Here is a 121896-nt window from a genome sequence, read left to right as displayed (position 1 = left end):
AGAACCATATATTCAAAATCGTAATTTTATCTTTTTTCAACATCTATATCTTTGGTGTCTACTTAGGAGAATTGATTGAAAGTAAAATGACTTATTTTCCGCATAATTTATTCAACATAACATTGCTTCATCAACTACATGTTGACTTCTTCAGGTGAATATGGTTACTTACTGTAATTCTGAATAACATCACATTCTCTAAATGAAGAAAAAATAACAACTATGGGATTTGAAAAATTCCAGGGTTTCATGAAAAATTTGGAGTAACGGTGATATGTTCAGGGCGTTGTAGCAATGTGATTTTTAGTTGTAGGGAGAACGGGAAAATTCCGCTCGCCTAAGGGATAATGCTTAAAAAACTTTCTAATAATGCATCTATTAGTTATCTTATCATTCACAAAAAAGTTCTTTGACGAATAGATTCGAAAAATACAATAAGAATTCAAAATAATGTCATTGCGCGGAATTTCCTCATGCCGGGGTAATATCGCGTATGGAATGGGGTAATTCTGCGCAAGTTTCAAATAAAGCTGAAAAGCTCAAAATTATAGTTGAAGAATTCATTTTTGCCTTAAATGAACACATAAATTCTAAACAACACAAATGAAATATAAACAAAACAAATAAATTGTGAAAAATACAAACTTTCGTGAGCACTTTATAAAAACTCATTATGAAAAGGATTCTATTTTCCGTCTACTCTTGTTTTTTAACGTTCAATTAACTGCTGAATCCAAACCACTATATTCAACATGTGCCCAGTTCGAACACATTACACAACGCTACAAAATTTCCTTGTTTCGCCCGAATTCTCTGCAGACCAATATATTACTTTCAACGGGATCTACATCAACTAATTCATCATCGTCGCATAATTGACTTTCATCATCATTTTCAGAGTCAGAATCATCAAAATGTGAATTTCTTAAGAGGGGTTTATACCACGGGACTTTCGCGCGATTTTTAATATAATTGTGAATTCTTCTGTGTATCCGTCGGTCTGGAAGTTGGCAAAGATAATACCTATTTTGAAGACTGGAGATAAAGCCATGATCAAAAATTATCGGCCAATAGTCTTGTTCTCAAATTTCTCCAAGATCCTAGAAGTAATGATGTACAGGATGGGCAAATAAGCGAGGTAAGCGGCTATATCTCAGGATCCACTCATCGTAGAGACTTGCGTTAAAAAATTTTACCACTAATGTGTACGGGAGAACACACTGAAAATTGTTTTGAACTTCATACCTCTACCGCTAGGAAGCGTAATAGCTACCGTCGAGTATAAAAATGAATTTTACTGGAAAATGTTTCATATGAAGTTGAAGAAAAAATATAATTTCTGTAATCCTTGGAAAATTCTCTATCTTTTTGAATTATCACTTTCGATTTTACGACATCAAATCCAGACTCCAGAAAGCCTGAAGCTATCGCTTTGCGACCTTTTGGTTTTTTCATACAAATTTGATGAGATTTCTGTTTCTGTCTGAACTCAAAGACACTTTTTGGTTTTTCGCAGTGCATCAGTTGAAGAATATCTTCTTTTGGTCATAACTTCAGAACGCCTGGAATTATCGCTTTGCGACCTTCAGGTTTTTTCATGCAAATTTGATGGAATTTCTGTTTCTAGAAAATCTCATCATTACATTTGAAATTTCGGAGTAAAATGAACAAAACAATGAACTTCTGACTTAGCGCCCCCTATCGAAAGCAGCAAAAACAAATTTATCATGACTTTATTTTGTCATCAATCAACAAGATATTATCTTTCAGACGAGATCTAATTTACTCAAAAATGTTGAGCTAAACTGAAGTTACAGGCATTTCAATCAGTCAGATTTCTCCCTTTCATCTACCCTTATTTGATGTCGTAAAATCGAAAGTGACAATTCAAAAAGATAGAGAATTGTTCAAGGATAACAGTGATGATATTTTTCTTCAACTTCATATGAATTATTTTCGAGTAAAATTCATTTTTCTATTCGACGGTAGCTATTAAGCCCCCTAGCGGTAGAGGTATGAACTTCACAACAATTTTTAGTGTGTTCTCTTGTACACATTAGTGGTAAAATATTTTACCTCAAGTCTCTACGATGAGTGGATCCTGAGATATAGCCGCATACCTAGCTTATTTGCCCACCCTGTACAACAAAATTTTTTCATTTGTCAAAAACCAGATAAGTCAGGAGCAGCATGGTTTTATGCCTGGGAGATCATGTGTTACAAATTTGGCTACGTTTTCCCAATTTCTATTTGAAAGTTTGGATGATTCCGGTCAAGTTGATGTCATCCACACGGATTTTCAGAAGGCCTTCCATAGAGTAGATCACCAGATTTTGCTGAGGAAGTTGGAGAATAGGTATGGGTTCAGTACGCGGTTAATATGTCTCCTTAGGTCCTATCTGTCGCGTCGCAGGCAGTTTGTTTCTGTTGAGGGTTCTCGTTCTTTCGAGTATTTGTTTGAGTCTGGTGTGCCTCAGGGCTTTAATCTTGGCCCACTTCTATTTTTGCTGTTTGTCGATGATTTGATTTATGTCGTTGATGTGATGAGGCTGCTGTTTGCGGATGATTTCAAGCTTTTTCTGAGGGTGACTTGTGTGCACAACTGCTTTAGATTACAAAGGGCGTTAATAGAATTATTACAATGGTCTGAGGATATTCGTCTGAGGTTAAATTTTTCTAAGTGCAATATCATTTCCTTTACAAGAAAGAAGGACCCCATTATGTTTGATTATTCTGTGGGAAATGTACAGTTGTTGAGAGTAAGTAGTGTTAAGCACCTGGGAGTTCTGTTTGATGGTCAGATGTCATTTGTTCCTCACATAAATGACCTACTGAGTGCTGCCTCTAAATTGTATGGCTTTATAATTCGTAATGCAAGACATTTCCAGAATTCTGGAACACTTGTTCTCCTATTTAAACGCTGGTGAGAACTAAGTTTGAGTATGCCTCTATTATATGGCAGCCTATAACACAGTCAGCGTTTGGAGTTGGTTCAGCGTAGGTTTTAGAAATTTTTCTCATACAGGGTGTGGCGTAATTAATGGATAATCCTGTACTGGCGAATAGGGGAGGTCATGGCCGACCAGAAAATGTAAAGTTATGTTCAGTAAAAATATCATAGTTTTCGAGATATCGGACAATTTCATTTTTTTCTAAAAAGTGCACCTTTACTCACTAATTTCAATGCTGTGATCACAAATCTTGTTATTTCTTTTGGCATTGTTTTTTATTTTACTCTCAAATAGCTATGAGATAAACTACCAAATTCCTACTATCTTGCTTAATTAAGAGAAAAAAAGTATGATAATCCTTATGTTTGCACTTTTTAGAAAAAATGAAATTGTACGATATCTCGAAAACTATGATATTTTTACTGAACATAACTTTACATTTTCTGGTCGGCCATGACCTCCCCTATTCGCCAGTGCAGGATTATCCATTAATTACGTCACACCCTGTATACAGAAGAAGGTGTCTATCCCCCGAGAGTTACTGATCATGCTGTGCTCTTGAGTAGGTTCAATGCTATCTCTCTGGCTGATCGGCGGGATTTGCAGGCTGTCATCTTTTTGTACAAGTTTGTTCACGGTAGTGTTGATAGTCCATACCTACTGGAGAGGCTCAACTTTCATGTTCCAAAATCCAACATGAGATATAGGCCTTTATTTTATTTGGTTCCTCGTAGGAATAATTGTATGATTCGAACTCCAATTTAGCATATATGTAGTCTTTTATGTGAGACCTGTGATATTTTCTTCGACAATTTTAACATTGTTAAACAGAGATTTCTCAGCTGTAGAAGATAATGATTTTATTTTTCAATTGTTAATCAAAACTTTAATTTGTAAATTTTTCTGTAATTGGGTTTTCACCTGTAGAAAAATAAAGCTGTTTATTTATCATTTATCTATTTATCATATCTGCTAAAGTTCAACTACTTCTGTCTCCTCAGCGTTTTTGAGATCCCACCACTTTTTAGGTTGAGTGAAGCAATTCCAAACGTTCCTCTAATTTACCGTCTTTTCTACCCCATGCAAGAATTCATAATACGTTTGTACGTATCTACTTTCAATTTTAGAAAGAACGGATTTTAGCCTTCGACAAGACTTTCTGTGTAATATTGTTAGATATGTGATAATTCATTAAGAAATAAATACTTCTTGGGAAAGATATATATCATGCATATACATATCTATTTTTCAAAAAAAAATTACACAATTCTTTTTCTCTCCATTCCAAAAAATAATTGCAAAAAAAGAATGACGTAATGACGTAATGATGAATTTTTTAAAATGAATAATAGTGAAAACCCCATATAAATCGATAGACTTTAGCATGAAATAAAGCTTGCTAAGTTTTGAACTGATTGCTGAAAGATGCACGACAAACTGGTGACTATTATCGGCTAGCCTTGTTCGTCTATCAAATTGAGCCCCTGGAGGAATCATGGAGGCAATGGCAGCAGAACACCTTCCGTGGTAGTATCTGTAAAAAAGGCATAAGTCTCCAACCTTCCTACGGTGATCGAGACTATGAAGGTTGGCAGTTAACGTTGGATCGTCTATAAGGCGCACTGCTCTTTTTTGAATGGAATCACGTAGGAGTAACGAGTGCTTAGGAGCTGAACCCCAAGCATGAGAGCAATATTCCATAGCTGGACGCACTTGAGCCTTATAAAGTAATAAAAGCTGCTTTGGAGTGAACAATTTCCTCGCACGAAATAGATAGCTAAGCTTCTGTGCAGCTGACTTGGCAACTGAGCAGACGTGCTCATGCCAGGTTGCATTTGGACTGATATTGACCCCTAGAAGCTTAAGTCCATTGGTTGGTTTTATTGTTTTATTGTCCATTATTAGTTGGGGTGCAACTGTCGATGTTTTTCTTGTGAGCAGAGTTCCCTAGATCTTTGTTGATTGTCACAGCTTGAGCTATTCTTTGGGAACTGGATGTTGACGCTGATACAGGCTTCTTGTTTGTCGTGGACGCTATAAGAGTGCTGTCATCTGCAAAGCTTAAAATCTGATTCTTGGTTGAATTTAAAAGGTCATTAATATGCATTTAATATTTCTCCTTTCTTGTATTATTCCTAATCGAAAGAAAGTATTCGCCAATTTTATCATATGATTGGCCATATCGGCTTCTTGTTGATTGTCGGTTTTCTTCCTAGTTTCCTTTTTGTATTGATGTTGATCTTCAATTCATCACGTAGAGTCGATTCTGGAATATTGAAAGATCGACCGACTTTCTTCACCGAGATTGTATGGCAGTGATAGCAGTTTTGAGCTCATTATCCGTCTATTTTGACTTTTCCGTTTTCCGAACATAAGAACGTAACATTTTGAATTCACATTAGGAAATTACGTTGAAATATTGAATTTCCATATTTTTGCACTTGATTCGGTAGACAAATAATGCATATGTCGTTAAGTTGTTCTTGATCGATGCACACGGTTTCGATTTTTCACATTACTAACTAGTCCCAACAGCTCAAATTTTTCAACCAGTTTTACTATTGCCGACCGAGAAAGTGCCGAGACGACCCAGAAGTAAACATCAGATTTGATGCAAAATTTTCACCATGTTTGTAGTAAATTTTGACAATTTCAGTGTATCGTTGAAGCGTATATTGTTCCATATTTATTATTGGCGTAGTTTTCACTAGTCAAATGTATTAAAACGATAGCTTCATAAGTGACAGCTGCCCAAACAGCGAGCTATTCAATATGAAACCTCTTATTGGAAAACTCTTCATATATAAAATTCTTGAACATTATTAGTTTGACATCAATGAAAATTTTCACTATTAATATCACTAGAGGTCACATTATTTCCGGAAATTAATTTGACCTCGTATGGTATTCGGTAAGAAAATTCCACAGCAAATGTGTTTATTTCCAAGAACATCAATTTTCGTCTTTATTAAGTACTCATCAAGAACAAGCAACTTCCAATCAACCTGCCATAGTATATAATAATTGCGTTTTCAATATAAACATTAATCATAATGGTCCGAAAAATTTAGAAAACATCTAAGCTTTTAGTTGTCATGAATCAAAATTATCACGTAAACAAATAAAATTCAGATTGTCAAAAAAAATATTCTGTCATTATAAACGTCAAAAATATTTCCACTAAAATTTATCCGTTGCGATGGTGATCTGTCAGAAATACAAGCTCTGATTGGTTAAAAATCACATGAGTGCAGGGCCATTGCAAGGGGGTAGGCAGGGTAGGCGGTCGCTTAGGGCGGCAAAATTCAAGGCCGGCATTTAAAGCTTGATCAACAAAAATCACATGTGTAGAATCCAAAGTATCAAATCAGATTTAATTCAGTCCGAAAAAATCATCAGGCTTGTCGGTGTTCGCTTTACGTTGCTGAATTTTATTGCCACTTGGGGTTCTAGATTATTTTCCTTTCAATTCCCTAATCAAAATGTTGATTCCTCAGAATGGAATGCAAAATATAAGAAGACGATTCCATTTCATCACTTCCAACTAACCCTTCTTAAGAAATATAAGAAGATTTATCATTGTATAGCACATTCCATTTTTTCATAATATTCTTCATTCATCGAATTAACTAGTGTTGGGCGTGGGCGCATTCGAATTAAATTAAATTAAATGGCTCATCCGCATCATCCGATTGTTTTACTCGAAAAAAATAAATTTTCAAGCTTTTTCTAAAATCGAAACTGAGCTAGGAACCTGAAACTGCAGGGTCCACTCTAGAGGGGCGGCAAATAATGGAGGGAGGTGTAATCTACTTTTTCTGGGAAATCTAGATTACTGGAAGAATGAAATAATTTTTTTTTGATTTAAACGAATTTCACTAACGATCGAATTCACTAATTTAAAACATATTTGCATCGTGAATATCTTTAACATTAATTCGAATTTCAAATAATTGTTCATTCGCATCATCCGGTTGTTTAATTTAAACATATCAAAGAAAAAACCAAAAAGTTCGAGCATTATATTTAGTCAAAACTCAGCAGAAGGATCTGAAACCCTAATTCAATTCATATATTTTATCATTTATTCATTAGAATTCAGTTGAGCATGTTTATTGTTTATTGCATTGCATCCCATTTATCCTAAAAATAATCTATTGGATTAAAATTTGAATCCATAAAAAATAATTACACTTAATATACATTTTTTCTTTCCTAAAAAATTTTTTATAGAAGTGTGGAATTTTTCACAGTTCCACACTCAAGTGTGGATTCAAACATTTTTTCTTGAAAATAAATTCACCAAACCATTATACACCCCATTCGCACCCCCCTCGACGGCCCTGCATGTGTGGAATTCTCAATGAAACTTCATAGGAATCATAAAATTTTTCTCTATAAAAATCTATTCTCTTGAATTTTCAGGTTGAAACTAGGTCATCTTTTATGAAATAAACATGAAAGGTCAATAAATATCATCTGAGTATAATCCGAAACCTATAATAGGCTCTTCTTATCAAAAGAGAAATAAAAATAATTTTCACTAATAATACGCTACTTCGCTGGAAATATTTGGCAGTAATTAAATAATACAATAAAAGAGTGCAAATCACATCTTAAGACTGTCTGAAATCTGCGATAGTCTTCTCATTTTAACGCGAAGCTTCCACTTTGTCAACACTCTCTAAGCTACTATACAATCTGACAACGCTGCAAGGAAAGCCCCAGGGGAAAACTGCGAGTGTTTCTCATTCCTGCTCCGGTTATTTTCAGTCGGCCCGCGTGCAGTCATGTGATAACAACTGTTCTATAACCCATTTCGCACCATGGGAAATGGCATGAATAAGGCAAGTGCCGTGTTCTTGCATGTCTTTCATGCTTCTTAGAGGAAATACCACGAAAAGAAACCCCAAGCACAAGTTTGAGCACCTGCTTACCTTAGAAAATCATGCTATCTAGATAATCATTCGAACAAACACATACCATGAAAAAAGTTTTCAAAACTTTCAAGGATATTGGTTGAATCATTTTTTTTCTTTAAAACCTTCGATAATAATATATCTTTCATTGATGCCCTCATCCTCCGGAAAAAGTAAGTCAGGGAAAACATCAAAACATTTGAAACGGTTGAGTTTTGTTTTGTTTTCATACTTTTCATATTGTAAAAAATCAATCTCACAATTCAAAAGCTGTTGAATTGCTGTCTCGCAAACTTGCTCATTCATAGTCATGTTTAGTAGATGTGCGATAAAAGTAAGTTCAATAACCTGATAGAAACTGAATGAATTAGTAATCCATATCTCACGATCAACCTCAATGGAAAATTAAAATGAAATATTTGTAAGAATGTGCGATTTTAAAAATTGGTTTATTTTTTATATTATTCTATACGATGTATGAAAAGGTAAGATAATGCAATTTTTATTATATCAACGGCATCTATTTGATGAAAAAATTGAAAATTTTGGTTGTTTGTGATATTTTGGAACGGTTCATTTCTTGACCTCTAAACAAATTATTGTTTTTCACTTAGTGAATATAGTGAGTACAATTTGATATTTTCAATATATTGGTATTTTCGAAGATCTTTATTTTTAACTTATGAATTCGAAGGAAACCTGGCATAATATCCCCGATAATTGATGAATTTTTCCTTTTTAATTAGAAAATCTTCGGAATCCATACGCTTACAGGAATTCCTCACTGGAAGTGAATAAACTATTTACTAAAATTGGTAGTTCTGATAGAAGATTCAGAAGAAAAACTGAAAATTCCATTAATAAAATATTTTCACAGAATAATACCTTCGATGAATTTTCAAAAAATTGCTATTGATGATGTGTATTGGTGACATAATATTAAATTCAGATAAACTACTTCGAAGTCCCCACTTCAATAGATTACGTTATGAAATTTTCAAAATTTTATTAGGAATAAGTTTGAATCGAGAATATTCGGTTCAAGACCCGCATTTATGTATTGCAGTGTTTTTGTATAAAAGAATATTATAATCCTAAAATCAAAAATTCTTCAACGCTGTATCTGCGATGTTTATGTAATGTTATGTGTTCTATCGAGTGGAAAAGATCTGTACCTACCTATTTTGGAAAGGTGACAGTTAGCTGGAATTACATACTTATCGAGAATACGGTAGATTTTAAAAATTTCAGATGGAAAATGATTAATTCAAAATATCCACTAATTTTTATTTTTTTGTCTTTTTTGTGAAAATATAAGTTCTTCTTGAATGGTAAGAATGAAGAACGTGTATCGAAAATCCGTAGAAATTTTTTAATTGAAATGGAATTTCCAAGAAGCACATCAAACTTAAATCTGTCATGAACTAATTTTTGGTTTTCAGTTCATGATACAAAAATCACTTGTTTCTAGAACGAATGTTTACATTTTGACGTATTTCCGAAGTACATCAATTTGAGAACCAACAAGGTCAAGAAAAGCCAAGCAGCTTCGATAACAAGAGACTGAACAGAAAAAAGCCATCAACAAAGAGTGATTAAATCAATAGATAATCGAAATTTAATCAAAATTTTCAATTCTAAAAAGTTTTTTTTAATTATTTTTTCAATGAATAATGATGTGGCATTTTCCAAGTTTCAACACAAGAAATTTTTAAATATTTGATGGATTCTGTCCATTTGTGATGAAAATTCATTATCAGTTTGCCAGGTAATGTTTCATTTCAACTGAAAAAGGAAATAATAAAATTTTGTATGGAAATTGCACAGTTTTCATAAACTATAACCCATTTCATTAGCTACCTAACTTCAGAAATCGAGAAAATAGCACTCCAGAAAATGATCTAGAAATAGGCGTTGTAAGTATCCATTAAATGGATATGAGTCAGTAGCATTGAAACATTGAAAAGAAACCAGCCTAAGGAATATTTTATATTTTTTCAACCATAACACCTAAAAACAACAAAGAATAACTTCGATATCAATATCAACAATCGAAAGAGTTTTTTTATTTTGAACATTATAATATGTAACAATCATTTGTCACATCACATACCTACTACCTACTTCACAAATCTTCTTTGAATCTCCACTTCATTTGGCTCGTTTTTGAATTTTGGAATCGTGAAAGAATATCAATACCTTTTGCACTTGTATTATAAATCACTATTCTGTATGATATTCATATTACATAATTATAAAATCATTAGTTTTTTTGTATTTTTGTGTTTTTCTTAGTTTAGAAAAAAAATAGTCAGTCGTTGTATACCATAATAGATAGAACTGCCAAACTTTCTTTCGAGAATGCACATAATTTATTTCAGTATTGAAATGTTAACCCAGAATTTCAATTTGGCATAATTTCAGAATGAATTGATGATATTATGTTATGTTAAATGCGCGTATGTTGATATACGATCTGCCAGAATGTATAGAGGTCGGTCCTATACGAATTGACAAAAAAGATGCAGATCTAACAATCTCATATGTGCTAATATTGTATTCACTAATTGAATTGTTTGATGCTAGAGATTATAATCATCCTTAGTTTTCTTGCATTGATTTATAAAGACTTTGTTAACATCGTGGACGATGTAATTCTCGTACCGACCATTTAGGTCTTATCTTGTCTTCATTTTATATTTATGAACTTCGTAAATTTTTAGTGTCCTGAAGAGGGGTCTTAACAGAACAGAAAAATAGATAATTGACCAACAAATAGTTGTTCTTAATGAAAATAAAAAATATTTTCAATTTATATTATATTGTTGCATCGTACTTCAGAGTTCAAACAAGGGCTTTCAAAGTGCTAGTAAAAATTGAGTCACAGGTGCAGCGCAACAAACGAAGACTAACAAATGAAAAAATGCAAGACTAACGAAAAGTGAAGTTAAATATTGTTCTGAATAAGTTAAAAAATATACAACCTGAATTTTCATTGAATTTATTAGTGGTTCTAGGATGACTGCTCCCGAAAAAACCGAGAATTGAATTAAAAATTTCTCCTCAATATGTTGGAAATCAAAAAGATATCAAAATGGCTATTGCTATAATTTTTCACTTAACTGTACAAATAAGTCGAAATAATTGTTTTATCGTCTGTGTATTAGTTACAAGGTACCTAAATACTATATTGGCATGCAGATAATTTGTCAGACCTTAGTGGTGGAGTGCTAGTGATTCGGAGGTTGCGGGTTCGTGTCCCTCTCAAAGAGGTACTATTTCCAGAATTGAAAAATTTTCTAGAAAAAAGTATTTGAATTCTCTCAAAAGATGGTCAAAGTCAGAAAATAGGGGTAGTGTTGGGTTCAATTATTTATGATTTTGAAGGATATGACTGGTCGATAAGAATAATATAAGAATTTGACATACGAACATTTGACATTCAAAAATGAAGTAATGCTAGAAAACATGATTCTAACTTAGTTTCAGAATTGAAATTCCTTTTTTGAAAATAATGTAACAAAAAGAGTAAAATAGGTAAACCACACAATACCGCTGTATCTCCGCCCCTCACCATCCAAAATAATTCAATAATTGTTAAGAGAGTTCAAAAAGTTATTATAATGCTTCAACGGTCATTTTACTATCTCTTTGAATTTCAATATAACAAGGAAAAAATTTTTTTTCAAACTTCAACACCCTGTATTTTGGCAAGTAATCGTACCTACAGTGTCAAGAATAACCCCTTGAAATTTTCTGGCGTTATTCTAAAACATTCTGTATAATCTAGACTGACAATCTGATTAATAAAAATGCCTAAAATATGAGGACGAAATATATTTCCTATCGGTGAAAATATTAAACTTCCATAAAATAGATCATCGGTCGGCTTCAAATCGGAATATAAGTTATTGAATTATCAGGTTCGCGAGTCTCTCCTCTTCATAATGAAGCTAAATCTACATCTTACCCTGCTTTCTGAATAAATAGTCGTTCAGCATTCTCGTGGAATTGAGCAATTGCATCAGTTCATATCCAGATCCGTTTTGATTATTCAAATTGGGAAGGATATTCTGGATAAATTGGTATAAAGCAACTCATCTAATTGAACTTAATGAACGACGGATATAATATCATTTGTAGAACAGAAATCTACGAGATTTACTTTACTTATCTCAAGAAATGTTGAGTATTAGACGAGTGATTTTCAAAATGAACTGCTATTCCTGATCCTACCTCATTATGTCTTTCTAATTTTGAATTTTCGAGTAGGGAATACTATTAAACATGTATGCAAATACCTTTGTAATATTCAACTGAAGGGAAACCTTCAAATATTGATGAACATCTGTCTGGAGTCCGCCTAGTATGGATCCGAATTCATACATCTCTGAAATTTCTACTGGCAAGATGCGATACTAGAGGCAGCTGCAAAGAACTTCTACTTAGGAATTTTTAGCGAACATCTTCTTCAATTACAAAAACTAAAATTGCATAAAAAGTTATTTTATTTATATTTATTATTATTAAATTTATTTTTTACTGTTCTTCAGTTGAACAATGACAAAATAAGGAATGATCATTAATTTGAAAAATATGCAAAAGCCATTATCTCATACGTGTACTACAGGTCTAGGAGATCAAGTGAATTGAATATAAATTGAAATAGGGTAATTCTTTTCAATTTAAAATAACTAAAAGAAATTAAAAGGTAAAAAGACTAATGATGGGAATGATAATAACAGCCGCGAATCTCAGGGCTAAGACATTAGGCAAAATGAATTAATAAATATTAAGGGTGTTCCTAAGTGGGACATACAAACAATGAATGAAATGAGAGAATCCTTGGGTAATTTTAAGAAAAAATCCTAGAAATATGGTCATGCAAACGCTTTGTTTTCAGGATATATGGTGTTTCTTGTTCATATTTGTGTGATGATTATACAAGTTTATCAAATCTTTATGAATCATCGCTATATATCGGAAAAATTCGCACCAAAAGTAATAATTAAGTTATTCATCCGAGCCTATTAACTCCATTTTTCTATAATTTGGATTTTCTAAAGACTTGTTTCTCTAAATCGGTTGCAGATACGACAAAAATACATGAAACCAAATTGTATTAGATCAAAGTTAATATTTTAAAAAACTACCAGTTTCTTATACGATAACCTTATTCAAGATTCTGGATCAAAATGTCGGACGGAGAGGTTGATGTTACCCCCGCACTCCTGTTTTGGGTGGGTCAATGGATGTACACCAGGCACTACAAGAAGTTCTCAAAAATGCCTTAATTGCTGAGGGCGTTGTTCATGGACTGCATCAAGTATGCAAAGCACTAGACAAAAGGGAAGATCTTTTGAGACGATGAACGGCTAAAGAAATTGATCTCAGCCTTATGTGCCGAACATGGCATACCTTTAATAAAGGTAGATAATAACAAAAAACTGGGCGAATGGAGTAGGCCCTGTAAAATAGACTCCACTGGTAAAAAAAGGCCAGAAAAATTGTCGGATGTTCATGTATTGTCATCAGTCATCAGTGAATGGGGTGAAGACACACCTGCTCTAGATGTACTCAAAGAATACATCAAGTCAAAGTAATGTAAATTAGGAGAATAGTACACCAAGAAGAAGCGAACACATTTTAAAAAATCATCCTCTAGATTTGTGATCCAAATTGGCATATTACGTAATGTTAACTCTAAATTGGAAAATCTTACTCAAATTTCATCTAAATTCAGAAACCATGAGAGAAAATTATCTGCGAAATCTTTCGTTTTCACCTCCAGGAACAACCTGTATATGATACTGATATAAATTTGAAATATAACGCTGGCATATATATCAAACTAGATTTTCATCTCATATCAAGCCCATCAAAATGGGAATTGAGTGAAAGATTAGAAAATCATATAATCCGCTCACATGAAAATAAAAGGAAAAAATATTAAAATAGCACGAGCTCAATTTGCATAGCTTATAACTCAGGCAAAAATGGCACTTCAATTATATTCCAACAACATTTCAAGTAGCAAGTATTCTCGAGAAGCTCTTAAGGGAGAAGAGAATGAAATGAGAACCCTCTCGCACCTCCTCGTCTGACCCTTAAATAAAAGAAGTAAAGCATCAGTCTTGTCGCCCGCCTCTCAAAATGTTGACTCATAACGACTTTGTTAGTTTATTACCATCAAACATAAATTTCGTAGTCATATAGAGACCGAATTATCGGCAGAATTATAGCTGAAATAGACAATTTTGAGCAAACCACTTAATGTTGAAGCTAAGTAGCATCGTAAGGGGTTATTTCTTACTTTATCTGAACACCTAACAGGCCAATTGAAAAGTCCCCGGTCTACCATAGTAAAACACATTTTTTTGGCAAAATTCGATTTTATTATACAACATAGTTGCCTTCGAGAGCGATACAGCGATCTTCCATCTTTTCGATGCCATTTTTGTAGTACGATTTGTCTTTCGATTAAAAATAGGCCTCACTACCGGCGACTACTTCTTATTGGCGATAAATTTCTTTCCAACGAGCATTATTTTGAGGTCTGAGAACAGGAAAAAGTCGCTGAGGCCAGATATGGCGAATACGGTGGATGCAGAAGCAATTTGAAGCCCAATTCATGCAATTTTGCCATTGTTTTCATTGATTTGTGACACGGCGCATTGTCTTGATGAAACAGCACATTTTTTTTTTCAAATGGGGCTGTTTTTTAACGATTTCATCCATAATCGCTGTTGTCTGGCCCTTTTGGAGGGAATCAATGAATATTATACCTTGCGCATCCCAGAATACTGATGACATAAGCTTGCCAGCAGACTGTTGTGTTTTTTCTCGCTTTGGATTCGGTTCAACGTGTGCAGTCCACTCAGCTGACTGCCGATTGGACTCCGGAGTGAAATGATGGAGCCATGTTCCATCCATTGACACATATCGATGTAAAAATTCAGGTTTATTGCACTTAAACAGCTTCAAATACATTGTTACTTTTGATCGATTGTGAGCTCCACGGCACCCATTTTGCACACAGCTTTCCCATCAAACCAAGATTTTGATTCAACGGTATTTTTCCCTTCAAACAGCAATATTTTTTCAGCACACGAAATTCTTTTTTGTTCAAATAACAAAAGTAGCTACACTCACAAGGTAATATCTCACAAACTAATGGTCGAACTGCTGTCAAATTTTGACACGTATTGTTTGAAGTTTGGTACTTACTAAAAATCATATGGATTCAATACTAGCACCGCCATCTGTGCATCAGACCGGGGACTTTTCAATTGGCCTAATATAAAGATGCTTACCATGATAGTAAGCGAAACTTTAGGTTGAAAATCGAGTAGAAGCCCGGAATTTTTCTATACTATTCAAAAAGAATATTCAAAAATTTATAACTTTGAACCTAAAAGGGGTAAGGTATATTGATTTAATCCAAGAACAAAAAGTCTCTTTTTCAATATCTACTCCCTAAATTTTCACCGAGTTTAGAAAATACTACTGAAATGTTCGCTCTGCAATTTTTCTTGTTCAACCAATCGTTATCGAGTGATGAAAGTTTCATACAAATCGTGAATCGTAAGAGACCTTGGTAGGAATTATGAAAAGGTCCATATTAATTGCACACTGAACTTTACATCACAAAGCATCGACTATTGGAAGTCGAATTAATTCTTCTCTGTTTAACTTTGAAATCAAACAACTTCGTCGAGTGTGCAAGATCAAAGCGCGATGTCAACATTCTGAGTTTCATTTGTCTCTTCTGCCTTCACGAATAATGAGCGGCTTAATATCTTTTGTGCATATTCACCGGGAGTCATCAGCGCCGTTACAGAAAAGTCAGAAGAGCACATTTTTTATCGAATGAAAGTATTGCGTTAAATTGAAATGAAGATTCTTTTGAACAATACTCGGTGCGAGTTTGGTTTAAAAACATTACGAAAAGGAGATACAGTAGGAAAGTTGATTGCTGATTTCAAATGAGGAGAGCACTGACGTGAAAACAGAAGCTATTGAGCGCTCCTCAATCATGCCAAATTGCGACCTTGGAGATCACGGAATATATAAACTGCATATATACTATATTTGCACATGAATGAACGAACGCTCAAAAACTCTTGACTTACCGTCAGTGATCTCCAATTTTTTTTTATTTTTCCTGAATTTCCTATGGTTCTGATGCCGCCATAAACACAAAATTTTTCACGAAGATTGAAATGTTTTTTAGTTAAAAAAAAGGAATATTTTGATTTGTTTTGATTTCTTCTCACTCAAATAATTGTTTTGTTTTTCGATATTCTGTTTGAATATTCCATTGTTGATGTTATCTTCACAAATACCAACGTTTATCAAATATTCCATGAGCAAAGTGAAATGAAGTTTGGGACAGAAAATTGAAAAAAAAATTTCCCAAGGAAGTCGTTCAAAACCTCAATTTTCCGCATTTCATATAATATTTATGTTAGGTAGAGCATGGCAGAGACTTGCACCAACATGTGCGTCATTCCTGCTGGTGGAATTGATATTGACCTTGTTTTCCATCTATAGAATAGTTCCCTTTCTGCTTGATGTTTATCAGTGGAGAGATAAATGGAATTGAGCAAAATACCGAATATTTAATACAAAGTTATTACTATCTCCATTCTTATTCCGAAATGAAGTATTAATTTGTGATGTATGATGAGAGTCAATGAGAAAAAACTAAAAAATAAATATCAATCCACGTGATTTAATTGAAATAATCATCAAAACACATACTTATCAATTTCATTGAAATATAACAATTTTATAACTGTGGTTTCATCGAGTTTTCCCAAGTTCCTACTAAGCATGTGAAATAAATAAAATTGAAGTACCTACTTATTGAGGGTTTCACTGTGAAAAAAAATGCATATGTGAATATTGATGCCTAATACAAAATGAATTATTGAAAGAGGTGGCTCAATATACCGATGATAGCATTGATTTTGTACCAAATTCTATGCGAATAATTCAATATTTTGATCGAAAAACAAAAATTAATTGATACTTTTCTTGAAATATTTGAAAAAGCAGTTGAATTGACTTCATAAATACTAATGATCCAATTTCAATTTCTAAAATGAAGGAATTCAGCTTGAAAATGAAGTATATGTATGTATATGTAGTTTCTTTTTGAGGAGGCCAAGATTTTTGAGAAAAGATAAAGAATAAAAGGAAACTAGGAAGTATTATTACACTGTTTGTGTATAAATGTTTCATAGAAAAGATAGCGCTGCTAACGAAGAAAAATTCATTCAACATATAAAAACACAAATGAAACGAAATATGTAGGTATACATAACGTATATCTAAAATCCATAACAACAGCAAGTAAATTGTCATAAATGAAGAAATACTCAATGACTAAACCGTATAATAATGAAAGAGATAGTTATTCATGCATGATAAAATGTAGACATAAATTCGGAAGGAATAACAATACCAGAATAAAAAAATAGTAGGTACTTTTCATCATAGAATCAATAATAATACCCACGAAGTTTTACCTAGAAATTCTCATATGGAAAAATTTGAAAATTCTGGTACTACCTTGTTACAGTCGACGACGGCTAAATTGAGTAAGTGATTAACAATGCATCAAGCAGGATTCAAACCTGCTTGAACTCCGCTCAATTTGCCACTCATAAAATTGCCCCATAGTATGCTTGAGCTTGAGTTTTGCAATTCTGTAGTTTGAGACCAGTTTTTAAGTTATAGGTGTTACTTAGAGATTCAGCATTCAATTTTTCTGCAAGGACAAAATCCAGAAAAGCGTTCCTTACTCCCTAACTATTTGTTCCTTTTTTGACGAGTCCTTAGTGTCATCTGACAGTACAGCCTAAAATCCAGCCTGATTGACTTTATCTTTTCTGGTTTTTATCAACTCATTGTCAATATTTCTAGCAATTCATTATGTATACTGAATACCAACAAATTCTCCTTATTTAACACTTTTCCATGATTAATCGTACCCTCTTTGTGTAATTCCCAGTTTAGATGTTAATAAAAGTATTTCCGCCGAAGTATTGTCTATTCTCATCAATTAGTTCCAAATGCAAATTTTTTCAGAATATCATCAACACTTTTATCAAAAGAAGTTTTGAACTGAGCATATTTCCTTTCACATTCTTTTTGGATTTGGGAATTATCGGTACTCTTTAAGCGAGAATCAGAGTAAAAGGCTCTTTTCCAATCATTAATTAATAATTAATTCATTATTATTATGTAATAACAATAATTATTGGATCCGGTCATAACATTTTTTTTTCTATATAATTTTTCAGAAGAAGCAACAATAAAAAAGCCTCATCTTTCATTGCGGAGTACTCTAACTAATCACTATTGAAGGACCTCAACCGATTATATACCGATACTATTTCAATAGAATAGAGTGATAATTTTGCTGCCTAGTTGACCTATGTGGATTTTTCCTTACATCAGGGGGAAACCGAAAATTAAACTAACTATTATTAACAATATCAAGAGTTTAATTTTAATTTATCTCTTCTCTTTTTTCTTCGTTACTCTGATTACTCCTTCTTCCAAGTAGTTCTGGCTGAATTTCGTTACCTTTCTCCACTGATGTGTTGTCACAGCTTCTTTTTTCATTTTCATCTAGTTGTTCTTCAATCACTAAATCTTCTCCGTTCACTCCGTCCTTGGCGTCCACTCTGATCCTTTTGTTTGATGATGAGAAGACTCTTATCGAACGTTTTGCTGACACGATCTTCCTAAAAAATATCACAAGATTCCCCACTTACGTCACAATTTATGATTTGAATGAGAATTTTTTTCTAAATAAATCTAAATATATTTCTTTTGAATATTGGGAATCTCGATACCCGAAGAAGATCCAAAAAAAATATGGAGCAATTCCTGTAGCTTTCCCAGTAATACCGTCACTCAATCGATCCCAGTTATTTACTGTAATGCTTTCCATAATGGCCTAAAAATCTGAGGCATGTGGAGATTTTCATTATTTTTCCCCCATTCTTGTCTTATTTTTCGACGTTGATAAGTTAAATTCTGTATTAAGCGGAAAGTTTGATTAGATCATGAAATGAAAAGCACATTGGGATTTGTATCATAGTTATAAATCCTGAATTTATTTTTCACATTACACCTATTGGTACTCTTGCATATACACGAAATTTCACACGATCTCTAGAAAACACACCTCATGGACTCAGAAGGTAATTTCAAATAACTCCAAAAATATTCCTGTGCATATACTCGAATCAAATCTAACACTTCTTCAGTGAAATTTTCACAAGGTATTAGTAATAGTAATAGTAAAGTTTATTCAACATCAAAATTTACATGTTATGTCAAATTATTCATATTATATAATAACATACTCGAACTTAAATATTCTTATATGCTATAAAAAAAACCGTTAATTAAAAACTCTTTGATGGTTCGATCAAATTCATTCATTGGCAGGGTTTTCATTCTTGATGGGAGGGAATTGTAGAATTTCACCCCCCAGTAGTCAAAAAATTGTTGTGTCCGGGCTAAGCGATGTAATGGTGTTATCAACTGATGTTTTCTTACAATTATTACAATCTGAAATGATTCAAAAAAATTGAAGAATTTAATTTTAGTATTGTTAGGGGTATAAAAGAAGTGGCAGTGTTGAAATGAGAATTAGACGTATTAGTAATTGTCTTTGTTTCCGAGATAATAATTATAGTGCTTTGGAATCCCTGAAGCAATGACTTTATTATTGCGATTTATAACTATATATTCATATTATTTTAATATTAATTGTGGACTTGAGCATCGAGTCGTTTCTCTATAGGCTGAATGCTAAATGGCTTTAAGATCTTAGATTTTTTCATTAGTTATGCAAGAATCAATTGTTCCCCTACCTTTGCACGTCATTGCTCCATTTTAAAATTATTTGTAGACCATTTCTCCCTCTCTTTTGGCTCTACGGAAAATATTTCAATGATAATCGCTTTAGCTATTTCACCAATCTCATGTGGAATAATTTATTCGAAAGTTCGTGTTATCAACAAGGCCGCCTGAGTAGACACCCAAAAACGCCCAGAGTATAGAAATCGTTTCTAGTGTAAAGAAAAACATACCGAAAATACCTATTTTCGGTACCTTTTGTTTAATCATTGAATGATACTGACGAAAAATATTAAAACTCCTCAAGTGTAAATTTCACTCGTAAACAGAATTATTTTTCAATATTCACCTCATTCCTCTAAACTGAACTATAATTCCACTCCAATTCCAAGTTTCAATCAATAACGGCCTGATTGAATCAGAAAAGGTAAAGCTTCACCCTCGAACCATTGAAAAAGGTCACAATAGGACAAATATTTTCGATAAAGTTATGTTGATGTTTGAATTTTAATCAATAAATTTCAAATGAAAAGAATAAATTTATATATTTTTATATCATAAAAATGATGAGATTATAAATGTTTTGAATAATTTCACTTAAGGAATTGTTCTTTTGCGTTGTTGATATAGACTATAGAGATATTCAGGGTACAAATATTTCACATAAAATCGTTGTTACATGTAGCATTCAAAATTTCTTAATACAATTCTAAACGCCAGATATCTCTACTTGATGAAGATAATCTAATATAAATATCGAAATAATTGGTCACCATCAACCAACACATGAAATTAAATTGTCAAAAATTGTAATTCTGATTGTAAAGCATAATTTGCATATTCATTTCACAGAAGAGTAAGAAAAGAGTTTATTCACTTATTGAGATTGCTATCCCTATATATTATTTCTAGATTACCTTTCCTTTCAGTAAGTTTTTTAAACTATAAGACACTGATGAGGAAAGATGGTATTAAAAAATACAAAATGTTATGTTAATTGGATTATTTAATTTATTAGCCGTTAACTCAATTCTACAGTTTTCAATAATATATCCTTCTTTCGGTTGGTTTTGATATTTTGTCGGTTGAACTTGCATTTCTTGGCACAGTAATATAATTTCGATATTTATCCCAATATAAGATAGGTATCAAGTTTTCATAAACATAGAAATCATACGAATTTGAATCTTATTCATATGCCAATTGAACTAGGTTCAAGAAGTTTCTCTCCATCCACAATTCATAATCCTTGATATTATTTATTAAATGTTTCGAAGAAATATTCTGTTCTACGGTTTCAAATCATAAAGAGGTGAATTTGAACCAGACTTTGAATGCCATCAAATGAGAAACCAAGTTGCCTATTTGATTGAATTGCATCACTCTCTATAATATATCACTGAATCTGACACGTATTCCCTACGGTCCTTCAGTACATAACCATACCTACGTGTATTACACTTAATTATTAAAACAGTTCACAAGAGAGCAATAGCGTGTAATGAACTCATTTGCTATTAATGTGATGACGATGTTGCCGAATTCATAGCTAGTTATATCAGATGGTGTACTTTACTACGTTTAACTTACTTAACTAAGGACTATTATGGTCACAGATAATCTAATATCGAATGAAGGAATCATACGATATCAGTTCATATGAATATCACCCTGTTAAAATTGAACTAACAGTTATTCGTTCTAAAATAAATTAATCTACATTATTAATGTCAATTCATATAGTTGATGTTTAATATCTCATATATCATTCTTATTTCCAATCGTGAGCGTACAAAAAAGTACCTTTGCCCACGTCCGAAAAGATGAGTGTCCAAAAATCACAAAAATTGAAGAGGAAAATAATGGTTGAACGTTTACGACTTTATTAATTAGCGGTAATTAGCGCTGGCGAAATTACAATTAATTGGTTTAATTGACAGTATTTCTTGAAAATTACTGTACTAAATTCGGTAAAATAAATTACATTCATTGATTAAAAAAAAAAAATTCAAGACAATTCACAATTATTTCTATTCATTAAATCAACAGAATTTTGTAGACAGCTTAGATAGTAAATTTCATCTTGATTATTTCTTCACATTTCTGTTACTTCGAGATTAAAAATTTCAGTTTCACGCAGATATCATAGTTATATTTTATTTTTTCATGTTAATAATCGAAAATCTCCTGTCATGGATTTATATTTGATCAGTCAAATGTGCGATATAGATAACAGTTTTGCCATCTAACATGTTTCAATGCAGAAATCAATAAACGATATTCATGGAAGTATTGAATAACGAATCAGTGAATTAGAGAAAATAGTGTTTAGTACCCGAACAGAAGGCTCATTGTAACAACCGTTCATTGAAATAATTTCATTCAAGAATTTCGAATTCGTGGAGAAGTATCAATGCCTTCTGCACTTGTGTTATAAATAACTATTTCCGTGAATGTAATCTTTCATTTCGATCGAATCGATAGTGTTGAAATTACTATGGACACCAAATTTTGAACGGGCATGTTCACATAATGTCGGAATTCACCCATTGATTAACTTAACCGCAACATTCGAGATCTGAACCTAACCCTAAAACCTAGGTCTATTCGTTCAAGAGTTATTGTGTTGACAGTCGGACAGAATTGACTTTGACCTCGGATTTCTCATCAGTCAGCCGAACCTAATTATTTAAAACCATCCTTCACTCAAATTACGATAATTTGTGACGATCAATCTGTTGGGTGAACGAGCAAATATTCAGGCATTATCGAAGATTCACACCTTTACTACCTTCAAAAAATATACCATCTATTCTGTATCATGATATGAATATATACATTATTGTTTATACTCTCAGGTGCAAAAAAACGCAACAAGTTGATATTTAGTGAAATTTGAAGTCTCGTAGTTTTCTTATTTTAAACGAAATTATCAAAATTTTTTGGTGAACTATAGATAAACTTATTAATTTCAACTTGCATATTCAATATTTCGTTAAGTGCTGGCTTTTTAGTTACTTTACAGGGTTGATCAGAAGTTTGTTGTAAAACCCAACCCAGAAACATCCTGTGTAATAATTCCGTCAAATTTTCATCAAGATCCATTTCTTTGCAAAATTTTGTGTTCTGGATGATGGCGTTGACTAACTCAGTTTTGAGAAAGAAATGAACCTACCATCAAAGGTTTACTTTAAGAAATGACATTTTTCACTAGATGCTTTTACCTAATCGACAATATGAACCGACATATGCAGGCAGTAAATGAAAAAATATTAATCTGAATTAAAAAAAAGGACGTTTCTTTAGGTTATTTATGTTACAGTTGAATTGATTTGTTTTGATTTTTTACTAGAATTCAATAAGTTTTCATAAATTAATTTTGAACCGATTGATTATTATCATTAGGTATAACATAAATATATTGTTGCCTCCTCGTTGTATTGGTAAACTCATAAACTGAACTTTTGAACCAAGATTATGGCACAATGACCAAAACTATACGGTATACTAAAAAATTCTTAATTTCTTTAAATGGGGTGAATTGTTTATTTGTCCCTTAAAAATGAACTAGTGCACATGCAAGCCATAAATCAAAACACAAAATTTTGAAAAGGAATGGTTCTTGTTCTTGATGAAAATTGGTACATAATTTGAGAAAAATTCACTTCGGAATTATTCCACACGAAGCTTAAAAATGAATTTCTCTATTTCAGTATCGTAATGAGTTCATTACAGTTCTAAATACAGTGCTGTAATGAACTCATTACAGCATCGTTTTCAGTTATGTTTTTCGTTTTGTGGTTGTCTATACTGACTTCCTATCAAAATACAACACACGTCAAATTGTCGATATAATATAATTTGTATTTAGTGAAATGATTTGCGACATAATATTCGCAATTTCTCTTAATTCTGTTGGTGTTAAATTATTTCAAAATTCGAAACGTAAGATTCAAACTGAAATCCCGTAATCTGTCAATTTTCGTAACAGTCACACCAACTGCCAAGATACAATACAAATGTCACTAGGATGTATAATCTGAATTTTTCATTAAATTTCGACAATATCTCACAAAACTTGACTGAAATAAAGAAAATATCGTCTAATACTCGTTGCAGAAGTCAATTCAAACACTCATGCGTTCCAAAACTCGCTCCTTCGTCGCTCGTTTTTGAATTTTGCATTCGTGTTGGAATAGGAGCCCATTCTGCAACTTGTTTTAGAATATACTATTCTGATTAAGAATCTATAGTAACTAATGAGCCAGCATTCAACATGAAATTGAATATGCAAGTTGAAATGAATAATTTTATTTACAGTTTACAGAAAGACTTTTGAAAATTGAGCCAAGTACAAGAAAACTATAGAACTTTTTTTTGCATCTGAGTTTGGATCGTCAAGTTTTCGATTAATATACATAGAATACAAAATCGTTTCCATCAGAAACATCGTGCTTATGAATGATAGAGTAGGTACATTCAAAAACGATAGAGATGAAGCAGAAAATTTGTATTGCTCTGGTAGGCAATCAGCCAAGTCTTTGATTGAAATTAACAACGCTAATGTTGAGGATTGTTAATTGAATAGTGTTAGGTTTGTGGAACACTAATTATATCCCATACCTGTTAATTTTTACAACTTCAACCAATGTTACCGAACGCAAAAGTTCGATCGAATTAAAAATTATGAAGCCAACTCTAGGAGAAAGTTCACCAGATTGAGGAAAGGAAAACTTATGGATTTGCATCACGCCAACAAATCATAAATAAACTTCTGATCAAAAACTCAACCAATATTTTTGATGAACATACGGCATTCTTCTGATATGATTGATATTTTTCTACCTTCAAAACTTGAATCATAATGTCTGGAAATAGCTTAAATCGATTGGTGGTGGATATTGAAAAGGATTCTTGAAAATGAGTTTGAAAAATGTATCTCAAGAAGTCTGAAAATACTGGCATACTATTCAGCATTCTTTTGAGTTCGTTTTTTTCTTTTTCGTCCTGATCGCATTCAAAATTACTCATTAATTAGATTAACAACTGTACCAACTGAATGAAAATAATACCTTTCTTTCATATCCATTATCACGAATTATTTTTCCTTGGTAGATAAGAAACTGTAATCAATGTTACCAAATGTTGAATAAACACAAAGCAGAATTAGTTATTTCGACATTCAACATAAAGTGTGCAACAATGAGCAATCAAAATTATATATCTGAAGAATAATAACCTAAACTGAAACAGCAGTATGTTGAAACTAATAGTTCTATGAATGAGTAAAAACATAGTTTAAAGAAATCGAAATCATTAACGAATTTCTGAGGTGACCTTGAAAATATCGATAAAAAGCCTAGCAACATTGTGATTCCACCGATGATACAAACAGAAAGGTGATAATGGAACACTCATAGAATATAGAAATAAAAGAAACCTACTCCATTAACTTTTCTGTTCAACTTTTCGAACCCAATAATGATGTTTCATTATACCAACAACCTCCATCATAAAATCGATTCCGATAATTTGGTTGTAATTTAGATGGAGAACAAAGGTCAATCACCCCTAATTTCAATTCACCCTACACGATGATGGCGTGAAACTCTTATTACTGGAGCTAAGTGAGGTCGTTGTGCTAAGATCGCGTTCGAATAGACCCTTAAATTTTTCCTTCGATTTGCTTCCATATCTCTCCATAGAATAATATGAATTTGTCGTTCTTGCTTGTCATTCAATTTGGCCCATGAATATGTTAGAAAGTTGTTCACCCTAAAGAAGTATCCTCAAAATGTTTTCTACTATCAGTACCTTTTTCTTTATTAACAATTTCCGAATGATTTCTCGGAAACATAGGTAAAGTTTCATTATTAATGGAGGAGTAAATTCGGAACTTCTTAGGTCTAAAACACTTCTTTGGTTCTACATTTCATTACATCGTAGGTACCATGATTCTAGAATAAGAGGCATTATTACCAGGGAGATAATCTGTGTCGTATATTTTTCTGAGATCATAGAATACTTTCGAGGACGTTCTTATCCTGGCCATTTTGAAATAAACAACGGCTTCCTGCTTTTATATTGATCTGAAAGTTTTGTAGGAGGTTAACAATTCCTTCGTTCATCCAAATGTTGCTTCAATGTTATCTTTACTACTGTCGAAACTTTTGTCTTATTCGTATCCTTGTTTAGATGATTTGAAACACTTGTTTTCCAGATTACTGGATGATCAGCTCATTTTGTTATAATACTTCAGAGAAACTGACCTATGCTAAATTCCAAATGAGTTGTTTATGTGTTGGAGTTTTAAAGTGATGAAAAGCGCTATAAATCCCTTTAATAACTGCATTGTATACTAGATGGACAATGCTGGTGTCCAACAGGTTTTAAATCCAATCTGATGGATGTTCGCTCTTTACTAGGTATGAATATCTCAATGTTTGTTGTACAATTAACTTTTAAATCGATTCGAACCCTTTAATTATTTCTGATTGAATTCTCATTATACTGCATTATCTATCATTCAATTCAGTGGCCTCGGGATTTGAGAAAATAAAATTTGTTGCTGTTATATTTTTCGAAAACGCTATACAGTGGACTCTCGTTAAGTCGAATGACCACGAGGCCAAGATTTATCTTCGACCTAGCCGTATTTCGAGTTGAACAAGTCATTCTTGGTTGACATCGACTCACACAGGTAATGCGATATAGAGGTGAACCAATGAATATTCGAAGATAAATAATAGTGATATAGATTCCCTATAGTAAGAGTAGATCGTACATATCCAGATGAATTCACTGAAAAATGAATTGACATTAAAAAATTTCAAAATGAATCAACGTCTTCACGGGTATTGATAAATGTCAATAGATAAATTGACAAATTTTTAGGTTTTCTTATGAATGAGTGGGATTTGGAGTCCAACACGTCAAACAGCTAATTGAGCTAAAGTTTTATTTTTTGTTTATTTTTGGGCAAAATTTTTTTCAACTAATTTACTCTTAGCAAATCAGTGCAAGAATGTACAGGGTGGGCAAATTTCGATGTTTTAGCACTACAACTTTTGAACCAGAGGAGATAGACAAAATCTGATACCCACTTCTCGATCTCTTTTCCTGAGAAACTAACAAGGGTAGTATTCATTTTTGGCCACCTTCTTTTGTTTTCGAGTTATAAGCGAAAATTGGAAAAATGGCGATATCGAAAAACATTTATATCTCCGCTAATACTGATGATAGAGCTCTGAAATTAAAACATTATACAGGCACTTTTTTACGTAGAATCCAGTGGCGTGCTCCTATTTTCAAAAGGGTTTTTAATTACGAAGCTATGACCCAAAGTTATGTTTTTTCAAATGGGAACACTAGATTTTTGTGCCATTTTCTGAAAGCTTAATTTTTCCTGATTTCAAAAATATATAACATCATATGATTCGGATCAATATAAATAATAGAAAATGGCCAAAAACCTCTATTCACCTAAGAGTCTCAATATTTCTATGGTTTCAACTGTTGATGAGCCTTTCTATAACAAGAGCAGTGTCCTTCCGTCAATCTGATTATTTCTATGCTTTTCACTTATTTCTACAAAATTCGAATCTAGATATGTTTTATAAATTTTTTATCTAAAAATTTATTTGGAAATAACGGAGAAACCACAAGATCGAATTTCTCAATCGAAAGAGTTGTATTGCGATGCATGTATCAGGAGATTATTTACATGGGTCTCCAGAATCCATTTTAAACAGCATATCAAACAATGCACATATGATTGAACTCAACATTTTAATTACGAAGGACCAAACAAGAAATAATATTTAACCTAATAATGACAACAATTGCACAATGCACAGTCGACACCTCTTCTCGATATTTCAATAGATGAATATTTGAAACTGTGTTCAAGCTACCTAGGAAACTTTCTCCAAGTTCGTTTATCTTTTCGAAACTATTTGTATAAAATAAATATAGATTCGAATTTTGTAGAAATAAGTGAAAAGCATAGAAATAATCAGATTGACGGAAGGACACTGCTCTTGTTATAGAAAGGCTCATCAACAGTTGAAACCATAGAAATATTGAGACTCTTAAGTAAAAGAAGGTTTTTGACCATTTTCTGTCATTTATTTTGATACAAATCATACGATGTTATATATTTTTGAAATCAGGAAAAATTAAGCTTTCAGAAAATGGCACAAAAATCTAGTGTTCCCATTTGAAAAAACAACTTTGGGTCATAGCTTCGTAATTAAAAACCCTTTTGAAAATACGAGCACGCCACTGGATTTTACGTAAAAAAGTGCCTGTATAATGTTTTAATTTCAGAGCTCTATCATCAGTATTAGCGGAGATATAAATGTTTTTCGATATCGCCATTTTTCCAATTTTCGCTTATAACTCGAAAACAAAAGAAGGTGGCCAAAAATGAATACTACCCTTGTTAGTTTCTCAGAAAAAGAGATCGGGAAGTGGGTATCAGATTTTGTCTATCTCCTCTGGTTCAAAAGTTGTAGTGCTAAAACATCGAAATTTGCCCACCCTGTACTGTGCAGAGTCCTAGGAGAGTCGGGATAAAAACATTGACTGAAGATGCATTGCTTATAGTCTTTACAAATCTAAATGGTGTTATTATTGCACCATTGAATATGACAATGACACGTTGAGACTTGGGTGGCGGGGTTTCGAATCTACTTAGTCTAGAGGTAATTTTGGTTGGTCTTCGACTCATAGAGGTAAAAATGGTGAAATATAACGCTACAATAATTTTGAGTTAATATGCATGGTTATTTTGTGGACTTAGATAGATTTTTTCAAGGGAATTGAAAAGAGTTATTATTATTAAGTGATTATTATTATTAATTCATGTTATCAAGGATTTCGAGTAAATGAAGATCGCATTAATACGATCTTCGATTCTTCTATGAAGTCGAAAAATACAGACATTGTAACCAAATGATGAAAGGACAGGTTCTGGAAACGCACGCTCAAAAATGGAACAGGCGACTCCCATGAGAATCGACTGCGTTTCCAGAACCTGTCCTTTCATCATTTGGTTACAATGTCTGTATTTTTCGACTTCATAGCCAGGAATTCTCTGGAATGATTAGGATCAACTAAGATACATAGAAAACCTAGCGTGTCTACTTATACCTGTAAAACTTTCAGATAAAACGGGAGATTTATACCTACTTCATTTCGAGGAACCGCGTCTGTTTCAGATGGCGCATACATCGGTTATATTTGACATTTCTCTCAATTCTCAGCTCTCGTGACCTTTGGGTATAGAACAATATTTTATATTTTATGCTCGTAACAATCTTTTATACTCTGTCATTATATTCCATTCATTTCATTAAAAATTCGATAGGAACTGAAGTCCGAAATCAGTATTTCAAGAGCGCCACCTTACAGAACTCTAGTTAAGCAGAACAGCAACAGATGGATATCTTAAAAAGTCTGAAACAAAATCGAATCAGTCACACATCAGGGATTCTATGCATCTTAGGTACGACTCAATGATGAAGGAATCCCCCTTCAAATTCTATTATCTTTATTAACGGAATGTCCTAAACACTTAGATAAAATTTTCAGGGTGGGTTCGGATTTCAAATGACGCGGTTGAGTTCGTTAATGGGCGTTAATCTAATTATGGGTTACTTAAATATGACCGTTAGAAATGTTGTTTTCCTGATAATTAGTAAACTGCATAAGCGATCGGGGAAATTTTTTTATATATTTGCATGCAAAATCACAATTTGAAGCATGGTGAAAAATGTAACGCTGATCTAATCATCAGAACCTTAAAAAATTCAAGAAGAGAGTTTTCCAATTTGAGTGTTTGCGACCGTATGGAACCTCATAACACTGTTATCTTGACGAAATGACAAAGCGATGTTTTGAAGTTGTTGAAATATAGATAATATTTTTGCTTTTGAGATTCCTCCCAATTTTGAAAAACACCAGTGAAACCTACGAATATGATACAAATATTGAAAGCAAAAATGTTTTTTTTTTCACACCATATATCTAAATATCATTATATCATTATTCCTAAATTTCTACAGCTAATAATGCGAAGCTTCGTGCACGCGAATCATTTATTTTTCAAGGGTGAATTCGTTGAACCCAGAATAGTGGAATTGGATAAATTCCTTGTATAACAGCTCAATAAATTATTTAATCGAATGGAACAATGTACATAAAATGTTAAAATCCTTCGTAGCAACGTATTGTCAGATATCTCTAATACCGAAATTACATCGGTTTTGGGACGCAGAGACAATGTGATAATCACATTGATATAATTTATTGATGTCTATATGACACAGTCCTTATAACGAGCGTTCATTTAAATTCGTGGTTAAGAGTGCTTTGGAGAGATTTGAGTTGATTTTCTGTAACAACGACTAACGCTTAGCTTGTACCATATCCCTAACATTTATTCACATACTTCGAATCTGGCAAGAATATGGTACAAGCTAAGTGATACTCACACTAACAGATAATCAACTCTTATTTCTCCACAACACTCTTGACCACTAATTTTAATGAACACTCGTTATATATCTTTATACGTATTACATTATAGTGTCCACTGTCCAGTGTCGACATCTTTAGTTCGTTTTGTTTTTCAGCAGTTCATCACAGACATTACAGTTTACAATTTACCGTTCCGGCTATCCTCAGAGTAATATCTATGTTTATTACTCTATGCGGTTATCGAAATGAATGTCAAAACATAACCTATGATTATAACCTCACAAATTATCATTGGAGAAAATAATTCATTGTCAAAATTGATTTAGAAGCATTCCTTTCAGCTCATAATCATTTTGATTAGTGTGACTTCGAGATATATTTGGATATGTTCTCTGATTTCATTTCATTTTCTGGAGAAAAAATAACTGAATTTGAATTCGGCTGTTCGAAGGTGATCTAGAAGCATTCCATTTAAATTTATGTTTTTAACAAATACTTTTCATTGAAGGTGCTGCCAGGGCTTTACGTGGGAAACTATAGAGACTCCAAAGATGCAAATCAATTAAACAAGAACAAAATCACCCACATCCTAGCAATACATGACACAGCCAGAAGAATACACTCGGTAAGTTCACAATAATATACCTAAATACTTTCTAGGTGAAAATTTGTGGGAACTGTAAGAGATAGAAAAAATTAAAGAACCACTTGACTTGCTCTCTTGAGCTTTTGAGCTCTCGTCATTCATTCGTCTATTGCGCCTTCCGTAATCACAGAAATTTACAGGATACTAGATAATTTGAAATGATCCTTTTAAGGAGTCGTACCAACTTGAGCTTATTTGCGATAATGTCCAGCCAACTGAGGGTGAAAAGTGGATGTTTAGTGAGTTATGGCGATTTTTCGACTGATTAAAATAAAATTGAGTTGTTTCGGAAAAGAATTGAGCAGGTTAGCGTGTGAAAATTCAATTTAAAAGGAAAATAATAAACCTCGGACATAGACGTGCTCGTAATGCAATAAAAGTAATTATCTTGAAAGCAATAATAAACTCATAAACCGCAAAATGGTCCGATTTTTTGCTGTCGCGTCAATTTCAAATAAAAGCAAAAAAAATGTTTTTCATTTTATGGGAAAATTTTCGTTCTTCATCTTTGTAGAGAATTCTGAAATTTTATATTTTAGAAATTTCGAGGGAAGGGTAATTCTTATAAGAAAAAAAAATCATTATAAATGAGTTTCGTCTGTCGAGCACTTCTTACGAGAGAACTACAATTTATACTCTGTTGTGGAAACTGGCCAAGATTAATATTGATGATGCGATTTCAATGGTATTCAACATTCAACCCCTCGACCGCACAAGGCATAAAATAAATGAGTTACCGGAGATAACCGGTAGGTTTGTAATTTCAACTCAACAGTATCAGCATTCATTATTCATTTAAAACTCGATTCTCCAGCTTTACATTAATTTTACATGAATTGAAGAACGACAGAATGATGATAATGTGAAATGATAAATATTTGAATATGGCATCGGCAGTGCACAAGAAACGTTCTCTGAACTGTGGTTTATTATAACAAGCAAATTCCTTCTATCCTTCTGCTGTCTTATACTGCTGGATTTCCAAGTCTCATATTGTTTTTTATTTCCGTTTCAGTCTCATGTTTAGTCTAAAAACATGTCGAAAATGATGCAAGCGATCAGTTTAGACTTAATGATTAATCCGTGGTCAAATTCAATTATCTCTAGTTTATCGACAATAAGTACCTACTGTATTCGAGTGAAATTCTTTATCAATGAGAATCTATGAGAAAATTCATGACCAACCGAAATCCCCTATATCAATGTCATCAAAATAAAACAAAAGATATGGGTCTTACGGGAATTCCACGTACATTAATGCGCACCATGTATTCGTAGGAGATTCGGTGGATGCCCTTAAGACCCGATACGAATACTCATACTGAAATTTCATCAAAATGGTACAGCAAAACACGAGATAGAAAGGTCCTGGGAATTCTGCGTATGCGAATTCTCCATGTCCAATTAGTCTGGTTCCGATTGTGGCGAAATTATGCGAAAAGATTATCTTGAATAGTGTCCTCGAATTTGCACTTAGCAGCAACCTTATTCCCCAATGTCAGCACGGCTTCCTTCCTGGAGATCAGTCATTACTAACTTTCTTGAATGCATGAATTCCTGGTCCGAGTCTCTAGATGAAGCCTGTTCAGTTGACGTTGTTTATCTGGATTCTTCTGGATCTTCTCCTACATGAACTTGAATATCTTGGAATTCGCGGCCACCTGCTTTGTTGGATTAAGGCATTTATTACCGATCGAACCTTCCATATTCGGGTTGGAAGAGGTGTTCCACAGTGTTCTGTTTTGGGTCTACTACTTTCTCTCCTTTACATGTCTAATTTACCCAAGATCTTCAATTCTCGGTGTTCACAATTTGCCGACGATACCAAATTTTTCGGTAACCCCAACGTGACAGCTCATCAGATTCGAGAAAACCTGGAGAAGTTGAACCGTTGGTGCCGGAAGTGGAAGTTGCCTCTCAACTAAGAAGTGTGTTATTCTGCTTTTGGGTGCTGTTCTGTGGAAGGAATTATTGACGATCCTATCGGAATGTTAACACTTAATTTCATCAAAATCGATATATTGCGTTCCTGTATAATCTTTGAGCTTCAAACTAATATTTGCAGAAACACCAACTGATAGACACGATAAAAATTCTTCAGAATACTTATTCACACATTGTGAATGTATCTAAGGAAGGTTATTTTATAGTATAAAAAATTTATGTCAATACAGATCTTCAACTCATAACTCAACTTATACTTAGAAGAATCTGTTACTCTCATATTTAATAATATTTCGTCTCATCCTCCTATTTTCGACGCTTATTCATGTATATGCAAATAAATGTGAAGTCGTTTTCGAAATTGGAAAATATTTTGGATGATTTTGCTCGGTGTTATCATATTCCGTTCTATTGTATTGTTCTTTGTTATCAATTTGAATTGATATATTCGGGGTTGTATACATTTGCAACAGTTTAGTCCACCGATGGGGACGACCTATGTTCTGGGATAAACTATCTTTTATCTTTCTGAAATAAACTAGACGATAACATCTGATAAGATCTTTTTTTTTCAATTAAATTCAGTTAATCTGCGAATAGTGCCATTGGAGCTCTAATTCCATACTTCTCTGAATCAAAATTTGGTTTTCAACTTCTTTCAAAGAATTTTTCGAGAACCTGTAATTGCCTGTACTAACATATCCATAAAATTCATTCAGAAAAATTTTCCCTCAGTATCATCATAATTATATTCTTTCTCCTCAACAAAGGAGAACCTATATCGCTATAGAGACAGGAATTAATGTTCTAAACTTTTTTCGAAACAGGTTTAGCAGTGAATTTAAGTCGAAATTGGCCTTTTTTAAATTTACTGAATAAAAAAACTGGCTGGTCTATTTTGTCCTTTTTATATTATATGAATTAAATACAAACGTTTCTATTGTTCAGTCTATCCGAATGTTTATAACTAGAAAAGAAATGTAGTGAACATAAACTTGGGGATATTTCAGAACCCCCTGACTAAATCACGAATTCCATTTTCCAAATAATCCCAAATCGAACCAAAATCAAAACAATAGAAAGAAAACAATTTTTTAACTTTTCAACTTGCTTCGCTTGATGGTTAATTCTCCAAATTTGTGGTAGAATGGTTCAATTCTGCACTTTTTTCCGGAAATAATTGGCAAGAATCCTGAATCTCTGAACTTTTCGCAATTATTATCAACGAAAAGATTTTATTCTACTCTATTCTAGACGCAATCTGTCGATTTCGCCGTAAATCCGTTACCTAACAAGAAATAAAAAAGTAACTATCCACCCTCGAAACCCAGCTTAGTTCTTGAGCTTTTTTATTAAGAACTCGAGATCTCTCTCTAATTTCATTTGGAATAGAATAACCTTTTCCGTCGCTCAATTGGTGAATCCGTGGAAAAATATTCTGTTTTTTTTTTCATTATTTGCCGAATTTTTCTTCTCTCGCACCTCGAATGTTTTCCATTTTCGTAATTCCATCCGTATTCAAGATAAAAGGTGTTGAAGGCAAAAAATTTCAACACGTTTTTTACTATTTTGCCGAAACTACTGGCAATATTGATGTGATGAAATTTTATACAAATATGTTTTGGAAGCTGATAGATCCCACTCTTTGTAGTAAATAATAAAATTACTCCGAGCCAATCTTTTTTAAATCGAATAGGTGCTCTCAACTATAGTTATGAAAATACAAATAGGTAGGTATAGTTTATTCAGTCACTTGAACTATTCCATAAAAACTCTTGGCCATAGATGTCCCTTTGAAGTGGATACCGCGATCTGCAAAATACCGGGGTTTATCTGAAAGTATTGAAGGCAATAAATTCACTGGGCCCAAAGGAATTTCTGGAAACTTGGACAAACCTTGTATAATTGAAATATTCATCTTCCTCCAAGTGACTTTGGACATACTATACTAAAATGCACCTTTAAGAACTACGTCGTCTTTTAACTGTAGTCTTATAGAGCATCGTACTTTTAAACAATGCAGGATGTTTTGATGAATTCGACAAAACGTCGTTTGATAAATTTAACAAGGTGATTTTTCTGTTAAAAGATACAATTTCATATGAAATTTAAATGTTACCTGAGGGGAATAACAGAGACTCATCCAAAAAAATTCAGATAAATTAGGCAGAGTAAGGCGGCGAAATATTATTTTGCCGGGGCACCAAAATGTTTGGCGGCGGCACTACTCTTGGTAAAACTCGGTACAATGTACCGTTTTCGAAATATTTTGATTTGACAATTATGAAGTAATAATCTTAACAAATTATTTCCAATACTAGTTGGTATGTACCAAGTGACTGAAGCATTTTCTATGAGAGACAGATATAAAACTAATTCCAAAAGTTATTGGTCTAAAATTTCCTTACAATGTTTCAAGTATTTTTGGTACAATCGTAAGAAATGTGGAAATTTAACCCTTCATCTTTAATAAGGATGGCGTTACGAAAATTTTGTATTGAGCAGACCACAATTATTTTTCAGTTTTCTACTAATCCCATAGACGGAGTCACTTTTTTGTTGTAACACCCTGTATATTTAAAGAGTAGGAGTAGTCCGTTTTATTCATTCAATTTTTGTATCTTCTTCAAAATGAACCTCTTCCAAAATAATACATACATTTCAACGAATAATACAATAATCAAAGAATTTTTGTATGCATTTTTTAAATGAATTTCTTTTATCCACGATTGCCTTGGTCGAAGACATTTCAAGAGAATTCGGTGGATGTTCTTTTTATTAGTTTTCTTTTTACCTAAAGTAATTACAAAGTCCTCTACCTCTGGTATGAATTTCCTAAAACATATTTGAAATAAAACAACATGCAATTGACTTAAACCTGATACGATGTTACAGAAAATTTAGTGAATATAGCGTCCAATTGAAAGTTTATTTAATGAAAAAACGCTGCAGTAGAATGACAAAGGAGTACAAGAAAAGTTTGAATGCAGAAGCGCAACGAAAGTTCTGTGTTTTTTAACGCGTAATTCTAATACAGTTTTTGTTTATGTATGAAAGTATACGAACAAAATTATATCTTAGAATAATCTATAGTTATAACGGGTGTTTTTTTCGAGGTATATAACTTTAAGTTGGCATTACTATTCAAGATGGCGACCGATTCAACAGCTGTCAAGTGATTTATTCTCAGTTTGGTTTGGCAATTCATCATGAATAGACTCACGCCTGAACAACGCTTACAAATAGTGCAATTTCATTTCGAAAATAATAGTTCTGTGCGAAATACGTATCGCGCACTACGTCCATTTTATTTTGTTAATCGATGAAGCACACTTCTGGTTGAATGGCTACGTCAACAAACAAAACTGCCGCATTTGGAGTGAAGCTAATCCTTAAGTGTTTGTCGAAACACCGTTACATCCAAAAAAAAATGACTGTTTGGTACGCTTCATGCGCTGGTGGAATCATTGGTCCTTACCTCGGTCCGTACTTCTTCAAAAACGATGATGGCCAGAAAGTTTCAGTCGATGGTGATCGGTATAGAGCCATGATTACTAACTTTTTCATTCCTGAATTGAACAACCATGATCTCTAGGAGCTGTGGTTCCAACAAGACGGCGCAAGATGTCACAGAGCTCGTGCCACAATCGATTTATTGAAAGACACGTTTGGTGACCGCCTAATTTCACGTTTTGGACCTGTGAATTGGCCTCCAAGATCTTGTGATTTAACACCGCTCGACTACTTTCTGTGGAGCTATGTAAAGTCATTGGTCTATGCGGATAAGCCACAAACCCTTGACCATTTGGAAGACAACATTCGCCGTGTTATTGCCGATATACGACCACAAATGTTGGAAAAAGTCATCGAATATTGGACGTCCAGATTGGACTACATCCGAGCCAGCCGTGGCGGTCATATGCCAGAAATCATATTTAAAATGTAATGCCACAAGATTATCTTGCGGATAAATAAAATCAATGTCAATCGAATAATCCATCGTTGTTTTATTGCAATTTAAAGCTCTATAGCTCTAAAAAAACACCCTTTACCTTCACTGTATTCCATTCACCTGTTAAATTAAATTATTTCATTTCAGGATAAACACTATCTCTGTGTTATGGCATCCGATTCACCCGACCAAAACCTAGCACAATATTTCTCTCTATGTAACGACTTCATCCATGCCGCTCGGCTACGTGGCGGCAACGTTCTCATACACTGGTGAGTACAAGTTTCCCAAAGACCAAACTAATCTCTAGATTATATTGCAGTTTTCCTTAATTACCATCAAACCGAAACCGCAAATGGCTCTCTGAAAATTTACATTTCTGATGCAAATATACTCGCCGGGAAAATCTCAACGAAGTTTGCAATTCATTTTTTCTTGAATAGTAATTCCAGCGTTTCTTTTTTTTTTGAAAAACCCCTGTATAGGGGCGAACAAAAAAAGTGAAAAGCAAGCGTTTATTCAAAAAACCCTGTGGAGGGAATCATTGACAGCCAAGAATGTTTACGAACGCCCAAATATTGCCTCATCTTTTCTGAACATTACGCCTTTTTATTAATTGTGTTACCTCCATGTTGAGAGAAAAAATGGTCAAATGGCTTTAAATGTTTTCATTGTATCATTAATATCACTATTCTGAAATTAATATTGAACGTTCGTTGTTTCGATGAAATATTCATTGGATAGAAGAACTTTTTTCATAAGTTGTATAAAGTCATACATCAACTACTCCGGACAATGTCAATGAAGAGTAATACATTCAGTGGCGGATCACCATGTAGGCCAAATAAGCGCTCGCTTGGGTCTCCAGAAACGTAAGCTGTTCGCTAAAAGCCAGTTCATACTATCCGTTGGTCTCGATTGAGTTGAGCAGTGTCAACCGTGTCAAATTTGCCAAATCTAAAGCTAGAAATTTTCCTTTATGCATTACCTATTTTTTTTTATTTTTCAGCATCCGAAGAGAGTGTTTTTGATACTGATATTTTGATATTTCTGTTTTGAGTTTTATTTTTATGGGTTTTATTTCTTTTTTATAGTTTAAGTTTTTGAATATATTTTTTTCTACTTTTTATTTTATATATTTTATTTTTTTCATCATTTCTTCTATATGGGTATTTCATGTTGAAGTTGAATTAATTCTTGATGATGTTATATTTCTTAATTTTCTATATAAAATTTAATTTCGATTATTACGCATGTAACGAAATCATTTTATCCTTGCATTGCTGCATTGCAGTTAATTAATCCACCACTGACAACATTATCGATACAAAGTATATCCGATCTAATAATGAACGAACATTTTAATAATGAACATGTTTTGGTTTAATGAAAGTTGTGCCTTGATACATTGAAAATAATTTGATTTCATTGTATTGATGTCTCAGTTCATCAATTGGAAAATGATGAATCCATCAATACAATTAACTTTCTCGTGGAATTTAAGTACACTTTCGATTCAGTGTATCAATTGAAATTAATTTTAACAGCTTTGAAACATCAATTGCTCGTTCAATAACGGTATCATATAAAGTGCTGTAATTTCAGTTAACATTAGGACATTTTCAGAAAAGATGAAGCAACATCTAAGGCTCCGTTGACATTCTTGGCTGTCAATATTCACTCTGGAGGATATTCTGAATAAACGCATAACTTTCACTTTTTTTGTTCCCAAGATTTTACCCGTTCCACTAATTTTGCTGGTGTGTGAGAAACACGTCTTTCGAAAAAAGATATTCAATTACAAAAAATGATGAAGAAATACTGCAATCATATGTAGAATAAGTAAAAAAGTTTTAGACCAATCGCCAATCGTACAAAAAATCAGCAGAATTGGTTGACTGTTTCAGAAGTTAAAGTCGTTTGGAATTTCTCCAATTTTTTTGAACAATTTGTATCTCGGAAATGAAAGTCCTGACTTATCTTCTCAACTCAAACAGATATCATTCTCTTATCTTCACCTGAGCGTTATTATGTAGTCACGAGACATCCTGTATACATAGGCTCGCAAACGCTTGGTTTTCGAGATACAGGTATTTCTTGTAGTCCTACTTTCTTGTGATGATTATACCAGTTTAAGGAATTTTTAATTTTCTTCGCTATGTATTGAGTAAATAAGTACCAATATTCAGAATTAATTTATTCACCACAGCTAACTAACTGCATCTTTATAATTGGATTTTTCTGAGGATTACTATAGAATTGTTTGGTAGCACATATGATAAATTACAAGAAACCACAAATTGTAGTACAAGACCAAAGTTTTTTTTCACATTTTTCTGAATACAGTGGTCCACTAAAAAAAAGTTCTGGAGGAAAGAAGTGAGCACTGTTCCAGAAAAAATATCACCCTGTAAATTTGAATTCCAAATTGCATATCACATGATGAAAACTTCTAATTGGAATAGATATATATTCCAAATTTAAATCAAGTATTTCATGAAGGAAAGGTGCTATGAATAAAAGACTTAAATAAAATTCAACAACAAATTCAACACCCTGTATCTCGAAAATGAATCGTTTGCGATCCCATATTCATGGGACTTTTTTCTTAAAATGATCCGAGAAATCTGTAATTTTCATTTATACCTACAATTTAAGAACACCCTGTATAGAATAGAATAGAATAGAAATTTATTAATTGTAAAAATGCTACAAATATAACGAGTTGATATATACTACAGCAAAGTACAACAAGTCAAGAAGAAAGCATGAGTCTCACAGCTCCGGTTGATAATTTCTACACCATGTATAAAATTCAGCCAAATTATAGGGTTCGCTGTTTATAATGAATCTTTTCAATATTCTCTTGAAACGTTCAAGTTTTCTGGATTTCAGCATATCTGAAGGAAGTGAGTTCAATAGCTTGATACACATGAAATGCACACCCTTTTGTGATAATGTAAGGGAGTGAAGCGGATAATGATAAGGGTAGAGTCGTCGGGTGTTATTTTGATTTTCAAACTCCTCAAAGAATTTGGGATGATCCAGAATGAAACATATGCACTTGTACACATACATTCCAGGCAATGTCATTAGCCCTGCCTGCTTAAAGTGCCCTCTGCAGGATTCTCGAAAACCAAGCCCCAGCAGTACCCGTAGTGCTTGCTTTTGAGCAATAAATATTCTATCGATCAGTGATGAGCCTCCCCAGAAAATTATTCCATACGTGAGAAGCGATTCGATTTGGGAGCAGTATATTATTCTTAGGATGTTGGCATCAATTTGAAATTTCAGAACCCTCAAGCTGTAAATAGAGGAGTTCAACTTCTTAATTAAAATGCGACTGTGTTCATTCCATTTGAGGTTCTCATCAAGATGTATACCCAGAAATCTTGTGGTATTCTCCAACATTACAGTCTGCCCTCTGCACTCAAAGCTGTTTGGGAAAAGTAAATTATTTCTATCTGTACGGAAGGCTACACACTCCGTCTTAGTCATGTTCTGCTGCAAACTATTCTGTTCACACCACTTCTTCTGAGCTAAAGCGTTCTGTGCTCCATAAATGAGGTTACTGATTTTATGTGATCTAATCATTATGTTTGTGTCGTCAGCATACAATACTGATTCCCAAGAGTGCTCCCTGAGGACCTCTGGCAAGTCATTTATGTAAAGGACGAAAAGAAGCGGTCCAAGAATACTTCCCTGAGGTACGCCTCTCGCTATCTTCTTCACAGTGGAGTTGTATTCCCTACCATCCATACATATAGCAACCTGTTGCGTTCTATTCTGCAAATAGTTTAGGATGAGATGAAGTTGTTTGTCTCTGATGCCATATCTTTCGAGTTTGTGTATAAGTATGGAATGATCAATATTATCAAAGGCTTTAGATAAGTCGAGAAACAAACAAAGAGGTACTTCACCAGCTTCTATTGAATTTATGATGGAGGTAATAAATTGAAAAATTGCAGTTTCAGTGCTTCTACCAGAAAGGAAACCATGTTGTGACTTGTCGAACGCATGGAACTTTCCGAAAAACTTGATCAAACGTTGCGCCAATATTTTCTCAAAGATCTTGGAGAAAGAATTCAGAATACTGATCGGGCGGTAGTTACCAAGGTGCTCAGCGTCCCCCTTTTTTAATAGTGGTTTGATAATTGCCATTTTCAATCTATCAGGGAAAACCCCCTCTATGAAAGATTTGTTGATAATTCGGCTAAGAGGTTCAGCTATTATGTGAGCAGAGTCCTTTATAATTCTCATAGGAATTCCATCATAGCCAGTTGAATTCTTATTTTTTAGGCTTTTTATGCATGAGAGTACCTCTCCTTCAGTTACAGGAAATACATAGAAAGAATTTTCAATCTTCTTAATTCCAGAAAAAGAATTCTCTTGAACTAAATTGATGTACCCAGCTTCATTGCTTTGGAAAAGGATATTGAATTTTTCAGCAATTTCCTGCAGATTACCATCGGGTAAGATACTTGTTTTGGGCCTTTTTTTACTTGGTTTCAAGTCATTTATAATTTGCCAGGTGGTCTTAGGTCTATTTGCAGAATTTTCTATCAAGTTACCATAATAGTTCCGCTTATCCCTGCAAATGGCTATGTCGTAGTCTCGCTTTGCTCTTTTATACATTTCAACGAAGTCTGTGTTGATGCAAGATATCACAAAAAGGCTGTCAAGATGTTGCTTTAATTTGAATAACTCTGGGGATTCTTTGTATCGTTTAGAATTGATTGGAACTTTTTTTGTTAGCAATGGAAAATGGTCATTGAAAGTAGTTATGAAGAAATCGGAAAACTCATTCCATGTTTCATTTACACCCTGGGCTGCAACATTTCCAATGGGGCCGCAAGTCTTGCCCTTCAAAGATTCCAGAAAAGCATTTAAAGCCTCTGCATTATAGTTTCTATAGCTCACTGTCTTATGTGACTGTTTTTTGATAACTTCAATGTTGCTCCTAAAAAGCCGTGCAGAATGATCAGATAAGTGCGCTTCAATGACAGTGGTCTTACCTTGACCAATATTTGTGAATACGTTATCCAGGCATCTACCACTACTAATCCTTGTTGGCTCCTAAACAGTAATCTCCACATCGAAGGTCTCCAGGAGAGAAACAAGGTCATGTGCAACCTCCAATTCCCTGTCCAACAAATTTATGTTGAAATCGCCTGTGATAACATATGTTGCATTCTCACTATTTAGTATTTCTAGAATTAAAGTTAATTTTTCAAAAAACGTTTCAAAAATCATGAGATGAAGAAGGCCTATAAATGCACACTACAACAATTTTTTTACTACCATAAACAGAAACATTACATGCTGAACATTCGATTATAGTGGACACACTGAGGTTTTTGAGATCTAGCCTCTCTTTGATTTCCATATGATTCAGACAGTACACAGCACAGCCACCATGCTTTCCCTTACTTCTGCAGAAGGCACTAACAAGCTTGTAATCAGCAAAGGTATGCTGCTCGAGTTCATCAGGATCTTTCCAGTGTTCTGTCAATGCAAAACAATCAGGTTTGTCTTGTTGTAACAAATTTTCAAATTTCCCTTGCTTCGCCCCACCAACAGATCTGACATTTTGATGGAGGACTGAAAATCCTGAGAAACTTTGACATGTTTTGAACGTTATTTTACTGTTGCTTCTCCTCTCATCACGGAAAAATTTTGTTCTCTATACTTATTGAAGTTGAATCTCTTAATACCGACTCCATTTGGCCAGAACTCTGACTTATACATCTCTTCTTTATGGACTAACGGTGCTGTCACTACAAATCTTTTTAAACCCTCTGGATTCCCAGGTATCTCCCTCACTTCTATTTGGTTGCCCTCAAAACCAGGTTTACTTGCAATGTACTTATGTATATCCTGTATTGTGACATGTTTCATTATGCGATTTATAAAAATCCAAACTTTCTTCTCCATTCCTTGAAAACCAGATCCACTAGGTTCAGCGGTTGGTGCTGTACCAATCTGCGTAGTTCTTCGTTTCTTTTGAGGATTTGTGCTATTGCTTGACTTATTATGATTATTCTCACTGACAAGATGTGTCCTAGCCTTATAAGAAACATTCTTCCATTCGGAATATTTATCAAGGTTTATAATTTCTTGCATTTTTTCTCGTTGTGCCGTTTCTAACGGATGAACGTTTGAATTTGAGTTTGTTTCATCCTTCAGAAGGTCAGCCATAGTGCTTTGTTTTTGTTTCGCTGTTTTTTTCTTGACTACCTGAGTCCAGGATAATTTTTCTGGTTCTTCAATTCGATCAATTGGTTTTTCAGTATGCAAATTCTTAGTTTGATCCAATTTCATACCCTGATCATTTTTATGCAATAACACTGGGTTTGATAAATTGGATATCTTCCTTTTACTGTTTCTGCTTGGAGGATTTCCTGTTGCGAAGCTGCTTGAAGGAATATTCGCAGTTAGCAACATATTTCTGAGATCATCAGTTACAGATGCCGGTGAACAATCTGTCAAATTGTCGATTTTAATGACTGGTATAACAACCTTATGATGGGAATTGTTATCAACAGATTCATGATGTTTATTCGCGTTTTTCTGCGGTGCATTTGTTTTCCGTTCGATATCCTGTATTCGTTGTAGGAGTAAGGCATTATTCAATTTTAGAATTTTATTTTTTTCATTCGCCGATTCTAACAGTTGAGTGAGAAATTGATTTTTAGTCTCCAATAATTTAATCTCGAGTAATCCCAGAGTACTCACTGTTTCTTCCTCTGATTTTCGAAGCAATATCCCGGTAGTTTCTTCGGAGTTGCAGCAGTTTATATGAAACCCATCAATAAATTTTATGTGTTCCATCTTTTTAGCACAGGATTTATGCATAATTTTTTCACAGAATGCACAAATGACTACACCGCACTTTCTTGAGCAGCATGAAAAGCCTTTTTCATTTTTATATTCGATATTAACATCGATATTACTTTGTTTTTGAGAGCTCGTCTCAGATACGTCATCACTTTCGTCGCCCATATTGAATATGAATATATTTTGACATAAATGAACGAGCTCTCAAAAGCACCTCACTTCATGTCAGTGATTTCCCCATTTTATTTCCCCGTGGATGAAAGAGCACGATTCATTATTTCGTCATCAACTGAAACTATTTTTTTCCCTTGTAAATTAGCCATCTCTCGAAAAAGTAGTTCGGAAGGACTTAAAATTGAATTACGTTTGAATTTAATGAAAGCTCCCTCTAGCACAAATTCAATGGAATGAGTTCTTTCTTTTTGGTTCGCAAAGTTTCTAAATGGGCGAATTCATACTAATCCAATAATAATTGTTCGCATTTTTCGTGGATACGAATGCCGACGATTCTTCGAACGAGAACTGAAATTGAACTTTAGCTTGACATAAGTATGTAATTTCAGCCTTGCTGGTATGTCACGCAGCGTGACCGTAGCTGTTGCCTACATCATGACTGTAACGAACCTCAACTGGAAGGAAGCCCTGAAGGTCGTCAAAGCCGGTAGATCTGTTGCTAATCCGAACTTGGGTTTCCAAAAACAGCTTCAGGAATTCGAGTCCCTAAGGATCGGTGAGGTATGCGAATATTTTTATGTGTCATTTTACGTTATCATTATTTTGCAATGCTACCTATATACAGGATGTTCCAACGAAAACTCTAGCACACCCTGTCAAAATCAGACGTATAATTAAGATTTTCCCAATATGTGTTTTCCATTTTGATATGGCATTCATACCAGAAAATGCACCCACTTGCGATTAGCAGCTACCCTTAAATTTTTTCAATGGTCATTGAAGTGATTCATCGTTAGATGGACGCCTGTCCCTCTATTACCTGCGTAATATTTTCCAAAATTGAAACATGCGTTACGTAGAAGTTCGATGTTTTCGAGTTTCATTAGTTAAATAAAGAAAAAATCGAAAAGCATATGTTTGGAAGGATAATCCAGGGTGATTATTCAGGGTGTTATCGTGATACAGGTATTATCCAATATAAAAAATTTTCAATATATAATTTTAGTTCTTTGATTTCAATTGATTTTTTCGTTTGAAATTGCAGTAGGTACAATTGGACGTTAAATTTTCATCATGAAGCTGGATTAGAAATGAAGATTGAAGTCAAGGAGTAAAAATACGATTTGAATTCGTGAAAGTTACACCAAGACTTAGGTTTGGTTATCCCATTACCTAATGTTCCTAACACAAGATCTAAGGGTCGAAATGTAGAAAAGTCGATTTTGAATTTTTACAGGCTTAAAAAGTGAAAAATCAGTTTCTGGATAGTGTGACAAGCTGGGAAATGACATCATTCGATGGAGCGTGAAAAAGTAGATATCAACGTGGAAGTCGACACGCAACGAACATTATGCTAAACGAAAATTTTTATTCTAATCATGCACAACACACATTTTTACTTGAAATTACACCGTTTTTTTTTTGTGATTACTTCGTTTACATTGCTATCAATTGTGAATAAAAAAATTAAATTTACTTAATCGTTGGACCTCTGGGTCTAATCCTCATTTTTCATCCATTGGAATACACTCAAAAAGATTTTACCATATCACAATGATGCCCAGTGGCATTATTGTGATAGGAAATAATAATAATAATAAGAGAAATACATCTCTATACATGATTTCAATACGTAATATACAGGGTGTACCTCGGCACCCTGGTCTTTTATGAAGAACGAAATGCACCATTTTATTGAAAATTTGGTTTCTTGAGGAGGAGCCACTACTCTGTCGATCTAAATTTTTCAGCGTTGCGGTAGTGCCGCTTATATAAAAAAGTACTACTTAGCATTTTTGATATTTCAAACCAAACCATCCTGTATGTTACTTCTTTTTTCGGTTTGTCTTAGCCTCTTGATTATTTATGTATTGACTTCCTTGTCCTTATTCCTAACGGTTTTCGAGTAATTGATTAATTTAGTTCTTTTTTGTGCAAAACGTAGCTTCAATTAAACATTCGTCACTTCCGTAGTTGAAATCCTAGTATGCTGAAATTTCGGCTATAAATTACCGATATATTTGTATTATTTACGTGTAATAAAATACATCCTTCATCAAACAGGGTTGTTCGAAATCACAGGCTCCAATGAGACATACTAAAATGATAAGTGCGTTTTTTCAAATGCATGATGTATAGAAAGAAAATAAAATTTCCTTAGGGCTATAGAGCATGTTCCTATACCATCAAGTAAATTTCTTGTATGACATCATGAATCACATTCGCTGGTCTTCTACTTTCTGTCGTAATTCTTGATGAAATTTTTTTCTTTGTGAATTAAAACCTTCATTTGAGACCAACGTGTAGAGCATAATGTAGTGCTGGCCCGTCGCTATAAAATAAATAAATCCAAAAAATAACTAGGTACAAGGATTACCCAAAAAAAAAAATATTTTCGTCAATTTGTGTCAATATTTATCAACATGCTTCATTCAATGAAACTGTTTCCATGAAAACTGACTCATCGGGAGTAGTAGGAGTAGTTGCCATCCTCTGTGGTATATATGAATGAACAAAATTTGATTAAGATAATCTTAAAACAGTACCATGGGAATGGTACAGCCTGTTTTTGGGAGGAGGTCTGAACATCGAACGAATTAAGCGACAGTTAGAAGGGTTCATGAAAAAATTGAAATTCATTCTATAATTCGGAGATTGAACTCAAGTCCGACGTTAACACTTAAAGATAATAAAAATAAATAATTTTAAATATTCAGTTTTCTGTCAGATGTTCCTAGTATACATTCTCAATACATATAAAATCAAAATCAAGATTCAACAGTCGATCTCTCACTTCCCATTGTACGTTTTCAGTCTCTTGAGCGTAGATTGAGATTTTTCCGGCGTGACCATCGAAACTGACACAACAATTTTGAGTCATTTTGATATGGAAATAACTGCACATCATATTCTGAAAGTACCGATATTGCACTAAGTTTCGAACAGGAAATTCTCGATAATTCCTTCTTCCACATCTCCAATTCACATTCATCGGTTATTTCGGTCTATTTCATATAATTTTGATAATTCTTGATAATGTTTGAAAATCCTGGTCATATAATAATAATAATAATTGACTTTATTCCCACAATACAAGATCAATACAAATAATTTTACAAAGAAAAAAAATAACCTCGAAAATGTGAGAATAGGCGGAGTCCAGTAATGCACCTAAGTACATCTCCTGTTCAACTCAACCTAAACAAAATATAACAAATTTCATTAATATTATCTAAGAAATCTGGTACCCAATCGGAAAATTCGAAGCCAGATTGCTTCGGAACCTTTTTGCGAGTAGCATAATTGAATATTTTTTATGACCGAGCAATCCCAGCATCAGTCGGCAACTTCTCAGCTATAGGAAGTATTTTTGTAGGACGTGTTCAACCATGATACTTGATGTTCAACTACTGAACTATGTACTACCTGGTGGCAATAAAATTCGAATTTATTATTATTAGATACAATAAGAGTTGAGGTAATAAACCTATAAACTCAATACAATATATAAAAGTAATTCAAAAAAACTAAATTAAAGAGTTGAGGCACACCTCGAGGCACACTTATCATAGCGATTCTTAAAGAAATTAACTGATGGTGCAGTCACTACGTCAGATGGCAATCGGTTCCAGCTCTCAAATATTCTGTTTGATAAAAAGTTCTGTCGAATAGTAATCTTAAATTTTTCCTTGCCAAGCTTGTAAGGGTGGCTTCGTAAATGATTTTGGTTTCTCTTGAACATCAACTGCAGATCAGCATCAGCACAACCGTGGACAGCTCTGTAGGTTACAATGAGATCACCTCTCTCACGTTGCCGCTCAAACCTGGGGATGTTCAAGAGGTGGAGTCGTGTATTATAGTCTGGGCGAGTACAAGTGCGTTGAATAGCCTCCAATGCATCCATATCACCCTTGAGTTAAGGCCACCAAGCTGGGCCGGCAAACTCAAGAATCGGCCGGACATAACATAAATACAGAAGCTTACACGTCTTTAAGCTGCAACCATGGAAAGAACGATATAATGAGTAGCTCTATTAAGTACATATAGATGTTATATGGCTGGACCAGGAAAGATTGTATGGTTATCTTTCAAAAGCAATGGCCCAAGAAATTCTTTCTTTATTGAAATATTGCCGATCAGGCAATAAATGATGTAGGATAATGATGAACGAAAATCCATTTGGGTGGGGGTCTGCAGTCCTAAAGTCCCCGCCTAGTTGCGATAGTGGTGGGAATTCGGAGAACATTATCTGGATACGTTGTTCTTGTATCTGGACACCATGTATTCACAGAAAACTTTGAAGTTGTAAGAAACTTTTTGCTAAACATCTATCACTAGAGACATGCAACTAGATTCATCTTCACGATTGAAATATTTTAAAATGTAAATCTTCGACGTTCGAAGGTATCTACACAAAAATGTGACCCGTTCAAAAACATATAATCGAATTCCTAAAAAATATTCGTTTTATGGTAAACGTGTTTGATTCCTAGCTTCTATAAAAGCTCACGGATTATTATCAAACCAATAACGTGTACCTAATAAAAAACCAACAACATCTCGTGTGAACTGAACTGAAAAATTCTATCGAGGAAGTTTGCATTATAATATTGATAGAATAATTTTTTCCTTTCTTGAATTTCCCTTCGGATATCAGAGAAATTGGGGTTTCGGTTCGAACATAAATTCAATTCTAATGAGCGCAAAATATCGGCAAAATTAGAATAGCTTATTTTTGCAGAGCAGGAGAAAAATAAAAGGGTTACTAATAACATTCCATATCTTACAAACTGTGATTTCGGAAACGTATGTTTATTCAGACTTATTTCTTCAATAACCTTCATCTCTCTACCTACTTTTTCAATATTTTCATAAGAAATCTCGGAGTCCCTTGAAGGCAGCATATCTGGAGTTATTTCCTCGGGGCACTCGAATGTCCTTTCAAATAAATGGAAGGGTATAGAGTTCCCCCGTATTGAAAGCTCATTTTAGAATTTACGTCATTCCTAGGTGGAGTAGTTCCTCAATCTGATTAATTTGAGGGGCGTGACGTCTGCTTTTCAGGTGAAACACACCTTGATGCTATTAAAGAAGTTGTTTGTATTTCGTATTAGTCAACAAGATTCCTTCCTTAATCAATAAGAACTGATTCTAATTGAATTTGCTCGTTCTGAAACTGCTTCGTATGATTGATTGAACATTCGTCTTAGTAATTATGTAGCGAAATTCTATTATCAATTTTCTAGGGAAAATAATTAATGACACAATATTGTCGCCAAAATAATATCAAATATTAATATTTAGCTTGTTGTCTACTCTTGATTTTGAAACCATATTTTCCATCGTGCATTCAGATCCTGATTGTGTTGATATTGAAATTAATACCTGAATAATACAGATATATGTTTAGCTGCATGAAAAGTTTCGATGGTTGTTGTCTATGGTTCGATAGTTGTATCAAACTATGTTAACATTTTTGTTCAGAATACGTCTTAGCAATTCCTCTTGAATCGTCCAACGCCAGAACAACGCTTCAAATAGCTGGGGTGAAGCAATGAAGCGACTATTTCAGGCGCAGCTATTTGAGGGGCGGCAATTCGGCTCAGTTTGCTGGCTACCTTTTCATATTTAATCTATGATTCTTACGAACAACATAAGGTTATTCTACTCCGCTGCGTTTGTCATCATTCCGTGCAATGAAAATCTCCAAACCGACTTTACTAAGCCGCCTGTATAACACTTGGCAGCCCAAGCAATTTAGACACAGAATTTCGTATAACTCTCATTGAAAGAGGAATGACATTATTATTTATTTCATAAAGACAAAAAACAACACTACCTTTGCTTTTGAATTATTTGAAATGCGATGTTTACACATTCAACATATAGAAAATTCCTACGATTTTGCATTCGAAACTAATTATTGTTTTCAGCAGAACACATGTTTGTAATACCAATTAGTTTTCAAAGCAATACTACAACTTTGCATGCCCTACCTCCCTTTGTATCTTGGGGTGTGATTGGTAATCAATCTTCGATCGTATGCAGTGTCATGTGGATATGAAAATCAGATATATTCTATATTCTTACGCATTATTCATTGGCGTCGAAGAAATTCAGGAATAAATAAAATACCTACAGCGACAAAAACATAAGATTAATAGATAAATAGTCATACATTTTGTTTTATTCGATTCGACTTTTCTGGATTAGCAGTGACGTGGAGTAGATATTATCCTGACTTCACGTCAGTGCTTTTTAAAGTTTTTACATAATTCTGATGACGCGTTCAACACTAAATTTCACATGAAGCTTGAAATTGTTAACTCAATATTTTCTTCTTCTTCCTCTTTTCAATAGGACTGTGTCCTGTTTTTTTCTGCCTTCTTCCTATCATATTTTCCAAAGTGTATATATTATGTTATTTGGTTCTTTTAGATAATCATCTCTATTATATTTGCAGGAACGTAGAAGACTCAAAGAGAGATATCCCAGTTTGGCACTGGTTAAGGCGGATCGGGAGCAATGTATGCTAATGTTGGAAAATTATGAAGAACTTTTGCAGTCAAGGTCAATTTGCGAAGGTCGATGTGCCTTGGGCGAGGAGTGCCCTACAGGTCTATGCCGGTGAGTTGAATACCAAATACTAATCATTTCTGGAAAAAAATTTTATGATTATTTATTTCAATTTCATTATGATCGTCCTCGATTAAGAGTACGAGAAATATTTCATAATATTCCTTATTGTCAGTTCATAGAGACTTCTGATGTAGCTTTCAACTGACGTTGTAAATGAGTTGAGGTTCCAGAGATTTTTCTGAATAAATCAAAAAAATTGCTAATATACATTTCATAAACAAAATTTGAAATTTCAAAACTTCGTATAGGTGAAATATTGACAAAAAAACTTCTCAATCGAGTCAAGAGTTTTTCCACAAATTGTTCTGGATGGATCAATGGGGAATATCAGGTTATTTTTTGAGATTTTCCAATTTATATTATTGTAATACTCCGTATAAATCAAATATTAATGAGAAATTGCCAAATCTAGTCAAGTTCGCTTTGTGCAGCGTACTTTTGAATGTCTCCAAACATAAAATCTAACGGTGTTAGGTATGTTGAACTAGGAGGTCGGGAGCTTGGACCATATGTTCAGAACCATCTATCTGGAAAATATTATTCTGATAATGATTTGGTGGTACTCAATCATGTTGAAATATTATGCCATTCGTGTTAACTTGATTCAAGAGATTAGGGGGAGCACTCTACAAGAAATAGGAAGTCATGAAAAGTGGTACTCAAAACGTCACACAAATCGTTTTTTAGACGTCTTTGATTTCGAAGTATGAAGATTTGCTTTTTCACAATTCTTCAATGAAACACAGTTGATAAGTAGATTTATTAGTAAATTATTCACAGTTTTCTTCTTGATTTATGAATAGGCAAATATTGAGATTGATTTTTTTTTATTTTCTCCGGTTAATACTGGAATTTAAATAATATTAATTCTCCCGTGCATGTATCTGGACAAACGTTGTAGAAAAATAAATTAACATTAATAAATAATGCCACAAAGAGATTTGAGTCAATCACTGAAATTTTATCACTGAATATGCGAAAATTTGGCTCAATAATCTTCGAAAAATTTTAATTTCATGGATAAATTGGTATACTGCGTTCTGACTCATGCAATCAGTCTTCAGTAGTTCAAAATTATGGTGCATGTATTTTCTGCAGTGGCAACGCAAGGGTGCGGCAGTGGGGGGCTGGACCCTCTTACAATTCTACTGGCCCAACCTAAAATTTGACATACTAAGGGTAAAATAATTACAAGATTAGCAGAACTATAATTTCGATTACTTTGGCCCCCCCAAAAAAATTCGGCCACCTCTTGGTCACCCCTGTTTTTGAAAGCTGGAGTCGCCACTGATTTTTCGCTAAAAACACCCTGATTTGATTACCTGTTTTGAATCAGTGTAGCGATCTTCTGAATTCAACCAAAGCTTGGACTCATATTTATATGTATGCTTGTCCGATTTCACCAATATTTAGTACATACACATGCACTCATTGCAACGCTCAGTCTCAATTCTGTTGAGGTGGTCTGTGTCACCTTGGAGAATCTCATTTCTCATTCCAAGTTACCTCAACTTTTGTCATCTTCAAAGGCTAAATAATTGTGTAAAGGGTGTTGCAAATTCAACAGCCTGTGACTATTCCACTCTTATTCTATAGACGACCGGAAGCCGAAGGAAATGGTTCAAAAATAAAATTGTCGTTTCTCTTTCAACGTGCAGTCAGTCGCTGACTGTATTATAGAAGATTTAAGAGTATGGGCATTGTACATTGTTCGCTACTTACTGAATTTAGGGCCTATCTATCATTCTGCATCTGATGATCTGTTAATATTTACGCTGAAAAGTCTCAAACCTTATATCTAACATAACTTGTAAAATCGTGCTCTTAGTCTTTCACTACATCCCGTCGGCTCACCTTTTAACTGGTTGCATACGTGTTTTTGATACCCACTGAAGGATTTTCAGATCATTAAAACTCATGCTAAGGTCAGGTATTTCAATTCACTCACATAATAATCACAACTAGCTAAAGATATGTTCAAGAAAAAGGCAATTTGTGAGGAGTAATCTATCGTTTCTTTCTCATTAGATTTGTTTTTAATATTAAATTCTTCTTTCGAGTAGTTCTATCTGCCTCTTTTTCAGTTTTCGCAATTTTTTTCTTACGAATATTTCTTTCTTGAAACTTGCTCCTTTGATCGATAACCCGAATCTTCTTGAGTGATTTTGTTGACAATTAAATATTTAAAGGTCCACCCCACAGCGAAAGAGGTCAAGCCGTAATTCCGTCCGGTCAAAGTCCGAAATTACTAGAAGTCCGAGCACAATGAGCAATAAAAGCACGAGCAGTACCCCTGCAAACTCTTCCAGACCCAGGTCTGGCCCACCAGGCCTCAGGAGTTATACCGGTAAGCACCACGATATCTTTTCCCCTATTTGTGTGTGTGTGTGTGTTTTTATCATATTGGGACATGGAAAATTGAGTAAATTTTTCTATGTAGCATATAGGCGTATATGAGGACTGAAAGGACGATATATCACTCTTGCTCTCTGCTTTCAATTCACTCGAATATTTTGAAAATTTCGAAAATTTGCCGATCTCGATTGCTTTGTATCGAAGTAAGACGAAATGCATAATAGTAAAGTTACAAAAAATTAACAACTCAGATCTTTATGTTTATTCAATTCGAATAACGTTTTACATACAGCAACAAGTGATTAAATTTTCAAGTTTATACGTGTGAGGGAAACATTCAGTTGTCGAGAATGTGCGGACACGTTGAAATTATGAAACAAAATTTTAGGAAACTTTTTGAAATCATCGAAATGGCTGAAGTGAAAAAAGTGAAAGAATAATCCGCTTAGTTTCTCTAATTAATTACTCAAGGAATAATCTTATTTTGGAGTTTCGTGTAGAAGTAGTATATCCTCAAGTACTATACCGATGGATGAATGAATGTGAAAATACCGAACAAGAGTTTATGAACTGGAATAGCTGATGAAGGCTTATAGCTCGTACTGACACAGAAATATCAGCACCTAAGCCATCGCTTATCAGTATTTTGGAGAGTATTGTAGGATATTATTCTTTTTATCACTGGATGCTGTTTCTCATCGACTCTGGTGAGAATTTCAAGTTGGTCCAGAAATGGAATCAGTTGATTATATCACTTAATGTATGATATCCTATCCAGTCAAGGGTGACAAAGTGACAAATGTGGCGATTTGACAGAGAGCACTATGTTCATCACAATATAGGTTTTATGATATTAAGCTATACTGCATATGGTAGTAGATCACTACTAGTTTTCATTAGAGGTTAACTTACTGGTGCATAGGGCTTTATTTTCACAAGATAATTCCAGATCACATATTTTACATTTACCTTGACCCCAAAAAATACCTGTTCTATCGTCTATCTATTGGGCCATTGGGCGTGCCTAGTATAAGAATTATTGCAAACTGTCGAACTTATAGTTTCCTTCAGACGATATCGACCACCTCATCAGAATTAAACCTTGGGGTTCCTACAAAAAAAATCTGAGTCATAAATAAATGTTTTTCCAGTATTGTATTGTTTTCAAACCTGAATTCTATAGTACCTAATTCACAAAGTAAGAGGCACTGAAAATATGTATTAAAATCGGATGAGCATATATGGATGTTTTTTAGGGAGTATATTATTAAGCTATAAATAATCCAGTTCGTTCATCACAGTATACAATTCCATGTGAAATAATACAATGCGAAGATTCCTCGGTCGTAGAAGTTGAAAATAAATATCCCGCCTGTGTTTTCCTATTGGATTACTCCATTATTCAAATGGAATCTATTCTGCCATTCCCTATCTGAGGTTCTCTCTTTCAAATCTGGGTTTTATCGAATGGCATCCTGCCAAGTTCGTTTTTAACGAGGCAGATCATCCGAGTTTCGCAGTGTTTTTCAATTAAGTTTTTTAGAGGAGGGAGAGATATAAATATGTATTTTTTATCACAGTTTTCCTGTTCTACTGCCATCACATTTATGTAACTATGTATACTTTAGTATTTCAGATTTCGCTTCTATGTTTAAGTGTCTTCAAAGTTTTTTATTCATATGCCGAAACGCATTCCAACAAATGTAACATTTCACCTATATACAGGGTGATTCACCGCGATGGTCTATCAGACATTTATGGAAAACTATTCATAATTTTTTTCTGCAAATTTGAATGTTGGGGTTTAAGACAATGATTTTTCTCCCTCAAATATTCTCAGAACTCTTCAACTATCGGTTATACCGAAAATAGACTACTACTTTCTCATTTCAAATCGCACACCCAGTATGTTGCATTAGATATGCAGCAATATGCCATACCTTGGATAAAAACTCAACGGTTCATGAGTTAATGGGATTCTTATAAAAAAATAGTGGTGACAAAGACTCACATTTTTTTTGATATTTCTGCAAAAAATTTTTTTTTACGAAAAACCTTTGTCATTTTCGATTCGGCAAATACGTAGTATTATAAGACTTTGCGATTTGGACCAAAAATGTACAGGGTGTTCATCAGAAGATCATGAACTTAGATAATTCTAATTCATCAAAACTCTGGAAACATTGAAAAAAATTTTTTGGTTTATGGATTTCTCAACAATCCCAACGAACAATTAATTACAATTCATGAAATATCAAATTTAGTTATCAAAACCTCGAATTTCAGTTTCTTTCTCTGTTTCCAGAGTTTTGATGTGTGTTTTCTGGAAGTCACAGACTAGTCCACACAGTTAGAATTTTTCGGTTTTGCCTCATAGTTCTTCCTCGTTAAGTTTTGAAGTATTCAGTTCAGATATGTGGTTTGTTTAAGTTCCCCCCTTTCTTTATACATAGTATTGACTAAAATTTTAAAGAATATAGGTTCTAATTGGAAAAATCTTGAGTTTTGATGAAATTGAGTTGTCCAAGTTTATGGTCTTCTGATAAACACCCCCATTAACTTTTTTCACCCTGAATTTATTCCTGAATGTGCCATTTGAAATAAATGAAGTAGTAATTTGTTTCCGGTATAAACGGAAGTAGAGATCTAAAAATAAGTGGATTTGAAAATATTTTAGGGAGAAAGATGATTATTTCAAACCTCGACATGCAAATTTTCAGTTTTCCAATAAATTTCATAGAAAGTTACAAAATTTTGTTTTTGAAAATGAGTGATCTGTTCTTCGATCATTTTAATATTTCAGTATGGTATATTTTCACATTGGCAAACCTTCCAATGCACCAAAAATTGATCGATCTGTTCTCTGTTGAATTTGATTTACAGCGGCACAGACCCATGTTAATCGATGCATTTCGAACTCATCTCGGAACGCTTGAAAAAGTGCTTTAACATCCGGCTTTTCCCCAGAGGCGACAGATTTAACAATACCAATTTAAATTCAAAGGGCACAAGCTCACTTGTACTGAATGTGTAATGGATGGATCGAGTTTTTCAATATTCTCCAATTCCAGTGATGAGAACAACTTATCAATTTATAGGGAGTTGAATTATGTAGAAAAGTATTGTTTAAATCCGGATACCGATAAAAATGCAGTATATGATCAACATCATAACCAGGGTTTTTCATTGAATGGTTTCATTTTGATATTGAAAACAACCAGTACATTTTGAGAGAAATCATTGATTATTTCATTTAAAAGAGGAAAGCAAGCCGATGGGAGGGGATATCACCCAAAAAGCTGTCACGGCTACAGTTGCAGCACCATATCCTTTTGGTGAAATTTTCCATGACTAATTCGCACACATGTGGTTGTGTAGTAAATCCGAAATTTGGAAATTATTGAAATTATCATAGTAAAGCGGAAATTTGGAAATTATTGAAACTATTGAAATTATTGGGATCATTATTCAGAAAGAATATACTTTAAATTCAAAAGAGCGATAGCGACTTATGTAAACTGATCTTATCTTGGAAGCAGGATATATTTTTTATCGATTATTGCTTTTCTTAGTTACCGTCTCCAGACGTATCGAAACCACGTTGGTGAAATCAATATATTTTTCACGGATAAGAAAGAATAAACTAAATATTGGCTTATCTGAGTTCGATACATGCGAAAAACCGTCATGGTCATTCTCAGATGACACAGCAAAAAGTTCGTTAGGCAAAGTAGAAGTATGTTTCTAGCTGAGACAGCAGAAAAATTTGCTTGAGCTGGTGGGGTCTGTTGACGAAAATGAAGAAGGAATGATGAGGCTTAAGTTTTTTAGTCAGTATCGCTTAGGGTCTCTTATTGAGAAGGGTTGAGAATACGAACGTCGGTCGCGAAACCGGACTTAGAGCAAAACAATTTCTTTTCAAGATTAGAGTAATATTTTATGGGGATAAGTTAAATAGATGGTAAATTGGTATATGAGTGAGTTTTCGAGATTTTAAGTATTCAAGAAAAGGGATTGTTTTGGCTCTGAGAGAGGAAGAATTAGGTCAGAAATAGAAAAACAGGGATTATATTTTTTGGGATAAAGTTTAGAAATTGTATTGGTATAAATTAGATTAGATCGGAGTGCGCGAATCGGGAGTTAAAATATTAAAAGAGGAATTACACGTTTCGAGTGAACAGTTTGAAGAAATTAAAACTAGGTTTAGGCAGGGCCTATAATACACACCTAGCATCGCGGGATAAGGGCAAGTTTTTTGGCTATTTTATTTTTATTTCTTGATTTTTGAATACTTTTTCGATGAAAATAAGTTTATTTGAGGAGTCCCGATTCTCCCAAGTTCAAAGTTGGTTATTTTGTTTCTTTTGTTTGAATAACAGATTATTTGAGACATTTTTTTTATCATAAAATTTTTGCCGTTGAGTCAAAAATATAGAAATTTCGTGGATATTGTAATTTTGGGTATTTTTCTTTTTTTTTTTTCTTTATTATATTTAGTTTTTAAATTTCAATCGACTTTTATTGACCCAGTAAACTAATCCTGTCCCTAGAGAAAGAAAGTCAACTAAAAAGACCTGTCCATTGAAGCGACGGGCCGGACTTACACATAACATCTTGTGAATTTACATAATTATTAATTCTCCGAGACCTCTGGAAAGCCGCTCTTGCAGGGGTTAAAAGAACATCTCAACCGGAGATAAGTGAACGTTGGTCAACATTCTCTGACCAACCCGTTCATGACAGTTGTATTCTTCCAGCTTAGGCAAAATGCCTGTTCTTGAATCAAAAAATCCACCTCATCCCAGGTCGATGTCCTCCATCTCTTTCTAAGACGACCAACACTTCGCCTCCCTCTTAGTGACTTATCCCTTGCAGTCACCAATCTATCCTCCGTCATTCGTCCTATGTACTAGTTCCATTCCGCTTTACCCCGTTTCAACTACTTGTTATTATTTTCTGCCCCCACATGTCCTTTTGATATTTCCACACCGTTCTCAATGTTTCGCCTGCTATATGTCTTTACGGACAGTCTACGATGTATGTCTTGATGGTCTGATGATTGTCTTGTAAAATGCGGGTCTTGTTTTTCCATATCGCGTTGTTTAAACATCCTGTCACCTTATTGGTCCTGGCGACTTGCTGTCTTATTTCCTTTTCCACGTTCCCATAATAGACAAACTCACCCAGGTAACTAAATAATGACTCCTGTTTGATAACCTCACCGGCAACCCAGTTTGCATCTTGCTTTGACGTGGTCATACACTTTGTTTATTCCACTGAGATCAACATAATGAACTCTCTTGCGATTGTATTGAAGACGACATACAGAAGTATCTGGAGGTCATCTCCATTTTCGGCTACTATCATTACATCCTCTGCGTAACGAAGTATTTGAATTTCCTTGTCACCCATTTTCTTCCTCTGAGTATTCTTCAATTCTTCTGATAAATTCAGCCATTCCTTGTCTGTTATCATTATTTATTGGGATGTATTTTGTTAATTAGCCGTTGTTTCGCGCTTTCGCTGTATTGTTTCGATATATCTTCTAATGTTTGGGTGATATTTGAATCATATATATTTCTATCATATAAAATATGTAATACATCTTCGGTCGAGTCTATGAAACATACAGGGTGATTCCGGAGGAGACCGTCAGATTTTAGGAGAAGTTTACACTGGACAAGGCAGTTTCGAAACAATAATGTTTGGTTTAGGGTTGGGGGCCTTTATTGAGAGTCTACAGGGTGATTTGTCCGATTCGACTAATTTTTCTTTTATTCATAACTTTTGTATGGCTCCATCAATATGGATGAAATTTTTAGTGTAGAACAACATGATTGTCTACATTCAATAATTCCAACACTTTCTCAAAAATACAGGGTGGGAATCATGATAAGTTCAGGTTAAATTTGCAGTTGAAAAAACACCCTGTACATTCCGTTTTCAAAAATTCACTACCTGCTTAAGATTCTACCATGAGTGTACATTACTGGAGCGTTTTCATTTTTTTTGACACACGTTTTCCTAGAAATTTTTTTTAAAGATGAACAATATCGTTATTTCGCTCCAAGGCAGTGAGAATATTCTCAACTAGATAGTAAAGCTGTATCGTCCAATGATACAAAGCTCTTCCTGAGTTCTGAAGTAGTTTTTCCAAAGGTGTTAAATTACAAGATCTGGATGACCTCTTCGAAAAATAACACAAATTGAAAACTTTTCTTGCGAAATTACGATTGTTTTCTTGATTCTGTGGCACATAGTGTCGTCTTGTTGGAGATAAATGACGTCCACATCAATATCTTTCAATTCTGGCCACAAAAAATCATTTATCATAGCTCGGTAGTGCAATACATTCACCGTAATAATTGCGCTAGACTCATTTTGAAATAAGAAAGTTCCAATCACACCACCAGTCTAAAATCCGCATCAAAGGGTGACACGTTGAATATGTAGAGTCTTTTCAACAATCATTCTTGAATTTTCCGTGTACCAAACGCGACAATTCTGCTTATTGACTTAGCCTCCGAAGGAAAAAGAAAAGGCACTCATCACTGAAGATGATTTTTCGATGAAAATCCGTATCATTTTAATGCATTTCAAGGACCCAATCAGCGATGATACGACATTGTTAGTGATCGATCGGCTTGAGTTCTTGTGTTAACTAAACTTTAAAAGCCTCATACCTAAATCTTTATGCAAAATACTGTATAATGTCATTCTGTGGAATGCATTATTCTCAAGACCGACGAGAATTCGACAAACCTGAGTTTTCACTATGTGCTACAGCAGCAATATTCGCTCTTGTTCTTGAGTGACGCAAGCGCTTTCGATCCTTCACATCACTAACTTGTCTTCACCAGTTTCACTATAGCTTTCGAAAAAATGATTCACGATAACCCAAAATTGCTATGACTTCCTGATTTTCGCCATTTTTATAGTGAATTTTAACAATTTCAGTTCGTTTTTGAAGCATGTATCTTCCCATTTTTAGTAATGGTGTAGTTGTTTCTGCTGAATTGTCAATTGTCAGACAGCTTCAAAGTGAAAGCTGCTCGGTAGCCAGCTACTCAAAATGAAAACTCTTATTGGAAAACCCTTTATATTTCCAGAAATCAGAAAATTATGACACTTTACATATACCTATATATTCATGAAAAAAAGTCCATTTCTAGAGGCCGGTAAACCGTCATTTTTCCGGAGCGGCATTTTCTACTTTTTCCGAGAAATCCGAATTCCTAGAAAAATGTATCAAATATTTTTTTTAATTCCAAAGAAATTCACAGTTGATTTTTCATATCAAATTAGCTGATGTTCACGGTGGGCGCATTCGAGTCAAAAATAATGGTTCATCTGCATCATCCGATTGTTTTACTCAATCATCTTGAAGAAAAAAAAAACAAAATGTTCGAATTTCAGTCGAAATTCAACAGAAAAACCTGAAACCACAGGGCCAGCTCTAGACGGGTGGCAAATATTGGAGGGCGGCATTTTCTACTTTTCCAAGAAATCTGGATTAGTAGAAGAACGTATTATTTTTTTTTTTTTTTTACTTTCAACGAATTTCACAGATCAAACTCACTAATTTTGATTACCATACCATTGCACAAGAGCGTAGAAACGGGAGGGGGTACTGGGGGTAATTATCCAATCCTCCCCCCAAGAATTTCAAAATATAAAATTTCAGGAATCGCGCAATGACGAAGAATGGAAATTTCTCCATGAAATGAACCAATAATGGTCATTTTACTTTCCTTTGAAATCGACACGTCAGTAAAAAATCGGACCCCTTTACGGTTTATGAGTTTATTATCGCTTTCAAGATGAGTACTTTTATTACACTACGAGTTCGTCTTTGTCCGAGGTTTATTAATTTCCTTTATCTATCCGCTTTCTCGGCATTGCCGATTTGCCATATGTGATTTTTGCATTCGTCATCGGTATACACTTACCCGTTGTGTTCGGTTTTTTGTATCATTCTCGTCACAAAATTTCAATACTGTAGTTATCAAAGAACTGAACAGAGTAATTCGGTTTTGAATTGACTCTACAGGGTGTTCCTAAATTGGAGGTAGAAATGAAAATGGCAAATTTCTCGGATCATTTTAAGAAAAAAGTCGTATAACATGAGTCCGCAAACGCTTTGTTTTTGAGATACAGGTGTTAAAGTTCAAGTTTTTCTCTCATAGCACCTTGAATGCAAATCTACAGGGTGATTTTTTTCTGGAAGGGTGCCCGCTTCTCTCCTTCAGAATAATTTTTTTGTAAACCACTGGTAGTTTAGAAAAATTTAAAAAGAAACTCTGGTTGAATACTACACTTTTAGCTTCTCTGTAGTTTTGTCGTATCTGGAATCGATTTTGAGAAAAAAATTCAAACAATTCTCTATAGTTATTCTCAAGAAAATCCAAATAATTGTAAATATTAAGTTATGTAGATGTGATAAATAAATCAATTATAAGTTTTGGTACTTATTTATCAACTCTGTAGCAAAGATTAATAAAGATTCGATAAACTGGTTAAGCATCACAAAAAAGTAGTACTACAAGAAAAACCCTGTATCTCGAAAACAAAGCGTTTGAGCGTTTTTCCTTCGTAACTCCAATTCAGGAAAAACCAGTATAAGATAAGAACAATCGAATTGGTTATGAAAAAATTTTATATCGAGTAATTTGGTTCAAACTTTGTTATTAAACCTCTTTTTCTCACATTATAGCTTTAAGTAAACAATGTGGTCACAAAATTTTTTTTCGATTACCCCCACCCAATAAAGAAAAAGATCTACGCCCTTGCCTTTGTTTGCATTTACATCAAGAATGTCGGCAATATCTATTCGAATCGAGATTCGAATTAAAAATAATGGTTCATCCGCATCATCTGATTGTTTTACACAATAATCATCTCAAAGAATAAAAAATGTTCGTACGTTTTATGAGTCAAAACTCAGCAGAAGAATCTGAAACATGAGTTCAATAAATCACACTTAATACACTTTTCCTTTCCTAAAATACTTTTCATAAAAAAGTGTAGAAGTTCCCACAATAAATCTACAAATTCAATAATGTCGTATAGTACGCCTTACACATAGAAAACCAATTAATACTCATACTTTTCATACTCTAATGAAAATGAACCTTCATAAATAACAAAAATTAATTACTATTGTTTGCATTCATATTAAAAAAATATATCAAATCAAAAAGCGATCTTTTTTATTGTAGGATCAACACCACCATCTAGATCTGGATCTAGAGTGGAATTATCTTCTGGTTCTCGAACAACGCCTTCCACCCCACAAGGAAGCCCACCAATTTCGCCGAAAAGATCTCTTAAAAAAACCATATCGGTTCCACTAGCCGTACATGAAGACGAGGACTTATAGCAGAAGGTAGTCAATAGTAATTCAAGGCAATATTCAAACGTTGATCATAGCCAAAAATGAAACAGAAACTCTTTCTTCTTTCTTGTAGAAGTACAAATTGTAAGACACCATTTATAGCGTTGTCATTTTAATAATCCCTCAACATATCTGGAAGAACAAAGCAGATAAGTACCTGTCGTTCGGTACTAATGCTACCTTCTTCGGATCAATTCATGATTCTTATTATGAGATGTATTTTGAATTTCGTTTCAATTTTTCGTAATATCGAAACAAAATACTTCCCAATAGAATTCAATCAATTCCTTTTATTATTGATTTCTGAAAATTTGGGGATAACTGCTGTAGGTATATTCAACTGCCCTAATGTTTAAGCCTCCTCCTATTTTATAAAAACCCAATATGTTTGGATAATTTTAAATGGAAGAAGAAAGAGCCTATTTTTATATACCCTTACAAAAGGAAAGAGCAATAAATGTGAAGAATCAGATATAACTCTTCAAAAAAATCATCATCCATTTGTTATGTTATATTCTAGATGAAGACAAGTGAAATAATTGGTGACATGTGTATGAACGTAAATTAAAACGGTCATTTTCAATAACATAATCAAAACTTCGTCTACTTATATGTTCAAAGAGAAAAGTTCAAACGATGATGTTTAAAACGCATAAGCTTTTTCGCATTTATGCGTGTTTTTTCAATTATCTTATGGAAGATAATGAATTTTATTAACGGAAAAATTTCTTGTATTTTTATACATCTAAGCGAATATTTCCCATGATTTTGACAAACAGCCACTAACATATATGAAGCCAATTATCCTCCAAGTACAAAATGACAAACGTATTCTATTCAAACGAACAGAAAATTTAGGATCTTAATCTATGAATGGATATTAAAGAGTAAAACCTGTGAATTCCATGTTCACTTCGTTAAAAAAGATGAGTTTCAACAAATATATAGACATGAATTTTGAATACAATAATCATTATTCTCGAAAAAATCATGAGAAATATATTCGTGAAAATGTTTTTTTGAAATTTGTATCATGTAATTGATTGATAGAGTTTATAGCATATCTTAGTATTTAAAACGCTTTCAATAACCAACTATATACCTACTTATTCCAATAGGCCACATTTTATATTGAAATAACTGGAATATGAAGAGGTAACAAGGAATTTGTTCTGTAAAAACAGATATGGGATCAAAAATAACTTAGATTTTTTTAACTTCTCATATTGAATTGAGTATCATCAATGATTGCCTGGATTATTCACGAAACTTAATTTCAATAATTTCAATTTTTTACACTAAAACTTAAAAGACACCTAATAATTCAACATTCGGAACAAATGAATTCAAGAATAAATTCTTTGTTACTTGTGGATGAATCTGAATACAACAGTGCTCAAGTAAGTTTGAATTAATTAATCAGAAAATGAAAAAATATATAGAGATATTTATACATATAAGAAATCGTTTGAAGCGCTGGTCGCTTTTTTATATTTCGTAAAATTTGAATATATCAGAAGATATACGAATATTTAACTATTTAGAAGCGATATAGATTAGCGGGAGAGTTGCATTAGGACCTCCAAAAAAATCTAGCCATTATATATAAACTTGTTAAAATTTATACACACTTATTGATTGTTATTTTGGAATATGAAGAGGAAATTTTATAGAATGAATTTGAAAGTATTGAGTTCATCTGAACTATTTCATCCAATACAGTCGAATATTATTTCCCTTCTTTGATAGGAAAATGTTCAATTTTTGATCATAAATTATTAGGATATTCCGATTGTTGGTTTCAAAGCATGTATAAATCACAATTTTCAAGAACAAAAGTATAGATGAAAGAATGCAAATAGCATTTTTTTCATATAGGTACTCATTGATTATATTGGTAATATCTTCAAGAATTCATAAGCTACTTTTGATTTCTGTAAAATTCAGTTTCCTTTATTGAAGTCGATTTTTTCTGTTTTAAAATGTTTCAATTAGATATTCCTCATTCAAAAACAATTCCATGCAAACACTATTTTTTTCGATCGAATTTCACAATTTCAAAATATTGATACGACCTATTTTGATTCAATAGCCACATTATAGTCATATTTTCAGGAGTAGGAATGTGTAGGTCACATGCACCACGGTTATTAGAGATGTAACATGATCAGAAAAATTTGAAATAAAATTAACATAACTTCATACGGGAACTATGAGGGATAAAAAATTGAATTTAGCAATATTAAATTTCATAAACAAATTTTCTTAATTAATTTTCAAAATTGGAGAAATCACATAATGTTCCTATGTGAAATGGAACAGCATCATTTTGATATTAAGAAGAAAGGAGCGGTTTAAGTCATACTGTCATCTGAAAGGGAAGTAGTACACAATTTTAAAATTTGCAAATTTTTTAATCTCAATTCTATTTAGTAGTTAGAAGATTCATCTGAAGGAATATATTTCGTCCAATTAATATAATTAGTTTTGATACAATTAGTGGCTCTAAAAAGGCTGGCTCAGCAAAAACTCGACAAGGGGAGAATTTGTGGTTCCTCAAACCATTTAAATATGTGAATTAATTGCCTACAATGTTGAGAATATCCGTCTTATTTTCGTTGCGCTTGGGAACTAATATGATCTAATTCTGTAATTGATATAAGAATAGCACATTAATTGGCGAGATGCATATTATTAGTATGTTTCCAAATGTTTTTAGATTGACAATGCAAGTAGGACAAAAAATTAACATACAGATAATTTGATTATTTATGGAGTTTTTAATTTTTTCTTTCACTGAACTTCACTTAAATAAACACTTTCATTCGTCAATCGACTATCTCAAATTCAACTTCACACTATTCTCACCGCAAGTGTTAAAACTACAAATGTTAAACAATAAAAACATACAGATCATCGTTAATCGATTAAATTTTTGGTGATTTCAACCGGGTCGACTGCAATTATCATACATATATGTATGTTTTCCCTCATAATTGAACCTGTTCAATATTTGAAGTAGATATTCAACAAGCTGACTGTAGTACTTATATGTAGGTAGGTACCTAAAAATGTACCTTCTCATATGTAGAGATATAGATATACATTATTAGAAAAAGTATTTCCTTCAAGGTCATCATCGCACATATTCTGATGTATTGTGCAATTGTTATTTGTAGTTATTCAACAGTACTGAAATACAATTTTGATTAGGCAGAAGTGAATAACTTATCGTTAGAAGTAGAAGTGCCCTTATTTATAAGATTTTTTAGGAATTTGAAATCATAATAATTGTTCTGATGGAATGATTTGATGAAAATGAAATGTTAAATCAAATCAAGTGTTTTTCTTCCTATTCCCAATTTTATACACTTTTTCAGAAACATTTCTAAGGCGAATTATTACCGAAACGTAAAAAAATGCACTTGAAGCCATGAACCAAAATACAAAATGTTGAAAAGAAATGGACTTTGATGAAAATTGGAAAATGAAAAGAAATTGACCGCGAAATTATTCCACAGGTGTTTCAAAGTGACTAATAATCCAGCACTTAACGAACGATTGAATAAGCAAGTTGAAATTAAGTTGAGAATAATTTTATCTACAGTTTACTGAAAAAATTGAAGCTAAAATAATAAAACTATGAGACTTCAAATTTTAATAAATACTGGTTGCGTTTTTTCGCACCTGATTGTAGATTAAAGCAGAAAATCTATTAAGGAATTCTCATAAAGATGAAAAGGGTTGAGGAATTCAATTCTTAACGTATAAAGCTAAAAAACGAAAAATTTTAAAACGAAAATTTCAAACCTACAATTCAGTAGAAAATATCAGATCAACAACGCTATTATAGCTAGTATCATATCATGAGAATAAGAATAATACGAGGGGCGAACAGCTTTGGGAAGTCATTTTACATTTCATAGTCATGGAAAGTTATTCGGAAGTCTTGGCAATTTATATATGATTTATGTAACTTTTCTATTGATTCATCTCTTTTTTAAAAGCTTTTCGCCTTTCGAGTTGAAATCTTGCAACTGAATATTGACATAGGGTTTGCTGGGAAGAATATGAAAAGTAAATCATCATTATTTCCAATACAATATAGCCGACAGTACAAGATGACCGACTAGTTGCGGTAAAGTGTCCTACAAAAAAATTAAGAACTCAATATTTTTGAAATTTTTGTTTTTATTTGAAAAACCGATAACGGGATGATTCGACAAATCTGCGGACAATAAACTGCATTAACAAAATATATAGTGTGCCCCATTTAAGAAACACCAACTGTGATCCAAATCTCTAAAACGGTAATTATTTTCTATGATTTGTTAATACCATCATATAAACTATAAAAGATTAAGAAAATTAAGAAAGATTTGCGTTTTGTTGCAAATATGACCTTTTTTTCTGCAATAAATTGTTATCAAAGAAAATAAGAATTTTTCAAACATTTTTTTCTGTCATAGGAGTAACGAGGGGGGGGGTGTTAGTGGGGACATAACCCCTATTGATTAGAAGATATAGAACATAGTGAGTATTAATTTTGAGAAAAAAATTATAAGTAACAATTCGAAAAAATATTTTTTTTACTGTTCATATTAATTTTTTTTTTCTTCGAAAATCCTTGATTTTTCCAAAAAAAGATAATCTGATATTAACCCAAACTAAGGTTAATTATAACCATGAAAAATTATAGGAAATCATTGGGAAGTCATCATTGTACAAATTTGGGGTACCTGTTCGCCCCTCGGAATAATCGAACCAGCATTTCAAACATGCATTCTCCCTGTTAATTGGGAAATTGAGCAATCTGGAAAACGAGAAAATGAAAAATGAGACAACGGGCTGAAAACGACGTAGACAAACGAAAGTATGAACAACGAGTGATAGAAGTTATGACTCAGACGTTATATCACAAAAAAAGGTCCTCCCACCCTTATTCCGAGCACATCGCCATGGCACACCCCGTTTCAATGGAAATGGTTTATGATGAGATGGATCTAGAAGGCCAACGCTTTCTCCCTTGCACCAGCTAAAAAGGAAGCCCAAAAGGTTCCTATTACCAGCGAACCCAAAGCCGTCAAGACACAGAGAATTCATCCAAATGGCTAGAGGATTTCGGTCACACTTGGAGCTGTCGGCTGTGTTTGCGGAATATAGAAAATGAGACAACACACTACCTAAGGGACTCCGGATTCGAGATCTTTAGAAATAGAGATTGTCCTAGAGATTTTTGCACTGAACCAGTGGCTTTGTAGGAAGGAATGGATGACTCGACACGTTTAAAGATGTCGAGTCAAAAGTCGAAAGTCAAAAATATTACACCAGTTACCTGCTTCCAGTCGAAACTGATTGCTGCATATTCTACGACTCTGAGCAGCTGATCTGTGGTAGAGTGTTTGAGACAAAACCCAATCTGTTCTTCTGAGATAATGTTCTTTAGTCTGATTATGTTGGCCAAGCGTTACTGGATGAACTTTTCGGTGACTTTCACAAATAACGACAGGAGGATGAGCAGGTGATGGTTTCAAAGGAATTTCTTGTCCTTTCCTGTCGTGGGGCCAAATATCTCTCTTCTATCTGGAAAATATATAAATTTGAGACTATAATTACACATACCTGTGGAAGATGGTAACCGTTTCTGGGTCCTATTTGAGATACCATCGGGTCCCCGGATTATTTCCCTATAGTAAAATAATTTTTCGAACTTCCTGTGATTGGCTCTATAAAGCACTCTTGGTCAAGCGTGTACTTTTCCACTTTACCTATGAGGTTAAGGTCTGCATTGGAGTTGCAGTTGGAGTTGCAGGAATTCTTCAGTTTTTTTCTTCGTCTGTGTACACTTTTCTGACGGTTGATCCGTGGATTGGTTGGATGGGCTTATATTCTGATTTCAGAACTTTTTCCATGTTTCAAATCGAATTGTCCTTTGTCGTGTGAGATCGTAGCTTTTGTATCCATCGTCATTTTTTGAACTATCTCGGAGAGCCCTTCCAAATTTCATTAGAGTTGATTTGCCGCTGTTTTATTGGCTGAATCTCTGGATCTGCGGGCTATTCTTCTTGAACCGTTTTTCTTCTTCATCAGCTTCATGATATACTAGGGTGTCGTACGTCCATGTTGCGTTGACTGGTGGTCCTTGGTCGCTTCTATCAGGGCGGAGCGAAGGGTTTCCTCAAACGTTTCTTTCGAAGTCCAATCTATTATATCTTCCTCATTCGCACAGGGTTGATGCAATTTCTAATATGCATCACAGAATTGTTGACATTTTCCACTATGGTAATGTCTAAGATATCTGTTTTTTTTTTCATGAAAAGTTATGGTATGTTTGTTGCTCTGGGGCTATTAACATACTCGTAATTTCGGGGTTCTGTGTGTAGTGAACGCTTCTAGGGTAATACCTTTGTGATTTCAGGTATGGCTATTCCATTTGGGATGTTTCGCATTGAAATCTCCTTCTACAATTGTAGTGGTGTTGTCCTAGAACACTACTAGTACTTGAAGATTTGTATCAAGCAGTGATATAGGTACCAGGTTTGCTGTAACAAGAAAAAAGCGAGGTGGATCGTTTAACGTTGTTCTGACGATACCTGTCATTTCTAGTTGTTGTAGAATGTAGAGTATGTACTGCTAGTGCATACGATTTCCCAATCTATCAGTTCCTAACGGATTTAATCTTTTTTGAGGATGATTGGTAGATCTTTCATAAACACATTCTTAGTTGTTTCTCTTTATCTATATGAGATAATTGTAGAAGCCAGCTTCGAGCCAACTATAAAGTTGACATCCTACTACTTACAAACTTCACCAGTCAACCGTGCTCCAACCCCGAATAATCTGCAAATGTACTGGCGGATTGTTTTGCCTCCTCCTCACTAGGGGATTTACAAATCTACCTAAATCGGTTGGGCCATACAATCCTTCGGAGATCACAGACATAAGTTTTCCTCCTTCGGTCGATGAAGCACACCTTTCTGCCCTAAATATTCTTCGCCAGGTATTGATGGTTTCTCTGCCAAACTTTTGAAGGAGTGTGCTAATCCCCTTTCATAACCTCTCTCCCTACTGTTCACTCGATCCTTTGAGACTTCTCGTTTGCCTTCGACTTGGCGTAGTGCAGTGATGACGTCTATCTTCAAAAAAGGAGACAAGAGTAATGCTGCCTATTATCGCCCCATCAGTTTGGTCCCGATTTTATCTAAGGCGTGCGAGAAGATCATTCATGAGAGAATCCTTCATTTTGTCATTGAAAGCCGCCTTTTACCGGACAGTCAACAGGTTTCCTACCAGGTCGTTAGGTCATTACCAACCTTCTCGAGTGCGTCAATTCCTGGTCAAAGTACCTAGATAAGTTCCATCCAGTTGACGTTATCTATTTAGATTTTTCACGAGCATTTGATCCTACTTCAAAAGGTAAAGCATATAGGGATTCGGGGCCGTCTTCTTTGTTGGATCGAGGTATTTCTTACTGATAGTCTTCCAAGTTCGAGTTGGCAAAGTTTTGTCTTCACCGAGACCAATTTTGAGCGGCGTTCCGCAAGGTTCCGTATTGGGACCTCTTTCTCTTCTCCTATATATAGCCGATTTAGCTAAGATCCTCAAATCTAATTGTTCTCAATTTGCCGATGACACGAAATTGTTCGGAAACCCTATTATTGCTGCAGTATAACTTCAGGAGGACCTGGAAGCGCTGAGCCGTTGGTGCCGGGAGTGGTAGTTGCCCCTTAACCAGGAGAAATGTGCTGTTTTACACCTAGGTTCCATCAATCCCCGTCATCATTAGTATCTTAACAATATCCCCATCAACACCTGTAGCAGTCATTGTGACCTCGGTGTGATTATTACCGAGAATCTCAGCTGGTCCGACCATATTCTCTCCACTGCAAATAGGGCTAAAAGATCTCTGTTCTTGATAAAGAAGGCCTTTAATGGATGCGAGCCTTCAACATGTGCTGTCCTGTTTAAGACGTATATCATCCGCCCCATAGGGATTTGGCCTTGTTAGAGGGTATCCACTATCCAGCGCCGAGCGACGCGCCTGCCATATGGGATTTTACGACCAAGCTATGAAGAAAGACTTTCTCTCATGAATTTACTATCGTTTGCAGACAGGATGGTTCGAGGTGATCTCATCACAACCTACCGTGCTCTTCACAGTCTCTTTGGTGCTGACCTAAGCGGCCTTTTCACTCTGAACTCCGACGGTCGTCTTCTTGGTCATGCATGTAAAGAAGAATTTTAGATCATCGCAGAGGCACAATTTCATCTCCAACCGTGTTTTTGGTGCGTGGAACAGTTTGCCGACGGCAGTTGTGAACTCGGTGTCGGTTAATGCCTTCAAAAACAGTTATAACAGTTTGTGCCATCGCGTTCGGCAGGATCACTTGTGATGGTGGAATTTTTTTCTCACTTTGTTTCACTCATTTTTGCATTTTTTTCTCATTTTAATATATTTTTTGCGTAGAATGTATATATTGATTTTTTTGAGTTTTATAGGCTCTGCCCCAACTCTTCAACCTTCATAAATAAATAAAAATAAATTCACTCTTATTGAACCATCGACAAGTAATTACTATCAAATTAAAAATGAATTCTTGCATAAACCTTCTTAATATCTTATTCAGATAAATCAACTTTTGTCGAATAATCATTTATAAGGTAAATAATCAAAATGTCATTGAAATCAAAATACATTAAGGCCCCTATTGTGTTATATGTAGATATAATTGTTCTCCCTCTTAACGGTAACCTTTTTTTTATGTAACTAGGTTTCGATAGGTATGTTGGTGAATTTCAAGAATTTATAAATTATAAAAGAAATTATTACGATGTATTGCTTTACTCATTAGAATCTCTCTAGCCTCATTCATAAGAACTAAAAAAAACCATTATTTTTTAAAATGCTGAAAAATGATTACTTTCACAGAACAACTTCAACATTTCCTATCTTCCTAAGCCTATGGTGTCAAAAATATGATTTTAAAGATTTAATATAAGAAATAATGCCAAAAAGCCACATTATTCTTTATCTGATATTCAAAAATAAAGAAAATGAATAACTCAATATAATGATTATTTTCAAAATACCTACATTAAAGAATTTTCTTGCAGGTTTTTTTAGTTTACAACAACATGCAAAGGACTTGAGGCAAAAGCAGTTTATGTTGTTTCAATAAACAAATGTTTCTTCCTTTTTTATCAGTAACAAATTCGCATTGTAATAAATTAACTTAAATCATAAAAATAAGAATACATTCTATCAAAGTTCCTCATTTTCAGATTTTTCAGGAATGAAATATTCACTTGGATCAAACTGTGGTACATCAACTATAATATTTCTCTTTTCCCCACCTTTTCTCTGAAATAATTTTATAGTATTAGACTTCTACAAAACATAGAAGATTTGTATTTCAACTCACAAAAAGTAAAGGGTTTAGAATATTGACCACTAGATTATCATTGTTCAATCCCAGTTTTTGTTCAGCTTTCTCAATTTCATCCTCCAAATTGGCCAAATTACTTTTAATATGATCCACTACTTTCTCAACAGTGTCAATTTTTGAACAAAGATCATCTAACTGATCTTTACAATAGCTTAGAGAACTCAAAGCCTTTGTGGATTCTTCTACATTATCATGGCTTATACTTACTACTGTTTGGCATTGATCTAAACGTGCCTTCATACCATTTATTAGTAGGTTTAGGGGTATTAGCTAAAAACAAAAATTGTGAATATATAATATTAAACGACTTTGCTTTTACTTTTTTATCCAAATCATGATCCAAATATTTCGCATAATTATCAGCTGTTCTGAAAGAATTTACATAATTTTCATCGCTCATGGCAGCTGAAATGTAAACAAAAACAAAATAAACTATCAAAAATATTGAATTGAAAGAGGTTAGAGGTCATAAATTTAAACCACAGAACACTGTCCATAGTACATAGACCTAATTCAATTAGGTCTATGTATGCTATAAACTGTTTACACCACACATAAATAAGAGATTATAATAAGCTAATGACAAATCATATTTTTAAATACAAAAACTTGATTTTAGTGATTAAATTTTAGCGAAAAGAAAAGAATATGATATCTTTTCCATTTAAAAAAGAAACGAGACGTTGACCTTCTCAATTGTCATTGTAGTTCTGAAAGATTTGTCATATTATGTCATAATTTTTTAGCAGCTGATCCTAGGACAAAAATTGGAACATTTTTGAGAAGATTATTGGGAATTATTATAATATTATATTTCTATGATGTTGAAAACTTTGGAAGTATTCGGAAAATTAGTGGTTGGTGTATATTTTCCTATCAAATAATGAATAATGACGATCGATTTCGTTGTAGGGACGGTTTGCAGGGATTCGTTCCCTACATTCTACAACTTCCCTCAATCACGATAGTTTATTTGTACATAGAGATACCCCAGAAAATAATCCAGACGTCAAATTTGAATTCAGTCCTGAAAACAAAAAGGTAAGTTTTCATGAAAAAATGAGAAGCTTTTTCATTTGAAACTACTGTGGATGGTTAGCGATTATGATTTTTTACTCTACTATAATAACAGTTATCCTTGAAATCTTGATTTCAACTTGTTTTCTAGAGAGTCGATGCTATCCTTGCTATTTATCCAGAAGGTCATAAACGGGCCGCTATGATCCCTCTTCTGGATTTAGCTCAAAGGCAGTTTGGATGGCTTCCCCTATCTGCTATGCACAAAGTTGCTGAAATTTTAAATTTACCTAAAATGAGGGTTTATGAAGTAGCTACATTTTACACTATGTTCATGAGGTAAATTTGAAGAGATAGGAAAACCAAATAATTGTTTTTATTTCTATTAGGAACCCAACTGGTAAATATCATGTACAAGTTTGTACCACGACTCCATGTTGGCTTAGGGGCTCCGATGAAATATTGGATGCTTGTAAACAAAATTTAGGTATTGGGGTTGGAGAAACATCCAAAGATATGATGTTCACTATTTCTGAAGTTGAGTGTCTGGGAGCTTGTGTTAATGCACCAATGATACAAATAAATGATGACTATTATGTAAGTAGCAATATGAAATTGAACTACTTCAAGAATTTCAAATGTAAAAATATTCGTTGTGTGAATTTGAATACTTAAGTTCAATTAAATATTTAAATTTTCATGTTATGAACAACGATCTAATGATACATAGAGCATTGACTTTAACTTTAGAGGGATAACGATTGAGCCTCATGTCACATCAACTGAAAGATGTTTGAATTTCAATCAATGATAAGGGGAGCCAAATCACATGATAAAATGATTCAATGATGGATTGGTTCAATATGTTCAACCAATAAAAGCATGGGTTGGTTAGGCTTCTGCTCCCTATCTGTTAAAGCTGATTCCTCTCTCTATGTGCTGTCTACTTACTATTAGATCATTGGCTAAGTACTAGTAGAAGTACCTGCAATCATTCATAATATAATATTATATTAATCAATTTAATATGAGCCCAAAATTCTTTATGGTTTAACTGATTTGTATTGATTCTCCATTTTAAAAATCATACCTGATAATAATTTTAAAAATTTATATTGATTATAAATGAAATTTGTTATTTCAGGAAGATTTGACAGTGAATGATACAAATGAAATTTTGAATGACTTGAAGGCTGGCAAAAAACCAAAGGCTGGACCAAGGTAAGCACAGATTTGACCCAAAACTTCTTTGAATTTATAAGAAAATTTATATCATGCTTAAAAAAGAACACCTCAGCTTGTTAGAACAATTATAAGAGGGAGCAAATGTCGTCTCAATCTAAAGAAGGTTTTTGATCTTATAAGTATCGATATAGTACTAAAAAAATCAAGTATAACAATAGCATCATTTATACTGTTTTAGTTTTATCCATAGATATCAGAATATGGTACTAATAACAGTGTGCACCAACCTACTAATACTGGGTCAAGTAATACCAGGTTAAATATTCTGGGCTTAATTTTATTCTATGTGCATCGAATGTTCCATATGGAGATAAGTAAATAAATTATAAATGGCAACACTGTACAGTTCTAGAGATTTGCATGCACTTTTAAGTGTCCCTATTGGAACCTGATCACAATATAGTATATCTTTATACTGTGATAATTATATGATTGCTTGTGAATTAAAAAACACCAAAACAACTGAAAATATCGAAAAAGAAATAGAACTTCAAATTCATTCGACAAAAGCAATATATTCAACCATTTTTTCATTTCTCATTTATTGTATGATCTTATGGTTATATAAGATATACCTCAGAGGAAAGAAAAGATAGAGGTGCCCTTAGAAGTAAATAGCGTTGTATTGTAATCAATTGCAACAGTATGATGATAAAGTGAGATAGAAAAACAACAAACCTGCAAAATTGACAACTAGAGGGATAGTAAACATTTCCGTGGCGTAGTCAATGGTTCCTTAATAAGTATTAATATTACAAAAATCGATATTGAACTTGAAATACAGAATATAAATGACTTACCATATTTCAAAATGAAAACTGGCTAGTTTCATTTTTTCTTTAAGAAGTAATGAGATATTTCAGTAGATATCTTATGGAAACAGTAAATAAACTGTCGTAAAATACAATGCTTTAATGCCCGCCACTCACGAAGCGTTTCTTCCAGCGTTTGGTAGCTAGCGTCGAAGAGATTCCAGTCGGGCAGTCAATTCATACTCTGATTTACAGTCGTACGGCCGTGTCCCGAGCTGTCTGACTGGAATCTCTTCGACGCTAGCTACCAAACGCTGGAAGAAACGTTTCGTGAGTGGCGGGCATTATTCAGTTGGTAAAAAATTGTAAACTTCAAACAATAAAGCAATATTATCAGAGGAAATGGGAGGTGATTCCCCAATATTTGGGAGCTGTAGCTATCCTAGTGCACCTGAGGATTCGAAAAAAGCATCGCAATTAAGTGTTTAGCTAAAGTGGAATAAGAATAACCTATTTTTCCTGAAGTTTTCCCTGCATATTTCTTTGTAAATTACGAAAAGTGCCCATTCACAATATTTCAGATGTAAACCCATGTCAATGAGGAAATAATAACGCACATATTTATTGGTTTATTATATAACTTTACCTAACGTTCAAATATCGTCGGCTAAGAGTGTAAATCTGCTAAGTCCATTTTGAACAATTTCACAGGAGACCAAAAAAACAGTACAGTACAGTGTTATAATAATAATAATAAGAGAGTTTATTCATGAAAATACATTCAATGGAGTTTATTGAATGTATTTTCATGAATAAACTCTCTTATTATTATTATTATAACACTGTACTGTACGGTTTTTTTGGTCTCCTGTGAAATTGTTCAAAATGGACTTAGCAGATTTACACTCTTAGCCGACGATATGCTTGGGTATAAAAAACAGAAAAAAGTAGTTTTCAAATTATATTTTATTCTCTCTCCGTCTTCTTTTGGCTTGCAAATTATTTATTTTCATCTTCAGCTTGTTTACTGTATTTCTAATGATGTTCCAACAAATTTTTCGCCTATTTGGATCCTCCAGATCTTCATATTCTATGTCGCCAAAGAAACGTGGCATATTGAGTTTACGCCTACAATTTTTCAAATTAAAAGTATTTACAAGGAAAAATCTGATGCAATTAAAAAAAAATTAAGCAGGCTGAGAACTTACTTTTTCAGTTTAATATTTGAAATTCCAGGGCTAGATGGTGTAAAGACTGATTTATCTACTTCAAACACAGAATCTGCTTCGAACCTAAAAATTTTATAATATTTCAAATTGCACCCAAAATTAGATGTGTTGAATAGATTATAAATATTTCTATGAAACATCCTTATTATGAAATAATTATTTCTACCTACTTTCTTTTGAGCCCCCCAGCTGTGCATTTTTCAGTTGAAGGAGCAGCTTTTTCGGTTAAAGAAGCAGCATGTTCTTCAGGAGATGACTCAAAGCTAGAAAAAAATATTTAAATATTGAGTGACACCTTCAATTTGACTTCAAATTATTTCAAAAAAATAAATAATAAAATAAATTCATTTATATAATATATTTATACCTTCCAAAGACAATATCCGCTGTTAATGTCCTCGAACTTGCTGAACTTGCAGTTTCTGTATCACTGAAGGAATTTTCGAATCCATATTCTCGACTTTCTGGGGGAAGACTCTCAATTACACGTTTAATTAAGAATTTTTTGGAAGTAAACAATAGGCTGAAAATAAGATTATATATATATATATATATATATATATATATATATATTATATTTTTCAGTTAATAATAATAGCACAACTACCTTTGATTATCAGTGTCTGGGATTGTTACTGTTCTGGAACTTGCAGTTTCCGTGCTGGAACTTCTTTTCAATTCAGGTCTGTAAAATTGCTGAATGTACAAATGTGAGGACTACGTCAAGTTTCAAATAAAAGAACACTTACAAAATGCTTCACACCATTACATATTTAAAAATATATACATATTAATGCTCACCTTTCAAACTCGCTAATTCGAGGAACTGCATATTTAGAAATTGTGGTTCTTTGACTGCCTCTTATTAAGTTTTCGGTGCTGAAATGTTTGGAACAAACATATGCATATTTCGGCAAATTGTTCATTTGCAATCTTAATGCGTGGCACCATATTTTGCTAAATTCTCTATTTGAAGGAAACCTACAAATTTTAGCATTGAATTAAGTTTTCGATATCTCACAAATACTACGCCATAGACGAGATATATTCTACGCCTATGGACTCAAAACGTGAACTTACCTATGATAGGTTAGGTTTTCATTTCTGGATGTTTTACACACTATACATGTTTTTCGAGATTTTACCATGATTAAAACTAACAATATGTAACTTAAAATTCACAAACTTGTATAAAATAACGCCAATTACAAACGTGAAATTAAAATGAACAGTTAACACTTAACGTCCCTCTAGTTGTCAACGTGCAATAACAACAACAGAACAGTGTTGCCAAATCCACAGAATATTCGCAAAACATCTATACCACAGAACGGAGCAAAGTTTACTTCTTCCTCAGAATGGCAACGCAGTACATTATGAGTGTTTGTAAACAAAAATGTTATAGCGATGTCAACAAATACTATAAGGCACCTCTATCTTTTCTTTCCTCTGAGAGATATACCCTTACTTGAAGTTGGATAAATTAATGAAATTACAACAGTTTAAACTAGAAAATAAACAAATTAACAGTCAATACTTGCTGCAAATAATAAAAATAATAATGTAGTTTATTTTATCATAAACATTAATCGCAGAGGCTTTAGAGCCTGTACATAACATCAACAAATATGACATACAAAACAAGGATTCTTTTTATCTGAAAAAGTAAGAACTGAGTTTATACATGCTGGACCTATCCTAGTTTCCAAATAGCATCAATAAATATTTGAATAAATGTAATTAAAATAATTTAAAAGAAAATGTAACAAATCGAGAATGTGAGCAACCATTATGTGGATTTATAGTTGTATTACTTATATAAAAACAAAATTAAAGATGAGAAAACGAGAAAATATTACATATATAATTCAGCATAAAGATCTTTTTTTAAATATTGTGTATGGATAGCTTGCTGCTTGAACTATTAATAATATTCACTAATCTGTGAACATATACTGTTCTATAAATAATTAATCATCATATACCTTTTTGCTCTCTAGAAGTGGAAGATTCGCTTCAGAACCTCATGGTGAACCAACTTCTCTCAAGGGAGATCCACCAGGCCCTGGATTTGGTGTACGTTCTGATTTGTAAATTTATTGTTGTTATTAAAGCACCAGATTAAAAATTATATTTATTATTTCAATGGAATTTCAATTCAACACCACTTGAAAAATTAAATGCACCTTAACGAGCAAATACATTCCTGATATTGTTTGGCCTAATGGTTAAGACTGTGCTGATTCTGGAGACCCTCCAGCCATTCACTGTTGAACAAAGAACAGTGCTGTGCCTGAAGTAGAGATGGGACACTGCCTGAATAGAACACAACTGGTTCTCATAACCTGCACAAATTCTGAGATCCGGAAGAGCCAAGATACAAAAATTCCTGTCTGAATCAAAAAGAAACACTGTTCAAATGAAATGGTGAATGACTCAAAGAAAGCAATTTATTGATCTGTGATTCATTTGCTTTCCAAAAATGGTACCTTCTTTTTTATATTTTCCCCAGTCACATTCACTTTGGTGACTTATGCAACGAATGCACATTTGTTAAAATTGATTTAACCTCCCTCCAAGGGTTAAAAACTAAGTGTAATCGTGCGCTAACTTATATTTTGTTGATATATAAAATGCTCAAATAAAACAAATGGTTAAATATAATTTGTTTTTTCTTATACCTGTTAATATATACAAACATTTTGAGATCATTCTTTCCTACATATATCTTAATTACATTTCTTACATAATATGTACAAAAGATTGAAATATTTTTCAGACTTTGATAATACCAGTAGTTACAATGAATTTTTACAAGTATCCAATACACTTTTTCAGTAAAAATTATAATGAGTTCCCAAAAATATAATACACTATATTTGCAAAATGAGGCACTAATAATAGAACAATAAGAGGAATCTACATAGTGGAAAAAAACATGATCAAATTGTTTGCATGTTTGGGCCGATATATTGAAAATGAATTTTAATTACTAAAATCACAGTAGATCCCTACTAAATATTAGAAAGTAAAATTATATCCAACTAAGCAGTTTTGACAAATTTCACCATAAATGCTAATGGACAATTCATAAACATAGATGGTTTCGTTTTGAGAGATCTTAATTATTCTGACATTGATTTAAGCAGAGTGTATCTTATGATGGGGTGATATTTTTGATAAACTTGATTCTTGAGAAAATAATCAACTGTATATTTTTTGATCAGGTCTTCAATGAGGAAAAATGGCAAGTCCAAAGAGTCAATTATAGTATACTTATTTGCCTCATTAAACGTTTCTATTTGAATTCTTTTAAATGAATTTCAAAATTAGATCTGTTTGGTATTTATACAAATTGTTTCACATAGGTCAGTAAAATGAGATTGTTTTCTCCTAATCATTGAAACAGAAACAAAAATGCAAATGTTTTAAAGCATTTTTCCTAGAAAGATAAATAATTCCTCCTATCCAAAAAAAAACCAGGTTCATTCCTTAAAGATTTTTTTTAATGGTTTACCTTAAATGAAGGTATTTGCATTCTACTTTCATATAATCCAAAAGAATTTTAAGATGATAATCCCCTATACAGATGATAGAGGCATGGATTTATTATGACATAAATCCTCTATGTCCAAGTATTCTTCAGAACTCACCTTCAAAGAACACATATTTCATGCTCACACTATAAACTCAAATACAGACGGAACATTCAGAACATACCATCCTTTATACCTATTGGGACTAGAATAGCTAAAAATAAAATAGCATTTCGCAGTACTAATTTCCAGTCAGAAGGAACAGCAAATGGAAGTAATACTTTCGTCAACCTATGAAACTCATGACAGGCGGTCACAAAAATGAAAGAAGTTATAATTATGTTCATAACTGGGTATCCAGGTAATAACACTAAAACTCCATGATTATCTGCAGCTAGAAGAATATGATATTGACTAACAAAGAGCTCTAAAGAGATTTCTCCAAACCAAGCAAATAGACTAGAGTATCTAGTTCGCAGAAAACCAGAGATGTTTCTCAGAATAATATAACTAATAATTGGAATAAATACCACATAAGAATGTATCTCACTACACTCCATTTCATCATGACATAAGAAAGTCATTGTAAGATAACATCCTAATCCCACAATAGCTAGAAGAGTAGCACTCAGTGTGAACCCCCTTGAGAATAAATTACTATGGTTGTTATCATCAAACAAATTATATTTTTGAGCAAGCAATAACAAAATTGCAAATCCCATTCCATGAATAACAGAATACCTATCTAACTTCCACATAAGCCACCATTCTCGAATATCATCATCAGTGGAAACAAACAGAGCTTTCCAAGGTCGAGTAACAAAAACTTTCTCAAAGAACACTTCTGATAAATAAAGTATTGTTATAACACTGAATATACAGATGAATTTAATCAATAAATATGAATATTGCATCGGATTATTTTCTGAAGTTGCCATAGTAATCTTTGGTGGTAACGCTACAAAACAATATATCATCATATACCAAAAAGACAGCAACGGAACAAAATAATAAAATTGATAGGGTCGATTCATACATAAACATAAAGTGACAGTCATAAAGTTGAGTTGGAACATCATTCTGAAATAACTTCTAGTACTGACATCATTCCGATGCCAAACATAACAGAACTGTTCGTAACCCAACAAAAATAAGTAACTTGAAATCAGTACTTTCATGTGCATATTGATAGTCAATATTCTATCTGCACCCGTTACATGATACACAAGGATAACAAGAAGCATCCAGCCTTTGGTTTCGTTGAGTTGATCTTGATGTAAAACTTTAGTGAATCTGCTATTTTCTGTAAAGAATAATCCAAGTACTGTAATATAAAAAATGGGAAGCCAAAAACTGAATTCTGAATAGTACTTATTTTCCTTCATAAAAAAGTTAGTTCTATCACAAATGAAAAAATATAACATTATAATAGAAATTCGAGAAATTGAACTGAACAGTATATAGCAAGTCTGCACAGTGGATACTATCTCAGTTGTTTGAGGTTCTTCTGTAAGCAGTGTGTATTCATGGGTGAATTTCCTTCTCCATCTCATAAATGCCTTAGAGAAATACAAAATGATGGCGATAACAAAACTGTAAAGAATTAAGCAGAAGATAATACTCAGATTGGATTTCTATTTAAAAAAAAAATTAAATATTATATTATAAATTTAAAAAAAAAATTAATAAAAAATATATATGTTTAAAGATACTTTTGCTTATTAAAGCCAGAGAATGGCTGCTTTAGAAAGCAAAAGAACATGTGTAAAGTCACATTCTGATTAATTGTTGAGTTTTCCAATAGTAGCCTTCAAATTTCAATAATAGATGCCTATGTGGGTGGAGCTTCAACTCTCAGATTACAGGTTAATGATATTGGTAATATTGGTTAAATCATCAAAAAACCTAATATTGACCAACTTATTGAAATTATTGCACATTAGTATGATTATAATTTTTCAGTTAGTATTTTATAATGTTTTAATTTTAGTTGCTTTATAGAGATAAACTATTTGAGAGGGGTCTATACCGTTTCAACGATCAATTCAAAACTTATTTCACTTTATTTTAAGCTAGAGACCATCAATTTAAATGAGGTTCTCACTATTATTCATTTCAAAGAATACGTCAGTGCGGATAGTCCTTATTTATTAATTTTTTTGAAATGGAAAGAAAAGAATTAGATGAATTAAACTTTGGCAGATCACAAAAAAGCCACATGGTATAAACCCCTCTTAATGGTTATGGTTTATGCTTAATCCTGGATGTGAAAAATAGGTTATCATTATTGAAATAGTTTTTAAAAACTCACCATATGCCAAGAAAAAGGAAAGTTATTTTCTGAACCATTGTGTAAGATTCCGTTGAACTGCAGCATGTGCCATCATCAAAATTCATATAATCGTTACAGTACATATTCAAAAGTATTTGTACGTTATGCCTCATTGGCTTCTTGGATAAGTGGATACCATCGGGACTTTCAGATAGCATACCTTCTCCAACCAATCTTGTACTCCACCATAAGTCCGCAGATGAATGTGTTAAGACCTAAAATGATCAATATTATTGAATTTGATTTCTCTAAAAAAAATCAATTTTTCATTTCATTACTGTATATAATACCAAAGTTAAGTTACAATTGACTAGAAAAAAATACATTATTTTTGATTTTCATCACATTGCTACCAAATACATGTATCTAATCATATTGTTTTATGTATAAAATGCAATCATGAAACATGTGTAACAATTTTTTTATTTGAAGATATGAGGTGTGTCTCTAACTTCAATAGCTTCAGAGTATGTAAATAATTACACCCAAACCCATGAAACTATTGCGAAAGAGGAAGACCTTTAATTAAAATAAACCGCTGTGTAAACAATATCTTCAACCGTACAAGCAACTGGAAGATAATTCTCCACTAATCCCATGAAATGATGTAAGATGCCTTATTTTTATCCATTGTACTGATATTATCAGATGGTATTTCGGGCAAATAATCACAATTTAAAAAAATAACTGAAAACTTCTCAAATTTCAAAACCTGCAAGCACCTCTATTAGTTCCACTCTCTATAAATTCTCTCAGGTTCAGAAGAAGAATTTTATGACAAGTGTGTAGCTTCTAAAGAGTAGAGGTTAGAGGATGGCACACCTGGTCAAGAGAGAAAGGGAATATTCTTTATTGATTGATATATATCAGGCAAGAGCCATCCATTGGTAATTCATTTCAGTTAAAATTATAAATTTAAAAAAAAAATCATATACCGGGTGTCCCAACTTATCGTATACAGGCAATGACTAACTTATTTGACAAGATAATAAAAATATAAAAAAATTACTTTGAATAAGATCAAAGTACCTTCCCAATGATGTATAAAAAAGGTTCTTACATTTGACAGCCCCTTTGGTAGCTAGCCCTCATTTTTTATTTTTGAGTGGCATCCGCTGTATATTGTCAGTGAAAATTGCATTACATTCTATTTGGAATACAACGATAGCACATACTTGGTATTTTTTAAGTAATAACAAAAAAAACATTAACATTTTGCGAAGTATGAATTGCAACTAAAATACCCACTATGCAATTCAAAAAACGAAGAAACATACAAAGCAGGTGTTCAAAATTATTTATTATTTTCTTATTTCTCGGTTTTTCAAAACAAAAATTCATCTACTTCTCATATGTGAAGTTTGTACAAGCATGGGTCAAGACATTTCATTTTTATAAAGAGAATTGAATAGCGTAAAAGAAGTCACAAAATATTATTGTTTTTGTTGTTATTACTAAAAAAATATGTGCTATCGTTGTATTCCAATCAGAATGACACGCAATTTTCACTGACAATATAGAGGGGGTGCCATTTGAAATTAAAAAGTGAGGGCTAGCTACCATAGGGCTGTCAAATGAAAGAATCTTTTTATACATCATTGGGAAGATACTTTGATGTTATTCAAAGGAATTTTTTTAATATCTCATCAAATAAGCAAGATCTTGCCTGTATACAATAACTTGGGACACCCGGTATACCTAGACATAATAATGAAATTATTGAAAATAGGTACATGATGAATAATTAACTTAGGGGTGCATTGCATAAAACACAAAATGAATCATTACCCAGAGAACACAAAATTCAGAGTGATTTAAATTTTTCTGTTTAACAATTTGAAATCAATATTAACGTAGCATTAGTATGGATCACAGCCTGACAACAAGAAACATACAAGAAAAATGCTATCTCATTCACAATTTTCAATTTGATAACACAACACCATAAATTTTTAAATTCAAATTTTAAAATAACAGCTTGACTTGATTACCTCAATTGCGGCTTCATTATACTGATCAATTAGGGAATTAGTTATCATCTTGTTGTCATGTTTAAGCTTCTCTTCATCTACAGGTACTTGCAAAGCCCAAAGCACTCTTACATTTTTTTTACGTAATTCATTGATTGGTTGATACAGCTTGGTCACATTTGTTGTATATTCATGTAGCATATTCAGAGATCCATTAGATCTCTTAATCGCTGGTAAAGCTGTGCCAACTATTATAATGGAAGGTTCATTCTTTCCTTTTTGCCAAGATCTATACAAAAATTACAGTTTATATCACATTGAGATAATAAAATATACATATTTGGTTGAGATTCCAAACACATGACCATACACGAAAAAATACAGAAGTTTTAATTTTAACTAACTAATCAAAACTATGTTGCAATTCCAGTTGGCTGATGCAAAATTCATGCGTCTCGCTCCTTTATCGAAGTTGATTTCTCTCAATAATCTAATAATATCTAGATAGCATATAGAGATATGCTATCTAGATATTATTAGATTATTGAGTTTAACTATAAGTATATAGTTATAGTTTATTATATTACAGTACTCCGTTCAATTTTGGTTTTATTTTGCAGTATATATCCTCAAAACTCGTACTTATCTTGAAACCAAACATGTTATCTCAGACAAAAGACATTGTTTGATAAAAGGCTCGCTGGTTGTGAAGTCACTCACACATAATTTTTTTATTTCCACAAAAGTGTATTTCTTTGCAAAAGTATTTACTTATCATACAAATTAATAGTCAAACCTTTTACTTTCAAAGACTATATAAATTACAACTTACATCTAGTCTAGAAATTAAAAAGTCTCACCTAAATAATTTAATCATATCAACTGAGACATCAGGAAATCGAAAATATTCAACTTTGAGCTTAAGTTTATCCTCAGTGTGAATGAATGACTTATGAAATGCTTCTGGATTTTCTGTGATCGTTCCATCACTAACTTGTATCTGTTCAACAAATGCTTCATAAAGATCTTGAATTCTTGAATCTCCAACAAATGCAAAATAACTTTTTTTTTCATAAAAAGCAAGATACCTCAAGCATCTTCTTGTATCTCTAAAAAAAAATAACTTCATCATCTGCCTGACCAAAAAATGCAAACTTACATCTTAGTATAAAGATGAAGCATACAACCGTAAGGTTGCCATTCTTGGTCACCCTTATATCTCCCATCGGACAACAACCATTTACAGGAATTAGAACCTAGAAAGTGAGTGAATTTAACTAATAATCGGTATGAAACTATTTTTAGGTACCAACCAAATCTCAAGTGAAGAATTGTATGATAGGCAGCAAATATGAGGACTAGGAGAAATGCAACCCTTTTAGCATTTGTTGAGTTTATACTATCAATAATTTGTTCAATTCTTGACTTTGGTGCCATCATAAATATTTTTCCAAAAGCTAGGATATTTATTAGCGAGCAATTGTCAAATTTTTCCTCTATTTCCAACGGGAAATAAACAAACTTTCTAGGCTAAAGGGTAACTGTCATCTTTTGCATTTAGGTAAACAAATTGGTTGGCATTTGTAGGTTGGGATATTTCGTGAGCACAGAATAGAAAAGCAAATACTTCTTTTTTGTATTTGTGTACCAATCGTACCCTCTAATAAAAATGTAATATTAGCAGAGACAATAATATTACAAAAAAAATAGATCATTGCGTCCATACTAATAGCGTATTCGACTGGTTTCATCAGTTCGAATTAATTCCAATTTTTGTAAAGCTAAATGACATAATTAGCTCGAATTAATTCGCATTGGTGCAGCCAGTAGAATACGCTATGAGATGTCTGAAAACCTGGTGAATGGACTGCTTATATTTTGTTTTGCCAATTTTGAGAATATAAGTTAAGTTTCGTTATGTCAACTCGCTATTAACAATTGATGATAAATTCTTTTTATTTATTCTTCATGAGTTTTGTGACATTTTGTACCTATGTATCTTTCATTATAGTTGAGACCAGTGTAAGCAATTCTTGAAATTGTAAGAACACCAAACTCTCTCTATATTTCAAATATTTGAATTCATTCTAGTAAACGTTTTGTGTTTTGTTTCACGACTTTGATGATCATACTCGATTACACATTGCTTTTGATTGGCCAGGATCGGGTTTTAATTAATGTATGACATTGCGGCGCCGCCACGAAATAAAACTAATATTCTCAATTTGGTCGAATGTAAGATGTCTAAAATCATGGTGTAGGTATGCACTCGTCAATTTTTTAATGCAATGACATTCGACCAAATTGAGAATATTAGTTTTATTTCGTGGCCCGATCCTAGCCAATCAAAAGCAATGTGTAATCGAGTATGATCGTCAAAGTCGTGAAACAAAACACAAAACGTTTACTAGAATGAATTCAATAATTTGAATTAGAGAGAGAGTTTATTGGTATTACAATTTCAAGAATTGCTTACACAGGACATAACTATAATGAAAGATATACATATACATAATATATGTACATAATGGCACATAATACACACATAATACAGGTACATAATGGCACAGAACTTATAAAAATAATAAATAACAAGAATTTCAATTTGTTGATAGCGCTACCTGCAGTTGACTTAACGAAGCTTAACTTATATTCTCAAAATTGGCAAAACAGAATCGAATCAGTCAATACACCAGGTTTTTAGACATGTTAGTCGAATGTCATTGCATTCAAAAATTGACGTGTGGATACACCATGATTTTTGACATCCTACAAAAGTGAAAAACGTCATAAATTTTGTTGTTCATTCATTTTTGCTAGTTTGTTTTCTCTGTTTCCAGGGAACAGGAACAACAGGCTTTTAATTTGCCAAATGTCAAATTTCATATTTTTGAGCAGAGATGGGTCTTTCTTAGATAACACAAGCACTTTATTGCTTAGATGTGTTTCCCATCCACGGACAGAATGGACTTTGTTCTTTTTTCAGATTAATAATAATAATAATAATAACTACTTCATTTCCCAAATTATCAACATGACAAAATTACGAAAATAGTCATATTACAAAAATAACCCCTATTTATAAGCATATTGAAAAATCAAATAAACTAATACAAGAGGCATAACTAAATATCCACAAATTTCAAAAACTTAAAAACAAATTCATAAAAAATGCAACGAATAACAAAGTTTGTCTATTACAAAAATCAAAATATTCTTCCATATTGTAAGGCTCACAATCAAGTATTAACTTATACATATACTAGTTTTTTTTAAATTCTTTATGTACACTTATTAGGTGCAAAGCTCTAGGTAAAGCATTGAACAACTTCAATGCAGCATACTCTGGATGTTTTTCAGTTAGTGATAGTGAATGTTTAGGGTAAAAATATGGTTCTAGTCGTCTAGAGTTATTTGTATTCTTGTAGGAACTATAAAGATGTTGGTTTTTATGAAAAAATAAAACGATGTATCTACGCATTGTATCTGAGTTTTTGTTGGAATAAATTTGATTTGATTTGATCACGCAATAACTCTCGAACAGAAAGTCAGAGAATCTCTGAGGATTGCGTTGTTTCATTCCGGAACCACTGATGGAATCTTCAATATGGCAACTCAGTTGTCCCTGCCATATACACCCCTACCTACATAATGAATCATGGTGGTTTTATGTCCCAGTCGGTGCCATTCTGTCGAGAATTGCGCAGTGTGCATTGTGCAGCGCTATTTCTCGATCTAGCAAAGAGTCACTGCAAATTTATTGCTACTAATGTGATTTTTTTTATCATGGTCCATTACATTGCCTTTCAATGACGAAAAGCTTCTGCACCTGTCACAAGCTGAGCTCAGGATTGTTGTGAGCTTGTTCACAGGGCAGAACAAATACTATTTGTTCTCAATGGGTCTGTCGGCAGATAATATTTGCAGGATCTGCAAATCAAATAAAGTAACAGCCGAGTTCGTGCCTTGCAAATGTTCAGAACTGGTAGGCCTGTAAGAACCATAATATACCTTAAGCGAGCCTCATGATATGAAAGCTAGGGTTCCTAAAGATATTGTCATATCTTCCTACACTTGACTATACTTCATATAGATTTAAAGAAGATTTTTTATAACATATATAACTATGTTATGTCAAAAACCTAACATGACATGGACACAAAGAAATAAACTGATTTATTGTAAATCGAAAGAGCATCACAAAATCCAAAACATTAATAGAAATAAAAATTAAATGAATACAAAGATAATGTGAAGAATGTGGATGATATGCGAAAAATGATGAAAAAAATCATTACGAATTTGATTTGTTTTGACGAAAAGAAATCAAATTTTTTTGAGGTTCACCAAGATTAACAACCACATTTTCTATTCTTCCAATGAGGTATAATAGTACATATCAAAATCAATCGAATCAATATTTGATTCTATCCATATTCCCTAATGCCCGCCACTCACGAAGCGTTTCTTCCAGCGTTTGGTAGCTAGCGTCGAAGAGATTCCAGTCAGACAGCTCGGGACACGGCTAGGGATGCAAGCAAAGTATCGATACTTCGGAAGTATCGATACTTTCGTTTCGATACCAAGTAATTTTGGCATCGATACTTTGAATGCGATACTTACTTGGTATCGATACTTCAAATCCGGGTATCGGTTAAATACCTTATCTCGGTAATGTAGGTTTCCACTAAAAAGCGCCATCTGTTATTTTGTAAGAGAACCGGCATAATAATAACATTTGAACTTGTAGATTTCTTCTCAAACCGGGGAAAAACCGGAGGAACAAACAGGGGAAATACCGCACTTGCAATATACTTTCGTCGTTGATATTTCACGATTTCGTTTCATTTCATTTCTATTATATACCTACCACATTTTCAGTTTTTTATATTTTTGCAATAAAATTCATAATACTTTAATGAATTTCTTTCTTGCCCACATAAAACATTATAACCAAAGGTAAAAAAGAGATGATTTTGAGCAATGAGCAACTTAATATTTAGAATTTCGATGTTTTGATCATTTGAGGAATGAGGTTAGATCTAAATAATAAATAATGCAGGATAACTTTCATCATAGAATATGTTATTGTATGTTCTGCGAATTTTGTTTTGAAGTATCGATACTTCGATACTTCATGGTATCGATACTTTTGAAACAAGTATTCAAGTAGTATCGATACCTTAGTGTGAAGTATCGAATTAGTACATGGTATCGATACCTTCTGGGTATCGTTGCATCCCTAGACACGGCCGTACGACTGTAAATCAGAGTATGAACTTGACTGCTCGATTGAAATCTCTTCGACGCTAGCTACCAAACGCTGGCGCTGGAAGAAACGCTTCGTTAGTGGCGGGCATAAGGATTTTGTGTATCGAAGAATTCAACTCTCGATTCACTCAAAAAATATACCTACTGATTCAATAGTAATAAATTGATTTCTGATGAATTTTGGCGAAAACAGAAAATTGAAGGAACTTGGAATCAATACCAATGAATCTAAATAAATAAAATGAATATTTAAAGTGAAACTTGATCTTTATTGCACCAAGTATTAAAAAAATATATATTACATTCGTTTTTTTAAATTTTTTTCGTGTTCCATAAAGTTAAAAGATCTTCAATTAATACCTGTACAACATTCCATTGGGAATTGCTACATTGAACTACTCACTTTACAATTGTTGATAAACAGAAGTTCTATGGCATATATACAACTAGTTCGTAAAAAACATCATACAAAATATATCTCTTTTGTCAACATACTAACTACCGAACTCATTTGCTTATTTGCGTAGCTTTGGAGCCTCTCTTGTTTCATTTCTGGAGAGTAACCAGTGGCAATTTCTCTATTAACATATGTTAAAATGGAAAGAAGATCCTTTTCTTTGGCATGGAAGGAGAGCTGTCTTACGAGCGACTGGATGAAATAACTACCACTCTTGGGATTTCTCCAGGAGAGGAAATCTGTGGAGTGAAAACAAATCAATGAAATGTTAGCTCAAAGTTTTTTGTGGAAGCGAAATCAAAAGGTCAATTCCCCATTAATTCACAAAGTTATCTTGAGTTGTATTTTGCCGGTTGTGGAAGATTGAAATCTCAAATTCAAAAAATATATTTATTATTTATTGTGAAAAAAGTTGGAAATTAGTCAATCGCAATCGTCGATCATGGTTGATGTTTGTCTATATAATTATGTTTTTGAGATGGAAAACCTTGTTTTTAAAAAACTTTATTTACAAGAAAAAAACGAAAGGTACAATCAAAACGACTTATCATTGACTGACTATTGACTGGTTATTGACTGACTAAAAAACAATGCATCTGAGAATTTATAACATTACTTATCTCTAATGCAAAATGTGGCGTGATCCTAAGCGTCACACAAAGAATAGCTAAAATAGCAAAATTACATTGTAAGAACAAAGGATGTATTATAGTTACAATAGGCATTCATTCCACCCACATTATCCCGTGTTTGAGATTGATGAGTTAACAATATTCTATCATGAAATATAAAGTAATAAATGAAGATTCGAAAATAGGTCGTATGATCAGAATGGGGTCGTATTATGTAATTCCTCCCCTTCTTGGAAAAAGGTATCACCTTGCTGAGGTGTAGCTTTTAAAGATACATTTTTTCTGAAATATCTACAAGCAAAAGCAATAACAATAATAATTATAAGTATTGTCAAAATAAATGCAAATGTTATTCCAATAGGTTGAAGATTCCACTGCTCTAATTCTTCTAAAACGATGTCTGGAATATCTTCATTCTTGATAAGTTCTTCTTGAGAATCATTCTTGATAAAATGGGTCTGCTTGGGTAGAATAATATATTTTTCTTCATTTATGATGGTTAGAGGAAAAATTTCTTTTTGTGAATTACTTATAGTACATTTAGAATGCAACAGGGCCATTGGCGGAATAAAATAATGTTTAATTTGGTGAGGGCATTTCTCTATGACTTTTCTATTGTCTAGAGATAAAATATTTCCATCTTCTAATAATTTCAAATCTGAATAGGGAACTGATGTTGTTCTGGTACAATTTTCTTTATGGGTTTTCAAAACGTTGATGAGGCATCTTGGAGGTTTCTTCATGGATTCTTGATTACATAGGAAGTCCTTTTCAACTGGATGACATTCACTTGTCGACCATTGTAATATTTCTTCTTGAGATAGCAAATAGGAATCGGTGTAAGGAAGGGTTTCATTATTTTGTGATAGGAAGTAAAACTTATACAACTCGTATTCCTTTTCATAAATAGTTGGAATCGATATTAAGAACAATAACATCTTGTTTTTGAAAATAACTTTCGTATAACAAAGTTGATAATAATCCTTCAAATGATGAACAGGGATTATCGTAACATTTTTGATTAATTCAGAAAATTGATTGTAAGGCAGAATAGATTCGTGTAAAAGATGTAATCTAGCAAAACTGACTGCCGTTTGAATTTCATCAATAGTATTTTTAATATCTTTAATTTGAAATGTCATAAGATGCATTTGTTCGACTTCTTGGAGTGCAGGTACAATTTGTATTAATTTCAAATTTTCAGTTATTTTTTGAAATTTATCGTAATATTTATTCTTTAAGTCATTAACTACAGTAGCAATATTCTTTTGATTCCTCATGAGTATTTTCTCATTTTTCTTTATGCCATCAAAATAATTCTTGAATAATTCCTCATCATCTGAATCTAAAGTTCCGAATAAAATCTTTGATATTTTTCCACCGAGATTAATAAGTCCTCTTTTTGTTTTTATATTTTCATTTAATAATTCTTCAAGGGCCTTGATATTCAATTCATTGGAATGTCGTAAATATTTAAAATTCGCTGTTTGTGCAAAACCTAGTGGTTCTTTTCTAATATTCTCAATTTCTTTCTGATATTCGCTAATTACTTTTTCAATCTTACTTAAATCAATATGATATATTAATTGAAAATTTCTATTTGTAATAAATGCTCTTCCAAGTTGTATAGGTAAAATATTATTTTCAATAGGAATAATTTCTAAGGTAAATGATTCTATGATAATCTCAAGTAGTGTGAGTGTCACGATGAAATAATTCATTTTCAATCTGAAATAAAAATTAAAATTTACTTTTTCCGTTGTTTCAGAATTTTTTTATGATAAATATGCTTATTTTTATCGTCTTGAATACGATGTGAATCAATTTCTTTCGCATCTATCTTTTCGTATGCAGGATCAAGTTTTCTTGTAATTGGAGCTTTGATATGAGTTGGGTTTGTATTACAATAGGAGTAATTGAACGGTTCGTGACCTACGTAGTTTGATTGAAATTGTATGGGAGGTCTTTTGAATTTGCTTTTTCGACAAATATCATGGGGAAATTTATGGGAATTCATATGATTCGAAAATTCTTTATTTATTTTCGTCCTTAAGTATTTCCGTTTTGGATCACTAGAAATATCCGTATAATTATGATCATTTACATCTTCTATCAATTTATGAATCAAAAAATCATCATCTTTTTGTTCAATATTATTTAAATCTTCAATATCATTAAAATCATTTATTTGGGAATTCCATGTTTCAATTTGATTTATCTCATTATTATCTTCTCTGGGTAAATAATATACAATTACTTTCATATTTGAATTGAAAAAAATATACTTTATCATATTGAATATCGTCGACCATTTTAATCGGTCTAAGCCGCTGGCAATGCGCGGTAATGCTAAACATTTTTCATTATTTTGTTTACATAATCTTTCGAGATTCAAAATCGCTTGAAATACATCTTCATACTTAGGTTTATCATAATAAAATTCTTTTGTGACTAAATAGTAAATATTCCGATTATTTTTTCGGATCGCGGCAACTTCGCCTATAGATTTATTTTGAGATTTTAAATTTTCAATTTCACCATATTTATTTTTGAAACTTAAAGCTATTCCTTTATTCATATGGAAATCCTGTGAAACACAATGTGCTAATGCAAAATTCTTTTGAGAATTGAATAAATTTCCTTCTTTTTCTTTAATGTTTGGTGAATCTTTGATATCGTTATTTTCTTGCGCCTTTATAAAATTTTCGTAAGTTAGGTCATCTTCCATAACTATTCTACTTAATGCATCTGCATTGTTCTGCGAGCCTTTTCTATATTTTATTTCATAATCAAATTCTTCAAGTTTTATTCGCCATCTCATTAGTCTCGAATTAGGTTCTTTTAGAGAAAATAGCCAAATTAAAGGTTTATGATCTGTATAAATTGTAAATTTTCTTCCGTATAAATATGGCCTGAAATGTTTACACGACCATACAATCGATAATAATTCTTTTTCGATCACACTGTATCGAGATTCAGCTTCATTTAAAGTTCTACTCGCAAAAGCAATCGGAAGATCATTGGGCGGTTGACCTTGAGATAATACTGAACCTACTGCATATCCGGATGCATCTGTAGTTAAAACAAAGGGTTCTTTGAAATCAGGATATCGCAATATAGGATGGTTTAATAAATTTTGTTTACATACTTCAAAGGCTTCAACATATTTTGGATCATTTATATTGATTTTAGAATTTTTCTTCAAGCAATTTGTAAGGGGTTTGGTAATTTTTGCAAAGTTAGGTATAAATTTCCTATAATATCCGACTAAACCAAGAAATGATTTGATTTCTTTTTGAGTTTTTGGAATTGGGAATTTATTCACAACAGTTAATTTATTAGGGTTAGGTTTAATTCCTTCTGGAGTTATAATATGTCCTAGAAATTCTATTTCTGTTTTGAAAAAATGACATTTGTCCAATTGTATTTTCAAATTATCTTCTTTAAATACTTCGAGAATATTATGGATGTCTGCTAAGTGTTGTTCTATTGAATCTGAGAAAATAACAACATCATCCATATAAACATAACAATTTTTTCCAATATAATTTCTCAATACTATATTCATTAATCTTTGAAAAGAAGCAGGGGCATTTTTCAATCCGAATGGCATTCGCAAAAATTCATAATGACCATTTTCAATTGTAAAGGCGGTCTTTTCTATAGAGTCACTATCTAATTCAATTTGATGAAAACCGGACGCTAAATCGAGCGTTGTAAAATATTTCTTTTTTCCTAACTTATCTAAAATTGCATCGATTTGCGGTAAAGGGTATTTATCATCAATAGTTTTTTCATTTAATTTTCTGTAGTCAATTGCTATACGCCATTTTTGTTTTTGTGATAAATCTTGTTTCTTTGGAACTACAACAACAGGAAAAGACCATGGTGAAATACTTGGTCTAATAATTTTCTTTTCTAACATTTCATCGATTTGTTTCTTAATTTCCTCTCTATGTACTTCTGGGTATCGATAAATTTTACAATGAACGGGAACTTCATCTATCGTTCGAATTCTATGTTTAATTTTATTAGAAAAATTCAAGGGTTGACCCGGCAATTGAATTGCATCCTTGTTAGTTTGTAAAATTTTCATTAATTGATTACTTATTTTGGATTCCAGATGGCTAAGGTCCACTGGTATTTTGATAGGATTTTGACAAACTTGTTGATATTCAAAAGGAACTTGACAAAATTCATTTTTTAAAATTTGATTTTTGAAATCTAACATTAATCCATACTTATTTAAGAAATCTGCTCCTATAAGTCCGTCATAATTCTTATGAAATTTATAAAGAATGAAAGGATGAAAATCGTTTATTCTAAATTCAGAAAACAGTGGTAACGATACTTTCTCATTCGACGTTTCTTGTCTCATACAAGCAGTTAATGTAGTCGATTCTTTGAAAATATTCTCAGGGAAATAATTATATGCAAATTTAGGATCAATTAAACAAACTGAGCAACCACTAACAATTAATAACTTACATCTAGGGTTTTTAAATTCAATAAATGGTAGCTGATTAGTATTATCTAGCGTAGAATTTAAGTCAATTCGTCTTCTAAAGAAGGGTCTTGAAAATTTTGTTTATTTGAGAAGTTACTCTTCGATGTAGAAGGTTGTGAGAAAGAATTTCTCTTATTAGGATTTATATCAATATTAGTTAATTCTTCTACGAGAAAATCAGGGCTTCGATCATTATTATTATAGAATTTTCTCTGGGAATTATTTTGATATTGGGTTGAATAATTAGATCTTTTTTGCGGATAAACTCGTGTCTGTACTGACATTCTTTCAGGTGGGGTAGTTATTCTTTGATTTGGATTCGGTTTAAAAACATTAGTATTAGTATTAGTATGTCCAAAAACTTGTTTGTTTGAGGGATAGTATCTATTCACAGGTCTTTGATTAAACTGAATAGGTTGTGAGGGGAAATTTGAATTTGAATTCGAATTATAATTATTATTCGATCTAAAATGATAATTATTAGGAATATAATTTGATCTATAATTATTTGTTCTCGTATTGGGATTATTTCTGAAATTATTTTTTTCAGGGCGTGTTTGAAATTTTTGTCTTCTGCTTTTATCGAGTAAATCATATTGAGCTAAATTCGATATATAATGTTTAACTGCATTTACTGTTCCGTCAAAATTCAAAGCATTATTTGTTATTAAATAAGTCCTCAATTCTGTTGGGGCATTTGATATAAGAACTGTTTTACAAATCTTTAAAATATTAGTTTTATATAATTGTTTTTCTGGATCTGGCATGGGATCCGCGTCAATTCTATAATTTATTCTTATCTTTAAGGAAATTATCTTATCAATAAAATCTATTATATCTTCATTATGTGATTTATTCAAAAATTGTAATTTGTGTATCAATACATCTAAATTGATTTGATCGCCAAATTTAATCTGTAAGAATCTCTTTAGAGAATTCCAATCATCAGGAATATCGGAAGTTGCTACCTCAGCTAACGCTCTTCCTACTAATTTACTTTTAACAACTGAGAAACAATAACTTTTTACTATATTTTGTTCATTTGTGAACATCCTTAAATATTCTTCTGTACTTTTTATAAAAGAATGTAATTCATTCTCCACTCCTGAAAATCTTGGCAAAAGCATCCCGAACTTTTCCGGTAATGTTAAGTTTATATTTTCTAATGCCATTTTTACTGTTTGCGCTTTACGGCCTTTAAAATGCTTTATTGAAGTAATCTTGAATTAAAATTGGTAATCGGTTTTTTAAATGAGTAACCTAGAAAAAACTCTTATGTCGGTTTTTTAAAGAAACCTAGGAAAAACTGTTCTACAAGTTTTACACTCAAAACTTTGGGAAAAGGTTGACTATTTTTGGGCCAGAATAGGTAAACTGGGAGTCAATTAGAAAGGATTGCTAACCTTTTTTGTTTCGTATTCCTTGTAGTGAAGTCGTCTTGGGCGCTACTCCAAAGATCAGGGCTTCTTGGCTTCCTTCTCAGGGTTGCTTCTCACCTTAACAGTTGAAACTGATAGTCGAAAGAAAGTTTTTGTTTTGTCACTTCTACGACCGGCACAATATTTCAGATAATACGTCGCGTTTTTCTCGTCGCGCTATTATTTCCGAAATATTTAAAGAGATCCCATCCTCGTCGCCAATTATGTTTTTGAGATGGAAAACCTTGTTTTTAAAAAACTTTATTTACAAGAAAAAAACGAAAGGTACAATCAAAACGACTTATCATTGACTGACTATTGACTGGTTATTGACTGACTAAAAAACAATGCATCTGAGAATTTATAACATTACTTATCTCTAATGCAAAATGTGGCGTGATCCTAAGCGTCACACAAAGAATAGCTAAAATAGCAAAATTACATTGTAAGAACAAAGGATGTATTATAGTTACAATAGGCATTCATTCCACCCACATTATCCCGTGTTTGAGATTGATGAGTTAACAATATTCTATCATGAAATATAAAGTAATAAATGAAGATTCGAAAATAGGTCGTATGATCAGAATGGGGTCGTATTATGTAATTATATATTGAAGCAAACGATCTGTAGCAATGGGTAATAACTCTCACATAAGGGTTTCGGTGTGTTTTACTACAAAACATTTATACTTGCAATCTCACAATTATAATTCAGGGCTCAAATATTATGAGAGATAATTTTCTCAAAATGATTTTATTTTAATTTTTATCAGTATTGAAGCCTATTTTCCATATGATCTAAGATCCAAAACAAATTAACCAATCATCAAAATGCATTGTGATCTGCAGGAATTATTGTGTCTTTTTCTTAGAAGACAATGCATGCGATGTAGCAAATGATATCGTGTTATGATAGCAATTTTTTTGCTCCAATTATAAGATATTTTTCTAAACAACAAGTGGTTTCAGCAGAATGTCAATACTTGAAAATGGCCATTGCTTACAACTTATTTCCTGTTTTCAGTTTGATGATAAGAATTTTGACCACCCTTTTCTACGATTTCACACCTTTGTACTATTGGTTGATATGGACTGTGTTATAATATGGTTATGTCATTCTTCTTTATGCCATTATACTATTAGCATAGTATAAAGAATGGACTTATACTATGCTATTAGGTGTACAACTTTGCCGTATTCCCAAGACGTTGCTCCCTCGGACTATCACTTGTTTCGCTCAATGGCACACGGCTTGGCTGACCAGCACTTCCGGTCTTATGAAGAAGTAAAAAATTGGATCGATTCGTGGATCGCTTCAAAAGATGACCAGTGTTCATTCGTACACTTCCCAAAAGATGGGAGAAAGTAGTGACCAGCGATGGACAATACTTTGAATCATAAATGTTCAGCCAGTCTTTTTCAATGAAGCCTCGAATTTCTCAAAAAACGGCGGAAGCAAAGTTGTACGCCTATGTATACACTCATACTGTTATTGAAAATTTCTCAAAAGCAATAAGGATGTTCAATAATTTTAATTAATTTTGTTAAGCGATTATTGTTTGTTACCTTCTACAGTGGAGTACATAACAAGGATATCGGCCATTACTGGAATACTGATATAACGATCTTCTCGTTTTGTAGAATCTACTTGAGTCTGGTGCCTGACAGGAACTCCTGCATCAACTTTGTCACCTCTACAAGCCTGAAAAATTGATAAGATTTTAAAACCAATAGTTACTGTTTTTGATGGAGGGGATGCTGGAAAATTTAATTTGACAAGTTTTCATGATTTGTTTGATGATTAAATATACCTACCTGAATGAAAAAAAGTTTCGGTTTACCAATCAGACTTGGTGCATGAAATCCGTCGAAAGATATCCATAGTAATTCAGGCGAATAATGGGTATCTCTTGCAAAAATTTTTCTGTTATCACCATGACTCAGGATGACTACTACCAGACAATCCTCGTCAGTGTGGTCTGTTGATGCAACTGAAATTTGAGAATTTGTCCGAATGATTTTTCTCGAATGTATTTTTAATACTATAAAAGGTATGATTGATTCATATTTAAACTTGTTTAATTTTCTATATACCTAAATAGTGATTTTCATTATAATTTCTGAAATCACGAAAAAATCCTATTCTGGAAATTGATAAACTGGTTCATCAGCTGTTGAGAGATCAGTGTAGTCTTCCCACATACAACATTTCATGAATCGGTGATAATTCGTTCGTCAAAAATATCATTTTGAATAAATGATCCAAAACTGAAAATAATTCTGTAATTCGAACTATTATTGATTTTTGGTAAAGGCCGCTTTATTAAAAAGTCGTCTTTAAAAGAAGCTTGGAAGTGGATCCCTAAACATAATCCGTCTTTTAGAGAAAGCCTCCTTTCTTTCGTAACTGTCAAGTTTCCTAGGGTTGGCTGTTATGAGAACAAGTGATTTACTGCTTGCATTTGGTAATATTTCATAGAAATTCAAATTTTGTTGACAAAAACTGATATAGTATTTTCTGTTATAAAGTGAAAGTAAAGCTTTTCATTTCGCGATATATCTAAAAGAATCGACATCAGAGTTCAATGAAATCGCGTTAATATCATTTTCAACTCTATAGTTTAAAAAGCTTGTGCCCATGGCATGGATGAGGCATAAGATCAAACAAACATCTGGCTAAGCGTTTTTATGGAGTAGTTAAAGTGAGATTGGATTAATTATACCTAATTTCAAATATGATAATTTTTCATTGATTATGCGCGAACGAAAAGGATCCTTTTTCTTGACATAATGGGCCACTACTCGAAATAATGAAGGACACTGTTCAGCTTTCGTTAACCTTAAAATTAGTTTATGGAACATGTTTTATTTGTTAAGGACACATTCTCATGGAAAAAGAGACTTTACTTTCGCTTATGGAACTGTCCTTAGAGACATCTACTTTTATATGATGTAAGTTCACAACAATATTAACCCTATATGTAGATGTAACTTTTCATAGAAGATTTTGATAGATATATGAATATCGCGAGTCACATAAAACTATGTAATACTCTACTATAAATCTTTTTTCCTACAACTGCTATGAAAAGTAGCGTATTCTGCATAGCTTAATCAATTGCAAAACTATGTATTGCTCATATTGTGGGAAATATTATTCCTCATGGCACTTTGCCCACACATTGGTAGACCAATGAAATTGGGCTTTTGGGTCGTTTCTATGGAAACGCAATAAATTAGCACAAACTGTCAACGAAGGCCATTTTGATTTAAATCAAGTCCATTACTTGAATTATTGAAATTTGTGCAGTTGTAGGAAAAGTAAAGTGTGCAACATGTGGAGAAAGTCCTTTTCTCGCTCGTGTGTTTGCGGCACTCGCCTTTCACGCTCGTGCCACAAACTTCCACACTCGCGAGAAAAGTTGGACTTTCCCAACTTGTTGCACAATATACTATTTTGTCACTGTTATATACTCACCTGATACCAAAACGTTACGGATTTGTTCTTTTGTTAGATCATCGTAAGATTCAACTCTAAATTTCAGCTTGGTGAACAGTGACTCAAGGTCGTCCTTGTCTTTATTTGTTCCTTGTCGTGTTGGTAAATTTGAATTGAAATTCATATGGTTGAATATTAAAGCGACTCCTCTTTTGGGATGATTCATATAATATCTTGAGTCATTTAATGATAAGGAGGATAATCCATGCTCGTCAAGAGGCAATTGCTGAGTCCTATAAATTAATGAATATTAAATAAATATTATCTGGTTTCAAACAGTAGGTAGGTTCACCTACACGAAATTTACTTATATTCATTAAGTATTCATAAATATGATGATCGATATTATTATTACAGGGAAACAATAGGCTATAATTTTGCCTAAATGACTGTACCTTATTTTAGAAGAGGTGTATCAAACGTTCGGGTACTGCCCAGTGATGAAGAATGTGCGATCGCAATTGATTATGTTCGTTCATTTAAGCGCAGCCTCTTGTACACGATAACTCTCTATGGAATGTGCTTGACTTGAAATTTTCAGGGAGGTTGAAATCTTTAATTATTGAGAAGAAGTAAATTTTCATTCGTAAATCGAAAATATTGACTACAATGTAGATTATTGTTTGAAGAAATTATGTGAAAACCCCATAAAAATCGTTGATATATAAGAAGAAATATCTCTAGTTCCATTGTGAACTGAACAGTCACGTGGTGGTGTTCCCTATTGATAACTAAATCCAGAATGGTAACTAAGGTATACATATATGACATTTTGTGTTCTCAATATTCGAAAAGAATATCTGCACATCTGATTCAACTAAATTTTAAAATCAATTGCAAAAGAGTTAAATATTCGCGAGTATCGTATATATAATGAGAAAATTGAAAATTAGTGAAATTTTGATATCAGAATCTATCTATCTATCAGATTTGATTGAAATTTCATAGAAAGATATATGTGATCCGAAATAGACAAATTTGAATGAAGAATGTACTTTTTCCTTGTACCTACTCTGCAATTTTATGGTGCAGATGTATAATGCTATCTTTGGATGAAGGAAAAGTAAGATCTTTCAAGCATGCATTTATAATTTGTATATGCTGGGCAGAAAAATTGAGTGGAATGACCATATTACTCGGATGACGGAGGACCGAATGGTGAAGGTGGCCAGAGACAGATCACCGTCAGGAAGGCGAAGTATTGGACGGCCTAGAAAGCGCTGGAGCGACAATCTATCTGCATAGGGCGAGTTAACGATGAGGAACAGGCACAAGCCTATTTGGAAGAAAGAAGAAGAAGAAGATATGCTTATTCTTTCCCAGAAAGAAATGTTCAATAAAATTGATATATGTTTTCATTGTATGTCACAGTTTCGACATCAGTATTTCATTTTAAATAACGAATTGAGTATACTGAAGCCAACATCTAGAAGCGAAATGTTAATTTTCTGAATAAAAAAACATTTAATATGAATTAAATCAAGGGTTGTCGAATTTTCAGATCAGAAACTTAGAATGTTTATAGGGGATAAATATGTTGTCTGAAGATTGAGTTTGTCTTCTGATTATTGAAATCATGCTCAAGAATAAATTGCATCACCATATCACATACGTGATTATGCATGAGCACATCTTGAATTTTCGAAACTAATTTAAGGAATTACACCACCTTGTTACATGCGATAGCTCTGAGTGGAGCTTATAAAGGCGCTTGTTTGGCTCTTTCTAATTTTGTACGAAAAACACATCGATATCGGCTGACTTTATTCATAATGTATGTGAGATATACCTACAACAATCACATCGAAAAAAATGTATGCTCGCCCCAGCTCTAGACCCCGAAACCCGGATTTATGAGGTTGAAAATGTAGAAATGAAAAGGAAATAGCATATTAGTATGAAGCTAAAATTTCTGCAGCGATCGAAAGGTTACTTCAATGCACGGGCGTAGCCTGGGGGGGTTTTGGGGGTTCAAACCACCCCCCCCCTCGAAATGTTGAAGATGTCAAAAAAACTTTTTTTTTTTCAAAATCTCGAAAATATTTTTTAATGGAATTTGTAAAAAGTGAATGAAATTATCACTCTCAGTTCAATTAATTTGTAATGTGAAATGTGAATTGAATTACCTCTACGTAATCCAGTCAATTCGTGCTCACATGTGCCCCTCAAAGGAAAGTTATGGGTTAGTTTGATTTTTTCGATCGTATGTAACGGGTGTTTTTTTTCGAGGTATATAACTTTAAATTGGCATTACTGTTCAAGATGGCGACCAATTTAACAGCTGTCAAGTGATTTATTCTCAGTTCGGTTTGGCAATTCATCATGAATAGACTCACGCCTGAACAACGCTTGAAAATAGTGCAATTTTATTTCGAAAATATTGGTTCTGTGCGGAATACGTATCGCGCACTACGTCCATTTTATTTAGTTTAGCGATGAAGCGCACTTCTGGTTGAATGGCTACGTCAACAAACAAAACTGCCGAATTTGGAGTGAAGCTAATCCTCAAGTGTATGTCGAAACACCGTTACATCCAGAACAACTGACTGTTTGGTGCGCTTTATGAGCTGGTGGAATCATTGGTCCGTACTTCTTCAAAAACGATGATGGCCAGAACGTTACAGTCAATGGTGATCGGTATGGAGCCATGATTACTAACTTTTTCATTCCTGAATTGAACAACCATGATGTCCAGGAGCTGTGGTTCCAACAAGACGGCGCAACATGTCACACAGCTCGTGCCACAATCGATTTATTGGAAGATACGTTTGGTGACCGCCTAATTTCACGTTTTGGACCTGTGAATTGGCCTCCAAGATCTTGTGATTTAACACCGCTAGACTACTTTCTGTGGGGCTATGTAAAGTCATTGGTCAATGCGGATAAGCCACAAACCCTTGACCATTTGGAAGACAACATTCGCCGTGTTATTGCCAATATACGGCCACAAATGTTGAAAAAGTCATCGAAAATTGGACGTCCAGATTGGACTACATCCGGGCCAGCCTTGTCGGTCATATGCCAGAAATCATATTCAAAATGTAATGCCACAAGATTATCTTGCGGATAAATAAAATTCATATCAATCGAATAATCTATCGTTGTTTTATTGCAATTTAAAGTTCTACAGCTCTAAAAAAAACACCCTTTATTTTTTGGGTTCTGAATCCGAATCTGAGGTTTGGCACCAAAATTCTGTGACGGAACATTAAAAAAAAATACAACAAAAATTAAATCTTCTGACGTTTTCTTCCATAAAGTTTTTTGTCCGAAAAACCTGGCTCAAACGATAGTTCAAAATTGGCGTATTATATCTATCTCTGCTAAAACTCAGTTGATGGGGTAGTTTTAATTTCTTCGATTTATTATCTCTGTTTCTGGGGTACAGAATTCGAATCTGAAGTTTGCCACCAAAATTTCATTATAAAACATTGAAAAAAATGCAAAAAGGTGATAACTATCATTTTTTACCGGTTTTTTGCATATAAACTTTCTACTCATAAATTTGAATTTGAGTACTCTGTTGTATGAATACTACGACGGTATTTTTTTCCTAAATAAATTTATAGGAATCGATGTAAAGAAATAAACTAAATTTCAAAAAGTGATTTTGAAAATGCTTTTTTTCTCAAAACATACTTGAAAAATAAAACTAGTGAAAATAGACTGAATGGGTTGGCTCTTTTGAAGTTGATATATTTAAAAAGAAAAACATAAGATTTTTTTTATAATATGTAAAACCCCCCCCGAAACTGAAACCTGGCTACGCCCGTGCTTCAATGGAACAGCAAATTATACAGATTTTTAATTCAATCTGTTCTTTTCTGTAGTGTATGACATACAAGCTTGCTTAAGATGTGCACCTTTTGGTGATTATTAGTGTAGGTAATTGTGTAATGTACTTTGTTTGTTTAGACGAAAAATACTATAATTTTGATTTGAACTGTCTCACTCAAATAGGTGAAAATGCAGATAATGTTTTGAATATATCAATTAGCTTAATTGCAAGTTATATCAATTAGTTTCAATATATTTCACACCCAACTTTTGAACAATTTCTGGATTGTTGAGTTTAGAGTATTTAAGCTTGCATCATATGGTACAACATAGTTCCATTTATTTTCAATAGACTATTTGAATAACATATGAGTGAATATTAGATTTTATTATTGGTTGAAAAACTAATTATCTGTCGATTAAAAATAAAATGTTTCCATCGCCATTTCCTCCTCAAAATTAATATCTGCTACTAAGGATATCGATCCTTTTTTTCATTAAAACAAAAACATCTTCAGTATTTTTAAATTCCTATGGAGATATTATCTACATTTTAGGAACAATAACAAAAAATTCAACCTATCATAGTGTGTATCAGATTAGGTAGTTCAGTCTGTGGGCTGAAATTAAAAAGAAAATCATAGTTCGGCCATAATATAACTATAAAACTGAGATATTTTATGTAAACGTGTATTTCACTGATTACCTACATAACAATAACCTCAATTATCTTTGCTAGATAATCAGGGACATTCAATTGGGAAATGTGTTTTCGTTTTTTTCTATTGATAATGTCTCTCTTATCTATCTGATAAAATTTGCACCTAGACATAGTTCAAATAATATTTTTATACAAAGGATTGCATGAATTTAATACACTGAAAATAAAACGAATGTTTTCTGTTATGATTATCGATATTAATAATGAAGTATTATAACTTGATTTTATTAACCATTCATCAGTATCAGTAGGCTTGGGACTCGCCTTCGGAAAAAAACTGCAATACGTATATGCATCCAAAATATTGAAAATATGCATTAAAAAATCTGTAATTAGATTTAAATGAAACAGTTGTTGAAGGGTTTAATCCTTTATTTATAATAAATTTACGGTTTTTCTAAAACACTTCACTGACATGATGTAATAAATTGTCAAATACATGGTTGGGATAAAGTATGGAACCAAGTAAATAACTTTTGAACGAAAAGGACAATATTTATTTTGCAGGTAAGTGCAATGGCGCAAAATGCATCTGATGTACAATTTTGTGTGGATAATATACTTCCGGTTGAACCAGAAATACCCTCAACTTTTGTAATTTAATGGGACCTCATCTATATCTTTGCAAATGTTGGAAGAGCTTGGGATAAATGGGATTTCGAATACTGGGTTTAGTGTAAAAAATCTAATAAAAACGACGAATAACTTACTGTTACTAGAATAGCTGAATTTATTTACTACAGACTAATGACAATAATATTTCAAATAAAATCAAATCAAATGTTCAAAATGCCCGCCGTTCATTTCCTGACAATATTTCATCCTATTAACAAATACTTGAGTTACTCTTTCCAAGACCTCACGTATTAGTTCACATTCATCAATAATATCCCATATGAATTAAATAAGTTGAGGTTATGTCTGGTTCAACCGGAAGTATATTATCAACAAAAAATTGTACAGCAGATGCATTTTGCGCCATTACCTGTAAAATTTAATAAATATATTGTCGTTATATTTCGTTCGAAAGATATTTACTTGGTTCCATACTTTATCTCAACCCTGTATAAATTTAAGATTATTTTTACCTTAAATATTTGTTGATTCTGAGAAACATCGTTCCATTCAATAGTAACGGATTATGAATCTACTAAGTCAGTAAGATTGAAATTACAGGGAACAACAGCAGTTTCCTCATATTGTAAGATTGAAGAAGAAATGTTTGAAAAACATTGATATCCTTTATTTCTATTTAAAACTGACGAAATTTTTTTGCAGACTTATATTAAATTTGGTGGTTATGAGTATTTAACCCAATTACTAAATTTTGTATTCCTTAAGATGCATACTCTATCATATCTAATTATTATGAAAAACTTGGGTTGAACTATTTTCGAATAGATTTATTGAAGTGAAATTTTATAAACAAATTTGAACTGTACTCACCTTTTGAGGTGGAATGATATAGCATCCCCTTCGTTCTTTTCACCCATGATATAGATTAACTACTAACATGCAAAAAACTCACAACAAACTTCCATGAATAAATTCGAGTCTTGTTATCGGTGATAACCGATATCTATTATTTGCATTTATGATCGAATAATCTCGTTTGTTCATCACAAAAAATTAAAGCGATTAATTGAAAACAAAGAATGATCTTAGAAAAGGATTTGATCTCATCCTATAAAATACCCAGATCTAAATCTTGTACAGCACTTTAACCTTTTTTTGTCAATGCAAAATTGTTGATAATGTTTACTTCTGCTTTCTCTGTTCGACATTTGAAGAAGGTTATCACTTTTACAGAAAAAAATTTGTTGAATACAAAAGCTGTTGCAGTCGCTCTTTCCATTTTTAAATTGACTGTTCCCCTCAAAAATTTCAACCATCAGTCATATTAATTCATATGAATATCATTGCACCCTGCTCTAGGTGAATGTTTCATTACGTTTTAAACCATCAGAAGCGTGGGATGATTGTAAAAAAGATTTTATTTATTTTAATTACAGTCACAATTTGAACAATTAAAAATGAGTGGAATATTTTTCGAGAAATAGTCAGCTGTGAATATTTTTCAGACTTCTCGAAGTACAAGAGGGAAAAAATTTGAAAATTTGGCACGTACGAGTGGTATACGGAGGACTAATTCCCAAAAAAAATTCACTCAATTTTGTATTATAATGTGCCATCACCCCTAATGACCTCGATGTCGAAGCGTAAATTATACAGGGTGTCCCATAAGTGGCACGTCACATTGACACCGGAGGTAGGTTAGCTAAAGAAGGGACCTAACCAGCCTAACATGACCCCAGTAAAAGTTGCATGGTTTTCGAGTTATTACCAAATTACGTTTTTTAGTGAATTTTCACCTTTTTTAACATTGTCAGGGTCAGAATTCTGCTGGAAAGCTCTCGAAGCTTATTTTTTTTGTTGTAATGGAATATTAAATAGTTATTTAAGATGACATGAGTATGATTCTGTCAAAAAGTTATGTGGATTTCCGTAAATTAATGGATAAATCTTGATTTCAATTGCTAGCAAAACGAGAACTTCGACTTTGGACACCTGCTGTGAAAAAAAAATCCTTGAAACAAAACGAGCAAGTAACATAAAAAAATTGGGCATTTTAGACAGATTTAGAAATGGTACAATACACGAATCTTATGCCCATAAAACTAGGTATTTTCATCATTTTACCGATGCCCTATGTAACTAATTTAAAACTATGCACCTCGCTAGCCGTCCCTAGAGAGAGACTTGTTCTGTCTCTCTTTATCTACTTGGTAAAGAAAGGGATAGATAGAGTGCTTTGTTCGATCATGTAGCACGAGCAGCGATGGCCCTGCAAACCAAATCAGTTCGTTACCTTGCGTTTCGTGCGATCCCCGTGTTCTCCGTGTCTCTGTTTTCGTGTGTTCCTTAACTAAAATCGACTTGGCATTTCTCTGGACTCTGATTTACTCTATATTTGTGGAATAAAGTGACAACTCGGCACTCTATCGGACACTGATTTGTGTATGCAACCATGGCGAATCACAATTCACAAGTTTACTCATAGTGAGTACGCTGACATGCATTTAATCTACGGCGAAACCAGGCGTGTTTCAAATCGAGGCAATGTGAGTTACAATGCAAGATTGGCTGCAAGGTTGTACTTGGAACGATATCCGAATCGTAGTCCTACCAACTACGAAGTCATTTTGAGAACTGCAAATGCTTATCGCGAGGGCAGACTACCAGGGACGAATAGCCGATCTGGAAGACCTCGAACGATTGACGAAAACGTCGTTTTTTAGGGCGAAATATTGAACGCCGTACTGGAGTCCCCAAATCCTCGGCACAACGAATTTTGAACAGGTACAAATACCATTCCACATTCAACGCGTACAAACTCTACAGCCGACTGATTATGCACCTCGTGTTGAATTTTGTCGAAAAATGATACAAAAGTGGAGAGAAAATCCCAACTTTTTTAATGAAGTGTTGTGGAGCGATGAATCGGCCTGCAGAAGGGACGGATACACCAACTTACATAATATCCATAGCTGGCAACTAGAAAACCCGCACGAAACAAGAGAAGACCGGTCCCAATACCAATTCAAAATCAATTTGTGGACGGGAATTTTTAACGGCCAAATAATAGGACCGGTCGAGTTGCCAGCTATTTTAAACGGGGCAAACTACCTGGAAATGCTTCAAAATGACCTGCCAGGATTATTGGAAGACGCGCCGTTGGCACTCAGGCAGAGGATGTGGTTCCAGCAAGATGGCTGCCCGGCACACTACGCTCGGCGGGTTCGCGAGCACCTCAGCAACACATTCCCCGACAGGTGGATTGGGCGATTAGGACCCATACTGTGGCCACCGCGATCCCCGGATTTGAATCCACTGGATTTTTTTTATTGGGGATGTTTAAAGGACAAAGTGTATGCAAAACCAATAAGAAGCGAGGAAGAATTGCGTGAACGCGTATTCGACGCAGCCCGGACCATATCGGAAATTAGTTTAAGAAAATTGAATCGTAATTTCACAAAACGGTGTCATTTATGCATTAGAGTCCGAGGGAAACAGTTTGAACATTTACTGTAAGTTAGATTTAAGAATTAAATAAATAATCGAAAGTTAAGTCTGTTTTTAATTAATTTACCTTTTTTTTTCAATAATATTCCTTTTTCGCTTCCCCTAATCCATCTTTTTCCCTATTGTGACTTTAACAAATAATAACAAAGCCCGGTATCAAATGTAATGTCATAGCAAGCGGCAAAATTACCTGGTAGCGGGGTTCCTAGTTTCAACTTAGTTAAGTAGGGCATCGGTAAAATGATGAAAATACCTAGTTTTATGGGCATAAGATTCGTGTATTGTACCATTTCTAAATCTGTCTAAAATGCCCAATTTTTTTATGTTACTTGCTCGTTTTGTTTCAAGGATTTTTTTTTCCCAGCAGGTGTCCAAAGTCGAAGTTCTCGTTTTGCTAGCAATTGAAATCAAGATTTATCCATTAATTTACGGAAATCCACATAACTTTTTGACAGAATCATACTCATGTCATCTTAAATAACTATTTAAGATTCCATTACAACAAAAAAAAAATAAGCTTCGAGAGCTTTCCAGCAGAATTCTGACCCTGACAATGTTAAAAAAGGTGAAAATTCACTAAAATACGTAATTTGGTAATAACTCGAAAACCATGCAACTTTTACTGGGGTCATGTCAGGCTGGTTAGGTCCCTCTTTAGCTGACCTACCTCCGGTGTCACTGTGACGTGCCACTTATGGGACACCCTGTATAAATAAATAATTGTAGGGCAGAAATAATACAAAACTAAAAAATTATTAATTCTGGATGAATAGCTCTGTCATACCAATATGGTTTAAAACGTCACAAAAGTATTCACCTAAAGCACACGTGCAAATACCTGGATATTTTCACGCTGCACTGATATTCAGTAGTTATATCCCGAGTGCTTGGCAAATATCCAATAATTTGGCAAGCACGAAGGGTATATCAAGACTATTTCCCGAAAAAATTTCATTCAATTTGATCAAATTGATCAAATATTAACTGTAATTTAAATAAATGAAATCTTTTTGGCATCTCGAATGTTTTTGATAGTTCAAAACTTCGCAAAAATATTCACCTAAAGCACACATGCAAATACACGGGTATTTTGACGGTGCATTAATATTAAAAAATATCGGTTCTTTGCTAAGTGATTTGTATCATATGCGTTAATATGATTGGTTGACATTTTTTGAGAGGAATAGTCTTTCATATACCCCTCGTAGTTGGCAAATTATCGAATATTTTGCCTCCTACACTTCATGCAGTCGGGTAAATATTCGAGTACCTATTGGGCAAGCACTCGGAATATAACTGAATATTATTATATTATTTCAAAGGAAAAATAACTTTTAATCCCTCATTTGTGGTACTATATCGCCACATTTAATCCTTCAGGGATTGAAAGTAAATTTCATCTTTGAGAAAATACAAATAGATCCACATTAGGTTATATGATTATTATAGCCTTGAGCATTTAATACTGGCCCTATAAAGATGTTGCCTTGAACTTTTGAGACCTATCCAAAAAGAAAGCATCCATCCCTTCTCGACAGTGATATATTCTACATTTTGTACCATTTCTTTCAACACACACCTCGCATCGATGCAAATTGATGATTCAAATATGATAAATGAGTAACCATAATAACTTTTTGTAGATAGTCTTTGTACTATTTGTACATTCTATGAAAATAATTCAAGAAATCTTTTTTTTTCAGTAGAACTCTATTGATTTCAGAAATGGAATCATTTTGTTGAAAAAAAGACAGTGGCATAAATTTTCAATCGAACCCCTTTATCTACGCCACTGAATATTTTTGGAAGGACACACTTACTAGTTTAAAACAGTAAGTACATAATCTAGACTTCAAATTCCAAAAATTAATACACTGAATATAATACTAAGTAATAGTACTAGAGTTATAAAAAAAAATTGATTATTTTTTCAAACTTCAACACCCTGTATATCGAGAAGAAAGCTTGTTAGGATTTATGTTTATAAGAATTTTTTTCATGAAAAATATTGTTCTATCCCACGCAAAAGTTATTGAACTGAAATCTGGACCATCCTCTATGCTTTTTGTTGGGGAAACTGGCTTATATATATTCTAGTTTTTCAATATCCATCTTCAAATTGAATTCTATTTTTTCGATTGAATCAATAGGAAACTAAATACCTTACTTACTTCAATAACTTAGTTCGTTGCATTCATACTGGCATTCGTTTTCTAGCCATAATGACGTTTTCAAGGCACATAACTTTTTGATGTCAGCAACATTAGTCAGCAGAGTTGACATTTTGAAACTGAAGAAACGTTGTGAGAACCAGAGTACAGCTTTTCCGGATATATTTTTATAGTCTTTTCTGTCCATAAGTGCATAAAATATCATATAACTAAACCCAGAAAATTGTAGCTTTCCTCCAGTTGGCTACAAACTTTTCCCTTAAGATTAAAAGTGCTACTTTACTATCTAGGTTTAAAACCTGCTATTTACTATAGAAATCTTTCGAGAAATTTTAAAATTTCGGAATGCGTAGAATTGAATAGAAACAAGGGTACAACTGACTCATAAATGAACGAGAAGTCACATCTGTGCTTTCCTCATTTTTCTTCGATATTCGATACTCTGCTATAGTTCTGAAGACGCTTTTAACACGATATTTCGCAGGAAGATTGCAATAATAAATCTATTTCTATATGCATATACAGATAAAATCTCAACCCGGTTGGATCTGTAACCCAGAAAATATTGGATATTTCTTTTCCAATATTCTTCTTGTTTTTTGATTCATCTGATGATGTTGGCAAATCAAAATTTTTCACCAAGCTTCAAACTGTTATTTTAAATAAATACGCCGAATTTCAACTGTATCAGTTTTGTAACCACGAATAATTTTTTTTCGATATTCTTCTTCAATTTTCTATGGTTCTAGTTAAGCTGTCAACATTATATTTTCCACAAGACTTTTAATTATTATTCTCCATCCAAATGTGCATTTTTCCCTATAGAATCTGATGTAAATTCAAAAGAAAACAAAATTTCGTGTAGCAATTTTTACCGAACCTTAATCGGATCTTGCCAATTAATGAAATTTCGAAGCATTCAAGATCTGAACCTACCGTTAGAAAGTCATCGTATGCAAGGCCGGATATACCTATAGAATCTATTTTAAGGACGGATTCGTCATCAGTGAGTCGAACCATTCTCAGCTGAAAATAACAGATATTCAGCCCTATTCTGTAATTTCAAATCGAATAGAGATGGTATGGATCGAATAGAAATGCAGCGGAATCGATTCGAATTTGTATTCAGTAACTTTTCAGGAATGTTGTCAATAAAATAAAGCTTGCCCTGTTGATTGCCAACGTCCGGAACGGAAAAGGCATGCCAAGAAGAAGAAGATTCTTTAACTCAAGTAGAATTACTCTGGATATCAATTACGAATTGCATTTGGCATTAGAAGAAGAACTGAATACAGAATATCAAAGTTGGACACGATAGAAGTAAAACATTCCGATTTGTCAGATTACGATCCGATTCGTTCATTTCTATTCGACTTACAGAATAGGGCCCATTGTGATAGATAGATAGATAGAACGAGAGCTCAAAAATTATAATGAGTTGCTAGGCGTATGATAATTGATACAAAAATATCTTCTTCACTTATCCTTTTCTAATTGTAAACATAAATGCATGCCTAGAATTCTAGATACCTATTTACCTATTTGTAAAAAACCTTAAACCACATCAAACACACACATGGGGCCCTATTCTGTAACACGAATAGAAATGAACGAATCAGACCGTAATCTGAGAAAACGGAATGTTTCACTTCTATTGGGTCAAAATTTGGTAATCTGTATCCAATCATTCTTCTATCGCTGAATGTATTCGTAATTGATATCCATAGTAATTTTACTCGAGTTACAGAATACCCATTCGAAACGATTCCGGTGCATTTCTATTCGATTTATACCATCTCTATTCGATTTGAAGTTTCAGAATAAGGCTGATAATATCTAGTTTTACATTTCAACTTCAAGAACAATCCCAAAGAAAAATTTAAATAACATTATAACATTTGCCACGACTACCCTATTCTATTTTTAGAATTTCTAAAACTCTAAAAGACCTTATAGGGCTTTTGGAAAACAATATTAGAACCTTGTTTGAAAAATTTATCTTCGATGTTTCCGATTTCCGAAAGAAGTTCCCTTTTCAGTTGTCCCCTTGTACTTTTACTTTCGATACCCGAAATGCGATAAGCTTCATTATTATTAATTGCCTGACTGATGGCAAGGGAAAAATTTATAATTTTTTTAAAAATAATTTCAATTATTTGCGTCCGCCGATTTGCAATAGATGGCTGTAGTAGTCAGGCCCGGTCTGGCTCCACTGGGGGCCCACGGCTAGATGCTGACTTGGGGCCCCCCTTCAGGAAATGAAACGAGAACCTATCACGGCAGCCAAAACGTGCTCTTGAATAATTTTAAATTATGGTTGTTGAGGTTTGAATGAATCTCAAAGTATTCTGCCTCGAGCAGCAAATTTAGATTAATTTATTATTGTATCTCTAATTGAAAGAACAAGATTATGCATTCAGTACTCCTTGAAAGTGGTTATAATTAAAGTAGAATGAGAGTTCAATGGGAGACCAATGATGTAACTACGAACATAAAAATGAAAAACACAGACAAAAAAAAAGTACAATTATAAACTGAACTTTAAGGTAACAACTAGGTATATTGATACTAAAAAGTAAAATAGGGCCTAAAATAATAATGACATAAAAGTATAAAATAAATCATTATATGAAGTAGGTCAAAATGAATACTGTTGTTAACAATAAAAATACAAAAAAAATTCTTAGCACAGTGCTAGTTGAGTAATTAATGATTTTACTAACTATCCTTTCAGTCTTTGGTAAGTTCTTCACAACTCCTGCCCATGACATTAATTGTGTCATCTTTGTCCAAGTCAGAAAATAAATCTCTTTCCATATTCATAAGAACTAGGATAGAAATAAGGTTTTGGCTTGAACTAAACCTAAGACGATTCTAGTTTATTTTTAACCCAAAAAACACTCTTTCACAGGTAACCTGTATACAAAATATCGTATTTATAAGATACATACAAGTGAATGAATAAGCCCGATCCAGAGAAATCAAAAAGAACTAAAAATACGCATGACGAACACTTGACAATTGCTTTACTGTCATTACGTAGACCACGAAAAGTTGGTTCTTCTGATTTAGGTTCTGAATCAATTTGACAGTAATCTAAATTTCCTTCTGCTTTGTTTAACATTTCGCCTGGGATTTGTTCATCTTGAGTATTTTCGATTTTCATGAAACTTTTCAACTGATTGCAAATTATTTATGTTAATAATCAACTTCTTCAAACTTTGCAGGTTTGAAATACAAGAGGGGACTACAGTTGGAATATCTTCAAGCTTATTTCATTGAACTTTCTTGGGTGTAACCAAGACAGGTCCTCTAAAATTTCTCTATTTGTACAAAAACTTTCTTCAAAGCTGGTTCTAACACATCGAAAAATACTGACTTGTAATTATTTTTGTTGAGATTTTAGGAGAATCATCTTTTGATTTTTCCCAGACATCCGTTCTTTCTTTGAAATTCTTCTTTCCGTGAAATGCAATTTCATTTCCACATCAATATTCCGATTCTTCCGATTTACAATTAATAGCAGACTCTTGGCGCATACTCTTTTATTTTCGTGTATACAACTTCAAAATGTTTATCATTTCTTTTTTCATTAATTAGTTTGAGCAGTGATTGAAATGAATTCCAAGCAACAGCGTAGTTCAATGTTTTAGTTTGCAAATATTTTGAACCAGGAGTTATAACAAGAACCAAATGTAAAACGAATGAAATAAATGAGTTTCTAATTTTTGATCATTGATTTGCCAAATTTCTGACCATATTTCTGGATTTACAATCAAACTGACCATCATGTTTTTTTTAAAACGGTTTACTGACGTCAATTATTTACCTTTGGCAGTTTTCTTCAACACACTTTCATCAATTATCGAAAATAGAGCCTTAGAGACTTTTGTAGTCTATAAAGTTTGTATGTTGTTTTTTGTTTCTTTCTACCATACTGCCATTCGCTTGTAAGATGAACTCAGAAAAACTGCAGATTCTTCCACCAGTCCAAACAAGTTTTCTGTCTCTAGTAACTTTACTGCTGAATCAGCTACTAGGTTCAAGACATGATAGATACGTCATATTTTCATTTAGCTTTTTAAGGTGAGCCTGTAAACCGTTATAATACTCTTTATGTTATTTTTTCCATCGAATGAACATGAAACGATATTTGATTCCAGAATTCCGTACTTGGTTAATTCTGGAGTTACACGTTTTTACAATGCAGGACCACTCGAGTCTTTAAATACAGTAATTTCTAGAAGCCTTTCATAATCTTTTCATCGAATAACATATCGTACGAAAATAGCCAATTGGTATATAGGTGCTTCATGTATCTTGGGTAGAGTCTACCATAACGTTATGAATAATGCTATCTTGGAATCCTTTCAAAATTATATTGCGTTTTATCGAAGCAATTGTTTTTATCAACTTGTTCAAATAAAAGATTTTGGCAAAAATATCAATACAGAACCTTGCCCATAATGTCTAATCGTTGTTCATTTTGAAACGTTTAAATGAAATAAAATTGTCAAAAAAACATATTTTCAAAATTTTTTTAGTTTAGTTTGGTTCAGCTGGGGGCCCCCTTGGGCCGGGGCCCTCGGCGATCGCCGACCTGCCGACCTGGCCAGACCGGACCTGGTAGTAGTAAGTGATTGTCGAAATCAATAGATCGTAGATGTCATAGAATAAGCTTAGGAATTTTTAAGCATAACGCCATCGAAATATTAGTCGATTTGTCTGCATCATAAAGTTATTCTCGAATAAATATGTCAGCTTACGAGCCAAATTCTCGTCATTTGCGGGAGGTTTTAATTTTCTGCATTAATATAAAGAAATCTGCGACTGAGGCTCATCGAATGCATACCTAGGATGAGGCCACTATTAATGAAAAAAAGGGGCCGAAATTGGTTTAAATGCTTCAAGAACGGTGATTTCGATGTCGAAGACCAGCAAGGCAGTGGAAGAGAGAAGGATTTCTAAGATGCAGAATTGGAGACATTACTTGAACAAGTCTCGAAGAAAGAATGGACAGGATCATTGGGAGTGACGCAACAAGCTATTTCGAAATGCCTGAAATTCATAGGAATGATTCAGAAATAAGGAAATTGGGTGCCGTACGAGTTGAAGCCGGGAGATATTGAACGGCGTTTGTTTGCTTGTGAACAGCTGGTTGTAAGGCAAAGACGGAAGGGATTTCTGCATGCATTGTGACTGGAGACGAAAAATGAGTTCATCGCGATAATCCCAATCCCAAGTAAAAAATTGAATCGCTTCAAAAGATGACCAGATTTTTAGTTTTTTTCAATGAAGCTTCGAATTTCGGAAAAAAACGGCGGTTACAAAGTTGCAGGTTATCCCCATTTGCCTCATTGTAAACTTTATGGTCAATTTTAATAAAATAGATAGTGGATTACTAAACACCATCATAGTTTAGTTTTAATTGAATCTAAAATGCGTGCGCTAGGAATCAACTATCAAACTCTTCATTGAATCAATATTTATTATGTTCAATAAATATATCTATACATTTCTGTAAATATTAACTTATTATCTAACTCAGAATCACATATTCAAGTATCACAAAATGAGATACAACTTTGTTTGGTACAATTTTTTTCTCATTCATATAACATATTTTATGAAAGTAAATCTACCCAAATTTTTGGAAAATATCTTTTTGGGATGGTTGAATTCTGTTAAAAATAATTACGATTATTTCCCTTTAAGAATAATTTGTACCTCTTCGAGAGACACTCCTTTGGTCTCAGGAACGAAGAGACAGGCGAAAATACACGTGATAAAACTACATCCAGCAAAGAAGTAAAAAGGCATATACATTCCACCCGCATCTTTTCGAAGTATGTCGTAAATCCAAACAGATAAGGATCCGAAGATCACATATATACCATCCGCGGAAGCCATTCCATAAGCCTTCACCTTAACTGGAAATAGCTCAGCAGTTAATACGATGGGTACAGTACCCAAACCGATCTTGAAAGTGACTGCGAAGGTCATAAGAGCTGCCACAGGAAGCCAACTCTCGGCAGACAAGTCATTATCGACTTGAAGATAGAAATAAACTCCGATAGTACCAAGTGAGATCCCAGTAGTCACTGCAGATACCATCAAAAGCGTTTTTCTACCGAACTTGTCCACCAACAATGTAGCTACGATGCTACCGAAAAGCATCAAGCAGCCATACATAATTGTTGCCGTTTCTTTATCGAAGTATGTTGAGTTAGCCGATTCGAGTATAGAATGAACGTTCATACTTATAGCTGTGTATCCTGCAAAATGTTGTCCTCCGTTCAGAACTGTCATTATAATAACTGCTCTTCTTATACTGGGAACAGTGAACAGATCGGTAACTTTGCCTTTTTCTTGTTGGTTTTCTTGCTCGATGAAATTAAGTATTTCTGTTAATTCTTGGTTGACGTCATCGGTTGCTCTGAGTCTTTTCAGTGACTGTCTTGCCATTTCCGTTTTTCCTTGTTTTATGAGAAAATAAGGAGAATCTGGCATGAAAGGAAGAAGTATTATCTGACTAACGAGAAAAACACCGGCAACAACGGAAGGAACGTAGAAATCTACGTAGGGCCCAATGATGTAGATCAAAACAGTGCCCATGTATGACATCACATAGATAATGGCGGATAAATAACCTCTGATACTTTTGTGTGAGATTTCAGCAATGTACATTGGGGAAGATATGAAAGCAATGTCAGCTGCTATTCCCATTATAAATCTGGCAATGTACAGGTAAATTACGTCATTTGCAAAGGCGATAATTGTCCAACCCACAACACAAGAGCAAGCTGCAGTTAATGTTGATTGTTTTCTTCCTATCCGGTCCACTAAGTATGTCGTGAGTGGTAAACCAACAATGCCAGCAAACAAAAGGATGGATTCCAACCATGGTTCATCATTTTCGGTAATTTTAATAGGAGAGTTCTCTTTTCTTAACCTTGGAAGCATGGGCGATGACCAGCCATAATTCATTCCATCAGACACGGCATTGAGTGTTGCTAAAAAAAAGGGTTAATGAGAATTTTCATTGAAGATTTTAAAAATGAATACATAAAATAAATGATTAATATGTACTAAGAAAAGCTGAAACATATTATATTTCATCGGGGGAAGAATAATGAAATGAATTAAGATTCAAAGCAAAATACATTGGCAACGAAATGAATCGAGGGAAAAGAAAAATTCCATGTAACCTAGTCCTAACTCTTTCAATGTTTGCATTTGTGGAGAGGGTTAAACATAATATAATGCATTCAATAAAGTTTCACAGTAAAATCACACTGATACCAGAACTAAAACGTACAAATAATTTAATAAAGTAAAAGGAAATCTTAGTGTGCTTTTCGCATGAAATCACTAGATTGTCACTACTTTGTTCTTTTTGTCAATTCCCTACTCAATGATTCCCCTTTAACATAAAAAACGCATAGCAGCAGAATCTCTTCAGACCTGTGTCTCGTCAACATGATCCACGATTATGAAGTCATACATATTAAGCCAATGCTGGATTTTGCAGGACCCGTGTGGGGTGTTAATATGGTGCGCGACAGAGAACTCTTCGAGGGTGTTCAGAGGCGTGGAGCATGCTTTCCTTATAGGGTTTCCCGACCCTTTTTCAATTGGACGTGTCTACTTTTTCACCTTGAATAGTGAATCGTGCTTTCTTGAATAGAATACAGCTTTGAACTGATCAAAATTAGGCAAAACTTCAACTGTTATTAATTTATGTTTGAATTTAGATGTATATTTATATATACCGATGCAGGGCCGACGTAAGGGGTGGAACAGTGAAGTGGCCGTTTCAGGCTCCTCTATTTGAGGGGCAGCAATTTGGCCCAGTTTGATGGTCACCTTTCCATATTTAATCCTTGATTCATAAAAAACATGAGGTTGTTCTGCTCCGCTGCCTATGATTACATTCCCTGCAATAAAAATCCCCAAACCGTCTTAACTGAGCCGCCTCTATAATAAATAACCCATGGCTGCCCAATTAATGTAGGCTTGGTTAATCGATCGTCTAGAGGTATGATTCGATTACAATTATTTACATCTATTTTCAAAGCCACACTTATACAGTACAAACTCAGTATTGAGAAGATCCTAATTACGTCTAAATTAGAAGTTTCTCACTACGGTACTGAATTGCCTCTTTAACTCGTCTTAATCTAGTCCGCGAAACGTCTTTTCGTCTTACGTCTTAAGTTGATCGCCCGAACTTCACTCGTCTTCGACTTAAGTTGAAACTGTACCCGTCTTCGGTTTAATTTGAACTGTGCTCTCTGCCGATTGGAACTACCCTGTCTCGAACATCGACCTCCCTTCTTTTTTTGGCCACACCCTTAGGGGAAAGTACCATCTCCTAGTCCAATAAAATTTTTGCCGTACCGCCCATAAAGATCTTCTCGGATTTCTGGAAATCGAATATTCTAGAAGGACTAGAACCTGATAAACAGATATAACATATCTGGCACAACCGTCTTGTTCTCGAACTTTCCCAACCCCCGTAAATCTCTTAAGTTTTACAACCGACATGACACATTCTTCGACACCCCGAAGAATTACACATCCTTTTTACATTTTATGTACAATAACAATTCGTTCCCTGTAAATTCATTGAATTTGTCATGCCCTTGGCACTTGAAGAGACTAATAGGTCTCCAAGCATCCGGTTGAACATCTCAATTATTTACAGGGAACAATAAACTGGATCCTACATTAATATAAACAGAATACCCTAAAATCCTCATTGAAAGAGGGATAAAATCTTACTAACTTCGCTTTCGAATTATTTTGAAGCCGTTTTTTTGGTATTCAACAAATGGAACATTCCTACGATTTACATTCCAAACTAGTTAGCTAAATGCCAAATGTTCACTGCGAAACACATATTCCACTAGAATTCAATGTTTTTTTTCGCACGATTGCATGTTTCTTAATCGGAAGAAGATAGTTACCTGTTATCATTGGAGCAGGTACTGTTTTTTTTTTTTTGGGAGGGTGACTAGGGGCCGTCATGTTGTTATTTATGCTTTTTCAGTAGGGTTGTGGAAAAAATTGTTGTTTCAGGCGGCAAAATTACTCACGCCGGTCCTGTCATGGCCGGCGTTAGAGGTGAAACAGCGAAGCTACCGTTTCAGATTACTCTATTTGAGGAGCGGTAATTCGGCCCAGTTTGCTGGCCGCCTTTCCATATTTCACCCTTGATTCTTAGGAAAAACATAAGATTGTTCTGCTCCCGTATAATAAAAAACACATGGCAGCCCGACCAATATAAACATAATTCCCTTTTACCCTCATTGAAAGAGGGATAATATCATTATGTATTTCACAAAGACGAAAAACAATACGACCTTGGCTTTCGAATTATTTGGAAGCCAATGTTTACATATTCAAATATACAACATTTGGACATGTGGCGAGGATGAGTGATGGAAGGTGGACGAAGAGGCTTGTAGAGTGGAGACCTAGACATGAGGCATATAGGCATATAGGAGTAGAGGACGACCTCCTAGTCGGTGGACAGACGATATAAAGAGAGTAGCTGGAAACTGGATTCAGACGGCACAAAACCGAAAAAGATGGCCAAAATTAAGGGAGGCTTTAGTTCAGCAGTGGACAGGATAAGCTTTATGATGATGATGATGATGATAAACATTTGGAAAATTCCAACGATTTTGCATTCTTAACTAGTTACTGTTAAATGCCAAATGTTTTCAGTAGAACTCTTTTTTTGTTCTGCTGTTTCGTTTTATTGAGTTGGATTTTTTATGTTTACGTTCAACATGATTATGTGATAATGATTATTTTTTACCAAGATATTCTGTTTTTTATGCTCTTGTATAAATAAGCTGAATTTTTTGTGCTGATTTGTTTTGTTTATTGAGATCTCTTAGACATATTATATTTATGTTTTTTCTTTGTGGGGCGACAAAATCACTTGCGCTGGCCTTGCACAGGAAATTAATATTTTTCCGAAAAATAATCAGCTAAAAGATATTTTTTAGGAAGCAATATTCCCATTTAAGGCCCGTTTTCAATGAACCATTATCCACAGCTATCTGAATTGAAAAAAAAAAAACAACAGTATCTAATATACAACAAAATTACTCGGGACCATAAACGTTATTGAAATGCGGAGGGTTATTCACGAGGGTGATATTTTCCCCCCAAAACTATTCTCTTGGATACGCTCCCAGCTGATACCTGGGGACTAGAAAAGTATTAAAGTTTCAATTCAATGGGATGGAGTTATGCCAACACGGCTGTTATGTTCCGTTCCAGAGACGCAAACAGAAATTCATTGAATGATACGATATGATTCAACCACAATGTTACATCTTACAAGCTTCTTGTAGTTATAGGAACATTATTCGTTTAAAAAACAAGTGAAGGTCATATTTGCGACTTAAGAAAAAATATGGTATTTTCATTAGAATCTATTCTGGATCTACAACGTTTTTCAATAAAAGGTTTCATTTTGATATTGAAAAAAAACGAGTGTATTTCAAGAGAAATCAATAATAATAATATAATAATGATAATAATTTTATTGATCTCTTGAGCCATAACAAAATATGTTTGAGCCAATTCAAGGTTATACAAAATTAAAAAATATTTCTAATATATCCAACCAGGAAGCTATTATCCATAAAACATTCTTCGATTATTCAATTGACATTTAAATAATTTTTTAAATTCTTTTTTTCCCAATAATTTCCCAACTGATGATACATGATTATATAAGATTATCGCCTGATAAATAGGAGATGTTCCTAATTTGGCAGTTGTGTGAGGAGGAGTACAAAAAGTAGCCGAATTTCTTGTCAATACTCATAGCTTAATCATAATGTGTTCATTTTCCTTAACATAAAGTAAACATTCATATAAAATGGATGTTTATTTCATGTGAATAGAAAAGTATGCCATCAATTATGGAAAACGATGTCTGCCAAAGAACCGCCACGGCTACGGTTGCAGCACCATATCATTATAATACATAAAAATTTTTCATGACCACTTCGAATTTCACGAATTCCATCTTTAAGGTCTTAAATCGATTGGGAGCATTGGCATAGACATTATATTTCACGTGTCTCGACAGAAAAAATTCTAAAGTTGTTAAATCACAAGATCTCGGTGTCCAATTGTGATCACCTCTTCGAAAAATAACACGGCTATGACAACTTCCTTTGTAAAATTGCGATTGTTTCGTTGCTTGTGTGGCATGTTTTGTTGAAAATAATAATAATCCTCGAATAGAATTTCCAGTTCCATCCACCGTAACAGTTCCACTAGCCTTACATTGGTGAACATCACCGAACGCGCAAGAATGACAGGCCTTGAGGCGAATTCACCATCGTTGAAGACATTTCTTCATGAAATTGCTCTCAAAAGTTTTGATAATGCGGAAACACGCACCAACCAATTAGTCAGATAATTACTCGATTCCGATGAATCTTCCACCATATACATACAAAACTTGTACTTCAAATCGAATCATTGGATGAGCTTTAGTGAATAGAGCACTTTACAACTCAATCAAGATGATAGGCAATACCAATTCTCGCCATTTAACCTCTCTCAGAAGGTAGACCTTTCACAAGGTAGTTCTTCAATGAGGATTCCCCATGTTTCATCGA

At 33.3% G+C, this 121896-nt stretch overlaps 6 protein-coding genes, 1 long non-coding RNA gene and 1 pseudogene across 8 annotated transcripts in view; 3 read left to right on the top strand and 5 right to left on the bottom strand.

Annotated features, from left to right (window-relative positions):
- Positions 1-7712: 7712 nt before the first annotated feature.
- LOC123674002 (dual specificity protein phosphatase 22) lies at positions 7713-62271 on the top strand. 2 transcript variants are annotated; one of them, XM_045608803.1, is made up of 7 exons: positions 7713-7798; positions 30744-30860; positions 36925-37049; positions 44178-44349; positions 50252-50415; positions 52617-52774; positions 62001-62271. In XM_045608803.1, exons 1-7 carry the CDS (start codon positions 7778-7780, stop codon positions 62159-62161), a joined length of 918 nt encoding a protein of 305 aa, XP_045464759.1. In that variant the 5' UTR covers positions 7713-7777; the 3' UTR covers positions 62162-62271. The 2 variants fall into 2 exon arrangements, with proteins under 2 accessions (XP_045464759.1, XP_045464758.1); XM_045608802.1 differs by lacking the exon at positions 7713-7798 and adding an exon at positions 30475-30686.
- Positions 13066-13473, top strand: LOC123674003 (annotated as a pseudogene).
- Positions 62272-71231: 8960 nt separating the features above from the next.
- On the bottom strand, positions 71232-72100 carry LOC123674000. Its single transcript, XM_045608801.1, has 3 exons — positions 71942-72100; positions 71599-71892; positions 71232-71537 (listed from the first exon to the last, which is right to left on the bottom strand). Exons 1-3 carry the CDS (start codon positions 72020-72022, stop codon positions 71439-71441), a joined length of 474 nt encoding a protein of 157 aa, XP_045464757.1. The 5' UTR covers positions 72023-72100; the 3' UTR covers positions 71232-71438.
- Positions 72101-72319: 219 nt separating this feature from the next.
- LOC123673999 (probable NADH dehydrogenase [ubiquinone] flavoprotein 2, mitochondrial) lies at positions 72320-78011 on the top strand. The gene is made up of 6 exons (XM_045608800.1): positions 72320-72479; positions 72535-72663; positions 72791-72978; positions 73029-73236; positions 73784-73860; positions 77866-78011. The coding sequence occupies exons 1-6, from the start codon at positions 72441-72443 to the stop codon at positions 77957-77959; spliced, it is 735 nt and encodes a 244-aa protein (XP_045464756.1). The 5' UTR covers positions 72320-72440; the 3' UTR covers positions 77960-78011.
- On the bottom strand, positions 75834-76846 carry LOC123674001. Its single transcript, XR_006746569.1, has 4 exons — positions 76667-76846; positions 76233-76550; positions 76036-76128; positions 75834-75928 (listed from the first exon to the last, which is right to left on the bottom strand). It is a non-coding gene; the product is annotated as an uncharacterized LOC123674001 (long non-coding RNA).
- A 508-nt stretch (positions 78012-78519) lies between the features above and the next one.
- Positions 78520-85269, bottom strand: LOC123673998 (N-acetylneuraminate 9-O-acetyltransferase). Its single transcript, XM_045608798.1, has 6 exons — positions 85017-85269; positions 84863-84959; positions 84564-84812; positions 83725-83992; positions 81713-81948; positions 78520-80994 (listed from the first exon to the last, which is right to left on the bottom strand). Exons 1-6 carry the CDS (start codon positions 85141-85143, stop codon positions 79575-79577), a joined length of 2397 nt encoding a protein of 798 aa, XP_045464754.1. The 5' UTR covers positions 85144-85269; the 3' UTR covers positions 78520-79574.
- A 3953-nt stretch (positions 85270-89222) lies between these two features.
- LOC123672883 (caspase-1-like) lies at positions 89223-105588 on the bottom strand. The gene is made up of 5 exons (XM_045607213.1): positions 105435-105588; positions 99470-99723; positions 97807-97982; positions 97558-97693; positions 89223-89670 (listed from the first exon to the last, which is right to left on the bottom strand). Exons 1-5 carry the CDS (start codon positions 105479-105481, stop codon positions 89438-89440), a joined length of 846 nt encoding a protein of 281 aa, XP_045463169.1. The 5' UTR covers positions 105482-105588; the 3' UTR covers positions 89223-89437.
- A 10124-nt stretch (positions 105589-115712) lies between these two features.
- The window catches only part of LOC123673175 (facilitated trehalose transporter Tret1-like), a 12369-nt gene continuing 6185 nt past the window's right edge, over positions 115713-121896 (bottom strand). Inside the window, exon 2 of the mRNA XM_045607633.1 lies at positions 115713-117255. Coding sequence (XP_045463589.1) covers positions 115943-117255 — 1313 coding nt within the window. The 3' untranslated portion in view covers positions 115713-115942. The remainder of the gene's footprint in view (positions 117256-121896) is intronic.

This window comes from Harmonia axyridis, chromosome 2 (genome assembly GCF_914767665.1).
Source record: "Harmonia axyridis chromosome 2, icHarAxyr1.1, whole genome shotgun sequence".
Lineage (NCBI taxonomy): Eukaryota > Metazoa > Arthropoda > Insecta > Coleoptera > Coccinellidae > Harmonia > Harmonia axyridis.
Note: the sequence above shows the minus strand (reverse complement) of the source record. Positions and strands in the feature narration are given on the sequence as shown.

Bases quoted from the DNA above. Each gene is read 5' to 3' on its own strand.
- LOC123673999 (XM_045608800.1), top strand. From the start codon at position 72,441: ATGATGTTGAAAACTTTGGAAGTATTCGGAAAATTAGTG. The intron at 72,480-72,534 runs GTTGGTGTATAT...ATTTCGTTGTAG, and splicing joins AAGTATTCGGAAAATTAGTG to GGACGGTTTGCAGGGATTCG. The intron at 73,861-77,865 runs GTAAGCACAGAT...TTTGCTCTCTAG, and splicing joins AAACCAAAGGCTGGACCAAG to AAGTGGAAGATTCGCTTCAG.
- LOC123674000 (XM_045608801.1), bottom strand. From the start codon at position 72,022: ATGAGCGATGAAAATTATGTAAATTCTTTCAGAACAGCTGATAATTAT. The intron at 71,893-71,941 runs GTAAAAGCAAAG...TTTTGTTTTTAG, and splicing joins ATCATGATTTGGATAAAAAA to CTAATACCCCTAAACCTACT. The intron at 71,538-71,598 runs GTGAGTTGAAAT...AAATTATTTCAG, and splicing joins TTCTAAACCCTTTACTTTTT to AGAAAAGGTGGGGAAAAGAG.
- LOC123674002 (XM_045608802.1), top strand. From the start codon at position 30,621: ATGTTCTCTGATTTCATTTCATTTTCTGGAGAAAAAATAACTGAATTT. The intron at 30,861-36,924 runs GTAAGTTCACAA...ATTTCATTTCAG, and splicing joins CAGCCAGAAGAATACACTCG to GATAAACACTATCTCTGTGT. The intron at 37,050-44,177 runs GTGAGTACAAGT...ATGTAATTTCAG, and splicing joins GGCAACGTTCTCATACACTG to CCTTGCTGGTATGTCACGCA.
- LOC123673998 (XM_045608798.1), bottom strand. From the start codon at position 85,143: ATGATGGCACCAAAGTCAAGAATTGAACAAATTATTGATAGTATAAAC. The intron at 81,949-83,724 runs GTAATCAAGTCA...TGATCATTTTAG, and splicing joins ATAATGAAGCCGCAATTGAG to GTCTTAACACATTCATCTGC. The intron at 80,995-81,712 runs GTGAGTTTTTAA...AATTCTTTACAG, and splicing joins TTCCTTTTTCTTGGCATATG to TTTTGTTATCGCCATCATTT.
- LOC123672883 (XM_045607213.1), bottom strand. From the start codon at position 105,481: ATGGGTGAAAAGAACGAAGGGGATGCTATATCATTCCACCTCAAAAG. The intron at 97,694-97,806 runs GTAGGTATATTT...TCAATTTTTCAG, and splicing joins CGAAACTTTTTTTCATTCAG to GCTTGTAGAGGTGACAAAGT. The intron at 89,671-97,557 runs GTAACAAACAAT...TTCACTCCACAG, and splicing joins TATGTACTCCACTGTAGAAG to ATTTCCTCTCCTGGAGAAAT.